General features: G+C 39.4%; 1 protein-coding gene and 1 pseudogene across 2 annotated transcripts; one reads left to right on the top strand and one right to left on the bottom strand.

The window, feature by feature from the left end:
- Positions 1-13,281: 13,281 nt before the first annotated feature.
- On the bottom strand, positions 13,282-61,492 carry LOC139446576 (zinc finger protein ush-like). Of its 2 annotated transcripts, none has more exons than XM_071227873.1 (7): positions 61,417-61,492; positions 33,441-33,491; positions 19,215-19,660; positions 18,823-18,940; positions 18,150-18,365; positions 17,586-17,756; positions 13,282-17,205 (listed from the first exon to the last, which is right to left on the bottom strand). In XM_071227873.1, exons 1-7 carry the CDS (start codon positions 61,454-61,456, stop codon positions 14,333-14,335), a joined length of 3,915 nt encoding a protein of 1,304 aa, XP_071083974.1. In that variant the 5' UTR covers positions 61,457-61,492; the 3' UTR covers positions 13,282-14,332. The 2 variants fall into 2 exon arrangements, with proteins under 2 accessions (XP_071083974.1, XP_071083977.1); XM_071227876.1 differs by having other exon boundaries at positions 19,215-19,654.
- Positions 61,493-103,345: 41,853 nt separating this feature from the next.
- LOC139446566 (uncharacterized) lies at positions 103,346-112,032 on the top strand (annotated as a pseudogene).
- The last annotated feature ends 15,947 nt before the right edge of the window (positions 112,033-127,979 follow it).

Raw genomic sequence — 127,979 nt, 5'->3', positions numbered from 1 at the left:
TTACGGCTGGGACGCGTAACTCGGGTACTTTAATTGGGTCAGATGGGTACCGAGTAGGACCTGGAGACCCACAGGACTACCTGGATCCATGATAAGTTACATGATATATTGTTTAATGGCAAACGTTATCTCGAACTTCATCGGTTACACTATAAGTACTAATGTACGCATTCCTTCTGACTTTATATGTTTGAATAGAGATAAAACTTCAGTCAACTTCCATGTATGCATGACCAGATCGTTTTACATGTGTATCTTAATACATTTTGCCAGGGCTACGGTCAAACTATTCCCAATCGGATATTTGTACCTATCTCTTGAGACCTACGGTGGGTACCCGGGTAGGGTCGGGTAATAGGGGGATGGGTACCCAGGTAGTTAATATAGAGTACTGTCTCAAATTAAGGATTACATTATATATTAAACATAAAAAGTTAGGGATCATACAGAAGCCTTTTAAGATCGTTTGGTTTTTTAAAATTTTTTCTTGTAATCTCAAGATACTGACTTGAAATTTCAAGATACTAACTGGTAATATCTTGAAATTTCAACTTAGTATCTTGAAATTTCAACTTATTACCTTGAAATTTCAAGATCATTATGTTGACATTTCAACTTAATGTATCTTGAAATTTCAACATACATCTTAAGATTTCAAGTTAGCATCTTGAAATTTCAAAATAAGATCTTGAAATTTCAAGTTAGTATCTGAAATTGGAAGAAAAAACAAAAAACAAATGGCCATAAAAGGCTTTTGCGAAGGATCATGATCATTTGTGGGTTATTTTTCAGTAGTAAAGACTAAGAACACAATTTCACAATTGAGAGCATCAGTACAAAAACAGAGCCCCTTAAGACACTAAACAGAAAATTTGCCATTACTACTTACCGTATTCTACATAATAAGCGCCCATGGCGCTCTCAAAATTAGAAATAGGGGGCTCTTATTAGAATATTTTTTTGGTGAAAAAAACGGAGTTGAAAGATCGTTAATTTCGTGGTTTATGCTGACAGCCTTAAATGTTGATATTCGACAGATATATTTTCCAGAATTTACTTGCCCATAATTAAGGGTGCATATAACACATAGGTGCATATTATTAAAGAATATATTCAAGTCTTGTGTACACTGATCAATCGGAAGGGGTGCTAATTGGGATTGTTCACTTGCCATTATATTAGCAAATAGCAAATATCGCCATGGGAAGCTTATTACGTCGAATATGGTATTCCTTATTTTATGGGGAACAGCGCAAGGAGCTATTAGAAATCTAACAGCTCTAATTAAATGAATCATTGATAAATAAATCATTAGTACAGGTTATATGGTAACTTGAGTCACATGAGAATGCCTGTGCCTAGAAAGTCTTTAACGCCCAAACTTGATTGACATGCCCAGGGTTATCTCCCTTTGACCCATATTTATCACAATCCTGAAATGTATTGTTGAAAAATATATTATTCGCTCAGCTGATATTTTATATTAATTCATTTCAGTTTTATATGCATGGATTAATATATGAATTATATATTATATAGATAAAATTCCTATTATATCCATTTAGAACCAAGTCAAAATAAAGCCAGGAGTTTTGCAGATGAGCTGAAAGTAATATACACATGGTTTCCATCAAACTCCAGGCACTGATTTATGAGCGGTCATTGCCCTGTTATAAAAAGTTGAAAGACCAGGTGCTTTTTTAGAGGACTATAGATTTCTTTTCATAATCTGCTGTCATGATCACAATCTTCAGGCATACATTTCTTTTAGTGTATTCCAATAAATGATTTCATAAACTGATAGTGGGGAGATTGTTGGTCATGTTGGTTATCTGTGGGTTTTTATGGGTTTTGTTTCAAGTTGATACAGGGAAAGTACTTGAATCGTGACGAGATAAGTTCAGTTGATAATGTTTTTTGATGGATAAGACTTGCAATATCTTGGACAGATGTATCGATAGTAGGGTTGCGACCGGGTACGAAAACTGAACTCGAGTACCCGGCAGACAATACCCGAACCGGACTCGAGTACCCGTAGTTCAATGTTGTCCCACTTGTTTGTAATGCTTTTGCGTATAAAAGGTCATCAAACATCTATTGATGTATTCTAAGGTATTATGTTTTTTATTAAATACCTGCGTGGCTTACCTGCTTTTTCATGGAACTCGTCGAACTACCTGCGTAGCTGATACATATGCCACAGAGACGGCATTTGGTCTTTTTCTTTGTGTCATCAAGGTCAAAATACGCCCAAACATGTGAACGTTTGTCCGCTTTGTCATCCATTTTGAAGTGACTTATGAGTTACGAAAGGCGACTAGAGTTATCTCCCCTGAAGGGGTATTCGAGTCCTGAAAATTGGACACGAGTCCTAAGCTACCCGACCCGTTATCGAGTACTCATTTGTCCATCCTCACAATGTAGCCATGTCAAATGGCAACACTAAGATAATCAGATGTGTAATGCCAACCAGATTTTGAAGTCATTTTTGTATATTGAAATGATATGATAACAGATACTTTAATTAGCTGAACATCACAAGAGTGAGTGTGTGAGTATGGTTTAACGCCGCCTTTAGCAATATTCCAGCAATATCACGGTGGGGGACAACAGAAATGGTCTTCACACATTGTATCCATGTCAGGAATCGAACCCGGGTCTTCGGTGTGATGAGCGAACGCTTTAATCACTAGGCTACTTGACCGCCCCTGAATATCACAAGAACTGACTGACAGAGATAGATAAATGTTACATCTATTCAAAGTTTGTCTATTTTATGTTATGCATGCTGCACATGTATTGCAACGTTGCACAATATTAGTGCCTGTTTGTTAAATACTGTAATCGACGTAATAAGCGCCCACGGCGCTCTCAAAATTAGAAATAGGGGGCTCTTATTAGAATATAATTTTGGTGAAAAAACAGAGTTGAAAGATAAAAATTTCGTGCCCATAATTAAGGGTGCATAATACACACGAGTGCGTATAATACGCGAATAAATAAGTCTTGTGTACATTGATCAGTCGGAAGGGGTGCTAATTGGGATTTTTCAATAGCCAATATATTAGCAAATATCGCTGTGGGCGCTTATTATGTCAAATACAGTACATGTAGATTTCCACAATTCCCTTTGTATAAACTGCATGGCTTTATTTTACCATGTTCTTTTGTTCATCTTAAAACTAATAAAATATATTATATTTCGATACAGGTACCTTAATATTGTTTTTGTGTATTTAATGTGTTGGTTTTACCTCATCTGATGAAGATACATTGAGAACTTGAGGTTATGGTTTCACTATAATGGGCTGTATCCCTTCAGCCACAGATGACATCCTTTCAGACAGGGAACCCTTGTAGTCATGTGGACAAGGTGTCTGACCTTGGATCAGATACATTCAGAACTTGAGGTTATGGTTTCACTATATTGTGCTGTATCCCTTCAGCCACAGATGACATCCTTACAGACAGGGAACCCTTGTAGTCATGTGGACAAGGTGTCTGACCTTGGATCAGATACATTCAGAACTTGAGGTTATGGTTTCACTATTTTGTGCTGTATCCCTTCAGCCACAGATGACATCCTTACAGACAGGGAACCCTTGTAGTCATGTGGACAAGGTGTCTGACCTTGGATCAGATACATTCAGAACTTGAGGTTATGGTTTCACTATTTTGTGCTGTATCCCTTCAGCCACAGATGACATCCTTACAGACAGGGAACCCTTGTAGTCATGTGGACAAGGTGTCTGACCTTGGATCAGATACATTCAGAACTTGAGGTTATGGTTTCACTATTTTGTGCTGTATCCCTTCAGCCACAGATGACATCCTTTCAGACAGGGAACCCTTGTAGTCATGTGGACAAGGTGTCTGACCTTGGATCAGATACATTCAGAACTTGAGGTTATGGTTTCACTATTTTGTGCTGTATCCCTTCAGCCACAGATGACATCCTTTCAGACAGGGAACCCTTGTAGTCATGTGGACAAGGTGTCTGACCTTGGATCAGATACATTCAGAACTTGAGGTTATGGTTTCACTATTTTGTGCTGTATCCCTTCAGCCACAGATGACATCCTTTCAGACAGGGAACCCTTGTAGTCATGTGGACAAGGTGTCTGACCTTGGATCAGAAGGTCCGTGGTTCGAATCCCGTCACAGGACTCGGATATTTTATGGCCACTACAATGGCACCCAACGTGGGATAGAGCACGTGCATTTTAAATTTGAGAAAAAAAAGTCTTAGTACCCAACTATGTGGCCCGAGATTTTCCTGCTGTTGACAAGGGAATATATAGCAGGACATGGAGAAGCACACCTTGCAATATTTCTTTTTACTGTAAGTAATATTTCTAATCATCAGAATGGCTTGTTTTAATGTTATGAGTATTAGCACACATGTAGCTGTCTTCATTAATTAATTATCGCAATATTTTGTGATTTTTTTTGTAAGGACATTATTGTGGGCGTTTATTGGTGGGATACTATTCTAAATATAATGGAATAATTTTTATTAAGATTGTACAAATTATTGATACCTCTAGCAATTTACAAACTTAATTGCAAGTTTTATATCAATTGCTGACTCTGATATATTCCTAGACAATGTAGATAATTTCAACAGATGCACTAAAATGAAAAGAAAATACAAATACACTTCTAGTAAATATTTAATCATCTTATTTCAATGAAGACTAAATAAGAACTTATAGAAGCCTTTTTACAGCTATTACCTGGTCCCTCTCACAGATGTTTTTGTTGATGCTTAAGTGTTTAAGAGGTTGCCTCCTGCCGTCTCAATTTTGGCTGACCTGTCACTTTGTGGGGCTCATGTGAGAAGGGTACAGATATCTATTGGGAATTTCAGTATTGATAAAATTTGTGTTTTTGTTTGGATAAGATTTCTATTTTCGTATTGATATGATTTCCTTATTTATTCCCCTTCTGAGAACATGGTATTTGTTGTTTCCTTGCCTGGTGCATGGGAATATGTGCTAAAACCAAAACCAATCAGCTCATAGGCAGTATACTGTGTCTGAATGGGGTATACATGTACATGGTATAGCAGTTCGACTAGTACAGACAGATCCACACACGTGCACACAGATATAGATAAACACATACGCAGATATACGGTAGACACACACACACACAAGTACACACACAGATATAGACACACACACACACACAGATACAGACAAACACAATACACAGATATATATTGACATCATGAGCATCGATCCACGCAGTTGGGACACAATCACATGCATCAACAGCGAGTCCGACCACCCGATCAGTCGCCTCTTACGACAAGCATAGTCGCCTCAGTGTTTAAAATGTTAAAAACTTTATAATGAGTACTGAATTCACTGTATAAAGTGACCTGCGCGATAAACTCCCTCTGACCAACCGCTATACCAATTTGTAAGTGGTCTTTATTAGCACCCCCTACTTAGATTGAACATTTGGGTGACAGTCCATATTTGCTTATGAGTATTATAAGAGTAACACTATTTTTCGGGGCATTATCATTTGCAGAAGCCCAGGGTCTTCCATTAACTGCCCAACAGTCCATATTTGCTTGTTAATATTACAGATTCTACCTTGAATTTGGAATTTATTCGATTCTGATTGGTCAATCAGAGGCTATTATATCACAATAAACCCCCTCTGATTGAAACAGCTGGTATGACGACCACATCACCGCGGAAGCTAATATACATAGAATAGTACTATTTTTAGTCATTGTCGGTAGGCATATTTAAATAATTATATCTACAATTACAGGTTACAAAATGAACAGATGCAGTTACTGCAATATTCAAAGGATGTGTGGCAATACATTTCGTGCAGAAAACACGTTAGAAATCTACAAAGGGAATGTATTTACTTTTTAGAGACAACAGAGAGCTTGGACTTTTGGTGCTTTTCTATATGCGACTGTGACGCCATATCTATTGCGTCACAATGAGCGATATAACGTCATAATGGTGACGTTCGATGTAGAGCGAAAGCCTTGCAAAGCTTGCTTTGTTTTCTTTAGGAATGCCCACCTCATGTTAGCTTACCAAGTTGCTGTGCTTATATGCTTTCAATGCCTGTCATATGTTCGAGTGTAGTATTACGTTGTAAACAAACTGATTTAGTATATACAGGGCCGTATTTTGTTCAGATCGATGACCCACTCAAAAAACTGGACTCAACCCATGCCGCTTCACTCAGTATAGTTGCTAACACCAAAGAGTTCACGTTTTATTTAGTCATGGTAAAATGGAGATAAATGTACTGTGTTTTCAATGTAGAGCTAGGTTACCTGTAGATTTAACTGGGCTAAATTTAACATTTGAAACCTCTGCGGTTTCGGTTCCAAATTCAATTTAGTGCGTTTAAATCATGGACACTTAAAAAATTTAGGGTCCATGGTTAAATCTACAGGTAACCTAGCTCTACATTGAAAACACAGTATGTTTATCTCCTAATTCTTCTACAATAAACAGCAGAGTACAAGGGGAGTAGAATTGTCATCGACATTTGAGCAAAGTTATTTCACTGCTGCTCTATCTCTGAAAACAAATTTATCTCATGGTTTCAAAAAGCACCCCTCCTTGTTTATTTTCTAAGTGACTGGGGTTTATACTATGGATCACAGTACATGTTGTTCTCATCAGTAAAAATTCATCTAGCTAGCCAGACTGGCTAGTGCTGATAAATTATTTCAGACTGGTCCAGTGTTAGAAAATATGGATTAGCAAATCTTTAACTGGATTGGCAATTTATTAGACTTTACTTTAGACTGGGTTGAATTGAATGATTTTAATAACCTCAGTAATATGCAATAATAAAATGAACACATTACTCATAAGTAGGTAAGTGTGCATGATACATAGATTAAATCATTTATTGAACATGTCTCAACTTGAGAAGCTTTTAAGAATGCTAAGGCTGTTTTCAACCTTACATTTTATGTGCTAATGAAGGCATATATGTCAGACAAGTTAGGACAAATGTTACACTTGAAACTGGTTGTATCTGTTTGATAAGTTCAAGATGAAGCACAAGAAACTGCGGAAGGTTAACATCAGAAGATAGTCAAATCACAAGCAGAAGATAAGATAGTGTTATCAGATGCTGATTGTCTCCCTTTGGGATCTCTCATCAGCCGAAGCTGATATCGCACATGGTTGAGCACTTCCTGTTACCTGTTATCGGCTTTGGAGGCAATTTTGAGGTTATCTTATTTCTTAGCCTATCTTTATTTGTCTTACTCACCACACTTCTTACTGATGAAACTAGCCTATGTCGCTCGTTTTGCAGTAGGTTGAAACCGATTTGTGCAGTTTTCGCCATGGGAAGCTTCACTGAACACGACATGATGGGACTTTTTACATGCAATTAAAGTTTGTTTTAGAAATTTTGTGTTAATGTTCAAGCATTCTGAAATATATTTGGCAGTTTGTCAACAAGTTGATTATGATAAAAAGTTACATTTTCTCGTTGTACTAAAAGCCTAATTGATTATTGACTGATTGATTAATAAAGTAAGGTGAAATTGGGTTGACTACATTAATGATTAAGGCACTTATATAGCAATGTCCATGTACTGTTGTGTTTGTTTGTGGCTGCTAATACTAGCCCAGACTAGTATCCGTTTTATAGTGCAAGTCCACTGAGATGCCAAGCAGCAGATTAACATGGATACCCTACTCAGACACAGTGTCCTAACTCTGAGCCAACCAGTCCTTATTTTATCCTCTTAATCCGGAACCCAGGCAGGGTAAGGAGTACCATCTTTTAACATGGTTTGGTATGACAATGCCAGGGATTGAACCACCAACCTTCCTCTCTCCCGGCAGACACTCTATCCACTTGAGAACGGAACACTAAACACAACAGTAAAATCTTTGGCTGCGTAATGGCTGGAGTATTGCTACAAGTGGCACCGCCTAACTAGCTCTCTTCACTCACTCACAATGGAAGCATGGACAGCTACCACTGTCCTGCACATTGAGTGAGAGGCATGGGATTCATGAAGCTTTAAACAGCTACCAGCTACAGTCCCCATGAAGATCCAGGTTACAATTGGTCTTCAGCAACCCATGCTTGTTGCAAGTAACAGGGAAGGGTGATCAGTGCTGCCTTCTTTGATGCACGTCATCATTGCTCATGTCTTTGTTTGTTTGTTTGTTTGTTTGTTTTTTTGTTTAACACCTTACCGCAATATTCCAGCTGTATGATGGCGATCTGTTAATAATTGAGTCTGGACCAGACAATCCAGTGATTGACATCATAAGCATCAATTTACGCAATTGGGATACGATGACATACATCAACCAAGTCAGCGAGTCTGACCACCAGATCCCTTTAGTCGCCTCTTACGACAAGCATAGTCGCCTTTTACAGCAAGCATGGGTTGCTGAAGACCAATTCCCTACCCAGATCTTCACTTGTCCATTGCTCATGTCAATCACTTGATTCTTAAGGAAACTTAAATCAATAACTGCATGTCTGCTATGGGAGGAAGACATTCCACAGAAATTAAATGATAAACCTAAGGTGCAAAAAGAATAAGGATCATAATGAGCCACATGTCGGATTCAAACCTGCGACCAGTGGATCCTGGAATGGTTAAGGGACACAACTATGCATACCAAACAGACCAGAATGTCCTCGACAAGTGCCACAAGAGGAACAAACCTGGCTCATGTTGAACAAACACGCTGTCCACCTGGCCGTCATGTAAAATAGAATAACCAAAATAACATCATTAACATGATTTTTTTATTTTCATAAGTTGTGCAGATTCATAATTTGCAAAGATATAATAACTATTGTAAGAGGTAATTAGGAATCTATTGTACAGCCTTGGGCTTATACTTACAATGTACACAGAAAGAACTAAGGGACCCAGAGACAGACATATAAACACATACAAAAGCACTTTCATACACATAGACACTTGGACTCCACAAATTCAACTCCAATCAAGCCCTGTCTTTTCCCCAATTTGAAACCCCGATCTCAGATTTCTTAAATGTTCAGTCAGCAGTTATATAGCCATGAGTAACATGGACATAAATATGTAGCCCTCATACGAACTTAACAAATTGATGTATTTCAACCAGTATTGATAGCACATAATTGTGGAATTAATCTGAATGTTCTTAATTGCCAGTTACCCAGTCGTAGATTTCAAATCACATTTAATACCATATTCACCATAATAATCGCCCAGAAAACTGACAAGGGAAGGGGGCTCATAAATCCAAACTGTTTAAAGATAAGTTAAAGTTAAAATTGTTTTGAGATCGAGAGGTAGTGTACAAATTCAATGCAAACAACGATGAAACTAAAACATTTTTGATAATAGTTGCATGGCAATCTAAACCCCTTCTGCATTTCTTTCATGAAAAGAATTTGTAATATACACATCAAAATATGGTCTGTCATTTTAATCTTTGGATTTAGGCGCTTATAAAGATTACTTACAGATTGATCTAGCAGTTGGTCAAGGGTGCTGATTGGAGCAGTGTGCTTATGATGGCGAATATGGTAACCATTTTGCTATGGTTTGCATGGAAAACCTATAAACATCCTGGTCATGAGGGACTATTGTCTGGTTTAATCTACCTGTGGTATATATGCGGATATGTTTACAGTCTTACAGCAGTCATTTATTGATTTCGTGAAGTTGCTTCTGATGAGGCTAGAGTAGGGTTTACAAGGTGGAGCTCAGCAGCCTGGTGGATAACATGTATACATATTAGTCACCCATCAGTGTTTGGCACAACAGTAAGATAGGACAGTGACATTAGCACTCCGGACAGCCTGGGCAGAGGCGGCTGTACCAGGGATGAAAAAGAAAGAAAAATGTTATATGTATTGGGGGGGGGGGGGGGGGGGCGCGCAGCAAAATATGATACAGTCCTAAGGCCAATCTCAGGACCCCCCACCCTCTATAATAAATAACCAAGGTGCCGTAAGAGTAATGGGTATCGTAAGTCAATGTTTAGGTATGGGAGTTACGATCACCTTAGCACTAAGATCACTTTGTTCAACGGAACACAGTCCCTAAAGAAGTCAGGTTTTGGTACCTGAAAATACAAGCATTGCAAACATTCACAGTACAGCATTTTTTAGGAGGCTATGACTGATTCAATCGTTTTGTGTTCGTGTGCTTACCCGGAACATTGGGTATAGGGTAATCAATACTAGGAGCTATAATGAGTTTGATCATTACAACAGACACAGACCACTACAGAGCTGCTAATATGTTTGTCAAATCGTTAGAAAAAATAGCCATATACCACCTGTAATACTATTTTAAAGTAAACATTTACAATTTGAAAAGTTATAATTTACAAAGATGGATTATTATGATTTTTAGAAAACTCATACATGATACATATGCAATCATTTAATTCTTCCATACTGAGTAGTTGTCAGACAATCAGTACCAATTTTGAACATTAAAAGGGAGGTAATTGTTGATGTCAGAGCAACTGATTAACACTAATATTTGCTGTTCCTAAACTATTGCAGATCTTCAACACTTGAATTCAGTGAAATATATTGAAATAAAGGAGTTTTATGACAAGGCAATACATTGTCAATATACGCAACTACAAGACAACAAACTGAAATGCATGAAGTGTATCACATCAAAAAGGTTATTGCAAATGTATTGATATTTCAAACCTCGTTCTTAACCATGGTATATTTGTTTAGACTATTTATCTCGAATTTGAATAAAAACTTAATGTCAATATTTCACCCCAGTGACCCAGTCACAATAATGTGTTTATGATATGATTTTGTAGCTTATCATGGGAGTGATGTGAATATATGGAACAATGTAACTAGACTTTTATCCTTTTCATATGTTTGCAGAACTTTGTTTTCTCATCCCTGTCGATACACTGTGTTGATTTTGCTGTAGGCGATGCCTGTTTACCTTCAACATCCTCATATCAAATGTTGTCATGGCGACAGCCTGTAAATAATCAGCAAATTGGAGAATTGAGGATCCACTCTTATAATTACTTCATATACCATATTTTACCCTATTAAGTGCCCTAGGCACTTAGAAAATTGATAAAGGGGTTCACTTGAAAACAAGTTAAAGCAGTTTTCAAAGATCGAGCAGTAGTGAATATACTTAGTTAAACCATCAGTGAAACTAAAACTTTCTGATAATAGTTAGGCCACACTTATTGAATTTCTTGTTTCTCGGATTTATTCCAGCTCTTCAACACAAGGTCAGTCGAAATAAAAATAAATAGCTGTGTCAATTATTTATTAATTTATAAATATGAAAGTCATTCTGAAGTAGAGTTAAAACTTCAGCTGGCTTCTGATAGTGGTGTAGACATGGAATTTATATATAATATTTTATATTGTGTAAGAGGGTCCAAATTACAACCGGGAGACATAATAATGATGATAAATCTTTTTATGTTTATTTCATTTCTTATCCAGCTGCTTTTCAGTAGGGGCGACGGACCAGTGAAACAAAACAAAAAGGCAATGTGTGACCTTCCAAGACAATAAAATATCCCTTCCGAGCTTTCTGCAATATACACACGAAAATACGGACTGTCATATAAAATTTTATGTCTTAGTAGGGGGCAATTTTAAAGATTACCTACAGTTTGGTCTAGGAATTGGTCAGGTGTCATATATGGGAGCAGGGCACTAAATACAGCAAATATGGTAGTTGTATTGTACACCGAGATACCCTATCACAAAACAATATATTTTTCATATATCTCAAATATTCAAATTTAGTTTTTATGTAGTTTATCGCTATAATAATGATAATATCTATCAAATGTCGACCATAACGTTCTGCCTGGCCACATGTCAACATTCTGGGCTCAAAAAAGTATTTCAAATATTTGTTATCAATAATAACTTCTCCAGATTCTATACCAAATGAATTGAAAAAAAATAGCTAAACCTATCTTCTGAATTTGTTTTGAACATATTGAATATAAAACTGTTGAATGAAATGAAACCATCGACTATATTTTGATAAAGGTGACAATAACATGGACAGGGTTTCCTTGTCAGTGTAAACACAGGTGTATATTCAATGTGGCAGTGTATGGACATTTCAAGGTGTAGTCAGATCTATACATTTCCATAGCTGAGATTATAGTACTGAACAGATCATTGCAGAACAGGATTCTCAAGTTTAATTGATATAAAAGAATTGTAAGCCTCTTCACTACCCATTCCTTCTTTCTACATAAATACAGCATTCGACGTAATAAGCGCTCCCCTCTAATAAGCGCCCACGGCGATATTTGCTAATATATTGGCTAGTGAACAATCCCAATAAGCACCCCTTCCGATTGATCAATGTACACAAGACTTATTTATTCGCGTATAATACACACTCGTGTGTTATATGCATCCTTAATTATGGACAATTAAATTCTGGAAAAATATTTGTCATATATAAACATTTTAGTCTGTCAGCATAAACCACGAAATTTATTTTCAACCAAAATAATATTCTAATAAGTGCCCCCTATTTCTAATTTTAAGAGCGCCCTGGGCGCTTATTACGTCGAATACGGTATATCTTAACTTTTATAATAGATTTCCTCTTCTTTATTTAATGTGAAGTTTCAGTACAAATGCTAGCTAGAACCTTTATCAAGTGCTGAACTTGGTAAATGTACTATCATCTGTGTAGACATGTTCCATTGAAGGAATACAAAATTTGAAATGCACAAGTCAGCTTGATATCGTCATTGATACTACAGCTTCTCAACTGCCACTTGAAGATAAATATACTGAACTAAAAAGTTAGGGATCATGAATATTTGCGGTTATCTTTAATAAAATTGTGTGCTCAGTCTTCACTACAAACAGATAGTCCCCAAAATATTCAAGATCCCTAACCTTTTTTATTCAGTATATGTTTATATATAGAGAGAGGAATGTTTGATAGTAAAAAGATCCTTTTTTCCTTATTTTAATCAGAACTTCAGATTCCTGTGATATCAGTCAGGAAGCCAAAAGCATTTATGGCCTACAACATGTGAAGAAGAAAAATAATTATTGGTCATGTTTCAAATGTTCTGACACATTCAGAATAATTTCAATTTGTTCTACTTCAAAATCTTTCTTCCAAACATACAAACAAATAACTTATAGTGTATCACTGTCTGTGATCTGATTAACCATGTGGTACATGTATATGAAATAGAAGTCTTGTTATTGCTACCAGGTTAATGTTCCTGACAGAGTAGGTTATCAAGAAATAATAACTACATATACACACATAACTGTAAGTACCTAAAAGTAACATACATATTGCAGATTCAATATGAATTGCTTGTGTGTGTGTGTGTGTGTGTGTGTGTGTGTGTGTGTGTGTGTGTGTGTGTGTGTGCACGCGCATAGGTCAAGTAGAAAGACACCTATCAAAGACCGACAAAAGTTCTGTATATTAGCACTATCAGACCATGTTATACAACAGCAGGGAAACAACAAGAAGGCCCTGGATAACAGGCGAACACAGCACAAATATAAACCATAGCAGATGTAATTAGCACCCTGGGCAAGTCAGAAGCACTTATTGGGAGCATTTCTTACAATACAGTTACACCCGTTAATCTGGACCCTGGACTAACCATGTCAGAAACTAAAGGAGCACTTATAAGGAGAATGTGTTACAATACAGGGACACTTTGTTAATCTGGACCCTGGACTAACCATGTCAGAAACTAAAGGAGCACTTATTGGGAGACATTCTTATAATACACTGAAACATCATTAAACCTTATATGTAATTTTACAGTGTAACCACAATTCTAAAATCCAGGAATTTGTTAATCCAGACAAATTGACAGTGTTTGACAGGATCCAGAATAACAGGGTTTCATTGTACAATGTTTCATAGTTTGACATCCTTGACAGCTGGTGACTTGAGAGCTCATCAGTTCATAAGGTAGGATTCACAGGAATCATTGTGTTTGGTCAGGATTGCTATACTCAATATTATATAAGGTACTCTTATCAGAATGTATGCAAGTATGCAATGATAAGATATAAATAACAGTGATAAATAAATGGGGTGGGGGAGAGTGCTAATTATACCATGTACGGTAATAAGTTTGAGTAATAATATATATATAATAATTCATGTTTGCTTCTTGACCAATGCCTCCTTTTCTGATTTGTTTGGTGTGAAAGAGGTAGGGACATGCTCAAGCTTGACCAATCACACAGCATGACTAGTTACACAGTCAAATTTTTCAACCAATCACTTGAGAGATTAGTTACACATTCCTTTTCGTAACCAAACCTGGTAGACTAGCTAAGCACTGGCAGAGGGACTGAGTTCCTCGCTTGTCTTGGCTGCAGTACAGTAATACTTCTTGTGGGCCAAGAAGGTGGCCAGGTACGTGAAACTAATATCACAATTCTTGCAATACTTTGGACCTTTTTCTGTCTTTGGTGAGGTGGGTTCAGGGGAGACAACTGATGTTCCCACACTCGAGGGTGGAATCAGGAAGTATGGAAACACAGGCCCGGAAGGGAACATAATGGAATGTGGTCCGGAGCCATTTGACATGTCCTTCCGGGAAATATCCGGAGAATGCTTATCGTGCCCTGATCCGTTGGAGGCTCCATCCATGGGCGATTTGGGTTGAGATTTGATAGGGGGTGATGCGGGAGGGTTGAGGGGGGAGAGATGGGAGTTGGGGGACACACGAGAGAATGGAGATGCTCGTACACTCTGCGTACCATCAGACTTAGGGGTGTAGGATCTGTCCTGAATGTTTTCACGCTTTACATTCTCTTTATTTGGACTGGAAGGGGAAAGATCCCTTTCCCTGTCATTATCTTTCTCAAAAGCATCATCAAATCCAGGGTCAATAGGTTCCTGTTTTATGTGTATTATCCTCTCCTGACTTGGAGGTCTTTGCTGGGGGGTGGGAGATGTCTTGAGGCTTGTAGGACTAGGGCTTGACTGTGGAGGTGTGTGGATGTCCTTCATGTGAAATATAAGGTCTTCTTTTGACTTGGCCAAGTATGAACACTTGTGGCATTTGAGCAAGTCCTGCTGGTATTTCAGGGCCATCTCATGGATTCGCATATGGACATTGAGGAACTTCAGATTGGGGAAAGCCTCACGACACACCGGGCAGTGTTGTGTTTGTTGGAGTGAACCAGGGGAGAGGATGTATTCCGTCTTTTCAAATGATTTACGAGATCTGCGTCTCTTGTATGGTTCATTCTTTAATCTAATCAGCTCAGCCTCCATGTCCACAGGGCCATGGGAGGTCTGGCCATTTGTCTGAATGGGCATCAGCGCTGGTTCTTCATACTCTATCATGCTATCGTCGGTGAACTCTTCACCATTGTCAATATGACTTTTTCCATGCATTCGCATCCCCCGAACTGTGTTGCCACGGTAACCACATACAGTACACCTGAATGCCCTTGTTGGCGCGTGTACCTTCATATGGTCTGAAAGTCTGGTATCAGTCTGAGTGACGTAGTCACAATGTGGACATCTAAAGAGCGGCATGGATGTGGACTCGCCACTACACAGATGGAGCTTCAGGAGTCGAGATGTCGTGAACACACTCTCGCACCTATCACATCGGAAGTCCACAATTTCTGGGGTAACTGGTGTTTTAGGTGTAGGAGATTCTTCCTTAGATTCAGTAGCTTGAATGACTATGGAGTGACCACTATCCTTACCATGTGGGCAGTAAAACTCTTTGTGAGCCTTCAGAGTGCTTGCTGAGCTGAACTTGATCTTGCAAGGGACACAAAAGAAGCGATAATAGATATCCTCAGATGAATCTATGTCTGCCTCTGCTTCCTTCTGTTGGTCAGCGTTAGAAGTCAACATTTCCGTGCGTGTTGGGGAACCAGACTCGGAACTACTCTTTGGGCTTCTCAAACTCTCTGATTTTGGGGGAGAGGAAAATTTTGCCTTTTTCCCTGAACAGTAGTGTTCTCTGTGGATGAGATAGTTTTCGTGTTTGTAAAACACTATGTTACAGTCAGCACATTTGCTGATGGTCGCTACAGCTGTGGGAGGCTGCAGTGCTGCAACTGCCTGGGCTGTCACGCCTGCCACAGACATCGGCAGGAAGTGGGGGGCTAGGCCCTGTAGGTACGGACTTGTTCTGTGTCGTATATGCTCCGGTGACCTTGACCGAGATGACAAACTTGGTGACGTGTTCTGTGGTGACTTAGATCTTGAAGCTAGCTGGGGTGACCTTGAACTTTCGTGAGGTGATCTTGAGTGGTTGGAGGTAACAGATTTCGGGGAAGTTAAAGGTGGAGACTTGCACTCTATGAGTGAGGGAAATTCTTTGAGAATAGCCTGACTCGTGATGAGTTTGAGAGAGTCTTTTGCCATGTTTAAGATCTTCTTTGGAGATTTCTCTTTCTCAGGACTGTCGTCTTTCTTTGTGCTCAAGTCCAGAGGTTTTTCTGAACACAATGCAGCCGATTTTGACTTCTGGTGTGCCTCAGTTGGTACTTTTGTTGGAGACAGAGGAGGTTCTTTCAAGGCAGCAGATGAAGAACACACAGGAGGAGGAGCAATTACCGGTTGGACAATCACTGTTGGCATGGTGATACCCATATCACTGGTTGCCATAACAGGAGCAGCAAATATAACTGCCGTCTGCCCTGGCATTACAGCGGCAGATGACACAGCAGAAATAACAGTCTGTGTCATGATTGGCCCAGAAGGGAGGAAAATATTCCTGTGTGGCTCCGATGGTTGTGAAGTAGGAGAACTATGAGATGACGTGCTTTCAGCTCCGATTTTGTCTTCCCAAGACTCTTTCTTTGGGGTTTCCGATCGGTCAGATCCATTTCTTTTGTTGCAGTAGAATTCCTTGTGACCTTTGAAAGTGCTTAGAGATGAGAATTGTATATTGCAGTCTTTGCAGTAGGTCTCACTTAGGGGTACCGGGACACTCCCAACATCATCAGTGTCGTCTGAAGGTCGGTTGTGGATGCGGCGGTGACGGTTAAGGCTTGACAGTTTGTCTGCTGTGTATGAACAGTGGGGGCATTTGAACATTTGACCCATTTTGGAAACTTTAGCTGGTGGAGAATCTTGATCCTGTTTATAGGAAGAACCATCACTCTCCAAAGGCCTTTTTAGCTTTGATTTCTCGTCTTCATCCATTGCCACTGAAGCGTCTGGTTTAGAGTCTGAAATAAATAGGATCTTTGATAAAACTTAGGTCTGGCAGGTTTTGTCGTAAGTATTTTTACTTTGTATTTCTTTCTACCACACATCAAAGAAAATAATAGGAAGGATACGACCAAAGCATGAAAATTTTCATGAACCAAAATTACCTCATTTACCATGGCATTCCTCAAAATTTGTCTTGTTTTTATTGGATGGTATTTTGTCATATTCAGTGTTCAATAGATAGTTTGCTATTTTATTAATAGTAATGCCCCTTAAAGACACACAAAAATTTGTTTGAAATGGAACACATTTCTGCAATCTGTCAAATTCTTGGAAATTTTTCAGTGGAATTTTTCAGGAATGGTTTGGAGAAATCAGGATCAGGTCCATCTCTTACCCTCGTCTGTGTCATTATCGTCAGCGTTCTGACTGCTGCCTTCTCCCTCCCTGGCAGTTTTCTCACCCAAGTCTGGGGGCTTCTTCGAACAGTAGTATGCTAGATGACCTTGAAGCGTCCTTGGACTACTGAATCTCACGCTGCAGAATGGACAACCATAAATAAGGGCAGCTGAAAATAAAAATAAACCAGGCATACTCAAATGTTAGCACAATGAGACCGTGTTAAAATGCATGGTCTTGATGCCTTCAAGATTAGCAGAGTTTTAGATGTTAGTGGATGTTTCACACTGATTTTAGCAAAATTGCAGCAATATGATGCAAACGCATGAAGAACAAGTACAAACACTACTTGGCGCTTACTCTCTGACTCACTCACTCTCTTGCACCTGCACCCACACCAGCAACCATAAGCTACACCTATGCATCAAATATTGCTGAGCAAAAACATAATCATAACAAAACTTGAAAGATAGACAGTATTTGTCTTGAGCAAATACATTTGCATTAAGCGTATTGAGAGTTAAGTGGTAAATGCAAGGGCTAATTTTGACATTGTGCTCACCATGATTTGTCGGTGACCTTGACCTTTTTGACACAGGTGCTGGAGGCGGTTCTGGTTTGACTGGTTCTTCCTCCTGTACTGGTGGCAGGGGAGGGGCTGGTATAGGGGACTCCGCATGTGGAGGGGGAGATTCATTTTCTACATGGTACAGGAATGAGCCAATCAGCTCTGAGCCTTCCTCCAAGTCAGAGACAACCTCACACCATATTCGGTCGCCTGAGGAAAGAACAGTGACAGCTATGTTAAATTTCACTCTGTACAAAGAAAAGAAAAGTTGTTTAAGAAATAAAGTTTGCTCTACCCCCTGTGTAGTGTAGTTTTGCCTTGAACTAAAAAAGTGCACTTTATTTGCAGGGTAAACTACTCTCGGCACCTTTGATCATTTAGAAAAGCATCTTAGAAACACAATATTCACTCAGCAATATTCCAGCTATATGACGGTGGTCTGTAAATAATCAAGTCTATACCAGACAATCCAGTGATTGACGTCATGAGCATAGATCTATGCAATTGGTGCTGGAAGACATGCAAGTCAGACCAGCCGATACTGTTAGTCGCCTCTTATGACAAGCATGGGTTGGCTGAAGACCTATTCTAACTCGAATCGTCACTTGTACCAATCATTGAGCCTTTGTCTTTGACCCAGTACCGTGATAAACAACAGCTTCCTCACCTTCAAGATGTACACAAGTGTTTTTGACAGTGTTGTTGGTGGCAGTTCTCAGCAAGGCTAGCCAGGCCCCAGACTGAGCGGTCACATTCACAAGTATCGGCTCCGTTTTCCCAGAAAACTGAGAAATAAAATATATCTCATCACATATTGCTCAATAATTGCTAGTTTTATGACTGAATGATCAAGATGTGCTTAGAAAATTGACTCCTCCCTTTGAAAATACTATACATATCTAGCAATGGATTTTCCACCAAAATATAGCGTTTAATTCAGATTCAAAATTCCCCTCAGAGGGTTCATAGTTCATATATTGTTGTAGCATAGACTTGATAAAATTATGAGTTTAAACATCTGCAAGAAAATGGCATAGAATTTAGTAGAATGATGTTCACCTGTAGTATCAAATCGCCAACTCTGACTTTATCGGCTGAGGTTATCTCCCCTTGAAAGGGTCCCAAACTGCTTCCAGCTTGGAGTGGAATGGCACAACAGACCACCCAGCACACAGCCGTGTTTCCGTGCATTGTTATCTCAACTCGTTTCAAATACAGAACATCTTTTGGCAGCTGCAGTTGATTTGCTAAGCCCTGTAACATTGTCGGACTTGATGAATCTGTATTTACTTCCTGTTTTACTTGCACATTTTCCATGTCTGACATATTGTTTTGATCTTCCTTCCCACCAGGTGTCTCTGTATGGCGGTCACTCGGGTCTAAGTCAGATGGTGTTGGCGACTGGATGCAGCGTGAAGATAGCTGGGTGATTTCCCCTTGATTCTCCCCCTGGTGGTGACTACTTGTAGGGCTACCCTCGCCAGCTGTTTCCCCATTTCCTGAAACTGACAAAAAATTCTCATTTGAAAATCTGGCTTGAGTGAACCATGACATAAAACAGACTTTAAACAGAAGAAGAAACAATTGAAAAACTTAATTTGATTTCTTGTAGCATTGTCAGCCCTAGGGAGGATATGAACAAGACACGTTCAAGTTTCCATAAAATTTGATATATTGATATAATTGCCCTTTACCATATCACTGGTACTGAGATACAAAAAGGTTATCTTCACACGGTAAATATATATACGGTAGCTCTATTCCTACAGTTTTATTATTTCACTATTAGGGCACATTTTATCTTTTCTTGATTACCGGTAGTCAAGACAAATTTAACATCTGGTTTTACCAATTTCCTTGTTTAATATGTCAAGGGGCAGACACAAAATTGATATTGTTTTGATTTTAATTTACTTCACAAAACACTTGAAACAAATGTTTCAACTAAAGGTTTACACATTAAATGTTAAAATAATCACATTTTCAATCTAAAAGAGCATTTTTATTCATGTATTGAAAAATTTAGTGTAGGCTGGTCCATAAAGCAAGAAACAGACTGGTATTGTGGCATCGTCCGAAATTCAAGATACCTAGTTGAAAATTCAAAATAGTTGAACATTCAAGATAATATCTCGGAAATACAAGAGACTAAGCTGAAGATTCATATTGCTATCTTGAAAAATTCCAGCTAAAATAACTTTGTGACCATATTGGGTTTTCATGGAAATATTACTTTGGTGGAACTGTAAACCAAACGTATAACATAATGTATCACACACAATGCTTTGTACAAGTCATTAGTTATACGCTAGGATTACACATATCACTTGTAACACACCTCATATCATAATCTAGTACATTGCATGGTTGAACAGGAAACTTGCTCAGTACACACCTGGAATATCCAAATGAAAAAAACAATTTTTTGTTATGAGAAGCAAGTCTGTCGTTTTCTACGTATCTAAAAATGTAATCAGTGTTCATGGGAAATAAAGTGTTTTCGTTTGATGCAAAAAGAACTTTCATCTTCAAAACATGAATCATAAACTTAGATTCTTTTTTGTTGAAATACCAAATTGATTATTTTATCAGACAAGAGATACGTTGTGAAATTATATGTTATGGTATCATCAACGAACTCAGAATATTCAAGAATGCCTATCTTAGCCACCAAATAGCATCCCCTCCAAGCATACATTCAGTTCGATTTAAATGTCTCTCTGATATTTCCCCTCCAATCTGAGAGATTAAGACATAAGGAGTTATACTAGAGATTTATCTGGTAATTAAATTGCCTCCATATTTGATAAAACTCTCTTAAAGTTTAAGACAGCACTTATCAGTTAGATAAACTGTTTCTGAAATAGGGAAGCATTGTTGCGATGGGCACTGAAACAGTTTTCAAAAACATCACAATCTGTTGGCATTTGAAGAAATAAAAAAATTGCGGCATAATCTGATATGTTAGGTTAAGAAATAGGCAAGTCAGTTTGTGTATCATTGAATATAAATGATGGTCGTCCAAAGATGAAGAGATACGCCTGCGGAGGGCTGATTGCACGGATTCTTCGGTTCAAGCATTGGTTCACCCGTTAGTCACTATCGCAGAAAGCTCCTATCTGGCAGGCAAACGTCAGCTACAGGCCATAGAAAAGTAGGCTTGGAAGTTTATGATACGTGGGGTTTGATAGATTTCATTAATGTTTCAACAATTACACAAACGGAGAAACAAATTTTCATTGCATGAATAAGTTAGTATCCTCATTATCAAGCTTTTATAGCTTCCCAAGTTAATGTTCTAGAAACATGGAGACTTATCTTGCTTTGATATTTTATACATATGATTAAAATATAACAATTTATGTTAAATTCATAGAATAAAATATTGAATTTTCTTGAAATGTCTCTTTTATGATATCTTATTTTCAGGGAGATAGTGAAAATTATATTACAGCATTCAAAATTTGAATTGGGTGTCATTACTTATTTCTTAATAATGTTCATGGATCAATCTTAAAATAAGAAGGATCTGTTGTCTTTAAGTTGGTAAACTTTCAAAGAAATCAATGTATATTGTTTTGGTTGCAATGTTACAAGAGTCACAAGATGACAAATGCCCCCTCCTCCCCCTACCCCTCCCTCAAAGCAAAAGGCACTACTTCAGCCCCTGGTTAATGTATGCAACAAATCTGGATGAAATGTATGCTCCAAGTTATGTCCGGAAACGAAATATGGACACACAGCCGAATGGACCGACAGAGAGACCAGATGATGACTACATCTGCCTGCATTATATGCCGGGGGTAGGGGGGGGGGGGGGATAAAAATGATTAGAGCTTTAGAGCTCTAAGAACCATCTTAGCATTTATGTATCATGTAGTGTGAATGGAGCCTTTTTCACATTGGTCAGATTCAGAATATACAGGATGATTGAATTAGCTGTGCAGTCAGGCATTTCAGAATCATAAACAGACTGTCGACAATGCTTGCCATCAGGTTCAACAAGAAATCACTTGGTTCTTCATGTGATTGTAAATTGCCGATGAATTTAGTTAGTTAATTGGTGAACTCTCATTTCGAAATTGCTGCTCATGAAGACAGCTCCATACAAATACAGATACACATGAAAGGAGTTCTGTAGACTTACTGACCAGTTATGCAGAATTAAGTACTGGAAATTCAAAGATCTCAAATGGTATGAGAGTAGATCCTACAGATAGTGAAATAGCTGTCAACTCATACACTTAAGCTTACTTAATTATTGTTGAATAATGTATTGTTTTCAAGTCTTTTGTTACTTGAGTTTTTTGGATTTTAAACTTAATGAACTTCATATACTACTCAAAAAAGATTAAGGACAACCTAATTCTTTCCTATTATAGTAGGTCTGTCATGGCATAAAAAAAGATTAAGAACCATCCAATTCCTTCATATTAATACAGTTACTCATCATGACAGATTAACTATAGTAATATGAAAGAATCAGGTGGTCTTTAACTTTTTTGAGTAGTCTATAAAATCCTTCAACAGTTCAGGGCCTTCCATCAATTATCATCAAACAAGGAAACAAACACGCTAATACCATACCATGTAATAATCCCATATGGAATAACCCTACACTGGACTATTAAAACCATTTACTCTCCTGTGACAACCAAGAACTCATCACTTAATCCTTATCATTTTGAATTTACCAAATATATTTTGGCATGAAAACTTCAATATGAGCAAATTTATTTGAATTCATTGCTCTACTTTACCAGTCCGCTTATTGCTTTGATTGGAATTCTAATCTACTAGAGGTGAAACTACACACATAACTCAACAAGAAAACCTGTTATCATACTCACAGATCATTTGACAAAGCCTTGCCCAAACCTGATAATAAACTTGCCTATTTACATTATGTTGGGAGTTACTTGTATCAGATTCTGTTAAATAATTTCTGCTCTGTTACTCGAGATCATATCATCTGAGGCTATCAACAAAATTTGATACTGTTTACTTGAAGTTTTTAAAGAATTCTTTAAGTAAATAAATAAGCAAGTGTGCTCAGCTATAGATTTCAGAGACTGGCTTGGTTGTATGTGTAAGTTAACTGAGAGAATTTCATCTCTTTCAGGGAATCTCTGATTGCTTGAGATACACACTTGCACAATATTTGCTTTATAAAGTTGTTCAAGTTATGGAATGCCATCTCAATACAAGGCGGGAAGTGGCAGGTTCATGTTTTCGGATAATAAGCCGAATCAGTTAAATTTTATTAATGGCATTTAGATAACAACTGACAAAAAATAAGAACTTGATTTATCCCCTCCAAGCCATGATGAGTGACTCTCAACATGAATTGAAACGACTTTAGAGACAGATAATTAGTAATCCTGCATTATTCGTATTTTTTTCTGTCACAAAAACAGGTATGATAACACTTTTGTTTCTACTTTAGAATATCTGTAACAAATTGACAGTTTACTGACATTCTTTCTGCAATGCAAATTGTTATCTCATGCATTAATTCTGAGCATGGGCATTATGAGGGTACTGGCTACAATGTAGGACTGGGGAGAGTCCAAATTTACAACCCGGGTACCCACTGTAGGTCTCAGGAGATGTCTCAAAATGTCTGATTGGGAACATTTTTAGCATAGCCCTGGCAAAACATATTTAGATACACATATTAAACAATCTGGTCATTCATATACTGAAGTTGAATTCAGTTATATCTTTATTCAACCATATGGAAAATCAGAAAGAATGGGTGCATAGTCAGAAATGCGAACATTAGTGACTTATAGTGTAACCATAGAGTTCTAGATAATTTTTGTCATTAAACAATATATCACCTGACTAACCACGGGTCCGGGTAGTCCTGTGGGTACCTTGGTCCTACTCAGTACCCACCCGACCTGGGTATCCGAGTTACCCATCCCAGACCTACTACAATGATCAAATCTCACAAATGCACATGCACTACCAACATACAGGCTAGTTCAAATACAGCGCAGATATCGAAGCACAAAGTTAAACATTCTCATTTATTATGAATGTACAGCATGAAATTTCAAAGCAGTATATTTGTGCTGTATTTATTTTCATGTATTTATTGATTTATTTTAATTTCAGACTGTACTTCAAATCTCAGTACACAGTGTTTGTTACTTCGATGCTGTATTTTAAGTCAGATATATTGGACATCATTACAAACAATTAAACTTGCCTTCCTCGCGGGCTCGTACATTATTTCTTACGAATGTCCACTTACTTGTGCATTATCACGATACTACAATATATATGTTAGAATATGTAAACAACTGTAAAACAGTCCGATTAAGAGACATCGCCTAAGCCAACACTCACACCTAACACGATGCCATGAACAATTTAATTGCTCTGGAAGCTCAGCACACATTATTAGCCAAACAGTATCAGGTTCTTTAATCAATGAAAGTCAATGCTTGCATGAAGCAACAATTAAATAAAAGATTATTTACAAAATCACATTATACTGTCCTTTTACTAACAGTTCCAGTAAAGTAAACTATGTTTATAACGAACACGCTTATAACAAACTGACTGATATAACAAACTTATTATTTAGTCCCGGTCATTTGTTGCATATATGCTGTATATATGCTTATAATGAACTATGGTCATTACAAACTAAACTTAGTAAACCGTAGTTTACAGTATACTCAACCAATATTTTCCAAGTTACTTCTACGGATTTCAACACGTTAACACAAATAGTGAAACACCCATTATATAACCTCTTATAAAAAGATATTGTGAAAATAAAGCATAAATACATGTCATGATAAATACATATCCTTCATGATACATGAAATAATTATTCTACCATAAACTTGGAAATTATTTGATTCTGATTGGTCCATCGGGTTATCAAATCACAATAAACCTCCTAAATCAGCATGTTATCAATATCATGTACATGTGCAAACTTGAACAGCAGCGGCACTGAGGTACTGGATTTAACACAGTTTACTCCATCACCTCAATGCCTTACAGCATTTTACTGTCTTCCTCCAAGTAAGCACATGCTCTCTAATCTGAGATTAACATCGTGTAATTACAGGAAATTAGAAATTTCAAACACAAAATCAAAGTATGCACTTGAGTAGAACAAACAAAATCTTTTTTTTAAAATGTTACCTCCTTCAAAGCTTTAAAAATGCCTTCAGTTACAACAAGGTGCAGAATAACATTCCATATGAGAGAAGCTGTGCTAAACATACGCATCTGGTATCAAAAGAAAAATTGGGATCCGGTTATGTCTGGGTGATAACGTCCATTGTCCTGCCTCTACATAATGCCAGCATTTTTCTGCCTCAAATATTCCCTATCGTCTTTCATTCTGCCTACCACTCAGTCCAGGAATTCACATGATGTGTTTATTTTTATCGAGATAAATATGATAAAGGTAATCTCTGACAGATCAGGTTCAAAGTCCATTCTCAATCTTTTCTTTGTGGATAAGCTCAGATCTCTATCAGAAACACTGAGATTTTAACACAACTTCAAAGCCTAATGAATGCCTCCCAGCCCCTGCCTGATGGAAAGTTTACTTATATCTACTGGTGTGATCAGGTTTCCCCGACACTCATTGTTTAGTGTTGCCCCCTTCCCACTTCCTTCTCTCCAACATGTGTCCCCCTCTTTCGGTCCTCGTCCATACTTGTCCCCCTTTAGTCTCACCCCTATACTTGTCCCCCGCCATTAATATACTCCCCAATACTTGTCCCCCCTCACAGGTACTCCACCCATGATTATTTCCCACTTTAGTTTGTCCCCCATACTTGTCTCCCTTAGTTAACACCCCAAACTTGTCTCCCCTTACTTACTCCCCCATACTTGTCTCCCCTTACTTACTCCCCCATACATGTCTCCCCCTCAGTTACTCCCCAATACTTGTACCCCCACCCCACAGTTACTTTTCCATGTTATCTCCCACTTTAGTTACTCCCTCATACTTGTCTCCCTTAGTTAACAGCCCAAACCTGTCTCCCCCTTACTTACTCCCCCATACTTACTCCCCCATACTTGTCTCCCTTAGTTAACAGCCCAAACCTGTCTCCCCCTTACTTACTCCCCCATACTTACTCCCCCATACTTGTCTCCCTTAGTTAACAGCCCAAACCTGTCTCCCCCTTACTTACTCCCCCATACTTACTCCCCCATACTTGTCTCCCTTAGTTAACAGCCCAAACTTGTCTCCCCCTTACTTACTCACCCATACGTACTCCCCCATACTTGTCTTTCCCTCAGTTACTCCCTCATACTTGTCTCCCGGAGTTAACACCCCAAACCTGTCTCTCCCTTACTTACTACCCCATACTTACTCCCCCATACTTGTCTCCCTTAGTTAACAGCCCAAACTTGTCTCCCCCTTACTTACTCCCCCATACTTGTCTCCCTTAGTTAACAGCCCAGACTTGTCTCTCCCTTACTTACTACCCCTTACTTACTCCCCCATACTTGTCTCCCTTAGTTAACAGCCCAAACTTGTCTCCCCCTTACTTACTCCCCCATACTTGTCTCCCTTAGTTAACAGCCCAGACTTGTCTCTCCCTTACTTACTCACCCATACATACTCCCCCATACTTGTCTTTCCCTCAGTTACTCCTTCATACTTGTCTCCCGGAGTTAACACCCCAAACCTGTCTCTCCCTTACTTACTCCCCCATACTTACTCCCTCATACTTGTCTCCCGGAGTTAACACCCCAAACCTGTCTCCCCCTTACTTACTACCCCATACTTGTCTCACCGTTACTTACTCCACCATACTTGTCTTTCCCTCTATAACTCGCCCATACTTATCCCCTATATTAGTTACTCCCTAATACTTCTCCCCCACCCCTATATACTTGTTCCCAAACTTTAGTTACTCTTGTCCTGTGTCCTACACAAAGTTTACCTACATCAGTGTATACAGCCTTTTGTCCTATGTCCTACACAAAGTTTACCTACATCAGTATATACGGCCTTTTGTCCTATGTCCTACACAAAGTTTACCTACATCAGTATATACGGCCTATTGTCCTATGTCCTACACAAAGTTTATACCGCCTATTGTCCAATGTCATACACAAAGTTTACATTCATCAGTGCATATGGCCTGCCTAGTGTCCAAAGTTGTACGCACAGTTTACCTTCATCAGTGTATACGGCCTATTGTCCAATGTCATACACAAAGTTTACCTTCATCAGTGTATACGGCCTAATGTCCCATGTCCTACACAAAGTTTACCTTCATCAGTGTAAACGGCCTATTGTCCCATGTCCTACACAAAGTTTACCTTCATCAGTGTATACAGCCTATTGCCCCATATTCAACACCAAGTTTACCTTCATCAGTGCATACAGCATATTGTCCCATGTCTACACAAAGTATACCTTCATCAGTGTATACGGCATATTGTCCCATGTCTACACAAAGTTTACCTTCATCAGTGCATACAGCATATTGCCCCATGTCAACACAAAGTTTACTTTTATCAGTGTATACAGCATATTGCCCAATGTCTACACAAAGTTTACCTTCATCAGTGTATACAGCATATTGTCCCATGTCTACACAAAGTTTACCTTCATCAGTGCATACAGCATATTGCCCCATGTCTACACAAAGTTTACCTTCATCAATGTATACAGCCTATTGCCCCATATTCAACACCAAGTTTACCTTCATCAGTGCATACAGCCTATTGTCCCATGTCTACACAAAGTATACCTTCATCAGTGTATACGGCATATTGTCCCATGTCTACACAAAGTTTACCTTCATCAGTGTATACGGCGTATTGTCCTATGTCATATAGCCCGCCAGGGAGTTAGCGCAGGGAAGGAGAACACTGCCACTGCTATCTTATCAGTTCATGGCTGCCCAGCCCTTCCACTTATCAGCCCTTATCATATGATTGTCAGACTGGTTTTCATTTTCCACGCTACATGCATAGCTTGGGGGAAAGTCAGCTAGCTGCAGAGCATGGAATAACACAGGCACGCACTACTCAGATTAATGCTGTAAAACTCCCAAACAGTATGCATTGAAATACAGACATTAATTTCCTTAATTGCTAACAATACACATCTGACATTTCAGTTATTAGTACATTTGGCCAGATATAAAAAGAACAAGTTAGCGTTTACATTTATGATTCATTTGATGTCATCTTCGATGATTTTTTAAACAAATTAAATCAATGTGGGAATAGAAACACTTTTGTAATTTCAAACTTTGGTCTAAGAAGGTGTAAAAAATTTCATGTGAAAATTATTTAACAGCACAGGGAAAGATTTGTGCTTGTAGCTGTTCCTGCCTCCCTAACAATGCTAATCACAACAATCTGGTCTAATTACTGAGGGCAATTACGCATGTTTATCACCTCTCGTTACTCCACACATCTGAGAGGATGACCTCAAAACTTGTTTAAGATAACCATACTGTAGAGTCAAGCACTAGATCAGACAACCCTATGCTAATCAGTTCATAACCACAACCAATAAACATGATGAGTAATCTTTCCACCTTTATCTTGCTATTCTGAAATAAAAGGTTAGATCTTGGTAGAGAAAGAGATAACTTTCCTTATGTTATATCAGAAAATCTTTGGGCAGCGGAGTAAAAATAACTCCAAATTATACCAAGAATGTAATAAAAATATGTATCTTCTATTTATCAATTTACAAACTGCAAAATCTTTAAGTATTTTTGACAAATCACACAGTAAAGGAATTACCACATTTGAGATGGTCAGTGCCAGAAATGGACAATAGCGTTGGAAACAAACGATATAAAGTTATATGGATTGTGGCATTTGTATTATCTTGGGCCAGAGGGGTGGAGGAGTGCTGCAGAGTTATCTCCCCTAGATAAACCCTCCGCCAGACTGATTGTAATCACTGGACTTGACATAAAGCATGCTTATCGGCTCCCTGTGTAGGTTTTTGCAGCACACACCCATTACAGACTATCTTGCATTCCCCAAGGAAGGGGGAGAACCACTTGATTCACTTCAAACCTTTTTCAGATCTTACTGGAGATATACACTTGAGTTGGCTTGGAGGCTATGTAATGATGCTAGGGCTGTCTCCAACACAAATATCCCCTAAAGGAATTCTTTAATACATTGAACAAACGTATATGACTTATCAGTTAAATAATCATGTCTCCAATATGGGTCCTGCAATGAGCATATATAACAATAAACAGGCACAGTAGAAGAAACTGGCACGATAAAATAGTGTTATCTGATGTGTCGTTTATATCAGACAAGCTGGCCATCAACATATGCAAGAGAATTGCATAAACTGAAGCCAAGGTGCCTTGCCAAGATGCCCATAAATACCTTTGTGGAAGAGGGCGTTTATTGGTGACATCTTTTTTGTTCCTTCCAGAGAGGTATTTGAATCCTTTTTTAACAAATTGTGTGAGTTGTCAGTGCTATGGGTATAGCACATGCTGACCTTTTTCGTGAACACCTGGTGTCATCACTGATTTGTAGTGTGCGAACACCTGGTGTCATCACTGATTGTAGTGCGCGAACACCTGGTGTCATCACTGATTGTAGTGTGCGAACACCTGGTGTCATCACTGATTGTAGTGCGCGAACACCTGGTGTCATCACTGATTTGTAGTGCGTGAACACCTGGTGTCATCACTGATTTGTAGTGCGCGAACACCTGGTGTCATCACTGATTTGTAGTGCGCGAACACCTGGTGTCATCACTGATTTGTAGTGATCCTTTCGTATAATTGTCATCACTACTTTGCCTTGTACGCCCAGGGGAATGAATCAGTTTGGGTGGATAATTGAGACTGGTTAATCTCAGCCATTGACATTTTATTTGAAGTAATGCTAATAACAGGTACGTATTCCTTTAGATAATTCTTCAGCTGGACTTGATCATTGGTTTGAGAAAAACAATCAGTTATTGATTAATGACTGATCATAAATGAAAATAAAAAAAAATAATTATTGCATTTTTTGTGTATCCTTCATGTAAATAACAAAAGACAAACTAGCAAAGTTTTAAATGATATTTTGCTATATACATGTGCTCTTCAACACAAATACATTAACCATGAAACATTGCAACAGCATCAGGCCCTGATACTTTTTGTACATGTTATACTCAATCTTATCCCTGACAATTTATTAAATTAATATTGGTAAAAACTAATCAGTCACAGTTTTCATGATCAAGCTGAAACTGAAAACACTCAATCATCAATAAATTGATAAATTGAAACAACACTAGAAAATTCACTAGTTAATAGAATACATGTTGGGACTTTTCTGTGTGACTCAAAATACTGCATTTGTGACAGAAAGATTTAATTCAACAGGTATACATATTCTTGACGAGTGCTGCACAAAAAGGTGTTACTCTAGTTTCTAATAAACTTAATTGTTACCCATAGGGTTAGAAATAACTCTATATTAGGAAATATAATTATAAAAGTGTTGTAATGAAGAAAAGGCTGCTCAATGTGTACTAGGCACCAAGCTTCCATCCCTACTGTATGGCAGCTGAATAACATTACAAACATGAAAGAAATACAACTTTGGGAAATTCAATTTAAAAACACCCCTTAAATGAAGTGAAGGTCTATTTCTGAAATATTTTAATTATATATTTCTTTTAATGGTCAAGAGCTGGAGCATTTTTTTCAAATTAAAAAAAATATATATAATAAAATGATTGGAACATATCATGTCTTGTTGTCAAATATGTTCTTTTAATTATTATTATTATTATTATTATTATAACTACATTCAAAACTAAACAAAAACTTATTAATCTGTATGAAAAGCAACTAGAATCATTTCTGAATTACTTTTCAATTTAAGAATCTGTTCATATGAATGCCTAGACTAACACTTAGTCAATGAAAACGTGTCTTTAAAATTTATTTTTTTTAAGTGTCTTCGAAAGAGCCTGTCCTCTTCTGCTGTTTTCATATGTGGATTAAAGGAAACTGGAGTTGGTAAGTTTCTTGACTTGCCTAGGCTTTTAGTAAAACCAGAAAATGCCTAAAAAATATAAATTCCACAGTCATGGTGCAGGACTAATGAACGCCCCAAAACTGATAAACATGATCTTGATAGAGTTATGTTTTGAATATTATATGTCAAACAAACCTGAAACTTTTAACAGCCAATATTATTCACATACAGTTTCAATTATCTTGCCTCATGGTGGACTGATTTGATTTTTATGGTAAACAACTTTCAATTTTGTTGTATTTTCAAAAGCAACCAGGAACAGTTCCATCTGCTTCCACCAAGCAGTCTGTTATAAGATGTACCAAACTGATCTGGCACTCACACAAATGGCACAAAAAAACCCATTTAGTTAAATAATATAATGCAGTATCCTCATTCTATCTTTAGTACTTGATTACTTTAGTTTTAACAAGTTAAGAGAATTAAAAGTCCATACGTTGGACGATGCAGGGCCTTGGATGATATTTCCAAGGAAAATCACACATGTTTAGTTAATTGACTCTCCTGGGATGCAATTCGGCACAAGCCCACTAGCCTGAGAAAGCTTATCTAATGGTAAAGGTATCCTAATAGTCTTGCACCATGACTGTGGAATATATTTATTTTATGAAAAAAAAAACAATCTAGAAACACATACAAAAACAAGTCTAGCCAGCTCTAGTTAGCTCTATTCCACAAATCAGCATAGAGAACATTTTTTTTTTAGAGTCAAGAAGGATATTGTGTAATATAAGATTTCATAGACTAAATGTTAGCCTCATATCCTAATAGCTAGTAGAATTTTTAGACTTTTTAGTGGGTGTCCTTGTATATCATCACTAATCGGGGCAGCCTGGTTCCCTGGGTATGCTGCGCTGGCGCGACCTATGGAACCAGGCTGTAGTCGGGTAGTACACGGTTCCCGCAACGCTGCATCCCTGCAGTCTCAAAAGTTGATACGACGCCCATACAAAAGTGTGTGTGATTGTGTTGGGAAGGGAGTCTTGTGGTTTTCAAAATGGCTGCAGACTCTGATTATAGTAATGACGACATTTTGACAACCTTGATGTGGTATTTGGATTCCACGCTTATCTACATTACGTAGATAAGAATCTAACTGGCTGTTAGCAACCGATAGGAAATGTGACTATGTGACACTCAGGCACTGTCCAATATATCTTGTCTCCTTGGTCATTATCTATAAATATTGTCTGTGTGTATCTCATTATCTTGTGAAATTTGCTGTGGAAACGTGGCCTTTGTTGGGATATCCACACACAATAATAAATAGTAATAATGTATGTACATATACTGTAAACTATTTTCATACCCAACACGCTCATAAAGAACTGGTAGATATAACAAACTGGTTTTTTTGGTCACAGCCATTAGCTGTATATATGCTGCATGTATGCTTAAAACAATACGGTTATAACGAACTTAAATACTGGTCCCTTTGAGTTCATGATAACCGTAGTTTACTGTATTGTGCTAGCTTCCATACACTCCCTGCATGCTCAAAGCTCTAACAATGTTACCCATTTTCATTCTCAGCTCCCTGGGGTGTATAAAAAGTACACATCTGGTGTGGGTGTTAAAATTGGTCAAAGAAAACCAACATGTTAATCTTTCCATGATGCTATATGAGTGGTTAGTCTTATTAATAGTGAGTGAGTGGGTATGGTTCTACGGCGCTTTTAGCAATATTCCAGCAATACCACTTCAGGAGTCTTATGAATAAAGCATTTGCAAAAGACACAATTTTCACGATGTTGATGCATTGTTGGGCTAAAAGCAGCCCAAGTACTCACACATCAGCCCTTTCAATGTGTGAGTTAATGTTTTGCTAAGCCTAAGGCGGATCCAAAGGGGAGGTTAGGCCCTCCCCCCCCCCGTCTTATTCCAAACTAAATGTTGTTGGCAGTTAACTATCTGAGAGAGGATTTTGATATTTTGGACCCCTCCCTTTCAAAAATGCTTGATCCACTCTTGCATTCTATGATATTATCTCAATTATTATGACTGCCTGTAAATAATAAAGCCAGTAATTCATAGACCAGGAAACCAGCCATCGGGCCCCAGAATTCTATTTTACCAAGAATCCCTTCATGGCCCCATTTCACAAAACATTTGAAGTGCTACGACGGTCTGGTACTCTGACATAGACCAACCATGAATGTTTTTGAGCCATGGTCACATTGTGAAACGGGTCCCAGGATATTTCAATCTAGATAGATGGGAAGCAGTAAGGTTTGAGAGTGTTTTGGGGTCTCCTACCTTCTGGTTGTCCTCCATCTTCAACCTTGATAGAGGGCTCATCACTTGACACTGAAAGATGATTGTAACCATTATCTGATGGGAATTAATAAAATACACATCTTTTCATATAGATAAAGGACTAAGTGGTCCAGCCGTCTAAGGCATTGTAACTCAGAGTGTAGTTACCTCCCTTAATAATGCCAGGATCCGCTGGATTCATTTTCAGATCTTCCAAAGTCTGTCAGCACTACATATCATGCTGATGATGTTGTTTTGATCAACCTCTACATCTTGAATCACTTTGAGCTTCCCTCCAATATTATTTGTATAATTGTTGTTAAGGCTGCACTCATCAGTATTCCAGCTATATGATGTCAGCCTGTAAATAATGGATCAGACAATCCAGTGATTGATGTCATGAGCAAGGATCCATCCCCTCCAGGTATGACATGCCATCAACCAAGGTACCAGCCTGGCACCCTATACAACACTAGCATGGGGGTGCTGGGGACACATTCTACCTGTGTCCTGAGAGGTTCCTCCCATATTAAATCACCCAGGCCTGATATAACAGAAATACTGTACTGATACTAGCAGGTATCAGCAGGACACAGATCCTGTGAAGATCTGGGTTAGAATAGGTTATTAGCAACCCATGCTTGTTGTAAGACACAACTAACCTCATTTGCGTGGATTGATGCTCATGATGTCAATCACTGGATTGTCTGGTCCAGACTCACTTATTCACAGACCACCGTCATATCCAATGTAACTGGAATATTGCTGAGTACAGCTTTAAGCAACAAACAAACAAACAGTGGGAAACAGAATGTTAAGAGAGAAAACCTTATTTTCATTTCTGAAAGCTGTTTTCCAGTCCTGCCTCCTTCACAAGGACAAAGGTCAATAGTGGTCCTCAAGCACCATACAGTGACTAAATGAGTACAATCATATGATACCTATATTAAAGCAATATAAGGGGATCCCTGACTTGGTTGATGCATATCATCATATCCCAATTGCGTGGATCGATGCTCATGATGTCAATCACAGGATTGTCTGGTCCAGACTCGATTATTTCCAGACCGCTGTCATACAGCTGGAATATTGTGGTGTTAAACAACAAATAAACAAACAAATAAATATGGCAATATCATTATGTCCAGAGGAGACACCAAGAACTGGCTTCACATGTAACCACTCTGAAAAGCAGCCCTCTAAACACAAATTACAAAATTTCAAAGAAGCTACATTGTCATCCACGAATTTATGAATGTCTAAAATCATACCATAATGATCAACATCAGTATAAAGCTGCAAAGACAAGAGACTAGGTGTATAAAGATGCACAAGGCTCTCAATCGTCCATTTGCAATCCTGACAGGTTTGAATGAGCCAATTCCATATTATGCTTGTGGGCTCAGCCAAGTTTGATTATCTAAACCAATCAAGCACTAAAAGATTAACATAATTACAAAAGATTACCATAATTATGTAGAGACAATGTCCCAGTTTCACACAGCACACTAATTGCAGCGTCTGGGCAGACACTGAGCAGAACCACCAGACCATGGAGACTTGGTGGGGTGAAGTCATTATGTCCGCCAGCTACATGACGGAGAAACTGTCAACTCCTTTCATTTTGTGCACCCGCAACACTAAAGTAGACAAACTTCAATAAAACTATTTTGATTTATTTAAGAATTGACTTCAATAATATTTTTCGTTCATGGAATCATAAACGAAAAACCATTTCTGGCGTCCCCCGCCGTGATATTGCTAAAATATTGCTATAAGTGGCGTAAAACCAAACTCACTCATTATGTTAGGAGAAATACGATCATCTTTGCGCAAAGATCCTTATTGAAACGAGACCCTGAGTGCCGTTGTACAAAACAACCTTAGCGCTACGACTGTCGTAAGTCTACGGTAAGGTATGGGAGTTACGATCACCTTAGCGCTAAGGTCGCTCTGTACAACGGCACCCTGGTCCTAGATATCAGATACCTGGTGCATCATGTTTACAAGTACTGGACCACTTGACCAATGTAAGTATTAATTTCAAGCGCTGGCCAAGACACGGGTATCACATCTACCAGAGAGAGCCCCAATCATAATTTCCAAGACCTTTATGACTAGTTCGTTATATCTGGGATGCAATATTGACATTGCCGATATTGTTTAACTATCAGTCCTCGGAAATTGCTTGTTACGTACTCAAATCCGGAGTGTATGTGACGGCATTCTCGCCCGCTTGTGTCGAAGCCTTCTTGATATCACGATATTTCCCGTAGCGGACCAGACTTTTCATAATGCAGACTCGCGCTTGAAGAAGTCAAGGCGGTATGAAACATATTTAATACTAATCACCGATGCTGTTGTACATTAAAAACCATATTTTATCTTCATGAAATATACATTGTGCAATTTTATAATGTTCATATGATTGGCGAGTATCATCTCCCACTGAAATATTTCCACACGAACAAACCCCACGTAATGCAGTGGCGTACTCAGCATCAAAGATGTATGTTCAACTTTCTACTAATATTTATAAAATATACCGTACACGATAAATGGAACTTATTTCAGTCAAGACAGCCTCGTAAATTTCAGATATTATTCTAAACTGCTTCGGTATATAGCAATGCTGATGAAATATCATTACTGTTTTTCATTTTACATATATTTGAATTTTTTAATCCAAACCGATGCACATCACGGAACATGCTTTATAGCATACGGCTGCTCTCGTCAAAAAACCCACTTAACTACATTTAGTCAAAATAAAATTTCAGGGAGTAGTTTGTCACAATGTCCATCCTATATTAATATGTGTACTATATCTGACAAACCAATCTCCACTGGCATGTAGCTTGAATACCGAGTTATCGCTGTTCGTTGCATCCACGCAGCCCCAGCGGTTGATAAAAATCTCCAAACATCATAAATGAAAACAGTACATTTTGTTGCAACATATGATCTGGTTGTCATTGCATCTAGTATTAATGGACCGTATCAGGTTTGACAATTTTATCTGCAATAAACCTACCATATGTAGCGTGGTGTTGATACCAGACCCCTAGAAGCACAGCATATTGTGCCACATCTCAGAACGATGATTGCTGAAATACCTCGTAAAACGCGCTCATGTGTACAGCTATGGTGATTGACATCACTATACAATTGAGAAGCGTCTCATTTGAATATTTCAAACTTTGATTCGTTTAGATTCAATAGGGACCATGTCGCTATCAACATTGATCTTATTGTACACCGTTAGAGGCTATTTATGCAAATAGACACACTATGACAACACGTGCTTCTAGATCTGGTAGATTAGCCACGTTGAAGTCGGATATCAAATCAAACATCAACACATATTTCTATTACATTATATTTCTCACTGTCGACCATCCATCATCATGACATTACCACAAAACAACGATCAGAATCGTTTTGCAGTAACATATAAGTAAGAATTAGCAGGAAAGTTTCGCGAGCATCCACATGTAAAGATAAACTGCCTTATTATGAGAAACGGCCAAATCAACTGATCGGGGAGGGGCGGAGAGGTTGGTCCCAGGCAGATTGTCCCAACCTAAAAGGAAGGAGGGACGCTTTCGAAGTATCCACTGTGCAAATAAACACACACGAATTCATATTTTGGAACGGATATTTAACAAAATTATTTCTCTGTTTACATGGGAAGATTATTTCTGGGATACAATCACCCACATCCTTCGGTTCCTAAACGCCACATTCAATACTGCGATGAATCCAAGAGTCTGCAACGTATTGTCATTTTTCTCTGTCATATACCTGCCCATCTATCCTTACTTTTGGCTCCAGTACTCCCCTTAATGTCGCAGAGTTTTTAAGGAGAACCAGGTATCACCATATCGTTCCAAACTGAAGTAGTTATATACAGATATTTCTCTTTATTTCAGTCATGAAAGTCAACTTAACTCCTGGTCATGAAAACATACATCGTACATAAAAACCGATATATGCACTTTTCAAATGTAGTCACTTTTAGACTCAAGAGATAAGATCTACCTTGTAACTGTGTATCAATCACGACGTTTCCCAAACAGTGTCAAATTATTTATTTCGGTATAGCTGTAAATTCTAAATATATGCAATGGTTTATTTTCAACGCACTCATCAGTATGACTCCTATCTGCTATGGGATTCTAATTTTCCAGCCTACAGAAATCTATCCCGTGATAATTGTTGGCTCGACTCTTTGAGGAAAGTTTCAAATTACGCGAACCGAATTATAGATGACGTAGACATCTAATTTGAACACATGGATTTGTTAGAACAAAATGACGTGTATGATCGATACACGTGATAAACTTATTGAATAGAGTTTAGATATGTTTTTAAACATAAGTAAATGTTAACCTTATTTTGTTTTTGTTTTATATCCCAAGTATAGATATACATGTACAAATATGTCAGTTATACCCATGCGACCAGCTTGATACCTTCTTGTATCTATAACTGTATATCACCAGCTGTATACAACTACCCTGTCATTGAGACTATAGCCCTTATATTATTTAAATTTGTATGGTGAGCAATTGTCTAGTTCCCATGACACACATATAGTGTTTATCAATAACATGTTTCAAACAGAACGTATATGTCCGTTCTAATATTCAGTCGTGTTGAAGACATTTCAAAATTGGAAACAAAAACACTCAAGTCACTATTGTATATGTATATAACCAGGCAGGGGCGGTCGGGTAGCCTTAGTGGTTAAAGCGTTCGCTCGTCACGCCGAAGACCCGGGTTCGATTCCCGAGTTCGATTCCTGACATGGGTACAATATGTGAAGCCCTTTTCTGGTGTACCCCGCCGTGATATTGCTGGAATATTGCTAAAAGCGGCGTAAAACGATATTCAGTCAGTCAATGTATATAACCATACAAAATGTATTTGCAATTCATTACGTTTTGCTTCCTTAGTAATATATCAATATACCATGTCACTGTTTTCAAAACCTACTATCTACCATTAGAGACCATATAATAGAGCCTATTATATGGTCTCTGCTACCATCATTACAAATGTTCCTGAAATGCTAGGCATGTGTACGTTTGTATATAGTGTTTAATTAACACGAGATTAAAGCGTTTTACTGTATCTGAGATTTAGGTATTAGAGCCAGGCTTTCCAGAAAACGTACCTTTAAACCGCGTGTAAATTCATTATTAATATCCCAAAAGCAAGCGTTCTTTTTTAAACTGGAAAGAAACTAAATATGCACCTGTTATGTTAAATTAATGTAAAATGATGACAATAAATACTAACCATGCATATTTCAAATTGATCGTTTCCTAAGAATGTAAAATATGCGCTTTTCGATCACTTCTACTGTCAATCACCATCTTGGATTATGCAGTTACTCGTCACACACAGATCAGCTTACATGAAAGATCAATGCATTAAGAGCGGACCTATCTGCAGTGGGTCTGTACGTCACCGAGGCGCTTCTGCTCTTTAAGAAAGCAGTGGCCTATTAGTGTTGAGCTTTTTAAAAAATCAACAGTTCACGTCGTTAATTAATAGACCTAATATGCAATAATATCCAGCCGTATTGTAAATGCTTAACGTAATGGAGAAATATTACAAGAATGACAAAGATCATTTCCTCTGAACCCACATGCATTTCGCTAAATCGTTGAACGGAACACACTCCTTTATAGTCACCTATTAAGTGATATTTCGGCAATTGTCGACTGTTTCCGTTGTTGAAGGTCGGAAACAGTTGTGTGAAGCTATGTTGGGATTTAATAACTTCGGAATGTTTGTATGTCTGGCGAAGACGTTGTCTTATTTGGTCGTATGTTATATCGTGTTAAAGAAGATAAGTATCATGACATAATCGTGTTAAATATTCACTATGATGAATGGATAACTTAACGTCAACATAACGCTTACAAAGCAACACACGATTTCTTAGAAAAATCACGTTCGTGTTACCAACTGAACTGTTAATAACTCAGCAATATTTCTTGCAAAACCAATATTCATGCATGCATGGATAAACCCAACCTCCAAGATAATTAATAATTTCTGCCCTCCCGTCACTTTCCATAAGGGACTGGCTATGCATTATCCCACGCGAAGGTGACGCTCTTCTGCTAGTAATTATAGCTAAGCCATTCATGTGTAAGTAAAATTCTTGGGGTGTACCTTTGCAATAACACGTTAGTCTCAACAGTGTGCCTTTAAAAAAACGTTAGAGTCGTAAGTGGACCTTTACAACAACCCGTTAGTTCCATCAATGTACACAATAAGTCGTTAATGTCAGCAGTGTGCCTTGACTACAACCCGTCAGTGTCATCAATGGACCTTTAGAAAAAAGTCAGTGTCATAAATGTACCTTTAACAGTGTCAACAGTGGCCCTTTACAACAACCGGTTAGTGCCATCAATGTACCCTTAAAAACGTTAGTGCCATCAATGTACCCTTAAAAACGTTAGTGTCATCAATGGACCTTTACCACAATCCGTTAGTGTTATCAATGAACCTTTAAAACAAACGTTTGTGTCATAAGTGGACCTTTACTACAACCAATTAGTGATATCTGTTACAACAAACCGTTAGTGCCATCGGTGTACCTTTACACCAGACCATTATCCTAGATCTCCACAAAAAACGCTGGTTTCCATTTTGTTCGTTTTTAATGTCTTGTGACAACGATCCGATTATGAATACCCTTACGGCAATGACGTCACTAATGAAGATAAATGCAATCAATTTCTGTTTCAGAAGCCTCACCATGCCCGGTCACTGGCACAGTGTGACGTCATTCGGTGAGTGTCCTCTGTTCCAGATTGCCTGCCATTTGTAATACACAGTTGAGTGTGACCTTATCACTTGCCATGACTGGGATGCGCTAAAGGTATTTCCAAACCATTATCCATATGACTATTCACGTAAAGTTCAGAAATGATTTCTTTTGTATGATCAACTAACATCGTCTGCACAATCACACTACAAAAGACCAGTCTACAAACGTTCAGTCGCGGTGGGGTAGCCTAGTGGTAGCCGAGAAGACCAGGATTTGGTTCTCCACATGGGTACAATGTGTGAAGCCAAAATTCTTTCCCCCCACCCATATTGCTGGAATGGTGCTAAAACGGCGTATAACCTCACACATGCATCTCGATATTGAAGAAGACACATTTATTTAATATACGAAGCAGTCTCAGCGTTTAACTTGAGGAGTTACGACAACCGTAGTGATTTGTTCGCTTTGAGAAACACGGCCCTGAACATGAATCAAATTTGGAAGTGGGAGACAAATACCTGCGTACAGGATTCGGTATTTGTAACAATGCGTATTTTCGGAGTATGCACCACCTACATTAACTAACAATGTGTTGTATGTGCAGGTGAAAATCAATAATGAAAATATATATGTGTATATGTGTGTTTATTGTCTGAGGCCGCACTCAACGACATTCCATCTATATGAAGGCGACCTGTAGCAGACAATCCAGTGATTGATATTACGTCGCGGTACGTTGACACTCTATCAACCAAGTCACCGAGCCTGACCACCCAATCCATTAAGTTGCCTCTTACGACCAGCATAGGTTGCTAGGGACCAATTCTAACCCGCAATCCCCACGTGTAAATATGCGGGAACACTGTGACGCTGATCGGCCTGCCTGCTGACATCATCAGACAATGGGACACTCGTGACTCCATTAAATAAAAAACACCCTTAATGACGACAATGGTTTCTCGTATTGTTTTTCCTCTGAACAACGTGGAAATTCTCGAGATAACAGGGTTCAATCTGCCAGTTCAGAATGGATTGCCATGTCACTGCCAGTGTTGGCCTGCGTTGTACATAATCTTATCATCCAACGTCTGCCTGTAATTTTATAGAGAGCAGAGTACCTTTAAATCTTAACAAGGGCGGAGTAATCAGACCTTTGAAATCAAAGATTGTTGGAGACCTACTCGTGTAGTTTATCACTAGAGGGGTACCTCCCAAACACGCTGTACAGAGAGCTCTGATAAGGGGAGATAATTGTCGGGACACATTCCATGTGGTACTAATTGCCGCTAAAACAAAGGCTGAAAGATAAGCCCGCGATATCACCTCGGCATTCCGAGATCAAGTTAGCTTGTCGGCTAACGATCTCAACTCTGTATCTGCTAGTCATAGATCCAGAGCTATCTGAAAGTTGTGAGGATATCCTCGATAGTCCTCCCTTGGTCGTCAATCCTACCGGAAAATTCAAATGTCGAATGGCAGCCAAGAGGTAGACAGATATACTGCCCAAAGTACTTAATTATTCATACGACTGAAAGACAATACATAAACCAACGGGCGCGAGCCACTATCTCACATATTGTTAAGTTGTTCATCCGCAGCTAACTTCAACACTTGACGGACTAGCTGCCGGAGACAGGGGAATCAGGCCTTATCGCTACTCAGTCCGTCTAAACGGGGTATAAGTTGCAGGAATCCTAAGAGGTCTATCTGTCCTAAAGAGAACGGACTATTTTTCACTTTCAGTCAATTGTAGATCTTTAAAACGTTCCCATAACATGTTTTACACAGACGCAATAGTTCTTTGCACAAAGATATCGTGATTTAACGCGAAGTACGGGATTTACGATTGTCGCCTCGCTAAGACCCCTTTCAGGAACCCGGACCTTCTGTAATCAGTTATACTATCTCAAACTATCATTCCAGCGAGATTGTATTTTGGTGAGCGCATGTTGTTTTACACCAGTCTTGTCTATACGTGTACAACGGCGGCCATTTAGCAATGCCAGTCTGGACACGACAACAGACATCGTCACAAATGCATACACCACGAACCTCTTCACATATTATACACACCGTATGCCCATATTTACCGTGCACTAGGCTGGGACTTCTTCTAATGAAACATTTCAACGGGAAGACAACTTTGGGGATCTAGAATATCGACGAGGGGACAGGAATTCCGGAATCGCACATACTTTCCTTCGGAATCCCCACAGAAAACAAGCAAAGTGTACTAGGGACTTACTTTGCCCAAGAATCCTTCGGGAGACAGGCACTGGGTGCTAGGGACATACTTTGCCCAAGAATCCTTCGAGAGACACGCACTTGGTGCAAGGGACATACTTTGCCCAAGAATCCTTCGGGAGACACGCACTGGGTGCTAGGGACATAGTTCTTTAAAAGACACCCAGTGGGGATACATATATGGGGGTTTACGGACCTATTCTTCCAAAGAAAACAAAAGGAGAGACATGCATTGGGTGACGGATACCTATCCTTGCCCCAGAAACCAAAAGGAGATATACGCATGGGTTACCAGGAACCTACTAGTATTCTTCCTCGGAATTCCAACAGGGGCCTGCATGTGGTCCTGCCATGGACACCTGTTCTGCCCCAGAATTTGAATGTGCTGCTTCTGTTGTAGCTCATGTGACAGAGTCTGTGTTAACATGGTACAATGGTTCATGTTCTCCGCCTGACACTGAAGACAGACGACCATCGTCCATCTGTAGGTCTGGCTGTTCAGATGTCCTCAAGTGAACTTTGTGTTAAGCAATATCATTACTGCGATCGATTGGAGGACGCTACAAAGGTGGACGCTCTAAAACATAATTCGCATTTTCGTACCTTTTTTATATATTTTTTGTATCATTAATGCATCATAATAGGGAACGCATTGTCGTTTTCTACCAGATCCAGACATTCCGTTGCTCTTTGTGTTTTTTTGTGAATATATTAATGGTAGGCTATTCTCTAAGTATAATTGGTTGTAATACTTTGTAATTCGTCATCAGGCTGTGAAGAGTCATACGTATTTAAAAATCAAAGAATAATTCACGTCTAACGTCATAAGGAAGATTAAAGCAGTTGGCCTCATTGAATGGACCAATCACTGTTCCATGTTGTAAAGACTGTGGGATATATGATTATACAATACACTGTGGTGGGTCATCTGCTATCTTATCTTCATCTGCATGTACACACTCACTGTTAAGTCAGGTCAACCCGGAGACCACTTAGTGGACACAGCCCTCTATAAACCAGATTTTTATCATGCCCTGTATTATTGCGGGTCAGGGAAAGCAAGCGTTCCCACACTGGTCGGATGGGATTGACCGAATACGACCAAGAGACTTATCACACCGCTACCTTGTCGTGCGACGCCAACTAAATATAGTCGGGTCGGGGAATTGCAATGTTTACATTATTCTGGGTGCCGCTAGACCCATCAAGTCCTGGTCCGTCTTTGTATTAATCCAGTGTTGAATATTCGTCCTTATGTAAATGACTGTAAGTGATAGCGTGGTTATCCAGTCTCTTGTCATACTTGATGAGACCACTGTAAATTGTACAGCTAATGTAAAATCATTCATAAAACAGCATCACACGTAATGGTATTTGCCCTAAATATATCCTCCAAGGAACCTGTGTTTTTGTATGTAAGTCCATCATTTCCTTCAACTGCACAGGGACATGCTAAAAAGTGCACTGATGAATATATTTTTAAATTACAACTATGAGTCTAAATATTTATTTTAAAACCCTTTGACAATATTGTGGCAGACAATGTCTCTTAATTTCCACAGCCTGAAGCGTAATATGCATTTCAAGATTTTTTCTGGGACAGTTCATTTTCATTTTTTTCGATAAAATTCCAGCCCCCCCCCCCCCCCCCCCTCAGAATCAAGAATATCAAATGATCGGTCCTTTCAGAGTGCATTGATGAATAAGAATATTTCCAGTGTTTGAATACAGCAATCGACGTTGTGTTGATATCTGAATGCAATATTTCCACATAATATCAACTTTCATCAGTTAATGTGGTTGCAACACTTCAGGGAGGAAATCTAATGCGAAGCTGATCATTCCCGCAATAACAGGTGCTCTGGAAAACCTGTCCCAGTCTGATATCATCTACAAATATGAAACCACTTTCACCGCTACATTAGCCTTGTTTGTCGGCATTTATATAGCATTTTCACGCAACAATATCTTAAAATTGTTTTCTGTATGGTTATCGTCCTTGCCGTGTTGCCCGAAAACCCTATACATATAACAAACGGCTTTGTAATGCTAATTTATTTGATAGAACACGGTTTCCCGATCGGTAACTCAGTCATATCTCTTATGTCTATATTTCGTTTGTTTACGGTAAACATAATATCTGTAGTGATCTCAATGTTAGTAAAGTACCATTGGTATATACGTTATAATGGCGTTACGAAATTGTCACATCATTGCAACTATACGACGGTAGCCAGAGGTATGCAAGGCGTACAGGGTGCTTTGGTAGATGACGGATAGACACAAGCTTCATAATCTCCAGAACACGGCTAGGCAGTTGATTAACCAAGGTTCATAATCTCAAGAAAACTGGTAGGCAGCTGATTACCTAAGGTTCATAATCTCAAGAACACGGGTAGATAGCTGATTACCTAAGGTTCATAATCTCAAGAAAACGGGTAGGCAGCTGATTAACTAAGGGTCATAATCTCAAGAGCACGGGTAGACAGCTGATTAACTTGGGTCATAATCTCAAGAAAACGGGTAGGCAGCTGATTAACTAAGGGTCATAATCTCAAGAACACGGGTAGACAGCTGATTAACTAAGGTTCATAATTTCCGGAACACGGGAAGACAGCTGATTAACTAAGGGTCATAATCTCTAGAACACGGATAGGTAGCTGATTAACTAAGGGTCATAATCTCAAGAACACGGGTAGACATATGATAACTATCACTATCTCACATTTGAACCTACAACCTACATCCTGGGAGGGGTAGAATAGGTCTTCAGCAACCCATGCTTGTCGTAAAAGGCGACTATGCTTGTCGCAAGAGGCGACTAACGGGATCGGGTGGTCAGGCTCGCTGACATGGTTGATGCATGTAATCGCATCCGCGTGGATCGATGCTCATGATATTAATCACTGGATTGTCTGGTCCAGACTCAATTATTTACTGACCGTAGTCATATATCTGGAATATTGCTGAGTGCGGCGTTAAACAACGAACAAACAAACAAGACAAACACCCTGGGATAATTGGGACACAACTCTTTCTTCCTTTCCCCACTGAACCACCCGTTTCCACTGTTACATTCCATTGCTCATCTATCACATCTGGAAATAAAATCATAAAGATTCACTGAAAGCAATGCTCCAGACTGCCAAGGGACGGGGGTCATTGCCCCCAAATAAAATTAAACATATGATCCTCAATCATTGTCGATTCAGAGTACTATATGGACCAGACCAAATCGTTTACACAGGTAACGATTCTTGACTCAATAAGTTAAATCACCTGAGACCTTTGTTCGAGTTCTCATGTTGAGATGTGCAACATAAAACGCATCCAGAGGATTCACCAATGTTAGACTGTATACTACACAACACAATCAAAATTAACAAATTGTAACATTATACAATAATAGAAACAGTTGATCCGTTGATCCAACCACACCCATGGATGAGCTGGATTTCTGTCACCTGTCACTTGTTATATCAGCCTTTTACATCCTCTTTCCCAACGCCCAACGTCCATTTGCATAATTGCGATGTATTATATGCGATCTAGTGTGATGTGACACCAGCATATACCAGTATCACGTTTCCGCCACAAGCACCCCACCGTCACCCGAGGAAGGATCCGCTTATGCCACTCATCAATAACACTGTGGTAGTGCATGATATGGAACAGTTTCCTTTTTATTCCCAATCACGTCCAAGCCTGCCAAGGTCGCACTATACGGTTCATCATTCAGTACCGGTGCTTTGAATGCATTAGGTGTACTCCTTGTCATTTTTGACCGTGACAAAATATTTGGGCTGTTGCATCCAGCTTCAGTCAGAATCAATACCTGGAATTCTGGAAATATACTGTTTTTATACCAATGTGGAAATTTATTTCCGGACTAACTTTATAGAAAATCTCACCAAAAGGTGACAGGTAGCATAAAAACATTATTGATCACAAATGCCGGGAAAAAGAAAGTATACCCCCATGTTTGATGGTGGCTAAAAATGAAACAAACAAGAAAAGGTTATTCGATGATGATGCATTTGAAACGTGTTTCGGCGACTGATTTCAGCTTAGTAACGTTTTGATAACGTTTGTAATATTTTGGTCAAATCCAATTTTTATTTTATACTTTCTTTTGCCCGGCAGTTTAGTAATTAAGAATGTATCTTCGATTTTCAATAACGAATATAGTATTTTATACTGTTATATTTTCACATGGTATGGCATCTGTAAGCAAGAAAGACATTGCTCTTCTTCTCGTTCAAAACAAAAACGATCCCTATATTTCAAATGTTCATTGTTTTGACCTTACAATTTATTTCTAGCTGACACAGATGGACAGATGCATCGACATATCCCACTACATGGTACATGTATACTCGTGTCGATATAACTGGTGAATATCTGGTCAGTATTCCCGAATAAATATACCGTAGAGCAGGCATTAAGAATAGGCGGGACCGTTTATAGTACAAGAACATTTACTGCATATCTCGAGGCATTTTGTGCGTAGCATGAAATGGATTCAGAAAGACGATATAGTTGGAAAGTAAAATAAACACGTACTTGAAGCAGAATAAACCTTTTACTTCTTATCTTTGCGTTATCGCTGCGATTTATTCATTTCAGACATAACAGAACAGTTTCTAAATCAAACATATGTAAATACTGTTTCTAAGGGTTGAGTAAACCGCAAGGCATAAACTGTCATGGTGGTTATTTAGTTAACGGTAACGCGATGTCACAAGGTTGATGAAACGGTAAACTGTTTGTTTCTCCTCTCTACTGATGCTCAGAACTAGAAGCTCAGTGTTCAATTTACCCACCTTCCCATTCGATCGTTCATTCAGACTATGCTACAGTATTCTTCTTACGGAAAAGAAAACGAATTATAACCATCTAGAGCTAACATCAAGAATGAAGGATGCCTGGTTTAGTCAGTGTGTTCAAGGAGTATGGTTTGGCAATTAATATGGCGACAAGCTACGTGAGCATGGGAGCGTTAAGTCTCCTAAATCACGCCAAGTCACACCTCGCATGATGAAGTCGGATCCAATCGAGACGGGTGATAATAGATTCTCCAGATCAGAGTATCGGAAGAAAATCTGGAAATTACTTGGAATTTAGCGACTTTGTCTGACTTACGGAGAGAAGAGAATATTAAAACGGCTATCGCAATAATTGAATGTTGTCAAAATTTACATTTGAAACCCATTTGGTGTGCGATGATAAGGCGAAGGAGGCAGGCAGCACAGAGCGCGATGGGGCGATAGGCGGTTCACAATGCTCGCCGTAATTCGCATCTCGTCATAGCGTTATCGCGACCAACTAGGAAATCGCGGCCCAAACACTTTGACGAAATTCATCATTTATCTTGAGTTATCTGCGTTGTGCAGGGGATAGTCTGAGCATCCCCTGGTATTGATCATATTTCGCTCCCAATCAACCATTATTATCGCGCTCCACAGATTGCAGTCTCGCTGCTCTAATTACACCCAGTGTCGACAAAATGATAAAACCTCGCCCTATCGTCGCTTTTATCGCGGCTATCGTTGTCCCCATCGTTTCTAATGGATTAATTCAAACAAAACCTATCATTGTGGGAGCCCCTAGCTTGCTTATCGTCCCCCTTCATAAAGAAATGGAAAATACGAGATGATGCTATCGGAGCCGGCGAGGTAGAGGAACGTGTACCACGGTGATAAGACATGGAGGGCTTGCCTTGGACATACATGATATCGCCCTTATCGCTCAGTGCTGTCCGCCAACGTAGGACAAATGCACAGATTTTCACCAAAATATAACTTACAAAAATAAAATTGATATTTTCTATGTTTAACTTATCTCGAAATGCCACTGTAAAATTTAAACTTAAAATGCCCAGCCCATATGGAGAAAAGTGTTTTTTAGGCAGAATGTAAATATATTACTCAATGATCTGGTATACACCCCTCCCTGGCAAACGAAGGAATTTAAACTGAGATGTGGGTGATAAGCGCCTTGAGAACACGATGCTATCTGACTTCCCTGATAAAAACCCGAGTGACTATATTGGCCGACTCTGTTCAGCAGGGAAACGCCTGTCTTTGCCGATACAGCTCTGATAACGAGAAACGCTGGAATTTCACAGTCGTAATCGCAGATAGAGAAATTTCCGAATTACAAATTAAATCTATAAATATACATTTCGTAATCTCCCCGTAACACCTGTTGGTAGAGTTACCGATTGTCTGTTTGAAACATTTGCTGTCGACAATCACATCTGAAGATGTTAGCAGTGTCTATCCAAACTATTGCGCAACCCGTAGCACCCCCAACCCCCAACCTCCTCCTCCCACCCCCTATGCATGTGAGTCTGCATGTTATACCTATATGCCCGAGGTGAGACGACGTGTTGGGCACTGCGGACTGGAGGCGGATCTTGGTCGCAGCTGGGCGAACGGAGAACAAGTCCACATTTATCTCTACAGACAATCTCCCTGTCATTTTGATAAATGACAGAATTGGCCTTGACGTCACTTTTAACTTTAATGTAATCCTGTTCACGTTATTCTATACATGCACTATACACAAATCTCCTGATCGACCCATCTTCCCTTGAGAGGTATCCAAATATGGGCCTGATTTGCCTTGATTACAGACCGATTAGTGTTTTTTTGACAAGGTTCAAATTTTCTTGAAACATTTCACGGCAGGCTGGCTGCTGGCTGTGTGCCTGTTGACTGTATCATCTGTGGTCGTGGGTATATAATGTGATATTTTACATCTATCTTACGATAGCCCTGGTACCATATGTGGCTATACTGTAATCCATACAGACATCATGTTAAAGTTTGTCAGTTTGTTTGTTAATATAGTACGACGGCGGTCTGGAAATAATCGAGTCTGGTTCAGGCAAGCCGGTGATTGATATCATGAGCATCTATCCACGCAATTGGCATACGATGACATGCATCAACCAAGTCAGCGAGCCTGACCATCCGATCCCGTTAGACGCCTCTTACGACAAGCATAGTCGATGTTATGGCAATCGTGGGTTGATGAAGACCTATTCTAAATTGGATGTTCACGGGTTGTAATGAGACGGTAGTGTCAGCGTGTCCATGCATAATGTATGAGTGTGAAAGGAAGTATTCCAACAAAACCACGTGAAAACTCGTAAATGTAGTTTGAGTATATGTAGTAAGTATCTATCAATATGAAGTCGTAAATAAATATAGAGTTCACCCCATCCCAACCTTACACTAACACCTACACCTACACCTACACCTACACCTACACCTACGCCTACACCTACGCCTACTCCTATTCCTACTACTACACACCCACGGCCGAAACCAACCCAAACCCTCTACACCCCCTACTACAATGTATATGTTGATTCTGTTAAAATAAACAGTGATATGTGGCTTGACTCGTGCTATACAACACCGAGTTTGGTCCCCTGGGGGGACACGGAATACAATAAATATACAATATGAATAGGCTGAGCCACACGTTGGCAGTGATACATTGTGGCACCATCCTGGCAGGGGATGCAGATCGGACGCTGATGTACCACGTCACCAGGTGTATCACCTGTCTTACTCTGTGACGGCCGATTACAGGTGTAATACAGAATATGTCAATGGGAATTGTCGCTCCCTTGATCAGGATACATCTGATATTTATCGCAAGGCTATCTTTCATCTACAGGACACCCCCTTAACTTTGAGGAGGTTTGCACGTGCGGGAGTTATCACACTATATTTACCTCAAGGCTGGGCGCATGCGCCTCTGACCTGGGGTCTGTTTATTGATTGCCCTATTCGAGCACCAAATTTGATTGTTCTCGACGTAAAAACAGAAACGGGGAAGTATTTCAGAGGGGGAAATAATTATAAATATTTTTTGTTGCTATTTTTTTCATTATGTCTTGTGCTTCCACCTCAATACAAAGTCCGGACTATACACTCGAAATACACAGTTCAATATTATCAAGGTGTTATTTGGTGAGTAACTGCATCGACGATACAGCATATATTGAACTATAATATTTAAATAATACTTTTTCCATTTAATATCAGTATTTATTCACATCAATTCAGCTGTACTACTACACGAATTATTCTAAATATAGGCATTAATGTACGCGAAATATTTTATATACCAACACAGCCTTTCAACAACCCTTCATACAGATTCAGTCAGAAGGTGTCGATATTGAAACAAAGTATCTTTGATACGATTATCCTTACACATGATGTGCCCCCTAAATGTATAGATATATGTTGTTTCCTAGTTGAATGCTGTTTCATCACCGATAAGATACGAGCAAGGAAAATTAGAGTTTTACTACACTATGCGATGTGATACACATATTCATAGCCACGCCTGGGGGATAGGTAGCAAAAGTACCCGGTGATGCGTGTTGTTCTATTTGTGTTTCACAAAACGGATCTCATCTGAACGGAGAGATACAGCGTGTTACTGCGGCGTTACGACGTGTGGAACGCCACAACGGTGTAGCAACATGTTGGAAAACAATCATACATATTACCAGTAAATATGTTTTATCAGTTTCCTCCTGATAAGTTTCTATGTGATAACTTGGTAATATGAGAGTGAATAGAAAGCCCAATCTACAGGCATACAAATATATTAACAGGTAAATCACTTATCTTCAATAGAACACGCGCGATTCAATCTATCTACACCAGCTGTCTCGCAACAACTAAAGGAACAAAAAACGAACTTGATTAAACAAAATGGAATTTTCCATATCTATTGAAATATTGTTGCCAAATATGAACCAAATCGAACTTCATACATGTATGTTAAACATGTTCAAATAAACCATAAAAAGATTCTCTAAAGACCGAAATTATTGTTGCCAAATATGAACCAAATCATGCACGTCTCTTCAACATGTTCAATTAAACCATATGAAACAGACCCATATCTTTATTGCTGTCAACTGTGAATCTATTCGAACATGTATGTTCAACATGTTCAATTAAACCATTTGAAACAGACCCATATCTTTATTGCTGTCAACTGTGAATCAATTCGAACCTCATGCATTTATGTTCAACATGTTCAATTAAATCAATTAAAACATTTCCAACCTTCGCAAAAGGCCCATATCATTATTGTTGCCAAATATCAACCAAATCGAACCTCATGCACGTGTGTTCACCATTGTTGGTCCAGTAGCCAAAGAACAACAACCATCCCGCCTACTCTTCTATATAAATCACTCACCCCCACGCAATCGGTCAGTCCATGAGATATATAGCATAAAAACTTTACATTGCTAAAGGTAAAGTTCTACCCCAATATCTACTGCCAAGTAAAGTTCACTTGTACGTAAGTGATTGTGCTATGATGGATACGCCTGGGTGGCATATCGGGGTTATGACTACATACGTCACTCTAACATATGCGAATGGAAATAAATAACGGAACGGTTATAAAAGAATTATGCACCTCAATTAAAATGTGAATGTGTAATTAGCACATCATACACTCAAAACAAACTCAGTGGGATATTCATATGCTGTATTTTCACTGAACTCGCCATTCAAGATTATTCCTCAATATTTCTATGCGTTTGCTTTTCTCATTAGAATCAATTTCTAAAAACACTATGCGGGTTTCGATGGCCCCATCTCCAAACGCACGTACAAAGTTATGGAACAGACTGTTGCACTATCAGGCATATCAATACACCCAAAGAATGCCACAGGCACATTAAATTTCAGATGTAAAGATCAGAGATCAATTCAACTTTCATATTCGGGGTGTCAAATTCGCCCCTCTCTGCGTTTCTTATCTGCATTTGATTCAGCCGATATCGCCAATGCCTCGGGGTCGGATAACCTTTCAAGTATGTAGATGTGCCCCTAGGTACACCTAAAATAATGCACGTTCGGAGAACTGGTTATCGCCGAATAGTCATTGTAAAAGAGTATTTCTTACCAACGCAAGCTATTTCCAAGCGATATTAACTAACCCAACTTGATACAGGTGATATTCCAGGAGGTCGTTCAAGCTATATCATTATCTGGAATCGTGCGCAATAGGGTGATTTGTGATTGTTACAAAAACCAAACTTTATAGCCAAGTGGACTCGAGGCTTTACTGAATATCATTGACGAGGGTAGTCGGATTACAACGATCAGAGCGGAAATACCAATGCCACATGAAAGGGTGATACTACAAAACCAGAGTGAATAATCCCGAGTGATTTGAAATAATGCACATCAGCGGTAGACGTCACCCGTTATGGAGATGATCATCAAATTTAGAACCAACGATGTTGAGCTTGCCAACATTCAAGCCCACTGGAGTTCAGACATTTCCGAAACGTCAAGCGGAGTGAGAAAGCTTTTACGCCGCTTTTTACAAATATATACTAGTATTCTAGCACAATTGAGGCGGGGGACACAAGATTACTGGACGCAGTGAATGGGTTTTAATAACGATTTCGGACTTGCCGATTATTTAAATTTGTTTGCCCAATTTGTCTTTCATTTATCACCTTGGCCTCCGACGTTGAACTATTTTCAAAGACATGCACAGCACATATTATGGTAGGTTGAGAGGGGAGTAACAGTATAAGAATGCATGTGCTTTAAACTTTTTCACAGGAAACTGAACAGGCTATCACGCCAGCGATCGTTATGCCAAAACCTATACAAAGTATTTACCCCCACCCCCACCCTCTTCCTTCTCTCTTTCGTAAAAGGCGACAAAACGATCGCGAATCGATGGTCAGCATCGGTGACTTGGTTGATTGCGCGTCGTACCCCGAAGAATCGTTGATAATATATATATATTATCAACGATGTATGTATTGTGTCATTTTCCTGTGATAACGATAAGTCGAAACTACCATAAGAAACAGGGAAATAAAACATAAGTCGATTAAATTCGTTTTATTTAATCAATATCTTTCATCACTTGCCGTACTGAAGTAAGTTAAGTTTGTTTAGACATTTTATTTGGCTCTTTATGAATGATTTTATCAATTGTCTCGTTGAGTTAAATGCATTTGGGCGTCGGTAAATCGTCCTATGTACTAAACTTGTTTGAAAGAGTTGTGATGCAGACACACAACATGGCGACAGACGCTGATGTTATCGATTTCCGAACTGATTCACAATTAGCGACAGTTTGGCTTCACAACTAACTGATCGCCGTTTTCTTTGTTTTAAATAGAGTATTTTGTTCTTCCTAATGATAGAGATAGATAGCATCCCCAGCGTTCGCGCAGTTTCACTAGTCTTGCATATATATGCAATACTGTCGTTTTCTTCACGAATGATAGTGGAATACTTTCTTCCTGCCTTTCACATATCCGATGCAACTGTCACGTGATCTACAGATCAATACAGATTTTTTAAAATCTACATATGAAGGGTAATATTAGGCTGAGCTTTTATTAAAAAGTCCCAAAGCAGCGCTAAGCCCAGTTTTGACTGATTCCGTTTTATTCTTATTGAAATCCGGTGATCGGACTTGTCTTAACCATAATTAAGAACATTTCCGGGGAGTGATCCGAATCTGTCAAAAAGCGGACATTTGATCACAAGATGCCATGTCGTGCGGCTTGAAATGTTTCTTGACAAATTGTCGAGTACACTGGTGATGTTTGACACCTCGATTAGTATATGTTAGAAAGGAGCACACTCATCATTTACAGAAACTGAACAAATCTAGACTTGCAAAAGTATTGTAGAATTGCATAGGAGATACTTAGCATATGTTTTCCAGTGTGACAAGGCTAAAGTTACAGCCTATGATACATACCGTTACTAACCACGCCAGCTGATGCACTACTACTATGTATCCTACGTTCATCTGTTACTTACCGGACATTACTACCTAGAAAATTGGTTTTCATAAATAATTCCATACCCGGATGCGTTCGTTAAAAATGAAAATGAGCTTTAAACCATATTACATTAAATAGGTGGTAACTTTGTGGGGGAATGAAACAACATGCATAAGAGAAAACCAGATTTTCGAGATACAACATGATTGATCATTTAAGATAGCTGGGGGAGGATTAGGTGCATTTTACACACCAAAGAGGTAAACGTCTAGGATCTGCAAGACTTTTGGCTTTTCTCCCACAATAAGCTGTCCTAACGTTTTCTTTTTTGTTTAACGCCGCACCCAGCAATATTCCAGCGGTATGACGGCGGTCTGTAAATAATTGAGTCTGGACCAGACAATCCAGTGATTGACATCATGAGCATCGACCTTCGCATTTGGGATACGATGACATGCATCAACCAAATCAGCGACCATGACCAGCCGATCCGGGCGGTTTGTCGTCTCTTACGACAAGCACGGGTTGCGGAACACCGATTCTAACGGGACTTGTCCTTACTGTTATACTTTATGTTTAAAGAGGCGTTCAAGGGAAGTCACTCTACAAAAGACTTAAACGCTGTGCAGCAAGACGTCACGATCCCATCATCACAATGATGTAATATTCAGACCTTTCAAGATTGTTTTATCTGACGGGTGATGTGTGTAGTCTAAAGATTGTATCGTTATCTCTTACGTGTGATGAAATATGTATGAAAATTCAGACTCGATATGAATGTACACCTGACAATGGATGTCATATTTGGCCTAAGTTGATACTGTTTATAGTTACTAATTTTACCAGTATCATCGACTAGGACAACTCTCGTTGTTCCACAGTTAACTGATAGCGCCACGACTGACAGATCGAGGGTAAGGTAGCTCAACAATATGTAACACAAGATTGTGGATCGTATTGTTATCCTGTTCCTTGCGTCTCTTTCAGCCGACCCTTAACACACAATGTAACTCTTACTGCCTATCCTTAAAACACAATGTAACTCTTTCTTCCAACTCTTGCAACACATTGTAACACATTGTAACTTTTTCTGCCTACCCTTAAAACACAATGTAACTCGTTCTTCGTACTCTTGCAACACATTGTAACTCTTTCTTTCTAACTTTGCAACGCAATGCAACTCCTTCAGCCTATTCTTAAAACACAATGTTACTCTTTCTGCCTACCCTTAAAACACAATGTAACTCTTTCTTCCTACTCTTGCAACACAATGTAACTTTTTCTGCCTACCCTTAAAACACAATGTAACTCGTTCTTCCTTCCTTTGCAACACAATATAACTCTATCTGCCTACCCTTAAAACGTAATAGAATTCTTTCTGTCTACCTCGGCAACATAATGTAACTATTTCTGCCTACCTTTGCAACGCATTATAACGCTTTCTGTTTACTTTTGCAACACAATATAACTCTCTATCTCCCTCTCCTTGCAACACAATGTCATTCTTTCTTCCTACCCTTGCAACACAATGTACCTGTGTCACCATACGCGTGAAGCGTCTTAATATAACGCTTTCTGCCAACCAGCCATTTCAGCCTCTCATCTGACATGAATGAATGAGTGAAATAATGTTATGAGCCCAAGGTAACAATAATCCACATCAATCCGTCAATAATTCGACTATGGCCAGGTACTACTTGGTGATACTGGGGACCTATTCTGACCGGGAAACGTCCCTCGTCCCAGGTACACATTAATGACCACTGGTCTGTCAGAGCAATAAACGTACTCGCACAGCATCTTCAAAATAGTGACAATCATTTCAGTTTCCACCCAAGTGTTAGAATGTAACTGAAACATTACTGAAACATTCACGTGCTTCGCAAACCTATGCATCTCAATCCTTATATGAAAATGCATATTTGTATAGATGTTCCTCGTAGGTGATTTAATACTGCCAAAGGATAGCGATAATGAGGTATAAATTTGTCCGTTGTCTTATCAGCGAAATCTACATGTAGAATTCAATGCCTGTGCCCTACCACTACCAACATCCATCACGAGTCGTGTCTTCAAATTGCTATCGTGGGATCTACATACCATAGATCTTATCACACCCTTATAGCTCCACAGGTATGCACAAGTATTTATCATTAGCATCACTTGTAACTATCTAATATATAATTAACATTAATTATTTTTTAAAACAAACACTCGTAGTGCTATTTATTATGCTAGCGGGGTGTTCCACGCAGCAGGACGTGTCTCAGAGTTAACAAAGATATATCACCTAAGATCCAATTAATGCGAAGAGGGGTTACATATAGGGTCCCTAAAATGGTTTCCACATAACTACTTGACGCCTAAGTAGTAATTCTACATGGACTATATCAAAAACGATATTTTGTTTTCTTTTGACGAACAGCTATATCGATTGAAGTGTACACGAATTGGAAGATATACAAGTCTCATTCGTACAGTATGACCTGGAAACCCCTTGCAAAATGCACCTATGCATCCTTCAACACAAGTAACACATGTCATTGTGACAGACTCGGCACCACATTCGTGACCACTCGTGCCATTCCGGAACAAGTCGAATGGCGACTCGTGTCTCCTTCGTGGCCATTCTGTCAACTTGGATGTCTCTTGGCGCTATCGGGCGTAGACAAATGTATAGTCAACTAGATGTAACACATCCGCCTTCGACTTGTAAGTTTACAGGGATACTTAATAAATATAATACGACTGTCATTCGCATCTACTTGTTATTCACATTGGTGACTGTCACTTTGGTATATTTTGAGATACCAACTACACATATAAACAAAAACTACTAAGGCGGGACTCTTTGACTAATTGTCAAGCGCCATTCTGATCGATATGAGTATTTGCCTCGACATCCATGTTGTATCATCGATACCAGAGCAGATACGACAAACGAATCGTCGACACTTGTGTTCCTATCGAAACCCGACTCTCTTGTCGACGCTAGCGTCATCTGCATATACCTCGACACCTCGATATTTCATCTACCTGCGAATTACGTGGAAACGCTGCACCACCTCGTGATGTCCTTCCGACAGCAGTGTATAGCACGTTAGCGCGCTCATCAAAAAAGCATATCGCATATGCGCGCATCTGTTCCAAACCAGAGATCCTGTTACTTGATGTGACACAATAACACATCCTTGACGTATTTTCGACACCAGTACGTCCGCCCTGCATTATCATATCACCGCCAATGATGACGTCAACAATGACACCTGTGCATCCAAGCATCAGCGCGTTGGCGTGTGCGTTAGAAACGCTTGTGGCCATGATTATGATTAGTCGCATATTCCCTTATGCAGGGGGTCCATGTGCGGTTCTCAGTCAACATCACTTTTATTATGTATTTTTACATGCTTGTCGTAAGAGGCGACTAACAGGACCGGGTGGTCAGCCTCGCTGATTTGGTTGATGCACGTCATCGTATCCCAATCGCGTAGATCGATGCTACTGATGTCAATCACTGGATTGTCTGGTCCAGACTCGATTATTTACAGACCGCCGTCATATAGCTGGAATATTGCTGAGTGTGGCGTTAAACAACAAACAAACATATGGTCAGATAAGACATTTTCTCGCCGCGAATAGTTACAAGACTGATGATGTGTCGCTGAGCAATAGTTAATCACTCACTCAATCGGTAGGAACTGACAGCATCGACTAGATGGTTTGCGACATATGTTTACACGTTTACCTTATGCAAGGTGATGTACACAATAAGCACCATATGCCAGGTCAGCAGTGACAGTGGTGCTGGTGCCCAGGGGCACATAGCTTAACCCTAGCAAGGCTAAGGGTGACGCCTCTTTTTCGTCTCTGGACCAAAGCGTATATAGCCATGGTCATTTGATTCAGTCATAAATACAAACAACAGTAATTAATGAGAAGAGACAATACAAATAAATATACAATATAATCGTAATGAGAATTAACAGTGGGCATTAGCATATAATAAGTAATGGCAATTATGTTATTTTATACTTGTTATGTCATGGCTACATGGTAATGAGGCTTTAGATTTAAATGTTCAGACAAACGTTGTCCTGAATACCATCGACACCCCCTCAACAGCCAAATACCAATATACAATTATTGCCAGAAGTTGTATGGTTCAAATATAACCATGGTGAAAAAAATACAAATGATAAACTATAAGAATCGACATCAGTGCATCCCACGGATGTCTGTCTAAGATTGTAAAGGTAATTTTATCCACACAGTTATACTGCATCCCATTGACACCGACTACAGGATTCCTCATTGAATATCTACCATTATATAAGTACTTATATCTACACTGTTTTTCTACATCCCAATGACACCGACTACAGGATTCCTCATTGAATATCTACCATTATATAAGTACTTATATCTACACTGTTTTTCTACATCCCATTGACACCGACTATTTGATTCCTCATCGAATATCTACCATTGTGTAAATACTTATATCAACACAGTTATACTGCATCCCATGAACACTGACTACATTATTCCTCATTGAATATCTACCATTGCATAAGTACTTATATCCATATATAGTTATACTGCATCATATGAACAAATACAAAGGATTCCTCATCGAATATCTACCATTTTATAAGTACTTATATCCGCACAGTTATGCTGCATCCCATGAACATCGACTATTTCACTCCTCATCGAATATCTACCATTGTACAAGTACTTAAGTACCCCATGGACATCGACTACAGGATTCCTCGGCGAATGTATGCCATTGTATATAAAGTACTCATATCCACAGTGTTATATTGAGTTGCCTGCTACATATGTATGTAAACAAATCAAAATGCAGGCAAATTTATCATGTGAATGTGTCCTTGCAAATACTTTCTTATTCACATTTTTCAATTTAATTCATTTTTAAATGTTTGTGGGAAAACAAACGTGTGTAGTTATTCAAGAAACCCCACTGAACAACTTAAGACGTAGATATCAATATCTGTATAAAACATTTACAAATTAATTGGTCAAAAAGTAGAACAATTTTCAATTGCAATGCCAGAACATTATCTTATCTGTTTATAAAACATAAAACATATCCAGTCTGCCACTCATTGTCTACAGCAATGTGATATGTCACTCTTTTTAGGAAGTTATATTTACTCGACAACACATTCAACTTCGAGAATACTTTGGGGCGTCTCTCACTGAAACACAACGAACTACCCAACATATTAAACGGAAGTAAAAAATATCAACTAAACGACCAATCACGACCGAATATATCTTTGTGATGTAGACACAAGTGATTTTAGAAATGACAAAATATGTGAAACTGTACAAGGCTATTAGTGTATGTAGTTTAGCTTAAAATCGCATTACTATGAAATCACATTTGTTTTGAGTGTTTGTCGAAACCAGGTGTATGGTCAGAAAATGCTACTCTTTTCCGGGTACGTTTTTTTTCGATGTGTCGTTAGTAAGAGTATCAGGTTAAATTGATTTATAACACTCACACAACGCTCAGTGTCTTGTCTGCTTCACACCGAGTGCTAGCTGGAGCTAGCTGGAGATAGATGCGTGTTTAGAGGGGCCATACACAGACGAGGGTTACTGCCGGTCACTTTTACTAAGTGGTGTATGAGAATATCAATGTCGGCCTGGGTTAGGGTTGTTTGTTTTGTGATAAAGCGTGTGACTGCGAATTCTGTCATCAAACCCCTTGGTCATAGATACAGGGAAATCACGAAGGATTCCTCAATCACGGGCTGATAGGCCAACATGTGAGACGATGTGTATAAGTGAGCCCCCACGATGGTGGGAGATAAGGGACAATCGTCCCATGTCACCACTGGGTTGTGTGCTACAAAGGACTCGTCCCCGGCTATGTGTTATACGTCCATAGCGATGTTTAACGACAGCTAAGTAGCTATCAAGCGACGACGTAGGGTGGGTGGGGGATATTTCGTACTTTCCGTGTGGCCATTCACGTTTTGAATAAAATCAGTCGTGGTTCGTCTAAACTGTATATAGTCTAGATGAACTGTGTGATGCATATAAAGTGGCATAGGTTAACCGGTCGTAATTGAGGTATTAATTTGTTTACGAATATCATGCTCCGTTTAGCAGTATCGCTTTAACGATACACAAAGACCAGCCATTAAAAGATAAAGCATGATAGTTCTAACATCTAAAAAAGGGATTGGTGGGATTATGTGGTAGTCATTGCGTAATCGCTCGATCGCTTGGATATTGTGCAAAAATGTCGACAGCTTGAGTTAAATGAACAAGCCTGTAAGCTGTGTGATATTTACGACTCATGCGAGTCGTGATCTTACATTCAGAATGTCACAAGCTTGACACCCTTGTCGGCGTGGGAGAGGAAGCGGCATACGACAAAAGTACATATGCAAGCACGATGAAGCTTTGGCGGCATGTGACTTAATTTGTTGTTGATATTTTACCAGTTAATTTGTAACCTTACTCTTAATTTGTAAATGTGTTCAACCACTTGCTAGTACAACTGAACCATATTGAAAATGTGACATCAAAACCATACATATATTTGGTACACCCACACGAAGATAAATCCTGGATGTTGTGTACATACCTCAAACAATAGTAAATGACTGAATGACAACAAATCCAACCGATTTGGTTTCCGATAGTTTCGTTATCTTACAACGATGAAGGCACGGGGAAAACCAAACAAATATAAACATAACCAATAAAAAATAAACTGTTCAATTTCAGGAACAAGAGACATCATTCATTGCCTGACAACGAAACACATTTTGGCAAGGCACAAACGTTGAATATTAATTTCAGCAACCGTCAAAATCATTTGAAAAATATAAATATATAGTTGTATCAACTTGTTTGAATCACACATGTTTGAATAACCCTATGTATATATGTCAATAGGGCCACACGTTCTCAGTCGTGTGATAGCTTTACCGTTACAGATGTGTCGTCTGCTAGCTCAATCCAGGCAAGTCCACAACACGGCAATACAACAACCGTCACAGCAGTCCACTGTTTTACTGTAGATGTTTGAAATCCGGTAAACACACATCACGCTAATCCAAATGACTGATAAACCAAATACTTACATTTCAAAGGCTTTGGATTTGATTGTTTTCGCCGGGACATCGTACACAATGTAACCGTTCCCGAGTTGTATATGAAAGTTCCATGCACGGCAGGTCAATGCGCTGTGACCCCGTATTTGCGGTCTGTTCGACTGCGCCGTGACCTCTCAGAGGTCAGTGTTGATGCGAAGTTCCGTCGAGTTTCAAGCAATGTAAAACACTAGCTGAAATCACTCGCATTGTTCGCTACAGCGAAGTGGACTCCAAATCGAGGCGGATTTATCCGAGATATAATCTGTATGCTGGGTCGACTCGGTAGCGGGATGACTCAAATTATGTATGCGGGCCTTATCAGGCTTATCTACTGATGTTATCTTATCGTGTGCCGATCGCGCCATTCATCTTGTGTTATCAACGGCCGTGTCATAGAAATGGCGGACTGCACTGCCGGAGTTACCCTGTTTTCGCAAAACAAAAGGTCGGCCAAGGGAGTTACACCGTATCTGATCCTACGATGAGGGCCGACAATCGCCTATGTTATTTGTGCAGCTGTGATGAGAGATAGGCAAGTTCGCGACAAGAGACGTGCTTCTATCTTCAATCAAAAATATGAGCCCGCCATTCGCCGAACGGAGATAAGACTTTTTTAATAAAAAGCAGACAGATGGAAACTGATACGGTCCAACAAAAATACAATCAGCATGAACTGACAGTGTAGAGGCCTTAGCGATTAAAAGCCTGATACCCTAGATCCAACAGTTTTGCCGATCGATAAGGGTAGCATAAAATAAAATATTTCAGTCTCATTCATGTAAAGCATTGCCCGTATGCATCTTCGAAACAGGTGTGTGTCTTATTCGGTGTTATGTTCATGGGTATAGATGTTATCGTAAGTCGTTTATGATTGAAGTAGACTCCGCCGTATGTCTTGGGCATTAAGCAAGGATGTGCCAGACCCATTTCATACAGAAATGATTATATGTTATTCCGATTATCATAATACATAATGACAGCAACACACAAGACTGTAGATGTCTATCTTGTGTACGCAGGAACACATTCCAGAATAAGATGAACAATTCCTTTTAAGAACCCATTTCAGGTATTTAATTCAATATGAGTTTATTAATTCAATAAATCAATTTAAATGTTATCCCAACACGGGAATGTGAAAAGATTGTATTATATCTACAGTTTTCTGACATTCTTAACAGACCTATATCGATCCGCGGAAGCGCGTCTACAAGGTGTAGAGATAAGGCAAGAAGTTCCGGACGAGGGCGTAGTGATGCTTATCTCATTCAGTCAACTATACTTTTGACGGCTCAACAGTGCCCAATGACTACAGAAAGGTTATCTTCGGGCTTCTCCGCCAACCACGTGACAGTACGTTGCCAGTTCTGATCATGAATGCGTCTTCACAAGTCGTTGTCATCTTTTATACTCCTATCGCAAATGACAAGTCACTTCCATCCCGTGTTAAAGAGTAGATATACCAATCGATAATTGAAAGTCATATAGAAGGGAAAGTCTTAATTGGTTAACATTTCAGGCCGTCGCGTTGTTTAAGAATCTCGTGTGATCCGAAGCTGGACTCGAGTGGCCTAATCGTCCGAGGAGCCGCAATCGGGTGTGCAGAGTTGCGTCCCTTGGGGTGTTGCAAGAGCCCATGGTCGTGGGTTCGAATCCCGGTCCGCCCTGATAATATTTTAGAATTTGTTGGCACCATATCCGTGCTAGTGGGTTTCACGAAAGTTGAAATGTCAAAGACCTACATCACCACGGGCTTCTATCCGTATCAACGTTTAACCTGACACTCTGAAACCTGATATACATTTCAAAGAGGCGTTAATCCCAACTCACTCAATCACTCACTCACTCACACGCTATGATCCGAAAATGTATAACCTCTTTATATCAGTAATAATAAACCCGGATAAATCCGCCCTATCTGACAATAAATACTTTTACAGGACGGTAATTAACAGAGGTGTATCCCACACCCGCTGGTATGAATGTTGGCGACTAGCTGTTATTGTTACATGGCATGAGCAAATGTTTAAATAGTTCCCTTGCCAAGAGTTCGGGCGGCGAAGATAAGCAGTCGCCTGGGCCTCGCCTTGATAACAGAGCGATAAGATTCAGAGATGTATTGCGAAGCGCGCCGATTCAGATAGCCCCACGAAAATAGGAGACCTTTATCAGATATGACGCACGCGGGTAATCACGTGGTATCCGTAGGATATCGGCTCGGCGTATGCGATAAGCCGGAGATAGATTTATGGATAAGGTGTTTCTGATAAGATGGGAGTCTGCATCCCTCCCAAATTGTGTTGTGTGGGAGCAGACGGCGTCCTCCAGACGACCTTCACCCACCATCGGGAAATAAAGCCGCACTGAATGGGAAACAGATATGCAAGCGATAGCGAGGGATACCGTAAACAGTCGAAAAGCCCGTGGACATAAGGACTCCAGTTGATGACGTTTGTTGGGACGAAGTGTATATATTTGTCCGTTCCGTTGGATGTGCCCGTGTGGAGAGTGTCCGCCGCATTCGGAAGTGCTCAAGACGACTAAATGTGGATCGGATGAGCACAATGGCTGATTGGTATGGGTACATGGATATGACACACATTCAACTTATTATGCTGTGTTATCGTGGCCAGTGAGAGTAAGTGAGTGTGAGGTTAGATGATGGCAATGTTCCAGAAATATCTTGGAGACACCATGATCAGAAATTGGTTGGTTGGTTTGTTGTTTAACGCCGCACTCAGCAATATTCCAGCTATATGACGCCGGTCTGTAAATATTCGAGTCTGGACCAGACAATCCAGTGATTAATATCATGAGCATCGACCCACGCAATTGGGATCGATTACATGCATCAGCCAAGTCAGCGAGCCTGACAACCCGGTCCCGTTAGTCGCCTTTTACGACAAGCATAGTCACCTTTTTACGGCAAGCATGGGTTGCTGAAGACCTATTCTACCCCGGAATCTTCACGGGTCCCATGATCAGCAATATTCCAGCTGTATGACGGCGGCCTGTAAATATATCAATCTAGACCAGACAATCCAGTGATTGACATCATGAGCATCGACTTACGCAACTGAGATACAATGACATGTAACATTCAAGTCAGCAAGCTTGACCACCCGATCCCGTTAGTCGCCTCTTACGACAAGCGTGGGTAGCTGAAGACCAAGTCTAACCGGGATCTTCACGGGGCGTCATCCATATAGGAATATACGTTATCAAACAGGCCATACATCGACGGTCATACTATCGACCACTGGTTCCATGCTCGATTGCTTGCCGTAAATTGTGACACTATCAACCACGGCATGACAACCCATGTAACTATCAAAACTCACTGAAATGAGTGATTGAGTGTCAGTTATACTTGAGATGAAAGGCCAGAGGGATACAGGTCGTAGATTACCATTTCGATGAAAAATGCCAGCACGCGATCGGCGGATCCTTTCGCGTATAAGGGACATACGACGAATTCCGGATCCTGAGAACTCCGCTGGGTTTAACGCCGCTTTTAACAGTATTCCAGTTTTATCACGACGTATCAGCTTAATGTGGGAGGAAAGCCCGAAGTGATGCAGGTCTTAGACGTTTACCAATTCGGTGAAACCCACGAGCACGGGTATGGTGCTGACAAGCCTAAAAACATAATCGGGGTGAACCGGGATTCGAACCCACACTCATAGGTTTCTGGCGTGCCCAAGGGACGCAACTCTGCACAGCGAATCGCGGCGCCTTTAACGACTGGGCCACCTGTGCCCTCTAATGCAGTATGATGAACGATTCAGCTGTACTACTGATGTTAAAATTCTCTCTAATTTAAATATTTTCCCAGTTTGTAAGAATGGTTTATTCCAGGCGAAAGACATTATAAATAGACACTAAACATTGTACCCTTGTCGGGAAACGAACCCGAGTGTTAGGCCACTATGCTACCCACTTGCTCAACTGCGGATATAATGCAAAACCGGAAATGGTTTGGTAACGTCAGTGGTGGCCCGTGACGTTAGGGGGTAGAACAGGTCTTCAGCAACCTATACTTGCCGTAAAAGGCGACCATGCTTGTCGTAAGAGGCGACTTACATGTCATCGTATCCCAATTGCGTGGATCGATGCTCATGATGTCAACCACTGGATTATCTGGTCCAGACTCCATTATTTACAGACCGCCGTCATATAGCTGGAATATTGCTGAGTGTGGCGTTAAACAACAAACAAACGTCAATGGTGATTCAATAAATGTGAAGTCTATGTGGAAATGTTGAAACGAATACTTAAGGATTTAACTATTATCTCAGTCAATACCAACGCGACATTGTCTGACATTTTACGGCAGTTGATGCGACAGACATGTTGTAAAGACTAGGATAAACAGCTCAAGACATGCGCCCGTGCAGCCCGATGTGACCCGGATGTAGTGAAGGTTCTGGATTGCAGTGAAGGACATGTCATAGGCCATCTGTGGTTTATACCAGTCGCAGCGTCGCCACATGCCAGCATGCCAAGTGATGGAGCCATTGTTCGCCGTGCAGCTTTGACCTGTGCGTTTCTGAGAGGTACCCGGATGTACAGAAGTGTTTATGCATTCTTTGACACTTTGAGAAGTGTTAATACTTACAGTGCAGTGTTTATCTGTCTATACAAGTGGTAATGCTTTCAAAGTGTTTATGTTTACAAATGAGTGATGCTTATACAGAAGTATAATGCTTAAACAGAAGAGTTCGTGTTTACAAAGACAATATTGTGCTTACATTGAAGTGTAATTCTTAAAAAAGAAAGTTCAAGCTTACAGATGTACGTTTTAGTGTAATACTAATAAAGGCGAGTTCATGCTTACAGAGAAATGTTTCTGCTTAAAGTGAAGTGTAATGCTGATATGAATGTTGGTGTGTACACAGAAATGTGTATGTTTACAGAGAAATGTGTATGTTTACAGAGAAATGTGTATGTTAACAGATACATGTATATGTTTACAGATACATGTTTATGTTTACAGAGAAATGTGTATGTTTACAGAGAAATATTTATTTTTTTCAGAGAATATTTTATGTTCACAGAGAAATGAGTATGTTTACAGATTAATGTTTATGTTTACAGAGAAATGTGTAAGTCTACAGAGAAATGTGTAGGTTTGCAGAGAAATGTGTATGTTTACAGAGAAATGTGTATTTTTACAGAGAAATGTGTATGTTTTCAGAGAAATGTGTATGTTTACAGATTAATGTATATGTTTTCAGAGAAATGTTTTTGTTCACAGAGAAATGTGTATGTTTACAGAGAAATGTGTATGTTCACAGAGAAATGTGTATGTTTACAGAGAAATGTGTATATTTACAGAGAAATGTGTATGTTTACAGAGCTTACAGATGAATGTTGATGCTAACAGATTACAGTGAAATGTGTATACTTACAGGTAATTCTTTTTTTTAAGTGTTTACACTTACAGAGAAGTGTTTACACTTACATGGACGTGTTTATACTTACAGGGACGTGTTTAGACTTACAGAGAAGTGTTTATACTTACGTGGAAGTCTTTATACTTACAGGGACGTGTTTAGACTTACGGAGAAGTGTTTACACTTACGTGGAAGTGTTTATACTTACAGGGACGTGTTTAGACTTACGGAGAAGTGTTTACACTTACGTGGAAGTGTTTATACTAACAGGGAAGTGTTTGTACTTACAGACAAGTGTTTACACTAACAGATAAGTGACTTCAGAAAATATGTGGGATATCTGTCCATATCTGCTGGAGCATGTTTCGAAGTTCCTGGAGTGTCTGTGGAACACGTGGTTGACGTCGAAGGCGTCGATCCATCTCATCCCACATGTGCTCGATTGGTGAGAAATCAGGGGAGCGAGCCGGCCAGGGGATGACATTCATGTTGTTTTGTTGAAGGGGATCTTGAACAAGTCGAGCAATAATGACGTACGGTTTGTGAAGATATTCGTCGAAGGCCAGGGAAGCTTCTTGCAGCCACTGTTACTGGCTGGAATCGATTCCGTAACTGTGTTGTTCGAATCCAGTTGTCTTGTCGATTATTGGTTACGCGTTCCCTGTCACTCCGAGAATGGACTGCATTCGTCCGTTGCCAACGTTGCCATAAACACCAAATAATCTTTCTGTGGACGTTCAATTGTCTTGCAACATCACGTTGACTCGATCCTGCTTCAAGCATACCAATGGCTCGCAGACGCTCATTTTCGGACAGGCGTGGCATAGCGTAATGTTGAATAATTGCGTAATTTTGTTGTTTTTCTGAGTGGTTGTTGTCAGCACGATGCTAAACAATGCATATGGAATCCCGTTAACGCACAGGTTTCTATACCTATTCTTGGGTAGTGAAATGCATGGGGCTTGCATGAAAGTCAACTTTTGCATGGAATGAAGGCTTTTCTGTAGCAGTTACGTTTTGTGACTTGATTCCATACATGTACTACAATATTGAAAACTAAACTTTACTTGTTTGAAAAATACACTAAAATGTTGGTGTCACAGGAACTTTTGTTGTTGAGTATATGTTGTTTGCATATGATTATGTCGGATAAACGAAACTAGGTAGCATCAACGTTGTCGAAAATCGGACAACTACACGGTAGATAACGATTCAAACACGTTCTAATAAAAAAGAAAATATTCATATTGTTATGTTACATTGTTCGCGGAATATTTTTTCTAATCATGCAACCTCTAAAATGACACACAAAACTACTGTTACGGATTGTATGACTGATTCAAAATACTGTTTAAAGCATAGTCTGGAATTGAAGTGGCCAATTTGAAACAAGTGCCGCGATGCTTAAGAAAGCTGCTTTCTTAGTGGCTAATGTCGACTTCCATTTAGTAATTTCATTGGTCGGTCAAAGTTCGCGAAAGGTCGTTCTGACGTGACGTGTAATGGGATGCCCTCAGCGATGGCGACAACTTGTATCCGATTTTAATGAGATTGAGGTAATCTTGGCATGTGGTTAATCCTGTTTTGTTTATTTAAAGCAGTAATTGTATAGTGTTAAGCAAGTTTATCTCTGCAGCCGTCGAAATCTGCAGCTACTAGCCGACTTTTTTCGCATCAAAACACTGGCTGTGTACTCGCGGGCAGATGACCACGGAGTACGCTGATCACTGTGTCGGATTAACGAGACTGATTAATAAGTGATTTCAGCAATTCGTTGCAAATTAGGTGTGTCGGAGTCGGAATGCGAGACTATCGGATTAGCGCGTCTAAACAGCACTGATTTAATTTGTTCCCATCAATAGTGTCGGATAAAGCCGATTGTCGGATTAACGAGACTTGACGTTTATGCTTTTATTCCGAGTGAAAAGAAACTCTCCACAAGTCGGTATGACAAGAGGGCTGCTTTCCAGAAGTCACAACACTCATGGCCTTAGTTGAGCTTTCAAAACGTTGTATGATAGAGGACACTTTCGAATGTAACGCGTTTATTCGCATGTGTTAACGTCTATAGAGAGGTTCGTATGCGTTCAGAGACGTGCTTAACTAACATAATTGTGTGTTCATACTTAAACATAAGTGTTTATGCTTACGCAAAAGAGTTCATGCTAACAATTCATTTTGTTTATTGAGACGCGTTAAAGCTTGCACAAAGGTGTTTATCCTTCTCAATTTCACAGACGTGTTTTAGTTCACAGAGAAAAGGGGCGGTCGGGTAGCCTAGTGGTTAAAGCGTTCGCTCGTCACGCCGAACACCCGGGTTCGATCCCCGACATGGGTACAATGTGTGAAGCCCATTTCTGGTGTCCCTCGCTGTGATATTGCTGGAATAATGCTAAAAGCGGCGTAAAATCTCACTCACTCACTCAAAGAGAAAAGTCTAAAGTTACATGAGGATGTTTATTTTTCCACATAAGTGATTACGCTTTCACAGACGTGATTATGTCTACAAAGAAGAGTTCATACTTACATAATTCTATATGTTTATTTATGCAAATAATTGTTTAGGCTGACATGATGTGTTTTGTCTACAAATAAATGTGTATATTTAAATGTGTATACAGAAGTTTTGTATCTTTGTAAGCATACATTGCCAACAATTAATATATAGTTACATAACATGGCGATGGTATACACAGAAGGTGGTGTACACTTTGATGCAAAGTAGCTACAGCCAGCTACACACACTGGAGCCATGTCAACCATCTACACACACTGGAGCCATGTCAACCATCTACACACACTGGGGCCATGTCAACCATCTACACACACTTGAGCCATGTCAACCATCTACACACACTGGAGCTATGTCAACCATCTACACACACAGGGGCCATGTCAACCATCTACACACACTGGGGCCATGTCAACCATCTACACACACTGGAGCCATGTCAACCAGCTACACACACTGGAGCTATGTCAACCATCTACACACACTGGGGCCATGTCAACCATCTACACACGCTGGAGCCATTGCAACCATCTACACATGCTGGAGCTATGTCAACCATCTACACACAATGGAGCTATGTCAACCATCTACACACACTGGGGCCATGTCAACCATCTACATATACTGGGGCCATGTCAACCATCTACACACACTGGAGCCATGTCAACCATCTACACACACTGGAGCCATGTCAACCATCTACACACACTGGGGCCATGTCAACCATCTACACACACTGGAGCCATGTCAACCATCTACACACACTGGGGCCATGTCAATCATCTTCACACACTGGGGCCATGTCAACCATCTACACACACTGGGGCCATGTCAACCATCTACACACACTGGGGCCATGTCAACCATCTACACACACTGGGGCCATGTCAACCATCTACACACACTGGAGCCATGTCAACCATCTACATATACTGGGGCCATGTCAACCATCTACACACACTGGGGCCATGTCAACCAGCTACACACACTGGAGCCATTGCAACCATCTACACACACTGGAGCCATGTCAACCATCTACACACACTGGGGCCATGTCAACCAGCTACACACACTGGAGCCATTGCAACCATCTACACACACTGGAGCCATTGCAACCTGCTACATTTGTTTACAATGACCACTCTCTTTTATAACTCGACGGAATATACTTCGGTTACTGCTTCAAGATATTCAAGTATTTTCTCTGAAAGGCAGAGCAATTGTTTTCACAACAAATTCCTTCAGGACATCCATCATGGCCAGCGAATAATTATATTTTTTGTTAACCTCGGGCAAAATTATATATATTTTTAAAAAAGCTTGAGGAGTACACAAATCAGCGGTCGAGGTATGCCACCTTGACACCGCCACGTCGCAACTGGGGGACTATCTGTTAAAGACATTATTTGTTCTGTTAGCTCCATATGACTTCCGCAACACCTGTCAGACACACTATTGTGGGAGTTGCGGCGCTGGTTCATGGAATGACAAGGAATATGTCAGCCACTTACACCGCTGATCTTCTGTTTGTTTATTTCTTTCACCCAGCACGTAGTATTCGGTACCAAGGGACATTTGGCTAAGGCACCGCAATTTGCAATGCGGAGTTGCCTCCCTTAGGCATGCCATAATCCTATGCTTGTGGACTCGAATTCCAGATCATGAATATGATTTTGATCTTGGATTTCGACAAAGTGCTAAACAAAAACACCCACAACATGCATCACTTTGGGCTTTCCGCCCACATGAAGCCGACGCGCCCTGATATACCTGAAATCTATATCATGGAATTCTTAAATCTACAGTCCTATCGTTTTATAAATATTTGGGGGATTAGTTTTTGAAGGCAGGGCTACTCACATACATTCCATGATACATTTTAGGCCAGGGGGTCGACAGTCGCATTAATTTGGCGACGCATTAATTTTATGATTTACACTGTTCAAAGAGGCATTGAAGCCAATTCAACTGACCCGTGAAGATTCCGGGGTAGAATAGGTCCTCAGCAACCCATTCTTGCCGTAAAAGGCGACTATGCTTGTCGTATAAGGCGACTAACGGGATCGGGTGGTCAGGCTCGCTGACTTGGTTAGTGCATGTCATCGATCCCAATTGCGTGGATCGATGCTCATGATATCAATCACTGGATTGTCTGGTCCAGACTCGATTATTTACAGACCACCGTCATATAGCTGGAATATTGCTGAGTACGGCGTTAAACAACAAACCAACCAACCAAAGCCAATTCTCTCGCTCAGTAGCAACGCCTACGGGAAGCTGGGAAGGGACCGCTTATACATTGTGCTATTTTGTGACTTTTCCTTGAATATTTGATTTTACTTTGTGTAAACAAGTGTCGCCCGGCACTGGCTGTTACATCTGCCGTGTAGTGTTATCTATCTGGGTTATCTTGGTTATCTTTCTGTCTTATCTAAACTCCAGAACCCCGGCCCTTGTCATATATCTCTTTAGCGAATCTTATCGGCCAAACTTATCCCTTGCTATTATCTCCACTGCACAATCTAGTTGTCCCTTATCTTGTGTGTCTATTGATCCCTATATACTGGATCGTATCTCCAGCGATCTGTTTGTTTTTATGTCTTCCAGCATGTATATATTTCATAATCTATTTGCAGTTGTAATTATGTGGTGGTATAGTTTTCGTGACTTTGTCAAAAGCCGTTTCGAAAGGTAAATCAGTTTATGGCAGACGTGTAGGACACTTCCAAATTTGACTCATCAGTGACCAAACATATGTCCGATGTAATTCCCTGTTTTGACTATGTTCCCGTGTTTGTTCAAATAAACACTTGACATGCCTTTGCATGTGTTTGTGACGGTAGGGCTGGATACGTTCAAGTTTTTGCGAATACCTAATACATTATAGTGATTCATAAACATTTGCTTATGAAATAGTCGGAATCATACCATGCTTCTTCTTCTTCTTCTTCTTCTGGGGCGGTCGGGTAGCCTAGTGGTTAAAGCGTTCGCTCGTCACGCCGAAGACCCGGGTTCGATTCCCGACATGGGTACAATGTGTGAAGCCCATTTCTGGTGTCCCCCGCCGTGATATTGCTGGAATATTGCTAAAAGCGGCGTAAAACCAAACTCATTCATTCATTCTTCTTCTTCTTCTTAGTAATGTCTTAGTATGGAGACAAAAGACACCGGGCAATAAGAAGGATTTTTCCAAATTTGGTTTGTTGATAGCCCCAATGAAAGTGAAGTTAAATTTGAAAACTAGTGAAATTGATCGATATAACAGGTCCGATGTCAAATGAAAACGTGAGAATGTTGTTCGTGCAATAATTTCAAATTATTAACGCATTTACACCGAAATCCACTTATAGCCCTGTCGTATATTAAACACAAGTGCAGATTTACAGCCAATCAAATATTACCGAGTGAGTGAGTAAGTTGAGTTTATCTCTGCTTTTGGTTGAACAATCAATATCAGCTTGTCAACACGTTGTTGGAGGAAAGCCAGAAGTGAAGCAGGTCTTAGAGGTTCACCACTCGTGAAAGCGATGAACATGAATATGACGTCGATCATATATACTCCTCGATAGATTAACTATAGTTATAGGAAAAAGTGGCGTGTTCTTTAGCTTCTTTTCAGAGGTATATGTAAGCAATGTTGGGGAGTCTTCACATTTTCTTACATGTTCTGGTTGGGTTCGACTTGCCGGAAGAAGTCCCATGCGTTGTCTCGGCTGCCTGTAGAAGGGGCAAGGGCCCTGACTGCTCACCCAATCCCTCTTTGGTGCATTTATCTATTTTAATCTGTGAATAACAATAATTTACCACCACTACTACTACTACTACTGCCATTAGTAGTAGCAGTAGTAGAAGTTTGTTTGTTTGTTGTTTAACGCCACACTCAACAATATGTCGGTTTTTTTTACCAAAACAATACGCAGAGTGGACATGTTAGTTGGACTGACATAATCCCATGACTCCATTTAAAAGCTTTTGTTTGTTTGATTGTTTGTTTCTTTGTTTGTTGTTTAACGCCACACTCAGAAATATTCCAGCTATATGACGGCGGTCTGTAAATAATCGAGTCTGGACTAGACAATCCAGTGATTGGCATCATGAGCATCGACCCATGCAATTGGGATACAATTACATGCATCAACCAAGTCAGCGAGCCTGACCGCCCGATCCAGTTAGTCGCCTCTTACGACAAGCATAGTCGCCTTTTACGTTGCTGAATTAAAAGCTTTTGATATCAGTGAAAAGTCATGTAAAACAAACATGTAAACACGCCCTTACTTTTTGCAAACATTTCTAACACTTGCCAATATCACTTTTGCTGGTATAACCTATGATTTAATCGTCTATATTCGTTTCACGACAGCGCACATATTTTTTATTCACGTTTGTGTTTGTTCCCAAAATATCATTGTTTGGGCAGGAAAGATAATCATGTAAAGCTTCACGCTTTCTTCTCATTAAAGTGTTATCCTGTTTCTGGAGCTGATAATATCGGTTTCGTAATTCATACACATAAAAATGGATTCATTTCATTGGTCTGGAGCCGAGCAGCGATTGCTATCGTTGTGTTATCTTATCGTGTATACTTCTTATAGTGGCTCATCTACCTTTGTAATTATATACAAGTATAGTGTATAAAGATCAGATCCTCACACCATTTAAGGCGTTGTGGAAATAGCCTTGAATTATCTTATCTAAAGAGTTCTGTTTGTTTTTAAAGTGATAAATGATGCAGTTTTAATTATCTATAAGTTATCACTTGAAATGGTGAAGCAGGAATTTGGTATAGTTATCGACATTTGTCGAATTATATTTGATAAAATGATATCTTCCAGATTTAAAATATGCTAAAAGACTGGTGCTGAAGCGAAATCAATTTAATATTTTAAAAGCTTAATTTATCTCTACTCTTCTCAGTACAGGTTGTACGAGTGGAGTGAAAAGTATGTTTAAAACCAATTACGGCTAATGATTAATGTGCAAAGTACGTACGTCGAGTTTAAAACATTAACGTTCATTTTTATCATATGAATTATTCAAGTCTGTAGTGCACTGGAAAGTTAAGCTGTTAAAAGTTGCGTCCCTTACTCGTCAGGATCCGCTGATGATAGGTTCGAATCCAAGATTGACCTTGGTATCATCACAGGTAATCGTCATTTAAAGCTCTCGCAAATATTCAAATAACAATATATTAAATTTAATATACTTAAAGTATACGCTGAAGTGTATCTGAAATACTATTCAGATGGAGTAAAACCCTGTTCACGTTTGTAGCATCCACAGTTCAAACAACCGTTATCGCTATGACAAACAACACGCCAGTCGGTTTTGGTAACTATTCTCCATCACTGAAACTAAAGGCGAATGTTACATGGCGTCACAACCCCATTTAGAACATTGACTGTAAACGTAACGAAGTGATTCCTTCACAATAGCAAACATTGACTGTACCAGAGTGATTCTTCCACTACACACAGGCGAACATTGACTGTACCAGAGTGATTCTTCCACTACACACAGATGAACATTGACAATCAAGAGTGTTGAGAGTGAAGAGAGCCAAGAGGCTGCAGCTGGATCACTGCGCCACATCTCGGCTCAGACCAAGAGGCTGCAGCTGGATCACTGCGCCACATCTCGGCTCAGACCAAGAGGCTGCAGCTGAATCACTGCGCCACATCTCGGCTCAGACCAAGAGGCTGCAGCTGGATCACTGCGCCACATCTCGGCTCAGACCAAGAGGCTGCAGCTGGATCACTGCGCCACATCTCGGCTCAGACCAAGAGGCTGCAGCTGCATCTCTGCGCCACATTTCGGCTCAGACCAAGAGGCTGCAGCTGGATCACTGCGCCACATCTCGGCTCAGACCAAGAGGCTGCAGCTGGATCACTGCGCCACATCTCGGCTCAGACCATGAGGCTGCAGCTGGATCACTGCGCCACATCTCGGCTCAGACCATGAGGCTGCAGCTGGATCACTGCGCCACATCTCGGCTCAGACCAAGAGGCTGCAGCTGGATCACTGCGCCACATCTCGGCTCAGACCAAAAGGCTGCAGCTGGATCACTGCGCCACATCTCGGCTCAGACCAAGAGGCTGCAGCTGGATCACTGCGCCACATCTCGGCTCAGACCAAGTAGACATCAACAGGACCAGATCATCCTGAGACTCAAGGAACACCTCCATTTTGGAAGGAAACATCCGCTTCAATTACTGGATACTGCTGGTCACCTTCTCATGAAGGACTGGACTTATGACCAAGCAAATGAGGACTATATCAAGTCTAGATCCAGTTCTGTTGCTAAACTCGAGAACAAGAAGTCTACACCCCAAGACTACATTTCAATATGGGTTCAAACACCAATTGTTATTCTGCTATATATGTGAAAACCTACACTATATCTACACTTTTTGTTCTGTTTTTTCAACTACCTGGTACAGTCCTTGTCTATTAATATATTGCCGGGTTTCATAAGCCATAAAGATGGTGTTACTTTTATATGTAACCAACCTGTTATGTTATATTGCTGTAAAACACACCCCCTCTCTCTTTTCCCTCCCCCCCCCCTCGCTCTCTTCCTCTCTCCCTCCCCTATCTCTAAATATATTTATCCCTCTCTGTCCCCTCTCTTTATTTATCGCTCTCTCTCTTTCTGTCCCTCACATCTCTTAATATCCCCCTTCCCTCTCTCTTTCTCTCTCCCTCTCTCCCCAACATTCTCTCCCTCTCTCTCCCCCTCCTCCCTCTAACTCTATTTTCACCCTCCCATCTCTCTCTCTCTCTCTCTCTCTCTCTCTCTCTCTCTCTCTCTCTCTCTCTCTCTCTCTCTCTCTCAAAGTTTCGCGCAGAACCGTGCTGGAAGCAAATGATATTCACAACTTAAATTATGTTTCACTTAAATGTTCAGTGCATATGCAATAGGTGTTTTCAACGACTTTTAAACGCAGTTATATGAATGATGGTATGAAACAAAACACGCAAACACAAACAAAAAACACACATACACAGACATACATGGGGATGTGTAGGTATGGGAGTAACTAAGAAAAATGTAGAGTCTATAGTCTTAGTCAAAATCACACACACACACACACACACACACACACACACACACACACACACACACACACACACACACACAACCAACAACAACAAAAACACACACACACACAAAAACACACACACACACACAGGATGCAGTACACAATATATGGTATATGCTATATATTTTATACATTAATATATTTATTAATTTGTATTCTGTCATAAATAATAGAAAAGTATTCAGACTTTTATTTGTTTATTTGGCTTAATGAAAGCGTTCAATAAGGTATGTATGAGTATGTATGACCTTGTGTTCGTATCCATGATAGCTATAAAGATATAGTTCTGATACCATCTGAAATGGTATTCGTCAAGGTGTTCGTCAAGGATGTGTTTTGACACCGTCGCTGTTTGCAATTATATTATTGTTCCTATAAAGGAAACTAATGATTTAAGATGTGGTATTCATACTGACTAGTGGACGCTAAGTAATACAGATGATATTGCTCTGGTTGCTCCTGATGAAAACCGTTTACAAAGAATGTTAGATTGTGTGACTGATCGGTGTTCAAGTTGGCGTCTCATGGTTGACGTTGAGAAAACCATGGTCTGTCCTTGTTGTATTGGTAGATATTCCAATTGTCACACAGCTTCTACCAGGATTAGGTAAGGTTGATTGCATTAGTAATTGTTACCTGTTCACTTGTGGCGAGAGTCGAACATCCCTACACACATGACAGACAACCAAAATATGAAGTATTTGGAGGATATGTTTATTATATATTTAAATTAAAAATAAATTGATGCATAATACATAATATTTGTCATAATTGTGACAGAATTGTGATATTATCATAGCACTTCATTATCAACATGGTATCACTTTATTGAATAACAGTTCATAACAAGTTGTATCCAGCTCTTGGGATCTTCCTTGTATTGCTGGGCGGTCGGGTAGCCTAGTGGTTAAAGCGTTCGCTCGTCACGCCGAAGACCCGGGCTCGATTCCCAACATGGGTACAATGTGTGAAGCCCATTTCTGGTGTCCCCCGCCGTGATATTGCTGGAATGTTGCTAAAAGCGGCGTAAAACCATACTCAGTCCCTCACTCCTTGCATTGCACAGCTAGACCAAGGCCTGGAGTTCCCCTGTGCTACTCAGTGAACTCGACTCTACGTATCCCAGCCATGGTGATACCTTACCTGTGGTTGTTATTGGTATTGTTACTTTAAGTTTTTAAGCGGTCTCATGCGATGCTGTTTCCTATTTTGACTTGTACCATTATTTTTCCGTGTTTTTCAGATGAACAATTGACTTTGCTTTTGCATGTTTTTGTGACGTGTACCACCTATTGGCATCACCTTTTCGCGAACACCCGGTGTCATCACTATTTATTATTGATTCATAAACACATGTTCATGATATGGTCGGAATCGTACAATCGACTCTGCTTTTGGCGGAGATTTCTTATGAATATGGAAAGGGGTTTGTCGATATTATTCTTTCTAAAATTTATTTCAGTTGATAAGAATGAAAAATAAACTCCAAGTTCGAGCGGTTTTATTAACATACACCGAGTCCCATGTTCCATATCACTGAACAAATCTTTCTTCTCAAATGCATATCCCATGGAAGCGAAATATAGACAATGTCTAGCGTTCGGAATCGTTCGTACAGCCCGTAACTGTCGTTCGGAATACCACGTGTTAACCTTTCCGAGGTTGCAAGATTAGAAAACACATTCCGAATGTCACTTTCTCGATCAGGTAAGGGACACTCTGATTTCTCGGATGAAAGGTCGTTCTGACGTGAACAGTGATTAGATGTCCTCAGATATTTGTTCAGCGGTGGTGAGAAACTAAGATCTGATGTTAATGAAATTGTGCAAAGAACCTTTCTGTATCACTTCAAACATGATCACGGGACCAATTGTATCTGGTGCGTTTAGATGTCAGAGGCTTTGGAGCCAAAACAAGCTGGTATTTCCATCATCGCCAAAGTTTCTCTGATAATGGAATGCACACTCTTGGAAATGATATATGCTAAGTGATTCGCCTACTATTTCTCTATATAAGGGTCATAACCCATACAGTTTCAAACCCTTCTTTCAATATATTACAGCTCAATTACAGCTATCGTATTACAGGTCTAACTTATGCTTTCCCTATCTCACAATCTTGAATTTCTTTATCTTAACGTTTCATCTAGTAAAGCTATGTGCGTATTATCTATCTTATAAATATTTTACACCGGCATTTTCCTCGTCATGGTTTGTCGTCGTGCGCTTTCACGTCACAATCTTATCACAGAGTTTTATCTGACTTCACTATATAACTCAAACTGATCCATGGCATGTGTTACCAGGGTGAATATATCATACCGTCGGTTTTTATGTGGTTTCTTTAATCTTGGATCAGAAACTTGACATTTCAACTTATTTTGGCTTTTAAATTTTAAGTGATATCTCATTTTATCATATATCTTGAGAAGAGGAATTCGTCAATTATAGATAGATCTGGAATAAAATCAGCTTTCTAGATGCGTGGAAAATATGTCCTTATTCAATATCGTTGGTTGGAGCATTTAAGATACGAATGAAACATAGTGTTGTGGTCCTGTTCGGATATGTCTGTGGCCATAGATCACTGGGTTGAAACTCACTTGCCGTCTTTATGATCGGAATAGGAAAGCGCGTAAGGCGTGTTCTCTGTTCTCATAACAATACTTGAGCTATTGGGTGGACGCCTTTCATCTGCCTGCGTGGAATCTGTGGTCATGTTCTTCATAAATAATGTCTTTAGTACTCAACTACTACGACTACTACTGCTGCTGCTGCTGCCTCCGCCACTACCACAACTACTACTACGAATACTTCTACTACTACTACTACCGATCCTTGACGATCCGTTGTAGAAGCGGACAACAACCCAAGCCTCTATGCTTGTAAGAGGCGACTAACGGGATCGGGTGGTCAGGCTCGCTTACTTGGTTGATGCATGACATCGTATCCCAATTGCGTGGATCGATGCTCATGATGTCAATCAAAAGATTGTCTGGTCGAGACTCGATGATTTCACCATCATATAGCAGGAATATTGTTGAGTGCGGCATTAAACAACAAACTTCTACTACTACTACTACTACTACTACTACTACTACTACTACTACTACTACTACAACTACTACTACTGCTACTACTACTACTACTACTACTAATAATAATAATAAGTACAGTAAACTACGGTTATAACGAACACGCTTATAACGAACTGACGGATATAACGAACTTACTTTTTGGTCCCGACTACTTGCTGTAGTCATGCTGTACATGCACTTATAACGAACTACGGTTATAACGAACTCAAATTGAGTTCGTTATAACCGTAGTTTACTGTAGTAGTAGTAGTAGTAGTAGTAGTAGTAGTAGTAGTAGTAGAAGTTTGTTGTTTAATGCCGCACTCAACAATATTCCTGCTATATGATGGTGAAATCATCGAGTCTCGACCAGACAATCTTTTGATTGAAATCATGAGCAGTTAGTTGGGTGAGCAGTTAGGGCCCTTAACCCTTCCACAGGCAGCCCAGAAAGCGCATGGGACTTCTTCCGGAGAGGGCTGCCCAGTCGAACCCACCCAGAACATGTCAGAGAATGTGAAGACTCCCCAACACTGCAGCCTTCTGCATTACCAAGGGTGTCAGAAGTGGTATATTCCTGGCAGCAAACTCAGGTACTCTCCAAATGTGAGTCATCAGTTTGGGAGGTACCAAACCTAAGGCACGGAGAACAATGGGGAGTCGGACAACTTGGTACTTAGGATGCAAGCGTGACATTTCGAAAACGAGTTCCGCATATTTGCCATGTTTTCCTGAATCTTGTCAATCACATTAGTGTCAAAAGACATATATGATATAAATGATTTCATTGGATTTATCAAAAAGGACAAGATCAGGTTCTTTGGCCTGGATACGTCTGAGGCTGTATGGATACGTCTGAGGCTGTATATAGCCATATTCTAAAGGATTTTGCATTTATCCTTTTCCATGACGCCTTCCACATATTGTGGGTCGTACCATGGATGGACCGCTGAGTCAAAATCACAAGCATTGCGAAGACGGTAATTAAATGATCGAGCCACTCCATATAATGTCGCTAAATATCGCTTAAGATACTGTTTTTGCCAAAGCTGGGCATCCACTGATAATGTGTTGGACAGTATCATTAAATTCATTGCATATTCTACATTTCATATTTACATTTTGATGCAACATCACACATTGACGGTTGTGAGTGAGAAGTGACTGGTCCTGAGCAGGAAACTGAAAGCTTTCTGTTTCACTTTTCAGGCCAGCCGACTTCATCCAAGCGAAGGACTGCAGGCTTGCTGCTCTTCTCAAGATGCTGCACATAAACTCGATGCAGTGGTCGTTCAGATATCCTCTCTTTGGGCTGATTTGATATGGCACTTCTCTTGGCCGTCCAGCAGTACAGAACCATCAACAAAATCAACATTGACATAATTTTGAGATTATGTCCTACATACTGGGCTCGTGTAAGGAAGCTGTGGAATGCCTTGTTTTCATCGTGAGTCTTGACATGCACCACAAGAGGATCATCAGACAAATAAATGTGTGCAAAAGTACACAATACAATTCTATCATGAAGAACCTCCACGTTAATCAAACCACGCCCTCCTATTATAATTGGTAAATATGAGCGATTGAGGGAAGAGCGAGTGTGGTGGGATTTATTGATTCTTGGTTTGAGGGTGTCAATGCCCTGATTCTTTTGTTTCGTCCAGTCAACAACACCAAAAAAATATGAAAGTATGAAAATATTTGTGGCTTTGACTTTATTGAGAGCGTTGAGATCTGAACTCCTTATTTACTTAAGTCTACATTTGTATTCTGCTCTAAGTTTGTCTTTGATGTGGGCATTCTGACGTTTGTCCCTAACCTGCTGCCCTGAGTACGTATAGTCCTGACCTTCCACGAGATGGTCAATAACTACTCCTCCAAGTAAACTGACTGATCCTCCCTCTTCTACCTTACCACGTTTCAGATGAAGAATGTTGCATTTATCGAGTCCAAACGACATGCCAATATCATTTGAAAAGGACTCGACAAGGAGAATCTGTTTTTTAGAGTGGAGTAAGTTCAAGGTCATCCATTTAAAGGAGGTAAACAGGGGGTGTCTACCTCTTTGCTAAACAAAAAGCTTGAAGGACTAAGTGACAAACAGAAAAGCAAAGAACTAAAGGAATCACCCTGAACTATTCCTCTTCTGATAAAAATGGGTTCCGATGTCACCACCTGCCCCTGCGAATACATCTCAAGTTGAGGTGTCCAGTAATTCATTAAAGACTTAAAGACCCGAGTAGTTGCTCGGGGAGGTCAATACGTTCGAGTGACCTCAAAATCCATTCGTAAGGTACAGAATCATAAGCTTTTCTGTAGTCTATCCAGCACATCGAGAGGTTACGGTGGTAAGTTTTAGCCCCTTCAACTTCAAGGATAATGTTTTGAACTAGCGATTGATCTTACTACAGCAACATCCCTCTCTGGCTACTTTCTGCGCCATGTAAATAATGTCATTGGAATCGCAGCATGATGGCACACGATCTGTAAGATGCATTGTATATATTTTGCATTGTGCATTGAGACAAGTAATAGTACGGAAGTTTTGGGAATCAGTCAAGTCACCTTTCTTTGGGAGATGTATTGTTCGATCTTCGAACAACCAAGGCGGAACATCCTCTGTATCCACAAGAGAATTTAGATAGTGAAGTAATGGCGTTTGGACACAAGCGAACCATTAGGCCCTGGCGCCGTATTAGATTTTGGACTTTTTTTATTAAATTTGTCAGACAATCAAGTGTATTGAAACACATCGATTGTGACCTTTTTTTATATATACACTGTTGTGGTAATCCTTTATCCATGGTTCCCCGAGGTTACAGTTGCGGACTATAGAGCACAACTGTTTACAAAACATATCACTGGAATCGATGGTGGGTCTTGCTTCATCACTACCACTTGTTGCATTTAATTGCCTTTAAAATTGTATTTCATTAGATTTTAACAGTTTGTTTTATGAAAAAAAATTCTTGTCCCACTTTCTTTTTCTTTCCGTCCAAACCTTTAACTTTGCCCTCAGATTATCAAGAATATGATGAAGAATTTTCTTTGTTGTCGTCTTTTATTTTATTTTTATTTTTTTCTCAATTGATTTTGGCCGTATTGACATTTGGTTGCCCTGAGGAACGTAATTTCAATTGTTCAGTTGTGTCAAGGCGTCAGGACACCATGACAGCGTTGGAAAGGAGGGGTTTCGGGGAGACGACTGGGGCTTTAACCACTAGGCTACCCAGCCTCCCTTGATATTAGTGTCGATGATCATTTTGTTGCTGATTGTGGTGTTGCTGATGCTGGTGGTGGCAATAACACCTCAGATTTGCCTATGTGGGCATATTTCAAATTCCGTGGACCAGTAGCATATTCCTTGCTTTGGCAATTCATCTTTCCTAAATTGCTTCAGTTTTATACTTCTTGTTGACCTTTCGTCAAACTTAGAAATACTTTCATTAACAAAGAGATTAACAAAAGTCAGCTCATAAAAATTCATGTAGGTGATAGGCAAAGAATTTGCAGATATTTAAAAGAAGATCAATTTCAAAGATTGTTCCTTTATGTATTTCGTTTAACCTCGAGAAATAACTTATATTAGCAGAGCACACTTCTAGAATAGAAGAGTTGGTGCCAGTTTTGGTCAACTGTATATATTTGTATCCTTGTTAAAATACGTTCATAACATTTTAAATAGCTTAAATGTGGTATTCACGCACACTCAGCGTGTAAATCGGATACCATGAAGTATGTGGACATACACATGTTTTCGTTCAAAAACGCCCATGGTATATTAATGAGGCGTGTGACTCAACAAGCACAATCACAGCAGTATCTAGGTGTGGCCTCGTCTTGACAAACACAATCACAGCAGTATCTAGGTGTGGCCTCGTCTTGACGAGCACAATCACAGCAGTATCTAGGTGTGGCCTCGTCTTGACGAGCACAATCACAGCAGTATCTAGGTGTGGCCTCGTCTTGACGAGCACAATCACAGCAGTATCTGGGTGCAGAGTCGTGTTGACGAGCACAATCACAGCAGTATCTGGGTGCAGAGTCGTGTTGACGAGCACAGTCACAGCAGTATCTGGGTGCAGAGTCGTGTTGACGAGCACAATCACAGCAGTATCTAGGTGTGGCCTCGTCTTGACAAACACAATCACATCAGTATCGAGGTGTGGCCTCGTCTTGACAAACACAATCACAGCAGTATCTAGGTGTGGAGTCGTGTTGACAAATACAATCACAGCAGTATCTAGGTGTGGCCTCGTCTTGACAAACACAATCACAGCAGTATCTAGGTGTGGAGTCGTGTTGACAAACACAGTCACCACAAACATCCTCACTAGATCACTTTATCATTATATCACAAAACGTCGGTGGGACATCGTGTAAGCACCATCACAATTTGGCGGTAAGGCATCGTGTAACCACCATCACAATATGGCGGCGGGATATTGGTTGAGCACCATCACAATATGGCGGTGAGACATCGTGTAAGCACCATCACAATATGACGATGAGACATCGTGTAAGCACCATCACAATATGGCGGTGAGACATCGTGTAAGCACCATCACAATATGGCGATGAGACATCGTGTAAGCACCATCACAATATGGCGGTGAGACATCGTGTAAGCACCATCACAATATGGCGGCGAGACATCGTGTAAGCGCCAACGCAATATGGCGGTGAGACATCGTGTAAGCGCCTACGCAATATGGCGGTGAGACATCGTGTAAGCACCATCACACTATGGCGGCGAGACATCGTTTAAGCGCCAACGCAATATGGCGGTGAGGCATCGTGTAAGCACCATCACACTATGGCGGCGAGACATCGTGTAAGCGCCAACGCAATATGGCGGCGAGACATCGTTTAAGCGCCAACGCAATATGGCGGTGAGGCATCGTGTAAGCACCATCACACTATGGCGGCGAGACATCGTGTAAGCGCCAACGCAATATGGCGGTGAGACATCGTGTAAGCACCATCACACTATGGCGGCTAGACATCGTGTAAGCACCATCACACTATGGCGGCGAGACATCGTGTAAGCACCATCACAATATGGCGATGAGACATCGTGTAAGCACCAACACAATATGGCGGTGAGACATCGTGTAAGCACTATCACAATATGTCGGTGAGACATCGTGTAAGCACCATCACAATATGGCGGTGAGACATCGTGAAAGCACCAACACAATATGGCGGTGAGACATCGTGTACTATCACTAGGATGTTTTATGTGACAGCTGCTTCTTGTCCTAGAATAAACCTATGAAAAGTAAAAACGTGACACCAGTGCCGTAGCCCCCACCCCTGGATTTTTTAAAGAAAACAGTTTATAACTGGTCGCAGCATCCGTTCCAGACGAAAAAGTGAAAAAGTTTCCATAAAATTAGTTTAATTTGAGGCGTGCATGTCTACTTTCATTTTTTTTCACCGATGACGTGAGAACGCTACATAGATTGTAGCAATACTTATTACTTTACGATGGGGGCACGAAAAAACATTATTCACCTTCCCGATAAACTGATATCATCTCTTGTCTTTGACGCCTCATATCATATTTTCCATGAAATAAAATCCGTGGACCATCCTCGCCGAGGCTTTATAATGAATAGAATGTTATCGCTAGAATAATCTCCGTCCTAGATACTAAAGTCAGATTGAATCCATTATTTAGCTTATTGTGGGGTATTATTGTCCCTTATCCTAGTGTTAATCTCCTGGCGAGATCATCTTCCCCCATATCGCCATCTTGTCCTCGTACAGTAATGAAACGAGTCGCTCGAGCGGAGCAGACGACAATGACGGGAATCATGGGACACCTTCCGATCGGTCACGTGACTGCATATAGCTGTGGTCGCCCGCTATCATGTGCATCTCAATTCCATGTTATGGTTTAGAGAAACATGATCTTGAATATGCTGATTTAGATGTATCAAAAATAGAGATTGCGCTTCGATAGGGATGGTAATTATAAAAGATATACAACACCATGCTGATCTCAGCGTATCGAATAGCCGAAGCTGTAATTGAAAAAGGATTTGCGGATATAAGATTGATGGATGGTGTATGATGTTGGATACGTTGGAACATGTACCGATACGAAATGGTGCCGAAGTCTGAATTGGTGAAGTTACCGACACACTTGAATGAACCGAGTATTTAACCTCAGAAACTTCACAAATCTGATTGCTGAATTGTATTGTATTTTTATCATCCTGGGTTATTACAGACTAGCCATCTAATATTCTTGAAGAGGAGGGGGAAAAAAATATGTTTTTCTACAAGCCTCATCTCTTTTTCAACACATCCAGTGATCAATACATTTTTCATCATATAAGTCCGGTTAAAAAAAACACGTCCAAAATGGTTGTGGTGCTGGATGACGTCAATATCGTTTCAGTGATACTCCGTCAATATATATTGTGTCCATCGAGGGATTCAAACCTGAGTTTTGGACGCGACAAGTGAACGATCTAACTACTGGGGTGTCCCTTTTGCGTGAGTACCCGGGCTAGAATATGTCCTCGTCACACCAGGGCTGATCGTAAAAGGCGTCTGAGTTGGCTCGGTAGACGGACTCAGCAATATTCCAGCTATATGACGACGGTCTGTAAGTAATCAAGTCTGGACCAGACAATCCAGTGATTGACATCATGAGCATCGATCCACACAATTGGGATCGATGACATGCATAAACCAAGTCAGCGAACCTGACCACCCGATCCCGTTAGTCGCCTCTAACGACAAGCACAGTCGCCTTTTACGGTAAGCATGGGTTGCTGAAGACCTATTCTACCCCGGATCTTCGCTGGCTCCTTCTGTTAATCGGCTGATTGCGTCAGTCGTTGTTCATGTGTTCAGTCACCGGTTTGCCTCGTGGCGGACGACTGTCTCTTCGTTACCACAGTGCCAGTTATGGTTCAGAAAGATCCTCTCCAAATCAAACATTTTGACATGTGTCTTTTAAGGGTTGAACTTGTGTCATGGTGGAGTGGTATCATCATTATGTGATAGCGATTCATGAGTGAGTGAGTGAGTAAAGGTTTACTCCGCTATAAGCAATCTTACAGCAACATCACGACGGGGGACACCACTTGGTTGTCCTGTCAGTCTAGGATCTTGACTACATCCGATGATGTTACAGTGAGTAGAAGTGGGTGAGTTGGCTGTTTTCGCCACTTTCGGCAATATTCCAGGAATATCACGACGAGGGACACCAGAAATGTGCTTCACACATTGTACCCATGTGGGGAATCGAACCCGGGTCTTCGGCGTGACGAGCGAATGCTTTAACTACTAGACTACCCGACCGCCCCAAGTGATTCATGAACAGATACTCAAAATATTGTTGAAATCTCACAATGGACTCTGAATTTAGCAGAGATTTGTCATGATTATTGAGTGAGTGAGTATGGTTTGAATATTCCAGAAATATCACGGCGGGGGACACCAGAAATGGGCTTCACACATTGTACCCATGTCGGGAATCGAACCCGGGTCTACGGCGTGACGAGCGAACACTTTAACCACTAGGCTACCCGACCGCTCTAATGATTATTGAAGGGGTTTTGTCGATGTTATTTACATGCTAATTGCTTTAAATGTGAACCAAATTATACTTACCACGCCATTGCTGTTACAGAATAAGCAGGGCTGCGGAATATGCAAGTAAAGGAACATTTTTCAGAATATCCATGCATCAAAGACTGGCAACCGGAAGTTACTGCAGAACGGGAAGCATTCCAAGGGTGGTTTATATCAGATCCCTGCCGAAGTATAACATGGTGTACACCGTCCTCGATTTCACAATCTCAATATATGTCATATATCCAATTACAATAAATACCCTTGGTCCTTTTACCGCTAAACAGCTTTCAGAATTGACGTCACTACTTCCATCTCTTTCGCCATTCAAGATGGTTGGTATGCTCTATTGCCTGACGCCCATCTTCAACGTCTTGGCATTGGATTTAGTGATAGGATTATTTGTGGTTCAACGCCCCACTCAGCAATATTCTAGCCACATATATGACGGTTTGAAATAATCAAGTATGGGCTAGACAATCCAAAGGTTGGTTGACATGATGAGAATAGATCTGTGCAATTAGGATGCGAAGACATGCATCAATCATGTCAGCGAACCTGACCACCCGATCTCGTTAGTCACCGCTTACGATATGGGTTGCTGAGGACCATTTCTAACCCTTCTTCACGGGTCTGGAATTAGTGACCAGTGTCACAATTCGACACAATGTTTGTGTTATTGAGGTGAGCATCAACTGCCAGATTGATACAATCAATTTCAGTTCACAACCAAATAAATTTGGCTTCGAAATAATTTAAATCCATTTGCAAGATGGCTCACAGTATGGAAATCAAGAACCAAAATAAAAATGTGCAGTGTTGCGTCCCTTGGGCACGCGTTCGCCCCGATTATGTTTCTAGGTTTTCCAGCATCATACCCGTGCTCGTGGGTATCACCGAAGTGGTAAACGTCTGAGACCTGCATCACTTCGGGCTTTCCTCCAACGTTAGCTGACACGCCGCGATATGACTGGAATACTGTTAAAAGCGGCGTTAAACCAAACTCTCTCTCTCTCTCTCTCTCTCTCTCTCTCTCTCTCTCTCTCTCTCTCTCTCTTGCCTTAAACAACAAACAAACAAAACGCTCTCTCTACTCGAGATCCAGGTCATGTATTGTAATGACATGCGATCATTATTGATAACCAAGCACATACGCTAGTTTTATGGTTCCTCGCAGCAATGATAATAGTTATGGCATTTATTTGAGGTTTCTTTCAGAATTCTTTAGATCAGGGATGAGTGGTGATAGTTTCAGTGCTTTGATTATCAGCGATACATTCTATTGTGGTTCCACGTCGACTATCGGTGAAATGCTAAACTTATCTGCTTACGCTATCCCCCTTAACCTGTTCTGAACAGGAAGACAAATCTCCTATTTGATTGGTCAGCCGATTTGGTTTTCGTTCGAACGAAACTCCATGCCCTTTACTTGCTATTTAATCGCGAAAATGGGATGTCGGCTTATCGTTGGTGTAAAAATGCAAGATTATGACGATGAGATTATTTGCTAAATCAAGGCGATTTCAAAGTAATCTTTGTGTCCTATTATCAGCACACTCACCAAACATCGATAACCTCCGGAGAACGATCTTTAATTTTTTAAATAACACTGATTAACGTTGAAATAGATATACAACCACATTGATACTACTTTATTTACATTAATATTAACATCTTTTGTTGGAGATTACGCGATTTGATTTGATTCACGACGAAGGAGCGGACAATAGATACTGCCGAGCCGTCATATATCTAGCTTGAATAGTGCTGATTTCGGCGTTAAACAACAAACAAACAAACAAAGAAAAGAAAAACACATCGTAAGTGAACGAGATTTATGTTGAGAGGCGTGACTATGGTTTCGTCAATAATTGTAGCATTTTGGCATGACAAGGAAACTACTGACTGCAGTGCCGTAGCCAGCGGGGGGGGGGGGGGGTTGCCCCCTTGGATTTTTTATAGAAAACATTTTTCCATGTGAAAGTTAACTTAAATAAGAAATGTATAATCTTATTTGCCACACGCACACACACACACACACACACACACACACACGCGCGCACACGCACACACACACACCTGTCAAGAAAGTTAACTACGGCCTTGGACTGCACATACAAGTGTAACACTGAGCTCAGTTAACCATCTGAATTTTCTTATAAATGATACATTTTATTGACATGTCTGATGTGCATAATTGTTATCGATTCACGTTTTCCCTATACTTAGATCAGATATTTACAGAAACACTTTCATATCTACCATTACAAAGGCAATATCTATGTGCTTAAGTATGCTCAATGCTAGAACCAATTTACAGAACAAAACCACCGTCGTTTAACTTACCATGCATTGATGATTCAATAAATGTTAGTGTACATACATCCTATATACACTCCCCGATGCAAAGGATGTATTTGCACATGCAGGTGTACAAGTCCTTCACCGCGAACAACTGACAAAGCGTGATTATCGTTCCGATCCACGTGTTTCACGTGCATAATGTAGTGTTGTTACTGAATGTCTAATATTCACATTTCATAATAGCATAACATTTTGAATCATTACCTAGAAGGAAAATATATTCGGTTTGTAAATATAATTCGCCATGGTTACCCATCGAAATAAATGTACTCACAAAAGAGCTGAACGGTGGGTCTGGCCGACATATTCCTCTTTTGCGTAGTATTGCCATAGAAACGAGGAAATCCTTTTCAGGACATAGTCATTGATGCCAGATTTTTTACAGAAGAATGTTTTGTGAAAATTGTCTATTATAAGTGTAGAAACTACACCGATTTTATACTTTTATTTATTTGCGATAAAACCGTTTTCATAATCATAAACAATATCTGCTAAAAGCAGAATCCATTTAACGATTCGTTGTCGTGGATCGATATTCAATCACTGGATTGTCTGGTCCAGACTCAATTATTTACAGACCGCCGTCATACAGCTTGAATATTGCAGAGTGCCGCGCTAAACAGCAAACGAAGAAACACACGTTGTACGATTGTACACTACGGGGCTTTGCAATACAACTCGTACACTATATCACTGTAGCATTTGGGGGTCCCGTCCCACAAAGTGATCGTAGCGCTACGACTGTCGTAAGTCCATGTTAGTGAGTGAGTGAGTGAGTATGGTTTTACGCCGCTTTTAGCAATATTCCAGCAATATCACGGCGGGGGACACCAGAAATGGGCTTCACACATTGTACCCATGTCGGGAATCGAACCCGGGTCTTCGGCGTGACTAGCGAACGCTTTAACCACTAGGCTACCCGACCGCCCAAGTCCATGTTAGATTATGAGAGTTATGACTGACTTAGTGCTGCGATAGCTTTGTGGAACAAGGCCCAGGATGGGTTCCATCACACATGTGACTTGCTGAAGAGAATCCCCGTGAAAGAGTCGCGGTTTAATGTGTATATGTAAGAGTGAATATCACCCTACCCTATTTTTTACCCCGGGGATGAAATTCTCTAGTGTCAGGTCAGGATGATTCTCCCTAGTGAATTTGAACCAATACCAGTGTGTTTAATCCTATCCTATACTATACTCTAGAGTAAAACTTCGCCCTGAATAATATTTAGGTAGGATATAATCCTTGCTTACATATACATTACGTTCCTCCATTGTCGTGAATACACACGGCCGCATTCGTGACCAACTCGTGTTATTCCGGAACAAGCCGATCTTCTTGCAGGTTACGGAAAGGGGCGAGTGCTGACGAATGACACGGTCGGTGTTATGTGTCGTAGTGACGTGTATCTATTTTTAACCAAAATGAGGTCTTGTGCACAGCTGACAGAAGTCTGATGTACTCCGTACACGAAATATGTGCGAACCCCACTGTTGCCTGATATTGAGCCATTGTGTCGAGCAGGTGAATTCACGGACCTATATAAGTCCGTGGTGAATTACACAGGTTGCACGATAAATATATGTACATTTCGGCGGAAACTATCTATCTGAAGAATTACGACATACATATATGTCGCACATGTCGTAATTCTTCAGACAGATAGCCATCACCTATATGTGTTACAAGTTTCCGCCGAAATTTATGGCTTTTCTAAACAGAACCTATCAATATAATAAATAGTTGATGCATTCAAGAGGCTGATTAGAAGTAGTCGCACAAGATGCATGGACCACACGAGCACGAAACTGGATCTTCTAAATTGACTGCGAATAAATTTGTTTTAATATTGTGCCAGAGCCTGGGACATTATGTTTCGTTTACTACAATAAAAAACCCAGAACTGAAGCGATAGGGGCGATACTGTTTTATTTGAATATGTTTTTTTAATATCCATTTCTATTTTCACGAATAAACGATTGTGGCCAAGTTGTTATCCTGGCAAATGGGACACTTATGTTGAACTTGCAATGTTATAACGAGAAACAGATAAGACCATCGGGAAGCTTTGTCTATATAGTTGTACACGGAGTACCATAACCGTTTATGTTTGGTAGGTATAAGTTTTAAAAAAATAAAAATAGATTTGTGCAGTTTGATTATTAAAAATAAAAATGGCCTAAAGTATTTTAGATCTGTTTGGTTGGACAAGGTCAATACTAAATATAAACTGCCGGACGATGGAAAGTATACCCCCATGTTTGATGGTGACTCAAAATGAAACAAACAAGAAAAGGTTATTCGATGGTGATGTATTCGATTCGGGTATTATAGTTTTGCTTTGGACCTTAAGTTTACAAAGCATAGTAAAGTTTTGATAACGTTTGTAATTTTTTAGTGTGTACTTTCCCGGGCCCGTCGCTGTAACCGAATGACGTTACTATGTTCATTACATTTGTTTGTTTGTTTGTTTGTGTTTGTTTGTTTGTTTGTTTGTTTGTTTGTTTGTTGTTTAACGCCGCACTCGGCAATATTCCAGCTATATGACGGCAGTCTGTAAATAATCGAATCTGTATCAGTCAATCCAGTGTTTGACAGTATGAGGATCGATCTACGCAACTACGCAACAGCCAGCCTGACCACCCGATCCTGTTAGTCGCCTCTTACGACAAGCATGGGTTGCTCAAGACCATGATGTTCACGGGTTCCATCAAGATAAAGCGATCAGGCAAATACAAATATATTAAGAATATTTTTATCTAACTTTCTGATTGTGCTTTTGGCTCAGCTCGCTCTAATCCATAAACAGACAAACTAAAAAGGTGTTGCCTTAGATAGCACAGGTCTCGGTGGCATATGATAGCCATTAATCTGTGTTAACTGCATCAAGTACCACACGTTTTTCAATTATCCGTTTTAGATGAGTTTGAGCATCCCTGTTTCAAAATAAAGGCGATATCTCCATATTTGGAAAGGGGGCGTGGATGATCCATTCGTCTAAGGCACCGCAATTCGCTGTGCCGGGTTGCGTCCCTTGGGCACACCAGAAACCTATGATTGTGGCTTCAATCCCGGATCTCCGCTTTTTTGTTTCTAGATTTCTGTGTCCAAAAGGTCAACATTAAATTATACTTACAGAATCATTTTAGATGTCTAAAGATCGATTTAGTCAAACAAGTGTTTTTGAAATCAAAATGAATATACCTGAACAGAAGTAAGTTTCAGCTCCTTACAGCGCTGCTTCCAGCTCAGTCGCTGATTTTAAGATAAACGGGAAAGGGGAGATAACTCTGACCATGAGGGTAAGGGAAAGCAGAGTTTTAGACTGGGTTTGACTTTATTTGCTATAAATACTTCTCAAGGCAATAGCGGATCCCCAAAACTGTATATCTCACAGTCATGCAGGTTACAAATTGCCCAAGTCTACCCCGCAAGTTCTGTCAGGTTTACCTTTCCACGCGACCTTGTAGGCATTCGTCACAACATGGCGCATGCACGTGCGTAATAACATCCAAGCAACAGTTTCAAACTGTTTCTTACAAAGTCTCATCTCAACCCTTCCTATTACACCAACTTTTGACAAGATGCCAGATGGGAAAAAATGGTGATCGTCTAGCCTCATTTCAGTGCAAGTGGATCAGCGCGATATGAGCTGATACCCCGTCTCTGGGCTCCTTAAGATACTCAGTCTATATACCCGATCCGTATCGCCTGAATATCTATTGATTCCTCTCAGCTGCGCTCGCAGACGGCTGTATCATTAGATCTTTCATTTACTTGGTACTAGACCCAACCAGACCCATTCGGATTTTCCTGTCATCTTATCAACTCTCGTATCTTATCGCGAGATCTTTCTGGCGCCTCTTATCGCAGCGCCATCTGCAACCGGAAACAGTTCTTGTCCAGTTCCACCTCGTATCGCCACTGGAATCATGCGCCGATTGTGAGTCTAACGGCGCTTACGAATTAAAGTGCTTATGTCATTTAATCGGCTTGAATTTTTCTTTTGAGGATGGTTGATCATGCGATTAATATAAATGACAACGTCCATTATCGAAATTTTTGTCTCACCCATTCGATCTGACTCAACCATTTCTACAACTTGCACTCAGTGCTGGTTTTAAAAAGAAGATTATGCTGCTGATGTTGATGATAATAATAGCAATGATGATTATAATCTGGGCATGAAGGCTGTTATAATTAGGGTCGATAAAGAGAGCCTTAAATACGAAAATTGACGTTCCTGGTTAAAAACGTTTTCATGGAACATCTGGCACCAATATTTCACTAAGTTTAAACATTGACAGAAGTGTGGATTTAGCCCATAACATATATTTTATTAATTATTTTCTTACACAATACAATTCTCTCTTCTAATTCATTTTATGCTGCTAATTTTCTGTGAATAAATCTAGCTAGACTTGCCTTTTCATCATCAAGTCTGGTTTTGATTAAATTAAGCAGATATTCCGCAGTCATGGTGAAGTGCTAGCGTTGGTTGTTGATGTCCAGCGACTGAGAATGTCGTGATAGGTCCTCTACTGGGATATCCTGACCGCGATAATATGTTTGTTTGTTTCATGTTGTTTAACGCTGCACTATTCCAGCTATGTGACCAGGCGATCCAGGGATTGATATCATGAGCATCGATCCACACAATTGGGATACGATGACATGCATCAACCAGGCCAGCGAGCCTGACCAACCGGTCCCAGTAGTCGCCTCTTACGACAAGCACAGTCGCCTTTAACGACACACATGGGTTTCTGAAGACCTATTCTGCCCACCATCTTCACGGGTAATAAATGTCATGGGCCCCGATGAGTGAGTGAGTGAGTCAGTATTGTTTTACGCCGCTTTTAACAATATTCCAGCAATATCACGGCGGGGGACACCAGAAATGGGCTTCACACATTGTACCCATGTCGGGAATCGAACCCGGGTCTTCGGCGTGACGAGCGAACGCTTTAACCACTAGGCTACCCGACCGTCCATGGGCCCCGATGATGGGAAGTTCAGTGTACAAGTCCGGATACAACTTATTTAGAAAGGAGAGTAGCATTACATACAACTTGCCAGATGAATACACGTAGCTGTAATTTGGTAGCTTAATTTTGTTATAAACACATTTCTTTGATAGATGTTCTAACTTTGCACGCTGTCTATCAAAATAATAAATGAGTATGCTTCAAAGAGATTCTGCGACCCCTGCATCCCACCTCATCCCCTTCTAAATGCCTATATGGACCATATGTGTTACCTATTGGTTATTATTAAATATGTTTACACGGAATAGTATATCTGTTACAGTCAATGTGTAGAATGACTGAAATGATCATTTGGGCAATTTGCAGAAGGACAAAATATTTCAGTCATTTTACATCATATTTCCATTTATTATATTATGATAACGAATTCCAAAACACTTATATTTTCTATTTTTTCAATAAGTGACTGCAAAATCATAGGATTATAAAAAAAATAATAATAATTTTTAGCTTCTTATCCTAGCAAAATTAGTCCTTTGTTATACTTTTAAATATACTATTGTAAAATGAAAATATTTTGACATTTTGTAAATTGCCTAAGTGAAAATTTCAATCATTTTACACATTGACCGTTACATATCTATGCTATCTTCTCAAACAATAGCATTTCAAAGATACCCTTATCATTTTTCTGTAAAACAATGGAATATTGAATGAAGTGAACGGGTCAATGATATTGGTGTGACCAGAGGCGTACATTGTTGCGGATAGATAACAGGGGAGATAAGTCAGACATTTATATTGCATATAAACTGCGCTTCCGGCACAATCTCTTGTGGGCGCGTGTGCCTTGCGGTCAAGCGATGTACTGGCTATCTGTTCATTGAGCTCTGACGCCGTGATATAGCTGATTACTGTTGAAAGTGGCGTTAAACCCAGCTCACTCACTGAACCTTGGGAATAGGATAGATTTGTGGAATTGTAGAATTGATTCTGAAAGGTGCTCTTGTTGTGACCGCGAGTGTTTTCATTCTGTTTAAGGTCTGGCGTACACCATGGAAGTCAACAAAGGTGGATTTGTACACTGCCGGGCAAAAGAAAATATACGCCCATGCATGATCGTGGCTAAAATGAAACAAATATTAAATGGTTATTCGATGGTGATGTATTTGATGCGTGTAGCAGAGTTGTGTTTTGGACCCTATTAAGCTGTAGTGTTTCGGTGACTGCTTTCGGCATAGTTTCGTTTTGATGATGTTTGTAATTGTTTGTCAGATCCAATTTTCAAAGGTATGCTTTCTTTTGTCCGGCAGTGTGTGTGTGTGTGTGTGTGCTTGTACTAGAACCCGTTTTAGTGTTAGCCCTCTGAGATACCATGCAGTTTAACATGGATACCCCCACTGAGACACAGTGTACTGATTTGAGCCGACTTGTTTTATCCCCACAACTCCGAGCGCCAGGCAGGGAAACAACAAATACCATATTTTAACGGCTTTTGGCATGACACACGGATCGAACCACCGACCTTCCGCCCTCCGGACATATTCTCTATCCACGGAGGCGGGACTAACACTGCTGATGATATCAATCACTGGATTGTCTGGTTCACACTCGATAATTTACAGACCGCCGTCATATAGCTGGAATATTGCTGACGTGCATCAACCCAGTCAGCGAGCCTGACCACCCGATCCCGTTAGTCGCCTCTTTCCACAAGCATAGTCGCCTTTTACGGCAAGCATGGGTTGCTGAAGACCTTTTCTACCCCGGATCTTCAGGGGTTCACTAGCTCGGACATACGCTTCGGAGCCGTATTTCTAAATGAGGACCTTAAAGATGATAACTGTTAACGTCAGCTAGCTCAAGTCTATTCGATGGTGTGGTATCTGTAACAAACGTAACTTAAGCATGAATTGTCTTTTCATAGTACCTTTCGTCTCTGCCCCTGTGATATACTTTGTTGTTTTGTTGTTTAACGCCGTACTCAGCAATTTTCCAGCCATATGACGGTGGTCTGTAAATAATCGAGTGTGGACCAGATAATCCTGTGATAGACATCATAAACATCGATCTACGCAATTGTGATAAGCCATAACAGTTGTTGGTGATGGGAAATGACCATAAAGCATCATATACCCTTACTTGTAAATAAATAAAATACAAACATATATATGCAAAAAATAGTTTCTTGCAATAACCTAAACTGACGAGCAAAAGAAACGTTCCCATTCAACATTGTTGTTTTTCGTTAAAACAGGAAGATAGTTGAATGGACAAAAGACATGAATTAACAACACTATTACAAGTTATACCATGTGAGCCAAGTACACCCTATTGCAGTTTGAGATGCCTCAGTTGTGAGGATAGGGGCTGTTGTAAGACCTTGCTGTGGTGTTTCGAATGCCCGTTGGTAAATGATTGTTGGACCATTCGAAAGAAGGTTTCAGAAGGTTGTATAGAGGGGGGGCGATGCCAGAAAAGGCTTGCTGCAAATTTGTGATAATACGAGGCCAACCTAAGAAATGAACTGTCATTGACATTGACGGGATCTGTGTGACTGAATCTATTTTTGAAGGATCAACATGGATGCCATCTTTGCCCCTAAGAAGGTGACATGATTTGTCGCAAAATTACATCTGCATGTTTTAAGAGAGTCCTACTTCTTTGATCTTTTCGAATACTGTCTCGAGGTGATTCAAATGTTCCAAAAATGAATCTGAAAATATTATGAAGCTATCAACATATATGAGTATGTTTAACACCAATTCATTTCTAAATTGCCTCTGAAATGGTTTGCAGAAATGCCATTGGAGCTTTTTTAAGGCTGAAAGGGCGGCGAATCCATTCAAAAACACCAATGAAGGCCGAGCTGTGTTTTGTATCTGGATGGAGTAGTATCTACCAAAAGCCACTAGCACACTCAAGGACACTAAAACATTAGGCATGGATGTCGCCTACTGTATCTCTCAAAACGTGGTGGAGGGGAAAATATAGGCTTGGTAACTGCATTGAGGCGTCTATAATCTACACCAAAGCGGCAAAGGCTATCTCGGTTTTTTTAAATTGACAATAGTAGAGTGTCATTTAGAAAACTAGGCTAAACGATATTTATTGGCTTCTAACATTTCTATTTTGTGATGATGTAAGTGAGTGTGTCCATATTCTGACCATTCTGATGCAAAACAGATCTTTGTGGTTAGAGAAATGCATTTTACTGTGTACTTGGACTTTCAATATTTTTACTATGCTTGTGAGTCGTGGCGTTAACCAAGGCCGCCACCTCACCAACGCGTCGACCATGAAGTATCTCCTGTCTCCTGTCCATCCATTGTGCCTAAAACGAAACATCAGCCTGGTGACTGTCATTCAGCAAAACTCCTTGCAACGTGGTCATGGGTCACACAGTAGCTTCTTGATGTATGATACCAATGGCTTGTTCTTTCAGTGCCCTGTATCTTAGCATGTTATTTGTCACTATTCAACAGTTTGGGTGTGAATGAACAGTTCATCGTTCCTTTTATATCCATATATTTTTAGGTTGTTAAGTGCAGCAAAGGTTTCACTTCAAATTCAAGTTCCACTGATCTTGGTGCTGTAGCAGGTTCATTACTCACCAAAGTATTTTCGTTGTTTTCGGGCGATTGATTCTCAACCATTTTGTAACACTATTCGGGGTTTGGACCCAAAGTGTCCAACTTTCAGTTTGGTAACGATGCTTTTGTCCGTCAGTTTACATCAAAAGTTATGCTACATATGGCCGTCATCCACAATCCTAGTATTGGGAAAGTACATTCCTCCAGTAAAAATAGATGACTGGTAAACATGCCTATGGCCCAAACACATGTAAATAGCTATCGCATCACAGCCAAAACACCACCCAAAGACAGCATTCCCATAATCTAAACATGTTTAAACACAGTGCATATCATTGGGCATTTATTCCAATATGGATAAGATGTATAAAATATTGAAATTAGATGTGTAAATAAGATTCACAAGCATTTGCATAACAAATAAACCACTCACAACGAACTTGTTAATATTCACATAAAAATGTACAAACAAATCAAGTTAATGGTGACGAGGACAATTGTAATCTGTGACCAGAAGTCTCCAGAGCACAGGTGGTAGCGTGAAGGACCACAAATCAGGTGGTTGCAGATTCTAGGTTCGTATCCCGTCGGGGTTATAAGAGTGTTGTTTTCGTAAATGTGTTGTTGTTGTTGTTGTTGTTGTTGTTGTATTACTAATAGTATTTCCACCAAACATGCATCGGAAGCTGACAATGAAAGTACATTTGAATATATACATTTGTATATTTGATTAAGACCAACTTTTTAAAGTTACTACCATGTTAAAGGCTAAAAAAGAAAACGTACAGAAGGCACCTTTTTTAAAATAACCTACAACTAATTTCATTAATCCCATATTTGATATACAACGGACAAACGTATCAGAGAAGGTAATTTTTAATCAATAATGTCCAAAAAAGGATTTTAATTGACGGTTGTAACCATCATACCACATACGGTATTCGGTAATAACATCAACAGTTTAAATCATAAGTCCCAAACACGAGAATCTGACGGCACACAAGTTCAGTAGCGTGTATCGCCACCATGTGTGTTGACAACTGCCACACAACGCCTCCGCATGGACCTTGTGATGCTTGAACACATGATTGGGACGACAACGCCATTGTTGCTGCAAAATGGTGCCAAGATCTGGCAAATTTTGTGGTTGGTTCTGGAGTGTGCGCAGACTTCTGCCAAGAGCATCCCAGACGTGTTCGAGGGGATTGAGGTCGGGAGACCTTGACGGCCAGTCCATGACGTTGACTCCCGTATTCTGAAGGAAATTCCTTGTCACAATTGCTGTGTGGGGTCTGGCATTGTCGTGTAGGAAGATCAAGCCGGGTCCATGTGCTGCCATAAAAGGCAGAAGTTCTGGTGCCAGTACTTGGTTGCGGTAAGCAGCAGCATTGAGGTTGCCACGGATGACAAGAAGCCTGGAACGTGCATTGTCACAGAAAGCACCCCACACCATGACACTTCCGCCTCGAAATCTGTCAACTTCCTGTACACAACACTGGGCGTAACGTTCATGACGGCACCTCCACACCCTCGCCCTATCATCAGCAAATCGAAGAATAAATCGGGATTCATCACTGAAGACGACTTGATTCCAATTCCTCTGAGTCCATCGTAAGTGTCGCTGTGCCCACAATTGACGTTGACGTCTGTGTAATTGAGTCAGGATCGGCCCGCAGTATGGCCGTCGTGCTTGAAGGTGAGCAGTTCTCAGACGGTTTCGACCAGTTTGCGCACTCAGTCTACCCCTAAACAATTCATTTATGATGGCACGTTCACGTTGCACATTTGAAAGGCGTGACATGACAAATGGCCGTAAAGAATTTTGTTTTCTTGTCTTTTTCTTTTTTTGTTAATGACTGCTAACAAGTATGGCTGAAAACACGTGCAGTCTCATGGCCACGTGACCAGTTGCACGTGAAAAACACTTTTGCCACTATAGTGCTGTGCACATGATTTTGATCGATTCACCTGCACAAAAACGGGTGTTATCTGAAGACAATACGTGGCCATTACTGTTTAAACACACAATAAGGGCCCATAATGTTAACTGGTCAAAATGTTAAAATTTTAGGATTGTGAAGTTTTTAATTTGGTTCGGTATATTTATTCACAGGGCACCATAAAATAATCTATTAATTTTCATCATTAACGATTGTTTTTACGTTTGGGTATTTTCCACAAAACAAACTATTCATGTTGGGCATGCTGAACAAACTATTGATTTAAAGTCTTTGATGGGCATTTAGAAGTCGGGAGAACATGAATACATGACACTTGTTATGGATAGCAACTTCTTTTATTCTTTGTATGACGTTTCAGGGAAGCTTCTTGCTTCTTCATCAGGTGAATTCACCTAATGAAAATACCCACCTCATGATGAAGCAAGAAGTAGCTCTGAAACGTCGTACAAAAAATAAAAGATGTTGCTAAGTGTCATGTTTTCAAACTATGAATTTTTTGGTAGTTCGAAAGCTGAGCAATCTATATAACACACATTTTGAGGGGTAAAACTTTCTCCGTGTATATTTAATTCGAAATTATATACGCTACGCATGCGCATCTATAACTGGATTTGGTACAGCTGTGTTCCACATGTTGCTTGTTGGCTGCGCAAAGCAACAGAGGAACCAGTTTAGTTGTGTTCCACATTTTGTCTGTTGGCTAATAGCGCCGAGCTAGCTGCGCAAAGCAACAGTGGAACCAGTTTAGTTTGTCCGATGACGCGGACCCCAGATCATATGATATAGCTGTAATATTAGCGACTACGGCATTAAATACCAATCACTCACTTACTATATGCATGTATTATTCATTATGGATGATATAAATGGATTTTATATGATAAGTGGAGTAGGATTGAACACAGTATTAAGTCAATCCTACTCCACTTATTAAATTATTACTATATTGTGCCTGAGAGTTAGAACTTAACTGTGCTTTTTATATATATTTCCAGTTAGAGGGTGATTGGATTCATGATTGGCCACGTTCATTGAAGGCCAAGACGCCCATTAAAGGCCGGGGGGGGGGGGGGGGGGATTTTATTTGGGGGTGATTTTTTTATGGTTAAACATTATAGTTACAGCAGCCACGAGGGAAACAAATATCAAATCATTCTGCATTATAAAGATAGCCTGGTCAACGGAACACAAGTTAAAAAACAACGGATCAGGTTGAGAGGCATGCGCCCACAAAGAAAATCTAAAGTCAGAATAGAATACGCACGAAGCTTAGAAATAATCTTAATGTCATGTGAGTTACAGTACCATGACCCGTTCTTTATTTAACGGTATTGTTTTACCGTTACTTCGCAACGTCATGAATCGGATGAAATAAAACTAATCTCGTTTCAGAACGTATCTGTTTTCGATTTATGGAATATATCGCCCAGATTAGAGGAAATATAGGTTTCCTAACTGTTTGACGTTTAGCAAGAATAACATGGGCTAGATTACCTAGCGGTTATTATTCCATATCAGCAGTTTATCTAACTTTAAGAATAGATAGACATGTTTAGACCAAATTATTATTCCTAGCTTTGTAACATTTGGGATACTTAAAGTTTAACCACATTAGTTATTGATACAGTAGTTTAAACATATGCTAGTGAACAGTAATCTGATAAGAAATAGGGCGTTTTAATAAACCCTTATTGTGTATTCTAAATAGGTTATCCTAGATTATGCTTAATCTTTTAAACCGATTCGGTGTACCTTACAAGTGTAAACCTTGGATAGAAAATATGATACCACAGTAAACAGTTATACCATGAATGAATTATTTCATTAAATTATGATGAGCAATCTGATTCGAAATTCAACTAATTAAAGGGTCGGACTTGTTTTAATTAAAAAACATTTTAGTCATGTTTTGAAGATCCTTCGACATTTTATGTATAAACGGACATCAATTTGAATTTTCATTCGCAACACCGATGCAGACAGGTGAAGTCTGTATCGGCTTGGCATGAAAGATTAGTTCATTTTACAAAGAGAGTACGCTTTGATATTAACGAAAAAAATACTGATTTTTTTTCAACAAGCCGGTTATTGATATTAAATTAACGCAAGAAAACTATATTTAACAAGTAGGTAGAGAGTTGAGGGCCACTTTTCGCTGTGTCTTACAACACACGCACACACGCACACACACACACACACACGCACGCACGCACACACGCACGCACACACACACGCGCACACGCACGCACGCACGCACGCACGCACGCACACACACACACACACACACACACACACACACTCAACTGCACCCCCTAACCAACCCGACCTCCTGGTATGCTATCTGTTTGTGGCGGTGGGGTAGCCTAGAGGTTTACGCGTTCGCTCGTCACGCTGAAGACACGGGTTCGATTCCCGACATGGGCACAATGTGTGAAGCCCATTACTGGTGTCCCCCGCTATTGCTAGAATATTGCTGAAAGCGGCGTAAAACCATACTCACTCTCTCACCCTGTTACCCTTTAGCCCTTTTTTATTTACGTGCAGCGGCCTTACGTTAAAACTGCTAGATATTCGTCATCGTTGCATGTCTTGCTTAATCTATTCAACCATGATCTGCTTTCTAACAGGTGACAATTTGATACGACGGTACGAACTCGATCAGAGGGAGTTATCGAAATTATTCATACCACTATTTGGTAGATAAGAAATGTGAATCTCTTTAATCTATATGATAACATTTGAAGCTGATTCAAATTTTAAATAACAAAGACAATACATCAGATACGATACGCACTCTTCCCGGGCTTAGATCATATCTGCATATTACAGAACAATGGTAGAATATGTAAGGAATTACATGTATATCAAATACGATTTACAAAACACCCCCAATTGATTGTATCGTGTACCTGTCTTACAGAGCGACGCCTACCCTATATGGCAATGATTTTGTAAGTCATGATTTTTAAAAAACACACGCTTATCTCGAAAGAAGCAAACTGTACGACCTTTTGTGTGCTTTAAATCAGAAATTTCCCTCTTGTTGCTGAAGCGATAACAGTTTTAATTACCCTGTCTTATCAGAAGAGTTTGAAAGAGAGACCAGTTCAGTCGTTAGAGTCAAGAATCTTCTTAGCAATACAGATTCAAGCGGGATAGAGTATGTCAACTGCACCCGATCCAGGAAATATTACCTACTACTAGCACAGAGTTGTTAGCAAATATGACCTGTTACTAGTAGGTACAAAGACGGTCTCTACGTCTCTGGAGACTAACATTTACTGCTAATACTAACTAACAGTAACAATTAAATAGCATAACCATATTAGGATGTATGTTCACAGGGGCGCATTTCACGCCATATTGGAACATGCAGTGTCGAACACAGCATTCAGCAGATGGTAGGATGTCATCATTTTGTTGTTGTTTTTATCTCCGGTCTAGATAGGCTAGACTTAGATTTAGTATCTTCATACGGTATATATATTTTATACATCACCTAATTACAATTTTAACAACCAATAGATAGATCTATAGATATATCAATCCGGTCTTAATAGAAGATCGTTACGGTTTTCATTCATACATGCCATTGTATGTGTATTTGTTTGATAGAACTACACATATTTATAAGAACTGATCGTTACAAAATATATTGGCAAACAAGGTTAAAGTTTGTCTTTGGAAAATTCGTCCCGACGTGGTCAGAAAGAGTTATCCCCCTTGGCCGGCACAGCGATCGGTTTTCGATCAAACATTTATCGGTTAGATCTTGCTTTTTGTTTATCTGTTCTTACTTGTTCGTTGGTCATAATGTTATCTAGTCTTTGTGCAAACATTATTTACAGTCTACAACCATTCACTATGGTACTTTTTATTTTCAGATACTGAGATGGAGAACGTCAACGTGCCTGCTGACCCTGCACATGACGCATGTTTGTATCCTATGTCTGTAGGCCCAGAATGAGTGTAGGACTAACATAGATATATCAACTGGGAAGCATCAAATCTCATCTAGATTATTAGTGTTAATTAACTTGTTTTGCTGAAAGGTCTGGGTTCTGGGTTCAAAGTGAGGTCCATTTCTGGCGTTCGCTCCATTGTGAGATAAGGCCCACGCTCTAATTCACTAGTCTACATGCACTCTTTTTTGTTTGTTGTTGTTGTTATTGTTGTTATGATGAACACTGAGGGAATATGTAGACATATGAGGTTAATAAAGGATCATAAAGATTATTGTGCATCCGGCAAATTTATAGTAAACTATACATGTATCATTGATTACCTCCCTTTGCAACCAATATGTCAAGATATCAGTACCAATTTACTCATTTTTTTATTCCCAGGGTATCCAAGTGGGCTGTGTCCTGCCACATTCAGGACATTTGAGGTGCAACCCTTGTAGGAAATCAGGTATGTTGTATTCTACCCCTATACATGTTGGGAATTTATATTATTACAACCATTCACTATGCAAACTCGCTCACCTGATTATGGCAATTGTGAAAGTATTACTTTCCCTCAGACCTTAGGCCATTTATTAAGTTATGAGGTGTGAGTTGGTATACTGTAATCAAACTACAGGCTATCATGAATACAGGAATATCCAATTTGAAGTCAAATGAGCTTATGTCATGGTGCATTATCTGTCATCTGTCCATAACTAACTTGTACACTTTCAAAACCTCCTCTGAATCTACAAGGCATATGAAACTGAAATCTCAGCAATGATATTCTAAAACATGAGGCCATTTACAAAATATCACTTTTGCATATTACACAGCAAATTCAGATGTGGCATTATGAAACTTGATATGTGTTATGGGGTTTACATTGGTGTATTTTTTGCTTGATCTGGGAGGAACATCTTAGATATTTACCACTTGATGAGACCCACCTGCGTGGAAATGGTGCTCACAAACCAAGGAAAATAATCATGGTAATTATTGGATTTGAACCCATTGTCATAGATTTCTGGCATATGAAAGGGATGCAGCTTAGTCTCTGAAAATGTAAAATATTGATAGAAACATTTTATTTTCATTTTTGTTTAAAAGTAGACCCAGTGAGATGGGCTGGGCGGAAGGGAAAATAATATGGTTCAAGGACTGTGAGACAGACAGGGATGCAACTCTGCCCAGCAAATTGAGGTGGCTTCTTGGATGACTGTATTACCTGTGCCTTCTATGGCCTTAAACTTTCACATACCTTATGAAGTTTGTTTGTGTTTTCAATATCTTCTCTGAAAATCATATTTTCAATAAGCTGAGATTTTGTGTATTTGATCCCACTAACATGATGCCAGTACAACTTCAAGCTGTCTAGACATGGCAACCATATTGAACATATACTTTTCACCCTTTAGAAAGCCACTTCTGCATTTACGTTATGAAATTTGATATACAGTAATTATTTGGTAAACCCAACAACAGGGTCATATTTTGCAAGTTATTCTTATATTTGGAACTGCAACATTTTGTCTTCATGTGCTGCTGCAGCCATGATGAATGTGTTCTTTGACTCATTTCATTACCAATTATTATCCCCCACAACATGTTTTGCGGGGGTATTAAAATGGACATGGTCAGTCCTTGCATTCATACTTCTGTGTAAGATTTTGAAAAAACAATTACTATTTTCTTCACCAATCATGGTACATGGATAGGCCTAGTGGTGACCTGGTGCCTGTTGATAGTTTTGGATTTTTGTAAAATGTATCTTTTTAGTTTCCATGGCAACAACTTTGACTGAAATATGAGGGTAGTGATCGTTCTTGGAACATACCTTAAAAATCTACAATATTTCTTCACCAAACTTGACACACAGATCGGTCTAGTGGTGAACTGGTGCCTTTTGATAGTTTAGGATTTTAAAAAAATTAATATTTTGAGATGCCACAACTTTGACTCATACTGAAAATGAGGGTAGTGCTCCTTTCTATGCAGATTAATTTTTTTTAACAATATTTCCTTAACAAGCATGGAACATAGATAGGTCTAGTGTTGAACTGGTGCCTTTTGGTAGTTTAGGACATTTTAAAAATTGATATTTTGAGATGCCACAACTTTGACTCATACTGAAAATGAGGGTAGTGCTTCTTTCTGGGCAGATTAAAAAAAACTTACAATATTTCCTTAACAAGGATGGCACATAGATAGGTCTATTGTTGAACTGGTGCCTTTTGATAATTTGGGATATTTAGTTTCCATAGCAAGTATTTAGTATTTAGGGGATAATGGTGAATTTGTCTTCTTGCATATACTGTCATCCTTTTAATTGGTCAAGATGCTGTGAGAAAGTCTGTTCTGTAGATAAATAGTTTTGTTTCTTTTGCTTATTTTCTATACCCTTGTATTGCCTTTTTGTTGTAATAATATATTCCGTGAAAAAGTACAGGGAAGCTACAGATGCAATTTTAACACCTATACCCAGGGTAGTTTGTTCGAACAGTATTTCTGTCAGTCATGTGAGGAGACAGCCAAAAGGTAATGAAGGGAAATTTATTACATCAGAGCTACAGATAAGCAGCGTATTTGTGTAAAATACCCCCCAAAATTATTTAAACCCAATTACTTTCCATTAACTTGTGTACAGAAATGCATGTATTAAATGAAAAACTCAAATTATTAAAACAGCTCGCATAAATACCCAACGAAGCTTTTTCAGCATGCATACAAAGGAGCTAATTGCTGAAACACAATTACAAGCTAATTTACTTTCTGAGTCAAACCTATGTATTTAGAACATTATTTCATTTTTTGAAATCTTAAAATGTTCACTAATTTTGGGAAAGACCCAAGAGAGTGATGAATACATGAGTGAAAAAATATTGGTTACCCAATGAAAAATGTAATAACCCAATTAAAATAGAAACCCTAAAGTAAAAACTGAATTGCTCAAAAAGTTATCTGGAGCTCCGTTACATGAGTCAGTTTAATGGCACCAATACAATGGGCACATCTGGCCTCCATTAGGTTGAATCTGGTAAACTGTGTCTGTGATTTTTTGGGGTGACGACATTGCAGCCATATTGAATGTTATTTTGACCAGGTACTCATGTATCATAGTGTTATTCATTTAACAGGCTGTAATACTATATTGCAATCTCCAATGTGCTATGTTTCAGTGATCATATGTTCCATTTGGTCATGCCATCATCTTTCACCTTTTTGTGTCCTAATAATGGAATGTACCAGTAAGTGTAATAACCTTGTACTTGCAATGTTTCCTATGAATCTTTTGGGAAGTGAAGCTATGATTGGTTATATATGTATGTTATTATGCACTCCAACAATGGTATAAAATAGATCTACTGTTCTTTTCAGATTTCAGATTCAGATTATCATGCCATGGTCATACCCTTTGCATGCACCCTTGTAGCTAGATTACAGGTATACTAACACTGTTTGGATTGTTACGGACATGATCCAAGTAATTCAGTCTCAAAAACGTAGTCACAGAATTTGATTCTTAACATTCCCAAAGGGCAACTATATGGAATGTCAGTTTTGGCTGATTTGGTGACATGACACCCCAATTACATGGATAGCTGTTAGTGCTATCAACCTCTTGCCTGCCTGGACCAAGCACCATTAATTTAAGTGGTCATAAACAATTCACTCGTTTTTCCTCATTTGTCAATCATTATTAAATATTCATATCATTTGGTGTATCTGAACATTTGTTACTTATTTCTGCATAATCTTGTTAATCTATTTATGATGACCTTTACCAGTATTTAATTCCCTAAAAATAAATTCTGATCAGTTTCAGGCCCATTTAAACGGTTCGTAGTGAGGCATATTTTTGTTTATCCTAGATAACCTTAGCAATGTTGTCATGGAGAGGTTGATGGATGTTTATTACACTTTTTTAACCTTCATTTGCAAAGGTATTTTTGTAGCTTCCAATTCTGATTTGTTCAACTTTAAGAACTTTCTTCTCAGAAACCAAGGAAACTAAAACTTAATGACACCTGGCATGTGTAGCACCAAAATGGGACTCGGATTAAGTTATATGGTTGTCCCAGTGTTTTATTTTACAATTTGTTCATTCAGTTCTGTGGTGTCATGTGTTGTGTTTATTCTTATGAAGATTTTCATTCTTCGCATACCATGTTCACAGGTTTCACTGTCCAGTTACAAGAAGCCTGGTGTAAATAGCTTGTTTGGTCCAGTTGCACCCAACAAAGGTAACATTGATCGCCTCGAAACGTTAAACAAACTGGTTGTAATATAGCATAGACTATTTTTCCAGATAAGACAAATATACAAAATAAAACAAAATACTTTTTGAATACAAACAACATGGCCTGCTTGTCTGATGTTTGTCATCCTGACACAACTATTAGCTCACCAAGGTGAGCTTATGCCATACTGTGGGGTCCGTCGTCCGTATGTCAACGATTTTTTCTAAAAACTTCTTCATTTGACCACAAATTGACAATTAACGAAATTTGACTGGAAGCATCCCTTGGTGGTGAGGATTCAAAATTGTACAAATGGTGGGGCTGACCTCCCAAAGGGCTGGGTGGCAAGGCGGAATAGGAGTAATTTGGCTATATTGCTTTAAACAACTTCTTTATTGGAACTAAGAGATAGATATCAACCATATTTGGTTGGAAGAATTCTCCAATGCTGGGGATTAAAAATTGTACAAATGGAGAGGGCTGACCCCCCAAAGGGCTGGGTGGCGGGGCCAAATAGGAGTAATTTGGCTATATTGCTTTAAACGACTTCCTCTCTGGAACTAAGAGATAGATATCAACCATATTTGGTTGGAATCAATTCTCCAATGGTGGGGATTCAAATTGGAGAAATGGAGGGGCTGAAATTGCTTCTTGAAAAACAATTAAGAATGAAATTAAAAAAAGAGAAACTACACTCTCCAAGAAGCTGAAACTTAACTTTGTAGAAATGATGATGATCACTTGTAGCTTACCGGTACACAAAGCGAAGGTTCAAATAAACTTATGTCATGGCTGTGTTCATCTATACTAATGGAAAAAAGTAACTGCTGTGTATTAAGTAGTGTAAATGTTATGTTATTGTAAATTACAACATAATATTTGGTCTTTTGTCTCATCAATGTTTTATCATAACAAATTCATTGACAAGATCCATTCCTGGTAATTGGAGATGGAGAGATACGCCCTAAAGAGGGGTGCAACTTGTAGGCGGGCACTATCCTGCTGCAACATGACATTACGTCCCTGCATGTGCACAAAGGCAAGAACATGATCTCAATCGATGTCCTCATAACAATGATGAGTCGTGTTTTCCCATGAGTTGTGATGCCACCCCATACCATTTCAGTTCCACCCCAAAACTGATTATGATAAGTAATGCAAGAGTTGCTAAAACATTCTCCAGTATGCATGTAGACCTTTGCACGACCATCAGAGCTGTTCAGATGAAACCCTCACTCATTTGTGAACAGTGTACTGTCCCTGTTTTTCTTCTGAACCTCAGATGCTGTCTACACCAAGTGTGACTGATAGTCCTGTGTAAACAAAATTAGGCATATTGCTGAATGTTGGGACCGGATGTTGTGCTCTCTCAACCGGTAATGTACAGTTCTGCCACTAATTCGTCTTAACCCAAGAATTGTCCGATTATTAATGTGGCAGATGTTATTTTTGATTCGATGAACATTAAAAATGTTTGGCAACTTCGTTTTGCGCATTTCGTGTTTGCAACATGTCATCAAGCCGTGACAGCATTTTTAATTACAGTTGAACAAAAAGAAAAAAGATTTTATTAGACCCAGAGAGCTAAACAATCATTGTTTGCTGTTTACATTATGAAATCGTGTGTAAATACCTTGCTCCCAACTAACATGCAAACACACAAATTATGTGCAGTCCATAAACATTTGCATGCAAATTGTGAATCACGACCTTAAAACTGAGGAGATGTCTTCATCAATATGCATATTGAAAGATGCATTATTTAATTTCAGATTAAACTTAGTTTTGTCCAATCTCATTAAAATCTGATCTTAGTTTTCGCTACCGCTAACCAAAGATCTGAGGACATCCCATTACGGGTCACGTAGGAACGACCTTTCGCGATCATTGACCGACCAATGAAATGACTGAAATTGACACTTGCCAATCAGAAGGTAGCTATCTCGAGCTTTACTGCACTAGTTTCAAACTGGCGACTACGCCTCGAAACATATTTTGACGTATTCTCGATTAAATAAATTTAAAACTGACCAAAACAACATTCTGGAATGACTTATAGATGGCCTAAATTCTATGGATATAATCATAAAACCTGTAACTGTCGTTCGGAATACCCTCTGTTAAATATTTCGAGGATTCATGATTAGAAAACACATTTTGACTGTCACTTTCAGGATCTGGTAAGTGACGCTCTGATTGGTTGGATGAAAGGTCATGCTGACGTGACCCATAATGGGATGTCCTCAGATCATTTTTTAGCGGTAGCGAGAACTAAGATCTGATTTTGATGAGATTGAGTTTTGTTGGACTTTTTATTAAGAAAAGTTACCTTTTTCTGCTGGTATGTATGTCGTTAACGATTACACTTTCAACATCTCCTCTAGAGCGACAAAGCCTGTGAAGCTGAAACTTGGCATGAATCATCCCAGCAATGATGTCAGAATTGTGATTTGATGTTAAGTGTGTCGCTATGTAACAGCAGCGTATAAAATTCCCGCAAGGGCAACTTTGCAAATATTCCTGTCCAGATAAAATGCTTCCCGTCCAGAATTTTCTACACTAATGAACATAAGTAACAAAATGGTGAACATAAGAAAAGTACTGTTGATTGTTAGTTCTCAGAAAATAACAATAAACTGATGGATTGTCAACTTAGTTACCTTAACTCATTGAAATTCATCAAATTCCAAGTCTGATTGACTGCCTCTATGGTGTACTAGTAGAGTGTCTGCTCGGAGAGCGGAAGGTCAGAAATTTGATCCCTTGAAGCATCATTCCAAAAGACGTTAAAGGATGGTACTTGTTGTTACCCTGTCTTGCTCTCGGTAGTAAGGGCTAAAAGAAGGAATGGTCCACTCGGAGTCAGTATACTGTGTATAAAATTTGTTTTGCAGGTTTTTGTTGAAGTATATATTTTTTCGAAATTCATGTCTAACTGTATCAGTTATCTCCCTCACAAAATGTTGGTTGTATTTTAAGAACCTTACACTTACATACTTTGAAAATAACAAAATCAGATCAAATTATCATCTGTTATCACATTTTCCTTCACACGAATATCCAGATACAAATTATGAGTCTGTGTCCAGAAGCCAGAAATCTTTTACCAAAAAATAAATGCATATCAGTTTCTGGATGTGAATTACAAAAAGTACACAAATTATCATCAGATATTTTCATTTTTCTTCAAGAAAATATTTGTGGTAAAAACACCATCTTAATTTTGTATCCTGGACACATTTAACTGGCTTGAGAAAAATTCCTTGCCAGTTGAGATAACTGCAAATTATAACTTCCCATGAAGTTTTGAATTTAAGTGAGACAACATGATATTAAACTATAATATCTTTACAGGCATTTTAAATGGAACTTAACTTGATGTTGCCATGAACCTAAAATAAATGTATGCTATACCCACAAACGGTCAACTGTTTCCTGATTGGCTGATAATAGAATGGGAGGGGCTTGTTTTTCATTATATTGGGTTTAACAATGTCACTGATTTATGTAAATGTAAAAATAAGGTGTACTATGTGGATTTATTTATATTGAAGTTAAATCATAAGTTATTTTTCCATGAAAAATGTTCAATCAATGGTGATGACATCACTTATGTGAATATTTTCAACCTTTTCAGGGCAACTACCATGCTGTAATGAAACTTGATGGTATCAGTTTACACCAACGCTAAACTACATATACAGCTCCCAATACAGTGTGCTTTGAGAAGGGAGAGCAACTATGCCCTGTACGTTTCTGGAAAGAAGAAGTGTTGAGAAGAAGAGTTCTGTGTTGAAGTCAGCATTGACATCCTGAGTAGTGAAAAGATCAGCAGGGAGTTGCATCAGTTCGCTACTGTGTGGAGGGACAGTGTTTCTCCCTATACTCGTGGACAGTACTGTACATCTAAACATATGATTCATATTATATATTGTTTCATAATGTGAGGTGTGTTTTTTTCATTCATAATATCAATTATCATATATGGTGATTTTAGCATCTTACAAATATACTGTGCATGGAATTTCTTCACTTACACTGTTTTCAGCATTTTGAGGCAAAACTCTTTTCATGTGTTACATTTATGTTTATTGTTTCCTCAACAATAAAGAACTAGCAAAATGATGAATTTTGTTTGTAGTTGATTGATTATGACAAGGATAAACAGTATTATGTAGGCATGAATGTGGTCATGTATTCATCACCGAACGACATGTCAAATGGCTGATTGTGTTAATGTGCCCAATGGCATGGGTTTTGCTGATCTTGTCAGCCACTGATTTGCCTTGTCCACAATACATTTACCAGCGGCCTTGATACAGCTTACATTACAATCCTGGCAATCAATGCTACAGATTATGATTTTACATCAAAACAGATGGTAAGTTAGACAGTCCCAAATTATGATGTCACCATATTATCTCAACAGAAACATGAATCGCGAGGTGCTTTGGTAATGGTTACTACCCAATATATATCCGACAGTGACATAAAGCTGCGTTATTCTTGAATCAGACGCTATTGTCGCTAAATATAAACAGAAACATGAATCACATGGTTCTAGGGTTAGGGTTTCTGCCCAATATATGTCCGACGGTGATGTTAAACTGGGTTATTCCTGATACAGACTCTGATGTTATCGTATTTCATGAATCATGAGGTGCTAGGGTTAGAGTTTCTACCCAATACATGTCCGACAGTGATGTAAAACTGGATTATTCTTGAATCAGACGCTATTGTCGCTAAATATAAACAGAAACATGAATCACATGGTTCTAGGGTTAGGGTTTCTGCCCAATATATGTCCGACGGTGATGTTAAACTGGGTTATTCCTGATACAGACGCTGATGTTATCGTATTTCATGAATCATGAGGTGCTAGGGTTAGAGTTTCTACCCAATACATGTCCGACAGTGATGTAAAACTGGATTATTCTTGAATCAGACGCAGATGTCACGAAATTTCTACAGAAACAAGAATCATGAGGTTCAAGGGTTAGGGTTTCCACTCAATACATGTCCGACAGTGATGTAAAACTGGATTATTCTTGAATCAGACGCAGATGTCACGAAATTTCTACAGAAACAAGAATCATGAGGTTCAAGGGTTAGGGTTTCCACTCAATACATGTCCGACAGTGATGTAAAACTGGATTATTCTTGAATCAGACGCAGATGTCACGAAATTTCTACAGAAACAAGAATCATGAGGTTCAAGGGTTAGGGTTTCCACTCAATACATGTCCGACAGTGATGTAAAACTGGATTATTCTTGAATCAGACGCAGATGTCACGAAATTTCTACAGAAACAAGAATCATGAGGTTCAAGGGTTAGGGTTTCCACTCAATACATGTCCGACAGTGATGTAAAACTGGATTATTCTTGAATCAGACGCTGATGTTATGAAATCTCAACAAATATTTATCATGAGGTTCTAGGGTCAAGGTTTCTACCCAATATATGTCCGACAGTGATGTAAAACTGGATTATTCCCGATACAGACGCTGATGTTATGAAATCTCAACAAATATTTATCATGAGGTTCTAGGGTTAAGGTTTCTACCCAATATATGTCCGACAGTGATGTAAAACTGGATTATTCCTGATACAGACGCTGATGTTCTCGTATCTCAACAGAAACATGAATGATAAGGTGCTAGGGTAAGGGTTTTTACCTAAAATATGTCCAATTGTGATGTAAAACTGGATTATTCCTGATACAGACGCTGATGTTCTCGTATCTCAACATAAACATGAATGATAAGGTGCTAGGGTTAGGGTTTCTACCCAATATATGTCCGGCACTGATGTAAAACTGGATTATTCCTGATACAGACGCTGATGTTCTCGTATCTCAACAGAAACACGAATGATAAGGTGCTAGGGTTAGGGTTTCTACCCAATATATGTCCGACACTGATGTAAAACTGGGTTATTCTTGAATCAGATGCTGATGTTCTCGTATCTCATCAGAAACATGAATGGTAAGGTGCTAGGGTTAGGGTTTCTACCTAACATATGTCTAATTGTGATGTAAAACTGGGTTATTCCCGATACAGACGCTGATGTTCTCGTATCTCAACAGAAACACGAATGATAAGGTGCTAGGGTTAGGGTTTCTACCCAATATATGTCCGACAGTGATGTAAAACTGGGTTATTCTTGATTCAGATGCTGATGTTCTCGTATCTCATCAGAAACATGAATGATAAGGTTCTAGGGTTAGGTTTTCTACCTAATATATGTCCGGCACTGATGTAAAACTGGATTAGTCCCGATACAGACGCTGATGTTCTCGTATCTCAACAGAAACACGAATGATAAGGTGCTAGGGTTAGGGTTTCTACCCAATATATGTCCGACAGTGATGTAAAACTGGGTTATTCTTGATACAGACGCTGATGTTCTCGTATCTCAACAGAAACACGAATGATAAGGTGCTAGGGTTAGGGTTTCTACCTAATATATGTCTAATTGTGATGTAAAACTGGGTTATTCCCGATACAGACGCTGATGTTCTCGTATCTCAACAGAAACACGAATGATAAGGTGCTAGGGTTAGGGTTTCTACCTAATATATGTCTAATTGTGATGTAAAACTGGGTTATTCCCGATACAGACGCTGATGTTCTCGTATCTCAACAGAAACACGAATGATAAGGTGCTAGGGTTAGGGTTTCTACCTAATATATGTCTAATTGTGATGTAAAACTGGGTTATTCCCGATACAGACGCTGATGTTCTCGTATCTCATCAGAAACATGAATGATAAGGTTCTAGGGTTAGGTTTTCTACCTAATATATGTCCGGCACTGATGTAAAACTGGATTAGTCCCGATACAGACGCTGATGTTCTCGTATCTCAACAGAAACACGAATGATAAGGTGCTAGGGTTAGGGTTTCTACCTAATATATGTCTAATTGTGATGTAAAACTGGGTTATTCCCGATACAGACGCTGATGTTCTCGTATCTCAACAGAAACACGAATGATAAGGTGCTAGGGTTAGGGTTTCTACCTAATATATGTCTAATTGTGATGTAAAACTGGGTTATTCCCGATACAGACGCTGATGTTCTCGTATCTTAACAGAAACATGAATGATAAGGTGCTAGGGTTAGGTTTTCTACTCAATATATGTCCAACAGTGATGTAAAACTGGATTATTCTTGAATCAGATGCTGATGTTCTCGTATCTCATCAGAAACATGAATGATAAGGTGCTAGGGTTAGGGTTTCTACCTAATATATGTCTAATTGTGATGTAAAACTGGGTTATTCCCGATACAGACGCTGATGTTCTCGTATCTCATCAGAAACATGAATGATAAGGTTCTAGGGTTAGGTTTTCTACCTAATATATGTCCGGCACTGATGTAAAACTGGATTATTCCCGATACAGACGCTGATGTTCTCGTATCTCAACAGAAACACGAATGATAAGGTGCTAGGGTTAGGGTTTCTACCCAATATATGTCCGACAGTGATGTAAAACTGGGTTATTCTTGATACAGACGCTGATGTTCTCGTATCTCAACAGAAACACGAATGATAAGGTGCTAGGGTTAGGGTTTCTACCTAATATATGTCTAATTGTGATGTAAAACTGGGTTATTCCCGATACAGACGCTGATGTTCTCGTATCTCAACAGAAACACGAATGATAAGGTGCTAGGGTTAGGGTTTCTACCTAATATATGTCTAATTGTGATGTAAAACTGGGTTATTCCCGATACAGACGCTGATGTTCTCGTATCTCAACAGAAACACGAATGATAAGGTGCTAGGGTTAGGGTTTCTACCTAATATATGTCTAATTGTGATGTAAAACTGGGTTATTCCCGATACAGACGCTGATGTTCTCGTATCTTAACAGAAACATGAATGATAAGGTGCTAGGGTTAGGTTTTCTACTCAATATATGTCCAACAGTGATGTAAAACTGGATTATTCTTGAATCAGATGCTGATGTTCTCGTATCTCATCAGAAACATGAATGATAAGGTGCTAGGGTTAGGGTTTCTACCTAATATATGTCTAATTGTGATGTAAAACTGGGTTATTCCCGATACAGACGCTGATGTTCTCATATCTCAACAGAAACACGAATGATAAGGTTCTAGGGTTAGGGTTTCTACCCAATATATGTCCGGCACTGATGTAAAACTGGATTATTCCTGATACAGACGCTGATGTTCTCGTATCTTAACAGAAACATGAATGATAAGGTGCTAGGGTTAGGTTTTCTACTCAGTATATGTCCGACAGTGACATGAATGATAAGGTGCTAGGGTTAAGGTTTCTACTTAATATATGTCCGACAGTGATGTAAAACTGGGTTATTTCTGATACAGACGCTGATGTTATCGTATCTCAACAGAAACATGAATCGTGAGGTGCTTGGGTTTGGGCTTCTTCCCAATGTATGTCCGACAGTGATGTAAAACTGGATTATTCTTGAATCAGACGCAGCTGTTACGGAATCTCAAAAGAACAAGAATCGTAAGGTTGTAGGGTTAGTGTTCCTACCCAATATATATCTAATTGTGATATAAAACTGGGCCGAAAAGTGACAAGAAACTGCTTTATTAGTCACACAGACCCTACTTATTAATTTCTGCCTTTATGGTACTGCAATTTTGCTGAAGTAGAGTGAGAGAAACTTGGGTGCACAGGTGTCCCAATTGTCATGGTTGATGGAACTTGATGTACTGGTCATGGGTTCAAATCCAGAATATGATCAGTCGTTAAACCTGTAACTATCTTTCGGAATACCCTGTGTTAAAGTTTTCGAGGTTGTATGATTAGAAATCACATTCTGACTGTCACTTTCATGATCTGGTAAGCGACGCTCTGATTGGTCGAATGAAAGGTCGTTCTGACGTGACTCCTAATGGGATTTCTTCAGGTCTTTGTTTAGTGGTAGCGAGAACTAAGGTCTGATTTTAGTGAGATTGTGGTGACGGAAACACAACTAGTATCACATGTATTCCAATACTTTATTCTATTCTATACAGAAATCCATTTTTTTATACTATATATACATCAGTAGTGAAAACAAAAAACTTCTGAATATCATATTTGTGAAACTTATACTTAAAGATGGTGTCAGTTATCTTCAACTTGCTGAATATGAACTTTAACATTTGGTCATGACAATATTAGTGTTGGAATCAAGAGTGCAGCATCCAGTTCATGACATCACTTTAAAGCAGATATCTGAAACCACAAAAAACTGAATCAAAAATCTTATCTGGAGCTCTGTTAAAATACTGTAAAATTTGCATTTTATCTCAAACCTTAAATAAAATATTTCAAATATTTCAAATTCACACATTTCTCAGCCCATTTATACACTTTATTAACAACAATTAGTGAAAGCACACTTTCAAGATTTATTTTCTGGCATATTTCTCAACAATGGTGCCCCAAAACTGCTACCCTTTTGATAATTCCAACCCAATAAGTACATAGAAAGTTGCATGATCAAAAACATAAGAACAAATAGTTGAAGGCAAGTGTTTTAAGAAGCACATAGTGTTTCAAATAAAAAATATGACTAAACTTAATCAAATAGATTGCAAACACATGTCCTAAGTCTAGATGTATACAATGAACACTTCTCAAGAACATCTGTGCATCCTTACAACAGGACTAACTTGCATAATTTCAGAGCAGATTTGTTGATATGCTATTTCCGATGACCTATAAATGTGTTTGTGGGGGAAGTATTTAAATGTATGGGACCCATGTATTTTACCTGAAGTTTAACCCAATCTGTGGTATTTCATGAAGGGTGTTTTAGCAAGGGATGACTGTATTTATGTTTATGTTGCAACATTACAAAAAGAACCAACATCAGATATTTCAAATCCTTATCTTGAACAAATATACAGTTTGGAATCCCAATAAAATTCACATTTCTAGAACTGATTTGCCGCTCTGATAAAGGGTACTTATATATTTTATTATGTGGCTGTTTTCTCAATATCATTTTCATTTTAACACTTAGATCAATTCATTACATTTAATACACTCCTGTGTCACCATTTACAGTGTTGATATTTTCCATTCATCACTCCAATTTACCGGTATATGCATAAAACCAAAAGGACTAAACGAAAATGCAGTAAATGTAGATAAGGGGGCACATGTGAAGTATGTGCAGTTAAAGTAACAGCAGTTAAAAAAATAATACTATGCCCCAAAGTACAATGTAATATAATTTAGCATGGACGACAAATTCAATATGGTTGACATGGTGGCCATATTTAGAATCTAGATATTATCACTGTCATCTTGTTACAATAACAAGCAACTAACCAACATATATCAACATTGGTCTATGTTATGTGTCGTTATATCCGCAGCCATGTTATTTTCGACCACCTTAAAAGGAAGATAAATTTGAAAGTGACCATTGAACATGATATGTCTTTACACACATGACCATTCTATTTTATGTTGTAATTTAAATTTCTTGTCCATTATTCATGTGTTCAATCATTTTCAGATGACTTTTGGACCCCACAACCCCTCAATACCTGAAAAGTTCATGGTGAATCTCAAACCTGAACTGTGTTCAGATAACAGCAGTTACGTGGGTGATTTTTGACCTGCTGACAGATTATTGTTCAGATCAATATTTGCTTCAACTCAGACACCCACCTCAATGCAGTTATGTTTGCGATTTCGGACCTTCTTGATTTTGACTGATTTTGCTGACTTTTTGCCTAGTTTTACATTTAATGTATATTTTATAAAAATAAAAGTCCAAAAAAAGGAAACAGTGGATAAATAACACACAACAAGCCATGAGGAATTTATCATCCTTTAATTTTCAAACCCCTGATGAAATTTGGAAGTTTAATCTTACCCAAAATGTAAAAGAACAACTTACTTTTCCACATAAATTTTTTAACCAGATGTTATTCTTCCACCTTATTTGATTTGCAGATTTCCATGTCAGACAAAGATCAAGCGGTGTCATAGGATTCCTTTTCACTTGATCAGGAGAGATGCTGTTGTGTGCCAACTGAAATAAAAAATATGACGATGATAATCAATGCTACTCCATAGTCATAGTCATCGGGGCCTTGGTCTATAATTCAGGGTACGATTTCATTTTTTTCTGTCTTACCACCTGCACCAGGTGCAACAAAGTGAACTAAGCAGGTTGCACCACCAAAATTTTCTGTTATTTTGAATTTTAAATAAATTCAAAGAAAAAAAACCCTTGAGAATGTGCTCTAGAATTTATTTTGACGTGAATCTGTACATGCCTTTTCATATCATGATATCGAGTAAACAACCTTAAACAGAAGTCTCAAAGTGTCTGTTGTGATTGTAACCTCATGAGTGACTGTTCTAGTGGTAATTGTGAAGAGTCCTGCAAGTTCAATGCATTCAGACCACCTGTGTATTTCACTATTTTCATGAACTTTTGTTTCCTGGATTCGAAAAGACTTGCAGCCAGTTCTAAAAGAATTCAGTTTTCCACTTATGGTTGGAAATGTTACCTGCACTGGGTGCGACCTAACCTCACCTAATAGTTACCGACACCTGGGCCTACTTGCACAGAACAATCTTAGTTACAATCGATCTTAGGCGGCTACAATCAATTTTACAATCACCATACAATTGTCCTATTCCACTTGCTCAAACCCATCTTAGTGTGATTGTAAGACGGCTCATCTAAGATTGAAATCTTCAACGGTGGAGGTACAAATATCTTAAACTTGACTCCTGTCTACAGTTGCCTGCGTATACAATAAGTGGAACTGTTCACGACACAACATGTACCTCCCTCCATGGCACCTTGCACAGTTTCAAGAAAGGTGCCAATAATTTGAAGGAAACGATTACTAGAATGATGGCATATATTTTTGTTGGCATTAATAGTGTCATGATTTAGGAATTGTTATCTGTTTCAACTTGAGAAATACCTACTCATGTTTTTTTATCAAAAGTATTGAAATACGAATAAATATATTATTTAGTGACACAATCATTATGAAAATTAAAATAAATAATACTAAAAATATTTCCTAATAACATAACATGGGGGAGCTTTTCGTAAAATCCTAAATATATCCTTCATGCTTTCATTTCGTTGCTGTGACAAAGGATGTTATGAGTACCTTTTCAAAACACAGGAAGACGCAGGATTTCAAGAATGCATGGGAAATAATAATAATGAATAATGTTTCGAGAAAGCAGTTGTTTAATATACATTCACTTGGTATTAATTATATTGATAATTATTTTAAGAAGGTGTAAATTTTACTTTTGCTATTTATGGGAAATTTTACACAAATTTCAAATGTCTCATCATGTGTATTTGCTTGTTTAATAAATACTTTTCTTTTCTTTTTAATTCAGATTTTAAAATCCCTCGTCCCCTGCCAACTCGATTTTAGATTTAAACATGTTTGACTTCATCTAATATTTATTTGTAGATTAATTTAATGATGAACTAAAGACAAAATAACTGACACGAATGGGACCGAAAAGAATAACAGGGGGAGCTCAGCGATTCTACAACATTAATACACTGGGCAAGGTAGATTCTACGCTACATGCTTACACAAAGGAAAACCACTCTCATCTAGAGTATAAACTATGATTAGCTGCCCTTGAGTTATCGAAAAGGTCACGGACGTTACTAATCGCTTGCATACAACTTTTTATCCTTCCCTTGATTAGTGAAAAGGTATGTTGTTTAACACTTCTTTCAGCATTGAGTCCGGTGGGTAGAGTACTTTTACTTTTAGCTATCGATTCAATAGTTAAGTGGTTCACCATTGCAATTAACGATATTTCTGACGTTAAATCTTAAATTAAAGTGTTGATTTGAATCATAAAGTTAACAAAATAACGAGGCAATATTTGAACATAAGGCAGAATATTTATGTGAATTAGATGAGGTCCTGCACGCCATTTTGTCAAGTTTATTCAGGGACCACAACGATCTTAGCTACTTAAGACTGGTTTGGACCAATTGTAAGTTTCGCTTGTAGCTTACAATGATCATAGCCTACAATCCCTTTGATCAGTTGGACAGTGATTGTAGCCGAAGCCTAAGATCGTGATCTTAAGGATTTACAATAATTGAAGTGCTAAAATTGTTCTGTGCAAGTGGACCCAGCAATGTGTTTACCTGCACTGGTGGGGCTTGTATGTAGAGAAATCGATCCCTGTAATTGAATGTGATTATGGCTATTAATGTAGTGTTTAAGTAATAGTATAGACAAATACTACAATGACAATGACAGAATTTGCTGTGTATATTTCTTATTTATCAATAAGTCATTAAAGCCTTAATCATGTTAATGATATTCAACATAACCCTAAGATAATGACTGTTCTCTTCCTGTCAACATTAACAGATTTCTACATTCAACTGTTTATTACTCAAAATTGTGTATCTTGTGTAAGTTAATAGGCAATATAATCAGAAACCTATTATCAGGATGAGTTGGTTTTCAAACACAGAGATCCATGAAAAACATTTGACAGTGACCATCATACATAAGGGCAATGTGTTGAATTGGACTTGATCACATGTGTCTAATGGTACTCTCTCTGATTGGGTGCTGCCTAACTTCCTTCTTTCTAACATGTCAGTCACTGGATACAATAGATCATATTTGAAGATATTGATGAATTTCAAAACAATTGTCATACACACTGGTATACCATAATGACATTATAGATGGAAATAAATTCCTTCTACAGCAATTTAATATCATCTAACAGTTCTGGAATAGCTAAATATGCAAACAAATGAATCAACATGTTTTTACACTATAGATGACTTACGGTACAATAACTTATATGTCTGAGAAGTGGAAGAAAACAACATTTTAAACATATCTGCCATGTTGGTCATACTCAAACTCAGATAAAAATTTTGAATACATTTCTGGTGACTTTATTCCTGGAACCACACAAAAAATGACAGCTTCATAACAATTGTAGGTTATTAAAGAAATGTAAAAATAAAGCATCAATGGATTCAAGGATTACATTAAGGTTAAAGTTCATAAATGTGCAAGTTATTGAAATACACACAACAGAACCTCGTGCAAAAGACGTTGATACTTCATTGTGTTCAGTAGTATACAGTGCAGAGTCTGGTGAGTCCAGTAAAGAGTCAGAATATAATATAGCAGTTGCCTTATTAGTCTATAGCAATTTGTTATCTGCAAATATATTAAAAAATATTGGACATTACTATCTAATTGGATTAGGAATTCCAGAGAGATTAGATAAGTACGTAAAACATAATTTTAACAGTATGATTAGAGAATCAAGATGATATTTTTAAGATTAGAAAGTAAATTTGTCCCCAGTTTTAAGAGGTTTGGGTAAACCCTGTAGTGCATGGTCTAGTGCAAACATTTACAATGTAGGTCTAAACTAAACAGGGGGCCCTAGCACTTGACCTTACATCTTCCACAAACAGCCTGTCAGCTGAAAAGGAACATAGCAGTTTTCTTATAATGTTCAATTCTTCCAATTCAGGTGCAAAGAGTTTTAATATTTATAATATTAATAAAAAAACATATACTTTATGCTGACAACCCTAGCATCGGTTAAAATGATGGTGACTCGCTTGTATTACTTTTCCCATTTCTATTAGATTGGAGACACGTATTTCAGAATATGATGAGCAAACTTGACTCTTGTCAGGTAATATTATCAATACACCAGGTAGGCACCTTGCACAAACATAACTTGAGAAAGACAGAGACGAGTTCAACAGAAAATACCACAACAAGGTAGTGCACATTAGCTCTGTTGTGAGGAAGATACTGATTTTACAACTAAAGTGGACACTTTCTAGCACATTTTACAAACATACATAACCTGAAGATACCGTATTAATTGTGTTACGACAAAGCATGTGCAGATAGTTGTGGGAACCTTGGTTTGTGTCTCTTACAAACTGATACAAACAGTCTGTATTCATAATAATCAATAAAAATAGCACATTATAATACTAGAGTATAAGATTATTTAAAAATTGAACTGTATAACTTTGTTTGTTTGTTGTTTAATGCTGTACTAAGCAATATTCGTGCTTTGACAGCTGCCTGTAAATAATCAAATCTGGACCTGACAATCCAGTAAATGACATCGTGGGCATCAATCCATGCCAATGGGATACGATGACATGCATCAACATGGTCTCTGAGCCTGACCCCTCAATCACGTTAGTCGCCTCTTATGACAAGGATAGTCGCCTCTTAAAGCAAGCATGGTTTGCTGAAGACCAATTCTGACCCTGATCTTCACTGGTAAATGTGTATAACTAAACATGCTGAAGTAGTGCCCATGATCATGTGGCACTTGCCACCAAGACAATAACAAGAACTACAGTAACAATATTCCCTCTATTTGGGTACAACACAAATTGTCTAAAACACTGAGAAATAGGCACATTTGCTCTTAGTCCTTATTAAAGTGTACTGGTACTGTACAGACAAATCTTATTTTGGAATGTATCAGAAATAACAGGAAAATGACAAGGACAAATGCAGGCCAGTAGACAAAGTGAAATGAAAAATATACAATATATAAAACACTGCCAAACAGATCACTATTTAAAAACAACACTATGTCATTTTTTGTATGTACAATGACATTATAATTGGGGATTCAATTATACTTACTAAAACAGGATGTTGCCAGCAGTGTTCACTACGGTTCATGATATGGTATTCTCAGTTCTGTCCATTGTTCATAGGCAGATGTAGTGTCTGCTACTGTCAACAAAAACATTCCAACATTACACCCTACACTAAATTGTATGAGTTAAATGGAGGTATATTCATCAATAAAATGGTATTTTGCCTTCAGACATTTAGTTATCAGAGGATTACAGTTAGTTAGATGCTGTAGGCCTAGTCATAATCTTAAAATATGACAACACAATTATTCAGGTATAAATGGATAAATTTGAGTTTGTTGACAGAGGTTGCAAAGAAACAATACAGATGTAGACTGACCAGTGTAATTAACTAACAGTTGGGGAATGTTGATCATGACTTGTTATAAAGTCTATCAATCAGCCTCTCTACTATCAACAAAAATTTAGGCCTACAAAACAAACACTTTCATCAGCACTTTGAGAATACCAGGGTCACGTGATGGTGTTTTGGAGCATTTTCAGTTGTTTGGGACTTCAGAGCTTGAATAAATTTCCTGCCTCCGATGCATACTGCTGAAATGTAAACAAAATACGACATATAATAGTATATATATGTAAGTACTAATTACTAGTAATTACTACCAGTTGGACTAGAAGAAACGAGCGATTCTGAAAAGGAACGTGACCCAATCGTCTTTGGATGCAAGTGATTCGCGTCAAAACATGGGCGCTTGATACCAGGCAACAACTCCAATACAATATACGATAGGTGGTACTGTAGGACATACTGTTTCGGTAAAGCACTCTTTCTTTTAGAATAAACGGCATTTATGATGCGTGACCTTGCTTGTGCACGTCGACGTTGTTTCTAGGGACGCAAAGAATGCAAGGCTACCTGTAGAAAACACGCACGACATTACGTTCCCATTTGTGGCAATGGTAGGAATATTGAAGAGTATTTATTGTTATGAAAACACCCACGTTTGTTGTGCTCTATTTAGAGAAAAGACACAATTAACTAGTCTAAACTTGGCCTAGGTTGAGTGGAACAAATGACGTGACCTTACACAAAATGGCGGCGGATGATGATGCATGACGAGGTCATGTGAAAAGCTGGTGATGTAATTGTCAATGGTTACTGTATAATTTTCTTCATGATAATGTAGATTCTATTTGTAATTCCTGGTGACTGGGAACATACTGGAATGGTGGTCGAAAGGTTTGCATGGCGCATTTCACCATTACGAAGCTACTTCTACATCTAGAAAGCTAGCTGGTTACAGGCTGAAGTTGCTCTGCGGTAATCTATTTATTTTTCTGTTGAGACAGAGCCTGGCCTGCATACCGTCGACGTAGACTCGTTGACCAATGAAAATCATTTTAGACATGCTCCTTTGCCGTTAGCTAGTACTAGCAGTAAATGTTAGTCTCCAGAGACGTAGAGACCGTCTTTGTACCTACTAGTAGCAGGTCATAGTTGCTAACAACTCTGTGCTAGTAGTAGGTAATATTTCCTGGATCGGGTGTCAACTGCGTGTTAAGATATGAAAATCATTGAACATCATTTCTAATAAGTGGACGACCATATTCATATTTTATGTCAGAGTGGCGGTTGGTGAAAGTTCGCTTCTTAAACCTTCTGTAATGTGCCTCAAAGACATCTCGCTGTAAAGCCGCTATCGGCGCGTCACATGATACTTCTGATTAAGACACGTATAATAATAATAATATCGCTTTTCGTTTTATCATCTACAGTGTCGTATGGAATCATGTTTAACAACTGTTAAACTAAACTATACTAAATAGAACGATATTCGTTTGTGTTAATATTCATGCACGTCATTATCGACAATTAGGTATCTGAAACGGAAACTGAATTAGTAAAGAGCTTCTTTAAACAACTTTTAATGTAATATTTGATCAAGTTAAAAACTGGGTGATATTTTATACTTGAACACAAAAAATAAGAAAGAACATTGTTATATCATATAAGCAGATTGTAAGTATAAAGACAATATATACTTAGTATTTTAATTTAACAAACATATATATATTTTTCCTATTTCTTCCTATGTGTTTAGACCCGTGAAGATTCCGGGATAGAATAGCTCTTCAGCAACCCATGCTTGCCTTAAAAGGTGACTATGCTTGTCGTAAAAGGCGACTAACGCGATCGGGTGGTCAGGCTCGCTGACTTGTTTTGAAGCATGTCATCGATCCCAATTGCGGGGATCGATGCTCATGATATTAATCACTGGATTGTCTGGTCCAGACTCGATTATTTACAGACCGCCGTCATATAGCTGGAATATTGCTGAGTGCGGCGTTAAACACCAAACCAACCAATCCTATTTGTTTAATACAGGGCTTAACACTGTTCTGTTAATTCCCCCGTGTTCCTTTCCTCTCTCTTCTTGTCACGGTATGGCTGAAATACTGCCGATGTGACGTTAAATCTTAACTCACTCCTTTCCTCTCTTGGTCGGTATTATACATTGAGAGGTTAGTCCGGAAACATTTGCTCAATATCCAAGGCAAATATATTCTTCTGAGACGTCCGTGCCACAAGTCCCATAGTCTGCAAGCACATCCTACCTTCTCAGTTGAATAATTAGTTTATCCAGTCGCTATACACATGTATATGCATCTATTATTTGTCATTTGTCATTATTTTGGTATTCTGCAGACTGTGGTCAAGAGAAGAAACTCTTACCCTCTCCAATCACCTTCCTACTCAGCAATAGTTTATCCCCTGCCCCATATCGTGATCGATGGTAGCGTATTTAAGGTCTGTCTGGACAAATGGGAAAAAATATGTCTCTACCATCGACACCCTTTTCTGGCGTTCTGGCAACCCCCCAACGCATTGCTGTACCTCTCCACCCACCCCGCCATCATGTCTACCTAACGCTACTCCCATTTCCACCCACCCCGCCACCATGTCTACCTAACGCTACCCCCATTTCCACCCACCCCGCCACCATGAGTACCTAACGCTACCCCCATTTCCACCCACCCCGCCACCATGAGTACCTAGCCCTACCCCAATTTCCAACCACACCGCCACCATGTCTACCTAACGCTACCCCCATTTCCACCAACACTGCCAACATGTCTACCACCATTTCCAGCCACGACGCCACCAGGTCTACCTCACGCTACTCCCATTTCGACCCACCCCTCCACCATGAGTACCTAACGATACCCCCATTTCCACCCAACCCGTCACCATGACTACCTAACGCTACCCCAATTTCCATCCACACCGCCACTATGTCTACCTAACGCTACCCCCATTTCCACCCACACCGCCACCATGACTACCTAACGCTACCCCAATTTCCATCCACACCGCCACTATGTCTACCTAACGCTACCCCCATTTCCACCCACACCATCACCAGGTCTACCTAACGCTACCCCCATTTCCACCCACACCATCACCATGACTACCTAACGCTACCCCCATTTCCACCCACCACGCCACCATGCCTGCCTTACGCTAACCCTTTTTCCACCCACACCGCCACCATGAGTACCTAACGCTACCCCCATTTCCACCCACACCGCCACCATGTCTACCCTAACGCTACCCCCATTTCCGACCACCCCGTCACCATGTCTCCCTAACGCTACCCCCATTTCCACCCACACCGCCACCATGACTACCTAACGCTACCCCCATTTCCACCCACACCGTCACCATGACTACCTAACGCTACCCCCATTTCCACCCACACCGCCACCATGAGTTACTAACGCTACCCCCATTTCCACCCACACCGCCATCATGTCTCCCTAACGCTACCCCCATTTCCACCCACACCGCCACCAGGTCTACCTAACACTACCCCTATTTCCACCCACACCGCCACCATGAGTACCTAACGCTACCCCCATTTCCACCCACACCGCCACCATGTCTACCTAACGCTACCTCCATTTCCACCAACCCCGCCACCATGTCTCCCTAACGCTACCCCCATTTCCACCCACCCCGTCACCATGTCTCCCTATAGCTAACGCTACCCCCATTTCCACCCACCCCCTCACCATGTCTCTCTAACGCTACCCCCATTTCCACCACCCTCTTCATCCATTACCATCCTGTCCCCCAACCTG

The sequence above is a fragment of the Haliotis cracherodii genome, unplaced genomic scaffold (genome assembly GCF_022045235.1).
Source record: "Haliotis cracherodii isolate W230 unplaced genomic scaffold, xgHalCrac1.p SCAF_10, whole genome shotgun sequence".
In the NCBI taxonomy this organism is placed as follows: Eukaryota; Metazoa; Mollusca; class Gastropoda; order Lepetellida; family Haliotidae; genus Haliotis; species Haliotis cracherodii.
This window is presented reverse-complemented; position numbering and strand designations above follow the sequence as displayed.

Excerpts from the sequence above, each read along its gene's own strand:
- LOC139446576 (XM_071227873.1), bottom strand. The coding sequence starts at position 61,456 with ATGTCCCGGCGAAAACAATCAAATCCAAAGCCTTTGAAAT. Across the intron at positions 33,492-61,416 it reads AAATCCAAAGCCTTTGAAAT|TGTCAAGTGATGAGCCCTCT; the intron begins GTAAGTATTTGG and ends ATCATCTTTCAG. Across the intron at positions 19,661-33,440 it reads AGATGGAGGACAACCAGAAG|TTTCAGGAAATGGGGAAACA; the intron begins GTAGGAGACCCC and ends ATTTTTTGTCAG.